Source organism: Pleuronectes platessa, chromosome 17 (genome assembly GCF_947347685.1).
Source record: "Pleuronectes platessa chromosome 17, fPlePla1.1, whole genome shotgun sequence".
NCBI classification, from domain to species: Eukaryota; Metazoa; Chordata; class Actinopteri; order Pleuronectiformes; family Pleuronectidae; genus Pleuronectes; species Pleuronectes platessa.
Window position 1 is genome coordinate 4,525,673 of NC_070642.1, and position 124,167 is coordinate 4,649,839.

General features: G+C 42.2%; 2 protein-coding genes across 3 annotated transcripts; one reads left to right on the forward strand and one right to left on the reverse strand.

The window, feature by feature from the left end:
• Positions 1-23,150: 23,150 nt before the first annotated feature.
• bach2b (BTB and CNC homology 1, basic leucine zipper transcription factor 2b) lies at positions 23,151-113,213 on the forward strand. Of its 2 annotated transcripts, XM_053445036.1 has the most exons (6): positions 23,151-23,491; positions 37,281-37,477; positions 79,492-79,746; positions 95,828-97,327; positions 105,658-105,864; positions 106,993-113,213. In XM_053445036.1, the coding sequence occupies exons 2-6, from the start codon at positions 37,439-37,441 to the stop codon at positions 107,506-107,508; spliced, it is 2,517 nt and encodes an 838-aa protein (XP_053301011.1). In that variant the 5' UTR covers positions 23,151-23,491; positions 37,281-37,438; the 3' UTR covers positions 107,509-113,213. The 2 variants fall into 2 exon arrangements, with proteins under 2 accessions (XP_053301011.1, XP_053301012.1); XM_053445037.1 differs by lacking the exon at positions 37,281-37,477 and having other exon boundaries at positions 23,154-23,491.
• A 719-nt stretch (positions 113,214-113,932) lies between these two features.
• gja10b (gap junction protein alpha 10 b) lies at positions 113,933-117,474 on the reverse strand. Its single transcript, XM_053445038.1, has 2 exons — positions 116,110-117,474; positions 113,933-113,971 (listed from the first exon to the last, which is right to left on the reverse strand). The coding sequence occupies exons 1-2, from the start codon at positions 117,472-117,474 to the stop codon at positions 113,933-113,935; spliced, it is 1,404 nt and encodes a 467-aa protein (XP_053301013.1).
• Between the last annotated feature and the right edge of the window lie 6,693 nt (positions 117,475-124,167).

Here is a 124,167-nt window from a genome sequence, read left to right on the forward strand (position 1 = left end):
TTACATAAGGTGCATGATAGTGAAGACCCTGAATCTGACCCGATTGACTGATGACACTGAGAACACGGTGACAAAGGTTAGAAGGTTTCACATTTCAGATCCAACTTATATGCTGACAAAGACCACTGGGTTTTATTCACTGTCGCTATTTGAAGTTGCAGCTAAATGGGGAACAATGAGTCATTTCATTCAGGAGAAATGATGTAATCTTCCTTCTCCAGCCAGCCAGGTTGTGTGTGTGTGTGTGTGTGTGTGTGTGTGTGTGTGTGTGTGTGTGTGTGTGTTGTGTGTGTGTGTGTGTGTGTGTGTGTGTGTGGTGTGTGTGTGTGTGTGTGTGTGTTTGTGTGTGTGCGTGTGTGCGTGTGTGTCTGTGTGTGTGCCCTCACTGAACTGGTGGAAATACGGAAGACAAGGGTGGTTGCCAGCTTTGTCCTCAGCTTTTTTGTTCTCAGAAGGACATGTAGTGTTGGCCCGCTGGAGGCTGGTAGGAAGAGCAGGGTGATGATCTGTGTGTTTGTGTGTGTGTGTGTGTGTGTGTGTGTGTGTGTGTGTGTGTGTGTGTGTGTGTGGGAGTGTGTGTGGGTGTGTGGGTGTGTGTGTGACCAGGAGAGGAAGGCAACCATCTGGCTTGTGTCATTGTGTATTTAGGCTTTTGATTTCCACAAGGACAGATGAAACCACACATGATACATTTAACTTGGAACTTGCTTCTAAACATGCTGACGTGTTGAATGTCGTAAATATTGTTATCTTGTTGATGTGCTCTGTTGCACTTTTACATTACATTTCATTTGGCTGACGCTTTCATCCAAAGCAACTTAAAATAAGTGCATTCAACCATGAGGGCACAAACCCAGAACAACAAGAATCAAGAAGGTACAATTTTCTTCTTCAGCTACAAAGTGCAGCATGTAAGTGTATAAGTGCTGCTAAATATAGTGGGTTTTTTTTATCCAAGGTAGGAGTTGGGATTTTGTTGAGTTGCTAGCTGGTCGTGAGAGAGCAACAAGCCGATTGGCAGATGCAGAGTGGAGTGGACGGGCTGGGGTGTAACGTTTGACCTTTTCCTTGAAGTAGGCTGGGCCCGATCCGTTCGCAGCACGGTACGCAAGTACTAGTGTTTTGAAACGGATACAGGCAGCCACTGGTAACCAGTGAAGGGAGCAGATGAAGTACTGGGAATATATTTAGGTTAAAGACCAGTCGAGTTGCTGCATTTGATAGGATGGCCCGAGCAGGTAGACCTGCCAGGAGGGAGTTCCAATAGTCTAGGTGTGAGATGACCTGAGCCTGGACCAGAACCTGCGCTTCCTCCTGAGTGAGGTGGGGACGTAGCTGGAGATTGAATGTCTGAAGGGGTACTGGACTGTAAAAAGTTTGGGATCCAATGATCAAGAGGAACTGGTTGTTGCAGTAATGTTGGCAGTCAACTCTCCCTTGAGTTGACTGTCGAGTGTCACACCCAGGTTCCCAGCAGTCTGGTTTGGGGCTAACACGGAGTCGTCAAAGGTAATTGTCAGGTCATAGCTGGGAGAGCCCTCCCTTGAAGGAAAAGCAGTTCGGTCTTGTCAAGGTAAATTTTCAGGTGGCTTGCAGACATCCACTGAGAGGTGTCAGGCAGACAGGCAGAGATTCGTCCTGATACCTGGATTTCAGATAGGGGAAAAGAGAGGATTAGTTCGGTGTCATCAAACTATAGTGTGTCAATAGACAAAATTCTCAAATACGAATTGTTGTTGTTACACAAAAATTCTACAACCATAGTCAAACAATGGTAAATGATATGAAATATGGAACACTATTGGAATGCTTAAAATAAACGTAAAGACACATCTGACATGTATAAATATGTTTAAATGTATAATTTTAGTGTTATTAATTTAATGCTAAGTATTTATATCTTTATATTTGTCACTGCAAAAGTACTGATACTGGACACTGTCTTAATGCAGCAGCACGTTCGCTTGGCTTGGATACCAAGCCAACCAAATTCATGCTTCTGTGTCGAGGCTTCGCTGTAGGTACGTCTGTACCGTACATTATAGGCTACCTACGTAGGGTACACATGGGGACACTGTGCGTGAGTATGGGAACGTTTTTATTCTGGTGTTGAGTTTCTTCTGGTTTCTTGTCTGTATCTGTTTACTTCAGAACAAAGGTGAGTGTTACTGAGGGAATCATGTTGGAGTTGGAGCTGATAGATGTTGAAGAGTACATACCTCCGCAACATCTCCAGACTCCGCCCATCACTGACCCAGTCCAGCACCGAAGTCCTGGTCCACTCATTTGTCACATCCCGCATCGACTACTGCAATGCCCTCCTCACCGGACTCCCCACCAAACTCATCAACAGACTGCAAATCATTCAGAACTCGGCTGCCCGGATCATCACCTGTACCAAATCATCGGATCACATCACTCCTGTACTCATCCAACTTCACTTGCTCCCTGTACAATACCGCATCGACTACAAAAACCTTCTCCTCACCTATAAAGCTCTCCACAATCTAGCCCCCACTTACCTCTACGACCTCCTTCAGGAATACACTCCCTCCCGCACCCTCCGCTCATCCTCTTCTGGACTGCTAACCATACCCACGTCACGCCTCAGTACCATGGGTGCCCGAGCCTTCAGCTGCTCAGCACCCAGGCTCTGGAACTCCCTCCCCCCACACATAAGACAATCAGACTCCATCACATCATTCAAGTCTCAACTCAAAACTCACCTGTTCAAACTGGCATACTCTTTATAACTGGACCCTGTGCACTTCACTTGTTTTTATGTTGATGTTCTGTTTATGTATCTTTCATGTTTTTATCTTTTATCCTGTACTATTGTATTGTAAGGTGACCTTGGGTGACTTGAAAGGCGCCTCCAAATAAAATGTATTATTATTATTATTAATTTTCATTGAAGAACAGCAAAAGAGAAGAGAAAGACGTCTATTATTTCTTCCTTCAACTCCATTCAAAAATGGTTTTGAGTCTGAAGAAAACGCCATGCTACCAATCGGACCAATCACAGCTCCTGCGGTCTGCGTCTCATCGACGCATAGTCACATTTTTGGGGAGGTGCACGTCAGGGTACAGCGTAGGGCTATGAATAGGGTACACATCTACACATAGGTTAAGGTGTAGCTTCAAACATTATGATTTACTCTGTGTATAGATCTTTAATAAAACACAAACACAATGTGTCCTGCTTCATCTTTATGCAGATTATGAGCTAATGGATGATAACATCCATATCTGTCTTTTGTTTAAGTGTATTCCTGCATGGAAGGCAGAAAGTCATCACTCTGCCCTTTTTAGAACACAAAGTTGTTGTTGCACTTGAAAACCTGTGTGTGCTTTAGATTTTATCTATGGCATGGTAGCCATGGAAACTGGATGACATAAATAGGCTAGCAGTGGCAGAGAGCGATGTTGCCGTTTTCAATAATGGACAGAATTTGGGTCATAGTATCTTGCATGTTGGTCTATAAATTGCGCTCTGTGCCAGTTAGGATTCCATTAATCTGCAGGAATCCCAGGTCGGTCTTTAGAGGGGCTGCAGGCGATTATTTAACAGCTCTATGAGGTCTCCTCTGCAAACTCAACGATGTTAGAGGAGCAAAAGTCTTCACTTTGTGGCATTCGATTTTTCTGTTTACTCCACTCCTTGCAATATGTAATCACACATTGCATTTTAGCTTCAGTAGCTGTGTAAATATGCTAATTGGGATCATGAATTAATTTGTTATTTGGAACAGAACTCCACTCCTTCATTCTCCATTCATAATTTCACTGCGGGTCTATTCACAGGGGCACTAATGAGGGTGATGGGAGGGAGAGTGAGAGCAGCTGCTCCTTTTCTGATGCAATATTGGAAGCAAAGGTTTTAACAAACACATATTTAGATGGTTTATTTATTAAGAATTTCTTTAATGCAGTCTTATGTATCAGTAGTCTGTGGCTGTTTGTATCATTCATGCAAGAGAGGCAGGGTTGTGATTGGAAACATGGCAGAGAGTGAGAGAGCTCAAATCTCGCTGTGCAGCCTGGTGGAACTCAGAAGGTACGACTGGTAGATTGAATTTCCACTCCACACACTGGAAGGTGACGAGGAGCCACCACCCACTCGACCAGCAAGTCACACAAACCAGCTCTCCCACTCTCAGTGCTCTGATTTAACGATCTAAGCTCACACTGTAAAACCAATGGCGCAGGTCCATTTAAAACATTTCCAAATCCAACTTTGCTAGTTCAACAGTGAATAAACAAACAAGGCCGCTGTGCCAGACGCATGGTTTAAAAGGGTGTGTTTTGGGTGCACAACAAATTCAATCTATCAGGGTGTCATCTCCCATTGTCTTAAGAGCCAACTGCTGCAACTGCTCCTACACCTTGGCAGAATGTCAGTTGGTAGTTTCTCTGCACAGGAAATGGTTTAACTTGGCACATGGGTAGGCCGTCATGTGTGCAAGAATGTATGTATATTGTGCACACAACTATCCAGGTGCATTTTGTTATCTTGATATTGCATTATACTTTCTGCTGCCTCAAGATAATGATGCACCTGACCACTTCTCATTTTATGACCAGCATGCTCATGAATGAGTAGAAGGGCTTAAGTATATTTAAGCAACATTGAATCAATTCAGTTCAGTTTTATTTGTGTGGTGCCAAAAACCACATGGACACTGGATGGGAAGAATTACAAATGTGTTAATCTGAAAGTATGGCAAAGACACTTGTCTTACACGGGCGCTGCTTTGTGCCAACTTCAAGATAGAGCCCAAAGTGTCAATCTCAAAAAATTTCATTTCACTTAAAAAACAGCAATTGAAACATTGGAAACTACTTCAATATGTTTAAATCCTGATAGTGATATAGGTAAAATGAACTTGAAGTTAAAGCACTGTAAGAAGTTAAAGTAGCAGAAATAGGATTGTAACAAAGTTGAATGTTCAGCGTGTCAGATTCAGTGGCATGGTGAATACCTCTTTCCTTCCGAGCCTAGGAGAACTTTCCAAATAACTCAGAGAGCTGGTGTCCATTCTGGGCTCATCTAGAAACACGGTGGGCTCCCTGGAAGAGATGATGAGATTAATATATCTCTATATATATATTTGATAGAGTTGATTATACACTAATAAACAATAATGTTTCACCAGTTTTCAACAACTTCTCTACCTTGTGTCGACAGGAGATAATAAATTGCAGCTTACATAAACATAATCAAAACACTATACATCTCTGTTAATAGTAAACCCGCGAAACATGATGCATTGAAAAGACTGAAGCACAAGTACACTGACCAGCACAATATACATCCAGTAATAATACCCATTATAAACTCAAAAAATGTCAAAAAAAGTTGCCAACTTTGTAACTATGCTGAATTAAATGCAAACAGATGCAGAGTTAAGTATGCGAGAAGTGATGGCCTATTTCAATGGCAAGATAAAAAAAAAAAGAATCAACAGAAGAATACGGAAGCGTTTTGCATTCACTTTTATTTTTTATTTTTTGGAGCATTTGTTTCGGAATTTCCGAGATAATTATCCCAGAAAAACAGAATAATTTTTTTGTGAAGTGAATGTGATACGCTACTGTAGAGGAAAGCTTATTTTAAGTTCTAAACATATTTAGGGTGTTTTTTTCTCACTTTCTGTGCGTCCTATAGCGACCATTCCATTATGCAAATGATGCAATGACGTCATTTAGCGACATCTAGCGACTTTTAGGACAGCCAATAGCTACTTTCCTTACTGAGGAGTTGGCAACACTGTTGACATGTTTTGAGTGCCCCGCCCCCCTCAACCCCGGTGAGCCTGGATGCGAGAGCCCCAGCTCCCCAGCGCAGCCCCACAGTGGGAGCAGTGGGAGCTTTAGCTGGCGCAGCAGCATCCTTCCACACTGTTGAGTCGACGTTTTGAGGTGTCCCGGGGGTCCCTTGTTTATGCGGCCACTTAAATGTCTGACGGGTAGCAGCTGCGAGCTAACGCTGCTGCTCGCAGCTTTTGTTTTTGTTTTTGTAACGGTAGACATGCAGATACCCAAATTAACGTGTAGAAGCACTACAAAAGTGGAATTTTCATAATAGGTCCCCTTTAAATAGTCAAATAGACAACAATTTACTCAAGTGAAAGTTAAAGTAACACCTTAGATTTTATATTTGATTTTGAATATATGGAAAATGTACTTGAGTACATTAACAAAGCAAATGTCTGTTGTTACATTCCACACAGAAGAATAAAAAATTATGCAGAATAAGAATAAAGGAGTGAATAAGACGATTAGAGTGCTGGATCACTAACTGTCTGGACAACCCCAGGTGAGTTGTCCTATTCATTTACATCCACCAGTCAAGGTATCACCTGCCTTTGATGTGTTGAATGTGCCGCCTCATGGAGAGAACTGAATGAGTAAGAGTTGAGGCATTTTTGAGCGACAGTGAGATTAACAGATTCCCACAGGTTCAATACTGAATGAGTGGGAAGTGCTAAAAGAAAAGAAAATGTCTATTGTACAGCATCAGCAAGTCCCCAACATTTTATATGCAATATGTAAGGTGTGTATATTTTCATGCAGGGTGGAACAGTGTAGGAAGTAATATTGATTTGATAAGATAACAATTTTCTCTCAGCTATAGACTTTGCTGTTAGGGTGTAAAGCTCTTCACACCACAGCGGGTGGTTGTTTTCCAGCAGAAGGTCACGTTGACTGAGGAGTTCAAACTGACAACAAGCCAGGTTCCTGACATGTCAACACAAAGCCTGCATCCAACCTGCACAGTTTAGCACGAGGAAAGCTCAATGAAAAGCCAAACAAAAGGTAAAATGTCCAGATTGTGTTTTACTGTATTTACTGCTTGATTTGGCTTGGTCTGGAGTGCATTTATGCATTCAGTTTGCTTGAGTAAACTGAATGCATAATAAAGGATGATAAATAGATAATAAATTGGTCATTTGGGACCTTTTCCACTGTAAACACCGACCTTTTCATATCCAGAAACCCCCATGAGAATCAGATCTCCTAATGAAGCAGAATCAAATTTCTGAGGTCCTTAGGGCTACGATACGATATGATGTCGGCTTAGTGTTAGTCATTTGTTGTTTAGGGTTAAGGTTTGGAGTTAGTCTTGGGGGTTAAGCCTTCCATGCTGAAAGGAAGTCAATGCAATGTACTGATAAGGATAGTGCTGCAAACCTGTGTGTTTGTGTGTGTGTATGTGTGTGTGTGTGTGTGTGTGTGTGTGTGTGTGTGTGTGTGTGTGTGTGTGTGTGTGTGTGTGTGTGTGTGTGTGTGTGTGTGTGTGTGTGTGTGTGTGTGTGTGTGTGTGTGTGTGTGTGTGTGTGTGTGTGTGTGTGTGTTTAGGCTGGTGAGTGAGTTTGCAGTGGGACAGTACGACAGCCTGTTATTACGGCCCATGTGACTGACAGTGTGTGGGCGAGAAGGTAATTGCTGAAGTATGCCTGTGGTGACGAGGGCCTTCAGGGGAGCGGATGTGCAGCAGACTGAGAGAGGCACACAGAGAGCGACTGCAAGCCCAGAACCGATGAGTCATCTCTCACACCCCATTCACTCCTGTTTGTTTACTCCTCTCATCTCCTGCCGGAGCCAGAGCGGTGACAGACAGGGAACTGTCACCCAGTGATTGGGCTGTCTTAAAGGATTTCAACTCTTTAGACTCCAGGACAAAACGGCTTAGTTTGATCCATCCTAACCATGTAAACAGCCTCCAGAGCAAACACACTGTGAGCATGCACTTACCGTGCACTTTGTTAGAAACTCTTACTATCAGTGGGCAGTTCCTCCCTTTGTTTTCAAAACAGCCTCGGATATTTCATGTCATGGATTGCAAAAAATAAACTTTCCTTTCATAATCTGCGTCATGTTGACATGACTGCATCAAATTATTTCTGCAGATTTGTCAGTTGCACATTCATGCTGCCAATCTCCTGTTCTACCACATATGTCAAAGGTGTTCTACTAGTTGCTGACTGTGGAGGTCACTGGAGTTCACTGAACTCAACGTCATGTTCATGACACGAAAAAGCAACAGCAACAATACTCAGATACCCACCATGACACCACCTGCAGCCTGGGTTGTTGACACATGGCAGGGGTGGATCCAGGGGTGTGGGCAGGGCGCCCCCAGATGAAATCTGATAGTCCACTCCCTAATATTTGTATTCACTTATTCATTCGAAATAAACTAGTGACTTACCAATAATACTAACAGTAAATACAATGTTTGTTTTGTAGGCTTTTTTTGAAGGACATATTGTGATTAAGGAAGAAACAATTTTGAAAATATATTCAAAGTTATAAAGCTTATAGTGAACAAGGAATTACTTAAATGTTCACCTTACTCAATCAGGAATTGGGCATGAATGTTGACAGATAATTGGCCCCTTAGTGTAAATTGTAGCACCTGTTATAGCCCCTGATTTAGAAAAATCTAGATCTGCCTCTGCTCTATGGATTCATGCTGCAGATGTTGAGTCTAACATCTGCAGCCTCAGCAAAAAACGGATTCATCAGACCAGGCTACGTTCTTCAGTCTTCATCTGTCCAGTGTTGGTGAGTCTGGGTTTTCCGGCAGCCTCACATTTCTGTTCTTGGCTGATAGGATGTGGTCTCCGCTGTTCTAGAAGCATCCACCTCAAGGTTAGATGTATTGTTTATTCTGAGATGGTTATCTGGGTTAATGTTGCATTTCTGTCAGCTTAACCAGTCAGACTATTCTTCTCTTACCTCTCTTATGTACACAAAACCGCTGCTCACTGGTTGTTGTGAAAGTTTCAGAAACACTCAAACCAGCTCATCCGTCACCAACTATCACACCATGGTCAAAGTCACTGAGATCACATTTCGTCTTCGGTGTGATGTTGGATGTGAACATTAACTGAAGCTCCTTTACAGGGTTCTTTGCATTACACCAGTGCTCCATATTCATGTGAATATACAGATGTACAGGTGTATGGGTCTATGTTTATTGGACTGAGGAGAAAAGTCACATGCAGTGTGTAAATTTAGGAGTGGGAACGAGTAAAGAAGGTGTTCTACAGACCCTCTATCTATCAATTCAAGAAATCTTGGTTTGTAATCTCGGTCTGTGTCTCGCATATCTCGCAAACCGCTATCTTATCAGCTTCGTACTTGGCATGTGCATTATCAAGGTTCCAAGGAAGTGCAGTGGCAAATTTGGACATGTGATACATTCAATACAAATAAACTTGAATAACCAGACGAGTAGCAATTCTGTCGCAGCAGCGGCTTGTTCTCATCAACAAAACTGACATTGTCGAACAGGTTCACGGTTCTGAGTCGGGCTTAACCACACTTTGAATAAACAGGTGAGCAGCGTTTTGTGCAGCAGCAGTGCTGCAGCCTCTGAGTTATGCGGACTGGTATCTCAATTACTGCAAGTCACTTTAACAGTTTCACAAAGAAAGCTGTAACCAGCATCACCCCAGGCCAAACGAACATCCCATTTCAAACAGGCAGGTTTAGACCAGGCCCTGCAGCACGTCTTGTGATGAATTTGATATAGAATGAGTCTAGCAGGCTAGCAACAGCTGTCCACAAAGTTCTGTAGCCAGGCAGCATTTCATTATTTACTGTGTTTTAGTCTCAAAAGAATAATACAAACCAACTGTATTTTCCCGCTTTCAAAGCCTCTAGATTTCACAAGTCAAATGTCAATCTGACAGAGCGTTCCTGGAAGTGGGTGATCAATTGAGGAGGTGTGAACAAGTGAATGGGAAGCTAAATCTGGTGTGACCGCACCATAGAAGAGAGGAATTGTGAGCGCATAATGTTCAATATGATATAATGTTACAGTAGTTACAGTGGTGGATGAGTCAACAGAGACTTGAGTTTGCATCCTCAGTCCCTTCTGTGGTTTGGTTGCAGCAAAGCGGTTCAGCAAGGGTTTTGGGAAAGGTGATGGTTTGGTTCATGTCATATCTGAAGTCACTGTTCATTTTCTGTATTTAAAGCCAGGCCACTTTCCTTTACTGTAAGAGCCTTAATATCAGCTGTAGTTGATACAATAGTAGTTCTTGTACTGCAAGATTGTGTATTTTTGTCAGTGAAAAATTACTTATACATTCAGTACATAATTTTTTCCAAACATGTATATCAAAACTACGTCCTCATTTCATTAATAGAAAATGTAGTTCGGTCCCAATCATGTGTTCTACAAGATGTATTTGCTGCTGCAGATTAGTTGCATATGAACCTACAACAGGACAGAGCTTCTCTGTGGCCTTTGGCTTTATTAGGTTCACATGTAAAATCCAGTGAAAAGTTTCTGTCAAAAAATCTATTTTGATCATTTCTGGGAAGTTCAGTTTTCAGTTATTTGATTATATGATTCAAAATTGAGGTCATAGATGGTGTACTGGTAGAAACAAACTCTGAGGTCATTAATTACAATGGCACTCAGTAGGACATACAGTACATCTGCATTGTCAAACAGTCCCCTTAGTTTCAATCAAGCTGCAACAACGTCCATGAATTATACCCTGGGATGAAGGTGAAAATTAAAAAATAAGCCCAATATGACCCATAACACATCCTTCAACCACGTTTCATGCAAATGTGTACAGTTGCTTTTGAACCTAGGTCAAAACAAACCATCCAACAAACGAATACACGGGTGAAAACATAACCTCCTTGGCAGAGGTAAAAATACAATTAAATTCACATCACATACAACAATGTCAATATCACATAAAAAACAGAACAGTTGTTTTACATTGAAGCAGACTGTGCAGGTGTACCTAATAAATTTGGCAATTCAGTTAATACAGTATTAAATTCATTACATGTGAATATGCTAAATAGGTGATTTTAAGAGAAGGAGAACAACAACCAAATATATTTATAACAATTACAAAACAAAAATATACACATACAGCCGCTGTCACAGACACTGACATGTTGGAAGGAGCAAAAACACAAATTAAATATGAAGGTTAAATATCGTAACTCAAAACCTCATTAAATATAATCTTATTACAGGAGAAGAAAGAAAAGAAGCTATTTAAGTGTAAAAAATATTTTAAAAAATGATTGTGAAAATAGTGAACCTGTACTAAATGCATTTTAATCCTTTACAATCTACACTATTATTAGCATTTAAGCTATTTAAGACACAAAGTGAAAGTTGTGTAAAAGGTAGTAAAAGTTATTAATGCCTTCAAAAGTTGAGATGTAAACCTGTTGTGTGTTTGTACACAGTAATCACTCATGTGAGTTTGAGATGTGCATTGGCCAACTTGTGTCTGTATTTGAATGTTTTCTCGGGTGAACGAGGAGCTGTGCTGAACGCAACCTGATCCTGATTGGTCGGTCCGTGGCAGCCTCTGTTATGAATGGCGGTTAAATCGCTCCCCGAGGCACCGTCAGGCTCACAGTAATTGATGTAATCAAAGGCATTTGGCGTTGGGTCACATGCCTGCTCACTCGCTGACAACGGAACTGCATTTACGTCTTTGTGCCTCTGTCTGGACTTGCCGCTCTCCTGAGGCAGCCGCTTCTTTTTGGCTGGCGGTCCGATCCGGGTGACCGCCAACCCTGATGAATCACTTGGAGATGAGTCACCGTCACTCTTGAATTGATGACTCTTTGACCAACACGTCTCTCGCTCTGAGCAAGATTTTGTCTTCCTGCTTTTGGATCTTGCTTTGAACACTTCTCCTATGAGTCATTGCTTCGAGCAGATGCAGGATTATACATGTGCTTGTGCAGTGCACAGTGTATATTTACTAAGCTACTCTGGATATACATTGTGTCGCTGTTAGTGACTGAAAAGCCTATTGAAATCCCCAAATATTGAATTAGGACAAGAAAAATGAATTCATGGTGCACAATATGTTGCAAACGGCTGTCATGAGCGCTTTAATGATAAGATGTTTGTTGTACAGACAGCTTCCTGAAGAGGCTGGAAACATTATGTGTGCATGTTTGTGTTCAGATGAATAAAAACTGCTGTTATACAGATCACGTTTTATCTAATCCCTCCGAAATAACAGGCTGTTTTCACTAATCTGACTTTGACACTTAACAGGGCCGGGCCCAGGAACTGTAACTATATACGAAGAAACCTGTTTTTTCTCTTACTCTAGTCTGTGGCAGTCGTATTACAGTATTACCTTCAAGCTACATAATCCAGCCCAAACGCACATCTGGAATTTAGAAGAAATAAGTGTCAAGTGTCTTTTTTCCCTGATTGCAGTGATCGGCATCATTGCCTGTATTGTCCCGCCTATAGTATATTCATATTTATATATTTTTATATATTTATCTTGCTCATAGTTCTTATATCATTCAATACCTGTTAATACTGTTCTATTCCATATATATTTCTTACTGCTCATAGATAGATAGATAGATAGATAGATAGATAGATAGATAGATAGATAGATTACTTTATTCATCCCCGAAGGGAAATTAAGTCGTCATAGCAGCCGGTACATTTGAATACAATAAAATACAATACAATAGAATAAAAATAACATTTTGAGGTAGAAAGAATAAAAACAGAAACACCAGATAAATAGGTAGATAAGGTGCAGTGGCAAGATGATGGTAATAGTACTGATGATATGCTGGTAATGTTATTGTTACTGTACTATTCCATATATATTTCTTACTGTACATATCTATTTATTTACATTCCACTTTAAATACGCACAATACTCTGCACTTTACTGCCTTTTTTTGCACTTCTGGTTAGATGCTAAACTGCATTTCATTGTATAAGTACTTGTGCAGTGCAATGACAATAAAGTTGAATCTAATCTTATCTAATCTAATCACTCATGACACCGACAGACATTTCAGACATTTATGGAAAAAGAAATAAGTAAATTAAAATGAAATAGTAGATAAAAGTAACTTTGGCACCCCAGTGGTATGTTAAACTTCTTGAATGAATTAGGTGCTTCAGATATGAGGAGAACTTATCCTCGGAGCCTATGAGGAATGGAGCACGAAGGTCTGGACGTCTCATGAGGGGCTCCTGAATAGATAGATCAATCCAGTGTTTCGGGGGTGCAGGGGCAGAGATGGGGCACTGAAGCCCCTTTTCCACTGGTCGAAAAACCCACTAACATGTGTGTTTTTGCCTCCAATGGGAATAGATAACATCAGCATTCAGTACCGACTCAAATGACTCTGCAGCAGACAGGTTTCCATTGGCTCCAGCTCCGATCGGCAGTGATGGAAATGAGACATCCGAATAAAGGCGTTAATTTGGCAAGACAGCGAGGTGAGAGAGAGCCTCAGTTTCCTGAGTATTCCTGACATTGAACAAAAAAACTGAAAGCAAACTCCTCTACCGGCAATGAGAAAGAAGTCATCCCCTTTTGTCAGCAGGTTAGGCCATGTTTAAAAACCTTTCTTTAAAAACCTGCGTGTGCCTTTAGTTTTGGTGTATAAGAGGTGTCAGGGATGGCGGTACCAAACTGGCTGCTGAATGACTGGTTGACTTACAGCTGAATGGCGCAGGTATGGCAGGATGAGAGAATGAGCTGGTGGAGCCTGGAGACAGCAGGAAGTGGAAGGCGCAAGAAGAACTTTCGCTCAGCTTCATTTCTAAAAGAAAAAAGTCTATTTGTTTCATAAACACATAGATATTTCTCTGTTTTAAGAAGACAAGGCCGGTCTTAGACTAAAATACTTGATATATTTGACTTGATTTGATCAAATCACTAACTTGATAAAGTTGAAGGAGGCAGGAGATATGTAGTGCGTCTGCATGTGTACCTCCAGCTTCTTTCTTTAAGTGATTGTCCTGTTACTGTTTAGAAAATATTTGTAGACTTGTGATTATTAATGTATTTTTTTTAAGTTGAAACTCAATAATGCATTTTTAACCAGGTACAGATTTATTCTTATTAATAGTTATAATAAATATTTACTAGTAATAACACATTGATAAGAACAATATTAATGCAGTATTTTGAAAAGAACTAAAACCCTGGCTAGTGTTCGCTTAGTTAGCAGAAACAGTCTGAAATATTAGAAACATATTAATAACTGCTCGATAGCTAGTAAACAGTTTCTTCTTTAGAATACAGCTGGTAGCGTGAACTGCCTGAGAGCAGGTTGAGCACAGTGTTGTACCTGCAGGCTTGGTTAAACAAACAGATGGTGTGTGAGTGGAAGAGACGTACGTGTGTATTCGTTGCTTCTCAGTGAAGCATGAATGACAGTGCACATTTCCCTCTGACACTTATCAGCCAAACAATAACATTCCACATGTGTTGCACAATCGTCGGCACTGCCTTGTCCTCAAGCTGAGGGTTTCAGAGTTCATACAGAGCGGCCTCCCCCTGCACGGGGCTTCCTCTCTCCATGAGTGACCAGACGGTTCACATGCTGCTTTTATTAAGTCTAATTAGTCTTACCAACATAAGGACACAGTGTTTGTCAATAGCCTTGGCATTGGGCGGGAAGACTCGGCTAATGCCATCGCTCCGTGGACTCTCTCACCCCCAGAGCTCCACAGCACCACCCCATTCATCCCCCACACCTTCCCCCTTTTTCCGCCACCCAACTTCAGTCAGCCGCCTTTGTTGAAAAGGCCTCGAGGAGAGGTCATTGAGTGCAGGAATGCTATTGCTCACTGTGTCTGTGTGTGTGTGTGAGTGTGTGTGTGTGTGTGTGTATGTGTGTGTGTGCAGGGACTCTATAGTCTGTAATTAAATTCTCCTCATGCATTGGGAGCAGGAGCCAAGATGGTGACTGTGAAAGTAGCGCTCTGTGACACGCTGGTCAAAGCTCGTCTCCCGGCCCCCCTTTGGCACCCACCGGCCTCTGCCACGGCCCCCCAGCCTCGCTTTGGAGCTCCAAAGCGAGGCTGGTCCCGAAGGTCCCGAAGGTTTCTGCGTGGATGCTTATGAATATGAATACCTTCACTAATCTGGGGGATTAGCTGCGGGATTGTCAAACTGTGTTTCTGACCCCTAAAAAAATCGCACACTCCTTGACAGGCAGCACTTTGCTTCTGCATTTCTTATTGAGCATTTAGCTCCTTATTTAGAGACACCTCTGATTTCCCTCTGTCACTTTGACTTTTAAATCGTGAGTACACTCATAATCCTCATATACTTATTATGCATATCAATTTCTAGCTATGTGCAGAGTGCAGTGAAATCTGTGCCTGTCATCTGGATTCTTAGAAGTCAAAATTACACTTGGATTAAGCTGGTGGCTCCACAGTCCGCTACAGAACATGTTCAGAGAGCCCGTTGAGAAGCAGCAGGTTTAAAATCAACCTGAAATGTTCTAGTTGTGCAAAGAAACATATACTGAAATGATGGTGCAGTTTTAGTAGAGATTCTCAAAAGAGTGTAGAACCGCTTGTCAGCTGATTTTGTATCGTTATCTTCTGTGTCGCTAGTGACTGGAAAATACACTGCACAGCCTATAATCATGCTTAAAAACCTTTTCATCCATTTCTCAATAAGTCCACAAATAGTTAGCTGTGAGCATTTAACAATTAAAGCTGTGTGTCTTTAAAACAGTAGTAGTGACTACAGGATAGACGTTGTGCAGATGTTTATTGTCTGCTAGTCAGTAAAGGGCAATAAAAATGGATTGGCTTTTCATTGCAGGTAGCCTTCCTGATTTTTCCCCGATGCATCATGTTCAACATTCCAATATCCCACTGAGAGAAACCTGTTTCTACTGCAACCTCATTTGACCTGGGAGTGAATGCTGATTGTATCCATTCCCATTGCAGACAAAAGACACGTGTTATTGGGTGATAATGAGTTTTTTGTACCAGTGGAAAAGGGGCTAAAGTCTAAAGTTTGTTCTTCAGACACAACAAGAACATTCATCGTGTTGGGGGAAACCAATTCTTCCTTTAGAATTGTATTCCCAGTGGAAAGGGAAGCTAGTTAGCCTAGTTTGCCAAAATTACCACTGATCCCCGCTAGGTGCGACTTTGAATTCCTGTTGTATTCAAAGGAGGGAGCCCATTTTGTAGCGGTTAACACACCATGCAGGGTCAGGGCTAAAGCCTGAAACATGCTTCTGCGACTGCGTCTGCGTCTTTTAACACCGCTGTGGCGCAAGACTCGTTGTCATTCATGCTTCCCCAACCGTTGCGCGTCTTACAAAGCAATTCCGCGCCAGAACACTAGGCGGAGTAATGCTTTTTGTCGAAGCCTGAGAGACGCCTTCTTTCTTCTTCATCGATTGTTTATTTACATAGCTACTGCGGCTCCTTGTAGCCTTTTTCAGGCGGACAAATACGCCAGTCAGTGACGGGTTATACAAGTGGACATACTTTCGGATCTCTTCTGCCAAACGCTCTTCTATTTGGTCCATATTCATTCTTCTAAATCTCCCGTTGTTTCTGCCTGTATTATGGGGCATGAAACCGGAAATGCAGCTCCAGAAGGGATGTAGAGCAGACCAATCACAGCCTTGCGGGCTGAGTGAGCTTGCGGAGCTTTGCCGTAAATTTTTGAAAAGTGGGGCGACGCCCGTCAGCACGTAAGAAGGGATACATAAGCACGTAAGGGACCCGGAAGGGCTCTTGCGCTTACGGGCCCGTGAAAACGCAGAAGCATGTTTCAGGCTTAAGGGATTGTTGTGAGTGACATGTTGCACCATTTAAACACAGCATGTCCTGTAATCCTCTAGAGAACACAAACAATACAGTAGGTGTTGCGAGGGTGGGAGCTTAATAGAAGTTAGTTTAATTTCATATTTGAGGTTAATGCAATTTTGACACCCCCGCAATCGAAAAGGTTCATTTGAATTTTGATTAATCAATTAGATTTAGTAGTTAACCTGGTTTTGAGTTGTGTTGTTGTCTTATTATGTACGAGTTGACAGTTCATTTTTGTTATGTCTGTGATGCTGCTCTGTTTGTTGTTTTCCAGATATGTGCACGGGGTCAGATCAGCAGGTCGATCAGGGAGAGTGACAGGTTTACACAGGTCAGGTCTCTGAGAGAGGAGGGGCTGGGCAGGGCGTGTTCTAGTCAACCTATCTGCTGTGTAGATAGGTTGAATTGATAGGTCAGCAGTAGCCTGACGTTGTCAGACTCACAATTCTAGTCAGAATGTGAGTCTGAGACCGCTCCATTGGGCTGTGATTATGGGGCGTGTTTCAACTGACCAGGAAGTAAAATTCTTCTTCGCTCAATTGGATAGACCTACAACCAATCAGAGCAACGTAGTATGTGACGTATGCTAAGCAACGCATTGTGAGTTATTTACTAACGCCGGGTTCACACCGGACACTTCAGCGCAGCGCCAAGCCTTAAATAACAGCTGACTCCCATCCACTCCCATGTTAAAACTTTGTGCCGGTCACACCGGAGGCTGAAGCACCGCGAGGCAGCCTTGGTGCAGCGTGGTGCTTCAGCCTCCGATGTGACCGGCACAAAGCCGTGCAGCGATCTACTGGATCAACGGGTGATATTATTAGCGCTGCCCGTCGGTTCAGCGTCGCTTCAGTGTCCGTTGTGAACAGCCAAGCGCCGGGGTGATAGGGATTAGCGCGGTGCTCTGGCATCGCCTCCACGTTCTGTGTTCCTCTTTCAAAATGATTGTGCTGTCGATGTCTTCTAAAACAGACTCAATGGCAGCATCTACACATCTCAGCTCTCCAGCAGCAGGCATGTTTGTTGAAAACGAATTCAACCCAAGGGCACTTTGATGACGTGGTTGATTACGTTACCGTTGATCATCTGTCAATCATCGTATAAAGCCCGCCCTGACAATCTGATTGGCCCGGTCGGGCATAATTTTTTTCCAACGGAGCGACTCCAGACCGAACCGCCCGACCTAAAATGTTGTGGGCGGGGCTAAGTTCGTCTGGCATCCAGGCTAGGTCAGCAGTAGCCCGGAGTCCAAACTTGCTATTGTCTTGAATGTGGTTTATCTTTGTCTTTCTGTTTAGCTCGCCTTATACTTACCAGCACAGGTGGTAGGTTCCAAGCAGGTGAGGGTTTTAAGCTAAAATGCCAGTCAGTAGTGAGGGGGGTGAGGGGGGGGGGGGGGGGGGGTGAGGGGAGAGGAGTTTACAGCTTGCTGCGAGGCTGTAGAATTTAATAGTTTTGTGCTCCTTTTCTTTCCCCAGTAAGATTTAGTTTGTTTTGCATTTCCCAGGGATCATTTAGTTTTTCTGTTGTGGTACCTTTTTGCAATAAAATGCAGATTTTTTTCATCTACTCCTGCTTCTTCAGTATTGCTTTTGTTCTCAAGTTTTCTGAGCCAGATAGCACCCTCCACCCCTATCTGGGGGTTGACGGCGCTACATGTATATTTAAGATTTGTCAATTATTTGTTTGGATTTATTGCGTTTCAGAAATCACACTGTGCGTGATCTTAAAATGTAATCATCCCGTTCCTCTAACATACACTATGTAAATCTTTTTTTTTTCTACAGTCTTTTTCTGAATCTTACTCACTTTGATGTTCTCTCCACACATATATCAAATAGCTCATGGTGGTGGTGTTTTGATGCCAGCAGCACCATCTCAAATCACCAGTTTAATGTGTGCAGCAGCAGAGTGGGCTGCTCTTTGAATGCCACTCAAGGAATATCCAGTGAAAAGTGAATACCGCTGTGAAGATGGGGCCGTCTGCTGTTCTATGATAATTCGTAATTACATGCAAACTCCCTGGGGGCAGTCTTTACATTAGAAATTAAAACGTCTCCAGTGAGTGCTCGCTTGTCCATACAGGATGTGAGCCCCCTTCCAGAACAAAACCCTGCCTCCCTCACATGGCTTGTGTTTGAGCCAAACAGCGTTCTCCAGCTTACCTCCCTCCCACCGCCCCGCTCCGCTCATTTAGCATCCTGCATTTGTGTTTGCTTTGGTCAGTATTCAGAGGTAAAAACTTGTTAGTCAATATTATGGTTCTATAGCTGTAAATATCCACTCTTGTGTAGCCAACAAGATACTTTGATCCAACCACAAGACAATTTGTAGACACAAAAATTAACAAATAAAATAATTAGATTAAAGGCAAAATTATAATTTGTGATGAAGTCAAAATGAGTGACTCTGTCTTGTTTGCAGTGATGACAAAGTCCAATTACAGCTGGAAACATGACACATTGGATTAGTGGAGTTTGGTTCTGAAAGAGACAATGTTACACACAAGGCAAGTTGTGTGGGGAATGAGCTAATAGCTAAGCTGAAGGAGAATTAAGAATTAAGAGGGAGGATTTATGAACAACCGAACAAAGTCAAACTGTTCCAAAGTGATCCTCATACCATATGGGTGTAAATGCCCTGAGCACCAAGTCCCCCTGTTTGACTCCCAGAGGAATCAAGGGAACTACTGTGTGAGCTGATATCTGGTTTACTGCTGTGAAGTGCACATAGACATACTCAAACAAACTGTGGGAGGAGGTAAGTTCATTTGTGAAGATGAAGGGGAAACCTTTTGTGGAACACAGAGAGAGCAAAATCAAAATGTCTCAATTTACAGGCTGAATCCTTTTGAGGCTGCATTTGAAGACCGACTGGATCACAGCGGCGTGACTAGAAGGATGCAGCCTTTGAATTGAGACACAGCTGCTATGTGGTTTGGCCTTCAAGGTGGACAACATCAATTACCTCTCAGGGCCTAACGTCAAGCAACAAGGTCCCAACCAGCTTCTCAGCCCTCCGCTTCCAAATGTAAAAGATATCTGAAACTAAATGTAAAGCCTTTGGTAGAGGTAACACTGCATGTTCATACTCTGAAAGAACAAAAGCCAGCGATGACATCTGAATATGCTGACAAGTGTTTAAAACTCCTTCAGACATTAATCCACAGGTTTCAGGGCAAGAAGTAACTGAACATATTTGTAAAGCTAATTAATCTGGAACCAGCTGATGTGCCTGACAAAGTACCTCACAAACTCATTGGGCTGCAAAGTAACAAGTTCAAGGCTTATTACAGCAACCTCCCTCTGCTCAAGATCTACAAGCTGTATCCTGAGGTTTTTTAGATACTTACTTTAATGTCAACTCGGTTGACTAAAATACTTTACAAAGGAAAAGGTACAAAAAAACATCAATATATAGTACTTATAAAAATGTAATTAAATCTACTGGGATCTCAACTTAAAAAGAAGGCCAAAGAGAAGTGTGTGAGTGAGGGGTCAGATCTAATATGGAGTAATAAGCTGTTACGCAAGTTTACGACGGCTACTGCAAAGGCGTGTCGGCCCATTAAGAAATTTAAAAGTTAAAGCAAAACACAGGTGTAACATGGTCCCTCTTTTGCTTTCCTGTCAGGAGGCGAGCAGCAGCATTTTGGACAATCTGCAGGCGCTGAATGGTTGACTGGTCTAAGCCCACATACAATTAATTACTGTAATCAAGTTGAGAAGCTATGAAGGCATGGATCACCTCTCTAGATCTTTAGGTGGGAAATGGGCATTTACCTTAGCTCTAAGTCTCAACTGAAAGAAGCTAGACCTAACAACGGAGGAAGACAAATGTAAGAACACTGTCAAAATAAACACTCTTATATTAGAGTGAATATTAGAGGCTAGAGGGCTAAGGGAGAAATCTCACTTTTCAGGCATGTACCGACCTGCATCAGTTCATAATTTTCAGTTTCATTTTTCTTAGGCATTCACGATTTTTTTTAAATATTTAAGGTGCATGTTGAATTTGCATCACTTGATATTTTTTGTAATATTGACTATAGAGTGTGGAGTCTCATTGTGTTTTATTCCTGGAATCCCCCTAAAAGTCAATCGTCATTATCCTTGCATCACGGATTTATGTTTTTTCAGGGTCTAGTTGTTTAAGGTGCTGAAATTTAAGAATTTAGCACCAAATCATAACATACATTATCTCAAGGCACTTTACATATTAGGTCAACACTCATGTTGCTGCCTCGTACACTTGTGGGTTAAGAATTACAATTTAATTTGTTTGTGTTGCTATAATAATCAGTTTTCAGTTGTTATAATTATCCAAAACATACTTATATATAAGATGTGATCAAAGACAGTTGTTGAACATGTATGTTTAACCTGTTGGTGAAAGTCAGATTCTCAAACTGCAATTATAGATGCAGTCTATTAATCATCATATTGATTTCAGAGAGATCTTCATCAGCTCTGGTCAAGGAAACAAAGGAAGTAAATAAACAGAACCACCCAGCGCTGAGCTGCCATCTGCATGAATTGATTATCTTAAATAATAGGAGCAGAGCTGAATCACACTGATACCTCCGATCACTGTAGTGTTCTCTATTTGGGCCGACTGGTACAAGAGCGACACCACCTCGCCTGTACTGGCATCCCTGCATTGACTCCTGTTCAAGAATAACAGGTATCAGGTTCTTTCCAGCATTGAATGGCCTGTCCCATTACATCTCTGAGCTTCTCTGCTCTCTCTCCACTCTCAGATCCTCCTGGCTATACGGCTCCCGGCTGGCCCTTGGTCCAGGCTGAAGGATAAAGGCGATCAATTGTTTGCCGTCCCAAAGCACTTCAGCATTTACAATAACTTCCCCTTCTGGAGACATATTAAAGGCTACACGTGTTTGCGCTGGCTTTTAGAGTAGTTTTTATCCACTTTTTTAGACTTTTCCAAGTTTATTTCTGATTTATTTATTGAGTTATTGGGCTTCTCATGTTTATCTAGTACACTATTTCAACTCAGGTGGTTTAAATGTGCTTCATAAATAAACTTGACCACTTATCAATGTGATATTGTGTAATCTTGTGAAAATGGAAAAGAGACGCAAAAGTATGTTGAACGAACTGCACCCGCCCTCGCCCGAAAAGTGGATGAGCAAATAAAATATAATGTGTCACAAATTACCAAAGTGGTGTCATTAGAACTGCTACATGAGAGACACAATAAGTTACTACGGATACAGTAGATACACAATTATATTGAACTCTAAGTAATAGTAAAGATAATTGCTAAATATTTCCATAATCATAATGATGATAACTTAATTTATGTAACACCATAGTAAAAGCAATTTTGTCCATATGATAGTAACAGCACAGGTGCAAGCACCCTGAGGGCTGTGTTCAGTTCCAGTCCCAGGGCGACGTCACAGTGTGACAGTGAGTCAACATCAACAACTAGACCAGGACCTTGAACCTGAAGCAGCTGAATGGAACTCAGCTGTGGCTGTTTGACTGTTTACACCTGCTTTCCTGTGACACATCAAAACATCTGCCATGAACAACAGGCCCTTATGAAATGCTCTTCAAAGTCAATGGTTGAACACACAAACGTCTCAAACATCAGTAGGAAATAAACTTTTATCCATAAAGGTTACAATTTTCTTTAAAAAATGTAATTGAAAAAAACACTACTTCCAAATTGAATTCAAGATGTTTAAAGCCTTTCAGTTTTTTGGGAGATGAACTCACTTTCAGAGTCAGCTTTTTTCTAAACAGTTTCAAAACATACTACATGTAGCCTGTCCTGTTTTTGTGTGGAAATGTAGTTTGAGTGCCTTATTATGGAGTTTTAAATGAGTAAAATAAAGCGTCTGCCTTTGGCAACGTTTGGAATAAAGGAACTGAAGTTATTTGCAATGGAGTTTTGAATGTAATTTGACTCAATACATATTAGTAAAACAAAATGTCTGATATAGAGTTTTAAATGAGTAAAATAAAGTGTCTTATATTAGAGTTTCAAATGTGGTTTGACTTAATACATATTATCTTAAATTAGAATTTCAGATTTAGTTTAACTCAATATTAGTATAATAACGTGTTACAATAGAGTTTTAAATTAGTAAACGTGTCTTGCCTTGGACGTTTAGATGTGGTTTGACTTATAGAAAGTGAGTACAACAAACAACAAAACAAAAAGTTTCAAATATAGTGTGATTCAGAGTCAGAGACAAAGAGCAGAATAAACCGGGCTCTCCTCTGCACTTAGTGAAATACCTCGCGTCATGTTGCTCCATCATGATGATGGGGGGGCCGAAAAGAGCGGTCGCGAGAGGGGCGGGGTTTCAGCCGAGCGGCCCACTAGTGCAATTCACCAAGCTGCGCTGCGCACGATCGAGGGCGTACGAGCGCGCCAACGATGTTGTGAATGAAGGGATGGGAGTGACGTCAGCGGCCGAATGTCAACAATGTAGCAGTGGAGAGGAGGAGGAGGGGGGGGGGGGGGGGTGGAGGGGGAGGAGGCTCCAGTCCAGAGGAACAAACTGCGGAGACTGAGCGCTGCACTAGCACGCGCACACACACACACACTCACTCGCAGACACGCGCGCACGCACACACGTAACACAACAGACCGGAGAGACGCTCGTGTTTTGTTGTGAAGTGAGAAAAGAGCCGAGGCGCACCGACGCGGGGCGAAGAAGAAGGAGAAGAAGAAGGAGAAGAAGAAAAAGAAGAAGAAGAAAGAGAAGAAGAAGAAGAAGTGGTCTCAGCGCAGCTCCGATGAAACGACAAAGAGAGCCATCATGTGAAAGAACTTAACGTGGGAAACGGACGACAGGGGCTGGAATACGAGCGGAAGAGAAAGTCAAAGGTGAGCCGCCGTGCACGTTTCTTTACGTTCCCCTCTCTCACGCCGACCCGTGTCTGCGTCGCCGTATTTCTGCGAATCCTTCAAATCTGTGCCTCTTGTTGATATGCGCCCGCAAAGCGAGTTGAAAGTTGGTGTGGAAGCGGCGCTGCAGCCGGGAGACAGCCCGCTGTCAAACACGGGCACAGCAGTCACTTGTAGTAAAAGAAAGAAGGGGATGGATAAGAGAGGACAGGAGGAGAAGCCCCGCGTGCACGGCAGCTGGAAGCAGCGGCGGCGGTGCGGGTACTGAATGGGGTGTAATGCGCCGGGGTGTGAACGCGGGTTCAGGAGTGAAACACAACTCTGCACCACATCCTGTTGTGCTTTGAGTCAACGCGCCGTGTGCGCTCCCTGTTTTTCTCTGTTTGTCTCTGTTTGTGCAAAGTCGAGGCGTTGCTGGTCCCAGCGGAGAGTGGGACACGCTGCCGCTGTCAGGGAAAACACTCCAGAACACAAACACGACAACAAAACACAGGAGCTGTCACTCGGAGCGTCATTAAACATCTCCCTGAGTCACCTCATTCCTCACATTCAAAAAGGAGCATGTTGTTATTATTTCACGCTGCATCTTTATTGCCTTTCACACGTTGCATTTGTGGTTACACCCCCTCATTAATATACCTTGAGACAAAACACAATCACAATTTTTGCTGTGTAAGGACGAGCCTTATTTGCCACGACAGCCAATGGAATCCTCTCATCTCCCCACGGTGCCGTTTAACAACCCGTCTTTAGTCTTAAGCCCGTATGTTTAAATAAACAGACCAGGAGCAAGCTCGACTACCTTCAGAAACGAATGTAGAGTGATTAAACACCCACACACATTGGTGGCTCTGTTGTTCACTCACAATGGGGACGGAATAAGGCGCTGCGCCTTTACGCGCGGTCCTGCTTTGTCATGAGAATTGATGCTGCAGTCGTGGCTTAGTCAGTCCCAGTCACTCTTATTGTGTAGGAGTCAGTGTTGTACTATTTGATGCAAATCGTACATAAGGGTTTATGTTATATATTTGTATACATTTAAATCACAGTAGTTGGGAATCGCATTTTTACACATTTATGTTTTCTTGTTAAAAATCCTTTTAAGAGACCAAATTAATAGCACATGATGGTACGCAACTTGTTACAACCTTAGAGAGCAATAGTGTAGTCTACATTTTTTAATTGGATTATAGTTTTTAAATTGGCGTCCACGTTTTTCATTTGCTGACTCTGGAACATGAAAAGCACGCGTGCATGTGTCACACACAGGCTGCGGTGGTGTTTACTGTCAGTATCAGACTGCAGGATAAATGTGTTTGTACAGTTTGGGGATTTTCTGTTGTTCGATTCCCCGAGTGGCCGAAGTCACCGGGGGGACTGGAGCGATGCTGTCATTAATGCGGTGATACAGCAGATTTGGAGGGAGCGGTGTGGCGTGCACGGGCATCGCAGCCTCTTTGTTAGTGCTGATGCAACGCGATGATGCCACCGGTGGAGGGAGGGGGTCGCGACGTCGTCCACTCCCCTCCATCCTCAGGCATCCCTGTCATCATCATCGCCGCCGACTTCGTTCCCGCACAGAGTGATGACATTCGGGATGTCACGCAGCAGCAGCGGAGACAGCGAGACCGGTGCGGGATGAGCTGCGGTGCGCGCGCGAGTCAGAGACGCACCGTCTACAGGTTTCGTAGTAACCCCCCGCTACGTTGTCACCGGAGGAGCTGATGATATTAAAAACGAACAGTGACGTCGCCCCGCTTTCGCAACACGTGTGCGGCTGCAGCACTCATGCGCAGTGTCGTGCACGGCGCCTTTTGTTCTGTACAGTATCCCCCCCCACCCCCTCATGCCCTTCTCTTTTCTTTGGCAATCCTCCGCTTAAAATGTTGGGATGCATGTGTGCGCGTGATCGTGGGTGTTTGTGTGTGCTGGGGGGGGGGGGGGTGGGGGGGGGTCAGAGGGTGACTCAGTCAGGCTTTAATGCCACTTCATCCAGTCTGCCAGCCAGCTTCTCCTGCTGTTAACACGTTGCCATTGTCTGCTGTGATGTCACATTTGTTTATCTGCATCATATTTTACACGTTTGTGTCCCCGTACAGGAAAACAATGACACATGACTCACCGAGCTTGATGGCTAATTCTCCACAGTTTGTCGTAATAGTCCAAATTAATAATGCCCCTAGAAAATCTGTATTTTTTAAGTATGAATGGATCCAGAGAGCACCAGTCCTTTCTTTACTGGTTTAAAAGGTGATTAATTGCTTTTTTGCTCATTGAGGTGATAACAATGATGTAAGACAAGATAGAAAATTGCTACTCAAGAGCTGGATGGCTATTAAATCAATATTATTATAATGTTAAGATAATTATGGCATATGTACACACAACTAAACATTGCACATATCTAGTGTTATATTGTACATATATTTCTCTTTTATAACCCACCACAGCCAAGTACTTGGATGGGAAAACCTACCTGGTGATAAAAGCCGATTCTGATTCAACATGATAATAATAAATGTTTGGTGTAGAGAACTGTTTTAAATAAAATAAAATAAAAACATTACATTAATCCAAACCTGCAACAATCTGTCTTCATTTTCTAATCAAATATTTAATTTGGGCAACAAAGCTCAGAGAAATAATATGTATGACATATCACAAATACGACTCCGCCGGATGCCAGTAAACAAGGATTGCCCAGTTATTGCATCACATAGTTCTGAATTGCCTCTCTCGTCTTCTGCCCCGTGCATTATTATAAAAGCTGCAGCTTAAAAGTCACATGATGAGTAACACAGACTGAGGTCTGGAATGACCCCCACCCACTTTCATTGTAGATTACTAATTGTACAGTTAACTCCCCCCAATCTGAGGAAATCCCCACATTGCCAGAAAAAAACACACCCATAGCTTGTCCAAAATGTGCGCTACACCCATATTGAGGTGTTAACCTCCCCAAAAAAGGATAATAAACTTTGTTTAAAGGACCTAGAAACTGTTATAATTATAGAAAACCTTTTGGACAGTTTTTTTTTTTTCTTTCTTCTTCCTCTATTCTGGGGCACCACAACTGAAAATGCATCAATATGAGCTCAGGAAGAGCCCACTGAAATCTCACCCAGCAACAGGAGCCCTCATGTTATTTCCAATCTGACCTGTAGTGTTCAGGTCCTCCATCGCCACAGAGCTCATAGTAATCATGTTTTATAGCACTGCACTTCCTGTCAAGCGTATTGAAACGCTGATGACAGAAGAGTGTCCAAAAGTAACAAAGCACTTTTAGGTCGAAGATCTATGAATTTGCAGTCGAAGTCTGGGACATGATAAAGTGATCTCCTGCTGCGATCCGAGATGGATTCCCCCTGGAAACAATCCCAGCAGTCGCCTAACTGCATCATATTTTATTTTCATGAGGCACAGTAAAGAAAAAAGCTGATCCTCCTTACTGAAATGAACAAAAAGCTGTACATCCACATTTCTCTCATAGATACTTTCTTCTCCCCCCCCCCCCCCCCCCCATCTGCATCACTGAGGATATTTGAGTAACCCCCCCCACCAGCTCCGCTCCTCATCTCAAGTCGGTGCCTTGGCTTGGAAAAAAGATGAAAAAAAAACATGTTCCCATAGCTCTCCCACGTCAGCACAAAGGCATGTTTGACTGGGCTGCTGCCAGTGTGAGGCGTACATGGAGCAGCACTGCTGGGAGAAATCTAAGATCCTGCACCTTACACCAAGGGCTATTGTTCCCGACCCACCACCCCACCTCCCTCCTCCTCCATCATGTCATGGCCGTTCATTCTTCCTCTGCTGTCGTTCACGGCAGTGATGTTCACTGGTGTGTTTTTTTAGTTTTTTTTTTTGCTCGCCATGTGAAATCAGATTGTATTATCCCGCCAGAGCCACGCAGCTCCCGTCAGTCTGCAGTTCCAAAGTCAGAGTGTTTCTCTCTCTCTCTCTCTCTCTCTCTCTCTCTCTCTCTCTCTCTCTCTCTCTCTCTCTCTCTCTCTCTCTCTCTCTCTCAGTGTGTTTGCTGCTCAGTTGCCAAGAAGATATCAAATCTAAACCACCAGGGGCACATTTCTAATTGCTCAGCTTTTGTTTGGATGTTTTTTTTTTTTTTCATTGGGACACGTAAATCATCCTGATGGTTGCGTCAAACCTGTTTGATGATCTCACAGACTTGTACTACTGCCTCAAGCTTAGCCTTGTGAACTCCTCATACTTGAGTACCCATCCTGCAGTCATCCAGGAGTTTATAACTGTGCAAGACCCATGGAACTAGTGAAATGATGCACATGTGGCCCTGATAGCTTTGGAAGGAAAGCACTGGAATAGTGGAAGAGGGAGGGTAGAAGAATGAGGTGTTTGTGAAGTGGCACTTGGTGAACAAAGAGAAAACATTTAGCAAAGCACAATGTCCTGTTTGTGCTGGATTACTACAATACTACAATGAGTGGAAAGAGAAGGGAGAGTACTGCAGAGGTCTGTTTGAACGTGCACGCTCTGAACTGGGGTGGGTTCAGTGCAGAGGTGCTGCTGCCTCCTTTGGTCTCCTTATAGTGAGCAGGAGGTTGTACACCTGCTGAGCCTGCACCACTGCTGGTTGGACTTGCACCTCAGCTCCTCACTTAGAACGAACTCGTCTCCAGCTAGAGCTTTTAAGACACTCAGCAATTTAGCTTAATCATAATAAAGTGTAAAAGACATTTGGGACGAAATTTTGTTATGAGTTTAATGTTACAACTTTTAACTTGACGGAGTAGGTGATCGAGTGATATAAAATTGTTTTCATTATGTTGACTTTGTAGGATTGTTTAAACCCATTGTTTGATTTCAGCTTGGATTCCTTCAGATTTCTGTTCAAAGTTCTAAGAACTCTGACACTTCTTACAAAACATCCAGCTAAGCCTTCGCTTCACTGACATTTGCAGCCACATGTATTACACAGAAACCAAATGTTGATCCTTGTGAGCCACATTGATTAGGAATGTTTTTTTAGAAATTATTTCAATGCTCTGTTTTTGGTCTTCATCCTCCACTGAAATCAGATGGTAAATTTAGCAGTAGAAAAAAGTGTCAGTGTCAAAATTATCAGAATTGTGAATCGACTTTGCCTAATTTAATTTAGAATTTACATAAATGTATCCCTCTAACATAATAATGTGGATTCTTTAATAAATCTGAAGTTGAAAAGTATATGTAGTAATATTTGGAACTTGGTTTTATTAAAAATATTTCTAAACTTCTTCCATATATTTGAAATCTAATTTTTAAAAAACTGTCAAAATGGTAAGGTTTTTCATATCAGCTTTAATTTTGTTATTAGACAAAATTTGGCAGAATTTTAACTTTCGCAATTCTCTGAAACAATCTGTGTGTCAGTGTCTGACTTAAAACATAAAGGCTCATTCTTAGGAATCTGTAAAAGGACCTCCTCACATTTCTGCTTTTGACGTTGCTTCCTGATAAATGGTTTGCTTTTAATTTCAGTTCTCCCTTCAGGAATCAAATTCTTCTTTACGCGTCAGTTTGTCTGTTGTCAGTTGGACAGTTCAGAGAGATAATTGCCCCTGACCCTGACACTGATCATAAAAATAGCTTAGAGACTTTCGCATGTGTTAAACTTGTTTCTGAGATGCATTCCTCTATACTTGAGAACTCCTTTGTTGTAGCGTTTGCATGTTGTTTTTGAATTCCACTGACTTTGGTGTGAGTGATATGGGAGCCACAGTTTCCAATGGGAACAAGAGTGGCCACAGAGCCACATGAAGTGCCTTTACTGTGTTAGATATTCACCTTGGTAACTGTAATGGCACCATTATTACAGCACATAAAAATGGCCTCCTCCATGTATTCAAGTTGCATTTTCTTAGGGTTGCAGTGCTTATTCATAGTAAACACTGTTGTCTGTGTACTCCCCGGATCCTACCCCCTGCTGCCACTGTAGAAACAATATGCAAACCATATCAAATTAGAGCAGAAGACCAGAGTAAATAGTGTGTCTCTTTGTTTAGGCCTCCTTTGGTGTTCCCGACTCTATATCCTCTCAGGGAACACTGAAGCACGGTTGTAGTGGCAGTTACAATTTAAAGTCCCGCACTTGTCTCGGCAGCTGCTGAGTCACATAATGTTGATGCTCATGCCGAAAAGATAAAGAGCCACTCCTGCACTGCGACCTCACACTTTTATTCATATTTAAACTTAAAGTTAAAAATGAAGGTTACCAGAAAATATTGCAGCCCTACTTCTGCCTCTGTGTGTAGCTTGTAAATGTATAGTGAAGTTATGACGTCCTGAGCAGAGAATGAAGGCCCACTCCCTGTGTACGCTTTTGTCTTGGGAAGTGGTTGGGGTGCATGTGCATGTGCATGTGCACGGTGTAACGTCTTTCAGAGCAAGGGAACAGTGCAACCACACTCTTAACCTGCCAACCTCGGCGCTCTCAAAACAGATACCAATCTCTACACCTTATCTTATTCTTTTTATTTATACTGACTATCGGCTACACACATCATATGCCATATCGTTATGGCTATGCTAACAATGCTAGCTATGCTAAGCACAGCTTCAAGTTAAGCTTTAAATACATGCTCAGACACCAACAGGAGTACCACCCAACAGATGAGAAGCCAAACATCTATTTTAAAAGTCTGATCATCTGTATATAGAGATGGACGACATGTCAGCTCCCAAAATTGAAGCTAAAATCAAATTCATCGCCCCCTGGTGGCTGGCTGTCGCATAGACTAGGTCATAAACCCTGCCTCCTTTATGTTAGCAGCTCGGCACGTGGACCAAACTGAAATAAAAATCAAAGTACACATTCACTTTAAAAGCAATGCTTTTGAAATGACTTGAAATCTGCAGAAAGAGGGAAGTAGCCTAAGTAAAATTAAACACTCTAGAAGGATTGTATCTATTTACCCTACTTTTTGAAGTAGCACAAATCAGACATCTGTGTAAATGACGATAGAATAAACAGTGTTAATTTTGAACCACCCCGCCCTGCACAGGCAGAAGAATGCTGTTCTGTGCGCCTTCGTCTGAAATCTGAGGTCATATCCTCATATGTGACACCCTTTTGTTCTGTTCACTGACATCGCAGTACCCACAGAAACAGTGGAAGGTTACCAGTTGTCACTGTTTTTTCCCTCGTACTGAGTTGGTAGAGTTAAACTCGTCACACTGAAATGTATATGAAATATGATACTAACCTTTTGCACACGTTGCTGATGAGGATTAAAATTGTTGGCTGTTGAGCAATTCTACTTTGTGTTTTTTAAACTCATAACCCAGACAGACACAGCAGAGAGGATTGGGTGTCCACGGGTGATGAATATGATATCAAGGACCATTTAAGGACATTTGTGAGCTGAGCCGGAAGTTTATCATCTGATTACATGCTGCAGTGATACACTGATATCACAAGCATCTGTACACCAATATTTTCTTCCGATATACAATACCCAATGTATTGGTGATGTTGTGTATGTTGGTAAACAGAAAATTTAAATGACTAAACATTCCAAAGATGTTTTATTGGAAGAATTTATTGTATATTATAAAATTTAAATTCAAGTTTAGAAAGCTCTACTAACTGTCATATTCTAAAAACAAAAAAAACTGAAAGGTTCATCCATTCCTTACTTAAAGTCTGACTGTGGTTTAGTCTATAATCCTTTTTCACCAATGTCACATATGAGAACACAATTAAATTGTTGCTTTAAAAGATGTTTTGGGGCTGTTTAGTCTTTAATATATAGTAATATAGAAAGAAAGGAATATGACATCTGATCCCCAAGCCACTGTGAATATTGCAGTTTTGGGGTTTGCACCTATTATGCCATCAGACTTCCTAGCTATGGATTTGGCATCAATCTCATCTCTCCTCAACTTCACTGCCAGGGATCATTCCCTGTGTCTCGCTGAGTTACAGTGGCTTTGTAGTCACTGGCTGTAATTCAAACCGTTAGCTGTAAGGGGCCAAATGAAGCTAGTTCCCATCTCGCTAGAGGGGTTGATGTTTCCTGCCAAGGTCATTATGAGTCCCCCCCCCCGCCCCACCTCTCTCTCTCTCTCTCTCTCTCTCTCTCTCTTTCTCTCTCTCTCTCTCTCTCTCTCTCTCTGTCCTTTGGGTCGATGGGAAAAAGAAGTGGCGCTCAGTCAAGCATAGTGGAAGGTATTTCAGACAATCAGCGGATTGCTGGTACGGGGAATGAGATCATTGTTTTAGTGAAGGAGGGGGAGTGAGGGAGGGAACTGGAATGACCCCTGGCAGGACGTTAGCCAGGACGTTAGCCAGAACGAACGCGACACCGACTCTGGCAGATGTCAGAATTCCTCTCCAGATGGATTTATTTGTACTGCTTTGCACATTAGGAGACACCTTGCAAAAACAAAACACTGCCATTGTGAACCTCTGACATCTGCGAAAGATGAATACGGTATAAATAGAAAGTAATAAGCGTGCTGCTCTGAGGCTAGAGTAAACAAAGTGTCAGGCAACAACAACCACTGATCATTAAGTACACACGCCCAAGTTTGATCTCTTGTTTGTTTCGCGAGCGCACACTTTAAAGAAGGCAGAGAAATGCTCCACGTTCACGCACTGTATATCATTACAGCTCAGCTTTAACTTCAACATCCCATGAGAGCATGAACTCAGCTGTGGGGCATAACTCTGTAAAGTGACAGTTCACTCCAAGCACAACAAAACATATAGAGATAACAGTGAAGAGTGGTTGACGCTTCCCAGATCAAATCACAGTTTTAATCATCTTAATAGCTTTTAATTAAGACCTCCAGATTAAAGGCTTTGACACATTTCAGTCTGAGGAGCTCATGCTGTCTCATGCAGATTAAGTGCAGAGGTGTAGAGGCTGTTGTTTGGATACTGAACCTTTCACTCCGAGACGTTACCTAACTGTAGTTTGTCATTGTTACCATAATTGGACAGTGTAGCTGGTATGAAGAAATTATATCCCTCTGAACCCCAAGCAGTTTATGGGCATTTTATGTTTTTAACTCACAATGAGCTAATTTTCCTTTGCAACACAAAGTTCTGTTAGGCTGTGGAAATAGCACAATCATGATTGGATGTAAAGAGAAGTGTAAAACATCTTCTGTGCACTATAACACGGTTATAATGGATAAATTATCATGAAGAAAAAGCTTAACTCTTCATGCCATGTATGTGTAATCTTGTGCTGAGGAGCAAAATATTAAATAATCTTGTTTGTGCGCAAATGGTTTATTTTGGGTAAATATTTTTTAAATGGACGTGAAATAAATGGATTTTGAAGAAATATCAAAATTTTAAGCTCAGAATTGGTTTTTCCGGACAGGAGCTTTTTGAAAATCAAAACCTAGGGATAGTTTCTGTTGTTAAAGATCCTGGATGTGCCCTTCAAACCAGCCAGCCAGTGTTTTGGGATCAGAGGGATACACCATGAATGTGAAAGCTTGGGAAATGGAGTTCTGTTTTGCAATGTAGCAACCTCATCATTTCAATATTTTATTTAAAAAAAACTTTACAATAACATTTTTTTTTCTGCAAAGACATTGAAAATGACTTTAAAAGAAACTCAACAGCAGCGTTTTCCCTGAAACAGACCAAATAACCAGCGGGCAAAACAGCCTCTGTAGAAAATCATTCCAGTGTATAATTCCAAATGTGCGTATTAAGAAGATTATCTACAAACCACGTATCTCTAAAAAAAAAACTGTGTGGTGACACACCACTTGAGTTAAATATGAAGATGTGTTTCCTAATGTGGGCACGCTGACCCTGCATAAACTGGGAGGCAGTTTGCAGCAAACCATGTCATATCTTCGCTGACATCGAAGCAGCGGAGTGTAAAGCAACAGAGTGTGTTGGGTCGTGTGGTTTGCTGAAGAAGTGCAGCTGTAAAGGAGTTTGTGTCGCGAGCTGCTGAGGGTTGGAGGGTGGGCGGGTGGTTGGGGGGCTCGCATGAGACCACAGCACAGGTGGTTGGGAGGGGGTTTGGGGTAGTGGTGCGAGGGGAGGTGGGCGGGCGTGGACTTGCAGTAATGTGCCCATTTCCTGCACAGAGCCCTTGTGCCGCACTGTAAACCAGTAAGCTTACAACCAGATCAGCAGGATTTGCAGTTGGTGGCTTCTCGCCATTTCACAGCAGGCAGCCATAGGTGCAGATCCTGTCTGTGCTCTCGAGTGGCCCACTGTGCCATAACCATGGGCTATAACACGGAGCAGGAGCAGTCAAATCAATTCTACAGACGAAAGAAAAGGATGAATTACCTTAAAATAAAACTTCTATTTAACTGCACTTTGAGTCAATAGATGAAACTGTAGATACACACACATTGGTTTACACACATTTAAATTAATTGCAATAAATGCGTAGTAATATTGAATAACTCTGCAAAACCAGAGATTCTGTTCAGTGGTGTTTTCCACCAATCAAAGGAGACAGTGTATCAGCCCAGACCGGCAGTGTTAAAAACAGCTTTCACACCCCTGCATCACAGCAAACAACACATCCTTACTTTTGTAAATGCATCATCTTCAATAATGTACTAAATATACTGTTTATATTACATAGGGTGTCTGCAGAAAATGGAACCACACTTAAATTCAATATATCAGATTTCTATTTGGATCTACACAACACACACTCATAAATATCAGTCCTCTAAACAAGTCATTTTTTTTTCATCAAGATCAATGAATTACTATCTGAGAAATCAATCAGAATGTTGATAAACGCTTCATCTCACAATGTCGAATAAAGAGAAAATAAAAAATCCTGGGTTCGCCTCCTGGTCCAGAATTTAACAGGTTCTTCCTTAGGTCATTCCTGAACCTTCCACAAACTTTCAAGGAAGTCGGTCATGTAGTTTTTGCCTAATCCAGCTAACAAACAAACAAATGCAGACAAAAACATTCCCCCCCTGGGGGAGGAAATGAAGATAAGATAATGAAACCAATCAGTAAGCAAAATCCCCTAACGTTTTTTTTGGCTTTATGATACTGATAATTTATTAATTTATCCTAAAGTATTAATGTAGTAGAAATGTAGCTGCAGGTGAATCTTTAAATGTATATGATTAAGGGAGAGAACAGTCAACATGACTCATAATAATTTCTATAATAGTGTAGGTAAGTGTTTATTTATTATCTTCTGACATTGTACTGAATAAATGGTAACAAAAATAAACAACAGTTTGGGAACTACATGACCTAATTTTCTTCTCTGACATTGTAAGTGGACTTTAAATTAAAATGATTTGGTCAAACTACAATTTCCAAGGGTTTTGGTTTCGTTAACATCTTATTTTTGTTTCATTAAATAAAGAAATGTTAAATACTTTCTTATCATAAGCAGTCATCGATGAGTGATGACAAAATAAAAGTCTAAAATGATTTTTTTAAAGCATTGAATCTGGTTAAAATCAATAAGACATTTCTGAAAAGACGTGAGCCTTCAGCGCCTGCCTGGTTTTGATGCTTGGTATTCTTGGTGTAGCTCTCTGACCCAAACAATTCTTGATGTTGAACGTCCAGTAGCAGGGGCTTTCATATCAAAGACGGAGAAGAAAGATCGGGAAACAAAGGCAGACAGAGCAGAGAGAGTTAGCGCGAGCAGAGATCAATAGTCCTGGTTGCATGAAAGGCTGTAGGAGGCAGCCATTTAGATGGATTACAGTAGCAATGCTCCCCTTTCATCTCACTCAGGGATTGTGTCTTGAGGGAAGGAAGCAAATTGGTTCTCATCATGCTTAGCAACTGCTCAGTCTGATAGCTGAGTCTGTTTGAACACCGTGATGTATATTCCTACAGCGTTATATACATGAGGAACATTTATGCTGCGCTCTAAGCCAACTATCGCAGTCATTTTCCCCTCCATGCGCACAGTGACAGACCAGAAGCGGTCTAATCTATCACTCTGCGCTCTGCGGCTTTTCGGAAAATGTGATTCTTCAGGGCGCCGCTGTAACCATCATCGTGTCTGACACAAATGTGCCGCTGTAAGCACCCGCTCAGGTCGAGCTGTTGGATCAGTCGACACCAGTCGCAGAGTTATAACAGATTTCACTGCTGATTTGAATCTGAAAGTGAAAGACAGACACACACGGCTGTCATCTCTCACTGAGTTACAGTCAGGATGAGATTTACTGTAAAGTGCTCTGTGATCAACAAGTCCTCTCGCCCAACTCATCATATACTGTAGTTAATGCAGCCTATATAAAGCAAGGACATTTGTTGTCATGGTAACAATGGTACGACCTGCAAGAGTATACCGGTGGCAGAAGTACCAGACTTTTGTTGTCATGGGAACAATAATGAACATGCACTAAAGGTCGGGAAACGGTCATGGTTAAGTTAAGTTTGGACACAAAAAAATACTTGATTAACTTTGGGAAAACATATTTAGTTTGTGCTAAAGTAAGTTATTGTTGAGGTTAGAGAACATTTGTTGTCATGGTTACAATAAAAGTGTTTTTTGCTGGGGATAAAATAAACAACATCGATTCCACCCTACTTGCACCTCACAGCCGCCATAATAACACCACTATAGGTCGCCAGAGAATAAACATGGGTCAGAATAAGGTGCTTGCACTGATGAACTATGGGAATTGTGTTTTATAGGAGGAGAATTTCAGTCTTTACTTCTACTTGCTTACGTGGTTTCTCTGTTGAAATAAGGCTAGATAAATACAGGAAATAAATAAGCTGATTTATAATTACTATTAAATTGTAATATAAATTGTATAAATAATATATATAATCCATAATTTTTATTAAAAAAGATTGTTGGAGTAATCCCTGTCAATTTATCAGTTTATTCATAATTGTTCATTCTTGACCTTGATGGTGGTGGTTTGAAAAACAATGGTGCAGCAGTGCTTTCAAGGACATGCCTGGATGGAATTATCATGACAACTAAGGAAACCCTCTCCATTGATTAAGACTGTAAATTAAAAAGAATTCTTCTAGAAATATAATAATAATCTTGTAATTTCTTAGAATCCAAACCTCTGTTTTCTCCAGCCAACGATACAAAAGCTGCAGTGGTCTTAAGACACATTTGAATGAATCAAAAAATTGGTCATCACTCTTTTCATGGTTTTCCTCTTCCTCGATGAACTTTCTCGCTTAGCATTTAAGTCCATAAGTCTAATTAAAGCTACACCTTCCTTTATTTAACAAATTAATTTCATTTGTCAGGAGCACAATATACCTGAAATCAATTATAATCAAAGTTAATCTTTGTTTATGAGAAAACCACCGAAGTCACTGGAAACAGAGGAATCAGTGTATTCCCACAGTATTTTAGAGGTTTTTATTCAAAGGGACTGAATGACTATTTGATTTTGTGCTCAAATGTTTTACATTTAATAATATTAATAATACATTTCTATATAGTTGACTTTTAATACCAGAAATGTATCTCAAAGTGCTTAACAGTAAAACCAAAAAGGAAATTGTACAATAAAAAAAGGATTAATGGAAATATATTGTAATAGATAATTAAAATGCAATAGATAATAAAATATATTCATAAAAATTATTAAGAAGGATATTATTTAAAGGCCAAAATAAGAATGTGAATCTCATTTAGCGCCTTGATAGTATGTACAAGTTCCTACTCTGCAGCCATAGCTTCTAAAAGACACTTGACAAATAAGCGGTTTTATAACAGATGATCTCCAATAAAACTCTCTGGTTCTACTCTTCATGTTAAAATGTTGTCCACCTTGACTGTTGTGCATGTCTCTGCAGCTGTCCTGTGAGAGTGCATGACAGGACAATCTGTCCTCACGCTGCAGGGACGTCCTCCCCATGCACCAACGACCTGCCAATCATGTATCTGCTCTCACATCTGTCTGGCTGACAGTGACACAGATGTGTCAGTGTGACTGAACGCCGCTCGTGGATAAATGATCACTAATCACTATCGGATGATGAAGGGCAAGTCTGTGAGTAGCGCTGATACAGTAACCTAAGTTTGGTTTCGACATTTCAACACATTAATTTTACTGTTGACAGGAAGGCAGTTTTTTATTTTTTCCTGTTGTGGTTAGTTTGTGCGAAGCCGAGGCAACATTTTACACAGTGATGCACACAAACACAAAAAAACAGACTGAGCTGTTCTTTGATTCTTTATATTTATATTAACCTACATTTAACAAAACTTTTTAATTTTAGCTTTAAGATAATTCATAGATACATATTTGCTCCAAAGCAAAACAAGTTTAAAAGTGGGTTTTAAAAGTTAAAATACCTGATTTCAGCAGATGATTTAATGCTCTTGAAGACTGATTATGTCACTTGTATGTTGTCAAACAACAGGAGAAAACTGCTTTCTTTGAAACTAATTAACTCTTGACAAAGTGCATTTTTAACTTTTTAATTTATAACTAGCTGTCAAAAGGAAATACAGCTTCCTTCTCTGACTTCCTTTGCAGGTGCAAGAATAAAAACTGTTGTGGGCTTTAATATTCGATGTTTATTAATCCAACTTTCACTCTTATGTCTCTAACAAGCGTCATGCTGTGAATTACTCCAGTGATTTACTGACAAAATAAACGAGGGAAACCTACATTTTAAAGCCCTTCCTTTAATAGATCCAGGAAAACTATTTCACGAAATTATGCCTGTTAAACGGGTGACCACATCTCTAAAGTGACTTGTCGCTCACAAATGTCTTTATGGCAGCTCTCACATGCATTGGGTATGTATTAAATGGGAGCTCTCCTAGCCCAGCTTTTCCTAAAAAGTCTTCAAGCAAACACAAAGGCGTTCTTTGTTCCCTGAACTGTTAGATTCATAGCCAGGGTTTGTGGCTAAGTGTAAGTAGTGGAGTTAGATTGTCAGAGTACTTAGCTCAGACCACGTGGAGTGCCGGCATCTGAGTGTCACGCTCAGCGTGGTGACTTTTACTTTGACGGGGCCATGGTTGCGGCACGCTGTGCTAGTGTAGTAACGCTGCTGCCCTCCCCCCCACTAAAATATATATAGATCAGAATTATTTAGAATAGCTTTTTCTCTACTTGTCCACTTATTTTTCAACTCTTAAAAAAAGAATGGATTGATTAACCAGTTCAAAGCTTGGTGATGGAGAGCATACTTTGCTTGTTTTTTTTATTAATTGAGGAATTATTGTCCTCTCCTCAGTGGTCCACATATGCCTGATGTTTTCACCTGCGGCCATCTTCCTCTCTCCTGTAGCGGAAGCTTGAGTGGCATTTTAAGGTCATGTCATCGATACACCTCGAACAAGCGCGGAAGCACGATTTTTTTTCGAATGCTAGCTAGCTGTCTTTCTCTCTATAATTATGCTACTGCACACAGACGCAAAACTTAGCCCAGGAGCTGATAGTGACCCAGAATCAGTGCTAATGTTATTACGCTACTCTTGCTAGCGCCCCCTATCTGGATGATTTAGAAAAAACACATTGGATCTTCTCCAAACTAAACACAAACATTAACACAGCCCTACTATAACTTTCTCCATTTCGTTGGAACTTGACAGACACTGTTTGCTCGAATATGTCCAATAATGTGGAATGAGACAACATGCAAAATAGTTGTAATATCAGTGAACCTATCCTTTCCTTGCACAAAGAACAAATATAATTCAAAGTTCTGTGATACTTAAATATTCCATAAACATCTGTCTAAGTTGTTTTTTTCTATTCTACCTCGTGGGGTGAGAAATCCAAAATGACTTCCTGCTTCCTGCTCAACTAAATAGAATCCTGTGTGGTTAAAACAATTATTCAAACACTTTGTGTTTTGCTGTTAGTATCCAAAGGGGTTTCTCTGTCTTCAAAGAGCGTACGAAAACCATTTTCATTTCGTCTGTGCATTTGTTTGTCAAAAATACACAAGGCTTTAAGAGAATCGAAATCAAGCATATATCCTTATTTATTAATATTTCCTAAGGCCTCAAATTCAATCCTTGCTTCTTTTTTTTCTTAAGAAATTTATGAAGAAAAACAATTAGAAAACATTCTTTTAAAACGCTTAAAGCAAACAAACATGAAAATTGCAGTTGTGTTATCTCCACTGGAACAAGTGATGCATCTTTGAACAAGGCATCAAATGTAGAAATATGGAGTGCAGACAGCAGCCTGTCCTTAAAAGAAGTGCTTGTATTTCTGACTTGTAGGAGGTTTGTGAACTGCTTGCCCTCTAATACCGACTGAGTGTGTGTTTTACAAAGCAGGAGTAATCCAAGCACATAATTCACACATGGTGCATGTCTGGAAGTTTAAGTGCTATTGCTTGTTGCCTGGGTTCGTCCGTGGCCTCTCTGAAGTATCCCAGCTCAACTGAACGACTCTGTCTGCCTGTCTGCTTCCCATCATGCACCTCCCCAGCCCCAGCCTGGCGAAAGGCAGTGAAGGAAGCCATTGTTCCGGTCACTGTGAGGCATGTTGCATGCACTTATGACACCGAGTGGGAGAAATTATTCCCATTATATCCCTGGAATGTCTTTGAATCAATCAATTCTGTGTGAATATGCGGAGCTCTTTAGCCGACAAAATCTTTCAGTTACAAATGTGCTTGTTTACATGTTTGAAATGAAGAGAAATAAATGTTATTATTGTTTAAAAACAAATTCTTAGGAGCTGAGATACGTTTTAAAATCAAAAATCAACACCTTGTTTTATGCTAATATCCTCCCTCATTGAGGCATTTCTCGTTTTTTTAGAAAAGACCACCTCCAGGGTCTGATTCAGAAGTCTGATCGTCTCAATCTGTTTGTTAACAAATGGCGCTCAGAGCTTCTCTCCACTAATTCCTTTCTTTTCCTGCTGAGCTTTGATCGATGTGCAGCAAACCACAGCTGGAAAACCTTGCAGTTTCTCTCGTGGATTTTTCCGGCATGATGTAATGTTTTGATGATTCTCATTGTAGTGTGCCGTGTGCAGTGACATCAAAACAAAAGAAAAATCCTCCCCCTGAAAAGGTGGACTCCTCCGTCTTGGCGGGCAGATCATTTATGCTTCACATACCACAAAACCCTTTGAATCCCCAAAGCTGGACGCTCTTTGCTTTTGACATGCGTGAGAACGTCAGATTGTCTCTGTTCTCAAGTTCCAGGAGATTTGAGGCTTCCTGATCCTTTTTCAGGATCTATAAGTGTTTCAAAAAAGTGCCTGGTTCTTTTCTGTTTTTCAATCCTGAGCTGAGTCGTATGACTCTTTGCCACAGACACTCTAAACCGACAGCGCTATGCAGTGGTCATGAAACACTGCCCTGTCCACCAGCGGTGAGTCTATTTATAACTCTGCTGTATCACCTATCACGTCTTGCCAATCAATCTTTTGTTCTGCCACTGACTGGTTGTAAGGATTGAGAATGTGCTGTTCTTGGTTGGCCCACACGGCCGCCAGGAGCTTTAACGTCATTTGTAATGTGGTCTCTGATAATTGGCAGTCTTGAGAAATGTGCAGACCTTGCACATATGGAAAACCACAAAGGAGTCTTGCACCATCATTCAAGCAAATGATGATTCTTGCATTTCTAGTTTGCGCAGTTTATAAAAAATCTATAGTGTCTTAATAAGATTTAAAAGCAGGAATATTAGTCTCTCCTTGATGATATTCATGAGGTTGCACTTAGGTTTTGACTCATGAAGCTGATGGAGATAATTGAGTGAATAAAGAAAGTAAAGGGAGCCTGAGAGAGAACTTCAAATCCATGCACAATGTATGAAGCAGGAGGGACTGCTGGATCCTTGGCTCTCAGAGAGAGAATCTGTTAGAGGCAGTACAGATTCAGATGTAACAGGATTGGGTTGTTGACGCTATGTGAGGACCCAACGAGCACTCACTTGAGCCTGATAAACACAACTTGCCTTCAAAATCACAGAAATCTTCATAGGTTTCAACTTTCTTCCGATCATAGCCTACACATATTTTTGGAAATCAGTGTAATGCTCTTTCCATTAAAAACAGAACCCCTGTTGACCCCTCCCTTAGACATTTATAATTTGGGTATAAATGTATGCTCCTTGCTTCCTTTAATTTAGACTCTCCCCGTTTTTCTATTGGGTTTCTCTATAATTTAGTAAGATCTCGACTTCACTGTGTTCCTTGAGTTAATGGTATGTTGGGATTTGTCTCTATACAAAGTTTCCACATTAGCTAAGTAAGTACCATTAAATGAATGTAGAACCCCCCCACAGTGTGTGTAGAGTACATATGTGGTAACCCACTCTGACAGTGACCTGACACCTGGAAGGTACCAACCTTTAGGACATATTGGTCTGCTATTTTATTTTCATTTATATTTGATCATGGAAAAAAACAATGGTTGTTGTGAGTTTTTTTTGTATATATTTCTGAGTTGCTATTTATGCCATTTGTGAATTTTCAAGGTCCGGAGATTCCACACACAGCCTATAGGGCTGAAAGGCCCAATAAAAATGTTGCAGAATAAAACGTATTCAGACAGTGATCTGGAAGGTTCCAGTTGTTGGGCTCAGAGGTCTAGTGCGTGAACAGGGCGATCAGGACAACAGTGAACGTCTGGCCAAGGCTTAAGCTCCTCTAGGGTAAAGCTCAGAGGCCCGTCTGCTGCTCTATTTGTTTGGGTTGGTTATGATCCTCAATCTAGTCTGCTGCTGCTGCTCTGTTTTGCTCAGAGTTGTTTTCTATGAATATGTGAGGGGAATGTGTGTGGGTTGGGGTCACAGACAGGGGTGGAGTGCAGGAATTCCCGCTCACTTGGCTCATCTTGCATTTTGCTCCACTGCTCCGCCGAGTCATTCCCACCACACACGGAAAAGGGGATGTTTTGTTTGTGGAAAAGCTGCACTCCCAGCGCCGCGCACACCGTCCTTGTTCTTCAAACTCCTGGGACCTGGAGAGGCTGCACAATGTGGTGGGATGAATGCCGCTGAGTTCATTCATCCGCCTGTCAAGGGCCACTTTTTGCTTTTATTTTTAGCCAGAATTCATCAGGCTTGAAAGGCAGGCCAATTTGAGCCAAGCAGAGGGCTGCACTTCCGGTCCACAGAGTCTACCTTCTCCTCCCCATTTGGGAAAAAGCTTTGGACAGGGCTGCTCCAGGCCCGGGGTTTTGTTGAGTCATGCGAGATCATGTCCACAGAAACTCAGGAGAGGTGGGGGCTGAAGGTGGAGGGGGCTGCAGGGTGAAGGAGGCAGGTGGGGTTGAGGCCAGGGGCAGCAGGGGAGCTCACATTTGCTCACAGGCCAGCAGACAGCAGAACACGCTGGTCTTGTATAAGGTAATGTCTAGCGGGCATGTTGGGGTGAGTCGTGTGCACGTGAGTTATTTTAATATACTGCCGGTGTTGCCAGTGAGGGGTGGGATGTCGAGCCGGTTAGCTAGTCCCAGCAGCACTGTCACACTTCGGACGAGCCAGGACTATTCGGAAAAAAAACCCTGCTACAGACGGGTAAATAAACTGTGAAAAGAGGCAAGTTTGAGGCCGAGCCTGACCTGTTAATCTGCATGGTTAAATTGGATTTACTTTCCATCCCCTCAAGGCTGTTTGCACTCATTTTCCTCATGCTGTCTACATGTGTCTGGACAAGCTACTCTTACACATGCAGGTTTTGAGCTCATCCCACTACAGGGAGGTCTGAATTTGGCATGTCATTCTGGTATTTAGCATTGCACTGATAGAGTATGAGTTGTTGCCTCAAGGTAGGCGTCTGCTGCAGCTTCATGCCCGAATGGATTTGTTTCTGGTTTAGAGAATGCAAAGTTTCAATGTCTTACCTGAATAATTAGACACTACTGGGACTGCAACTAATTATTTATTTCATATTGAATAAATGTGTAAACATTTCCCTTCACTCAAGTGGCTTGTTTTATTTATAAAATGTACCCAAAACAGTGAAAAATTTACAATGTATAATCATGTAAAACATAAAAACAGCAAATGATAGGTTGGAACTTCAAATGTTTTACAATTGTGTTTAATAAATAATAAACTGTTATCCAAATGGTTACGGAATGTTATAAAACAGTCTTGCAGTTGAAAGCCCAGGAAATCAATGTGGACCTCGTGTTCAGTGCTTTTTCTAAAAACCACATCGTTTTTTTCTCTCTGTTGATTGATCAATACACTTTCTCGAGCTATAAATACTGTTGTTGCATAATTATGCAATCAATTATGAAAGGCTGAAAGGCTATAGAGAAGAAAATGCTTCCTTTTAATTAATGAAAATGAGTTTCACTGTCCTTGAAATAGAACCTATAATGCTTTTAAAAAAATTATTTCACACATATTGTTATATTGTAGTTATAAAGCACCTACAATGAATCCCTGTGTGAAAATAGCTCAGATATCGGACTGTTCTGAACTCAAGGTTTTTAGTACTAGTCACTCTCTCAAAACAGTCAGTAGTTGTGTGGCCACATTGTTATCCATAGAGTATGATTGAAATACGTTACGTCACACTATATAGTTTAAAACCTTCCCGCGGTGTTGACATAGTTTTTGCTGTATTTTGATGTACACTGAAATGCTCGCTCAGCCTTTTTCTAGCAACTGGAGCGTCAGCATTGACTAAAGTAGTTTGGTTGGGTTTGTTTGGTCTTAGCCATGTTGGTGGCAAGGATAAAATCTTTGGTTCTGATTGAAATATCTCAAAAACATTTGGATCATTGTAAAGATATTTACGTTCCTGCATTTTTGTGAGTTTAGTCATTTTCATTAACCATTGACATTCTAAGAACCTTAATATGTTGAAATCAGCATTTACTGTATTTCAAAGTGCTGTAAGTGTAGAGGTGTAACACAGGCTGTAGACCTGGTGTGCAACCAAAGCAGAGAGAGAAAGCATGACTATCCAGCATCAATAATTTAATCTGAGCTAATTTTGGACTTGGACTGGAATGGGATGCTACTATCAGGTTCAATGTTGACTTAATGGCTGGTAGCCAGTGGAAGTGATGGCCAGTGACTGCAGCTCGGGTGTGAAATCCACTCCAAGGAGGGAAAATAAATGTGCGTTTCTATTTTTTCTTCCTCCTCCAGTGGCGGCTTTAGCTTTTTTTTACATGGTTGTGGGATTAAATTGTTTAGAGGGCAGTCAGTGTAATGGTAATTTTTATAGCCTATAAAAAACAGCAACACTCTCACAGGACATAAATCAGACCAGTCTGTCTTCGCGGCATGTTCTTAAGCATGTTGGAAACAAGGCGGCTGCAAACCCCTTCCACCCCACTTTGAGCAATGAAGGTGACACAAGAGGAGAGTAAATGACCAGGCACACAGGGCAACTTTAATGAGCCCTGCACAAGTGTTATTTAGATTCCATTATACCGTGTCTTCCCACTCCCACTAAAGCTGTCAGGAAGCTGTATATCCTCTGTGTTCATGTGAGACTTTTGTCTCTTGGAACTGTTCGCGTCTGACCCCGCTGTATTTCTCCCAGCGTCTCTGTGATGCTTCATGTCAAAGCAAACTTGGTTTCATTTAAAAAGGCCTAATTGAGGTGTGTCCAGCATCTCTAGACAGAGTGGACCTCTTTCAAATGATCACTTGCTGAGGGCCGAGTACGTCATAATTCTGCTTCGACAAGCACCTGGAGATCTAGTGCACGTCAGTGAGCAAAGTGGGTCAGTGGAGGGCAGAGATAGAGGGGTGTATGTCTCTCCGCCTGAAGACTTCGTTCATGTGCATGGCCATAGACACTGGCCTCTTTTTCTGACAACTTTATTTATTGATAGTATCAGAAAGTGAAGAAGATTTCAACAAATATGGTGCAAGTGGAGAAATCAGAAGAGTTTGTGTTACAAATACTGAAGTACTAACTCACTGACTGATTGGGGACCAGGCTTATTGTCAGTCAGCGAGCAAGGTTGCCAAGAGAGAGCCACGGTGATGGACAAGTGCTCTCATGTTCCCAGCTTCTGTCGCTCCCCAAATAGCCTCACAAGCAGTCACTACCTCGTCAAGCGCCCAGCACCAGATACCTTGCAAGGAGACCCTAATGAACTTTGCTGTGTCACTTTCAGGCCATTTCTAAGAAAAGAGACTTTTTGTCGAATGACTGATGTCCTTGTTTTGAGCCAAAGCCTTCACAAGATTTATTGTCCTCTCAGTGTTCGATGTTGTGTAGCGTCCAGCCTCTGCTGCTTGTGACCAGGGATTTATAAGCGGGTCGTCACCCCCCCTCCAGCTGTCAGCACTGTAGCCTGTGGTCAGTCTGTTGCTCGGAGCTTACCCATGATTCCCCCTTTCAGTGTGACATCATAGCCTTGCTCGGCCACCATCCTCCCCCTATGGAGCTTGTCTCAGAAGCATGGAACTCTGTCTTTCTCTTTGTTCTCTTTCCGTTGAACTACTTTGTAGATTAAACAAAAAAATATAGATGTATATATGAAGTATGTTCAGTCTCAAAGGATTCTTGATAAAAGGGGTTCATTAATACCCAATCAGAAGCTGTGACGTTCTAGTGGAGGGCTGCTTCATATATATTATGTAAAATTATTTTACCCTTGTTAAAATTGAAATGGCCATTCCAAAAAAGGATGTGGCTCTCCAGACTCCACTGGATTCTGTTAAGGATGCTACTTTCACCCAGACTATTGAGGCATGTAAATTCCTTCTGTGTTGTCAAGACCATAGGCTGAAAGGATGCTTCTGAAAAAAGGATGTTTGGAGCTATAGCCGTGGACCATGGGAACGGCAGAGATGGAAACTCAGCGTGGACAAAAGCGGATTTTCTCTTCCGTAAATCGGAGAGTTTAGTTACCTTCTGACACAGAATGGAAGAAGGAGCCGGTTGAAAAATGTCCAATAACATGGTGGAAGTTGGGGTAATTGTTCTGCCAGTTCATTTTCTGTACCATAGCCCTGGATCGGAGGACCCATCACCATGGAAACCATTATGTGGGGCAATTGGCGGCGGAGCACTTTAGAAATCTCTTTGGAATATATTAGGAGCTGCAAAGGCCCCACTCCCCTCATCCTCAACCTCTCGCCATTGTCTCAGAGTTTACTCCAGGCGCTGTTCTCAGGATTTCAGACCGCGGCTCAGGAATGTTCAACCTAGAGCCCATCTCTATGCAGGGATGTAAAAACAACCCAGCTTATGTCAGCTGAGGTTTGAATTCTCAAAGAGGAAGGCTGTAACACACAAACCTTCCAATAGTGAAGTTCCACTGCTCCTGAATTCGGTCTTTTTCCTTTTTATACACAATAAATCCAATTAAAAAAATGAATTTCATGACTCATACATACTCATGCCGTAGCAGTGCAGAACTTCAATTTTGACTTGAAATTAAATGATTTGAGTTGCAGCGCCAAATAGAGACGCGCTGTTTTTCCTGATGTAGCAAAACTCTAAATAGGACAAAGACTTCATATGTAGCAGTTGTGCTGAGACTGAGATTTCACAGAGGAGCTGCCACAGATTCAGAACCATTGAACCACTCTGAATATTAAGTGTTTTTATTCATCTCTCTCACCTTTTTGCCCCTGACACATTTCCCTGTGGTCTTTTGTTGATAGTTTAGGCTCTAAGATTGAAATGCTCGGCAATCTTCAGCTCTGTCACCTGGGATTGCTCAAAGGCATTGGGTTTACTACCACTTTATTTTTTAGGATAAAACATTTGTTGGCGATTTCTGTGTTACAACCCGATATAGCATATTTTGATTGTGCAGGAAAACAAGCTTCCTAAAGATCTAACCCATCTGGCTGAGGTGATTAGCAAAAGCTGTGGCAGATGGTGCCACGACGATATTCTGCATCGCCTCAGGGCTGTATTAATCTGCATATACGTCTGACAGCCATGTTTGGCAGTGAAAAGAATATATATTTTTTGGTGCGTTCACATGACCGAATGGGAGTGTGTCAGTCTTTTCCTGCAGTGTGTGAGGTTTCTCGTGGAACCGGCTCATTTGACTGGGACCCTCAGGATGTTTTTGTTAGGGGACGAGGGGCGGAGGGCGGGCGGTATGCGGACATTCCCCTCTTCATCTGCAGCAAAAACACTAAAAGTGAATGAGCCACACAGCAGTGTGCCCCCCCCCCCCACCCCTCAATGTTGGCGGCGAGGTCTGGAAATGTTGACACACGGAGCTTAGAGCAGCCCCAGAAACCCCAAGAATCCCCCTGAGAAGTTGCAGGGCGGGAGGGTGAGGTGGAGCATTGGAATGCACTTGGAGGAGTCAGTCACTTATTTACTAGCTGAACTCAGTGAACTTGGCCTGAGTCAGCCACTTCCACCACAGTCAGCCTGCCCCACCTCTCTCTCTCTCTCTGTTGTGTTGTTGAAGCTACCCTTGTGTCTGCATGCCCCTCCTTTCACCTCCTTATCCGCAGACACTTGGCTCCTCATTGGCCGCCATCTTTGCCCATGCCCCCTGAGCATCACTGACCCCTGTCACCCGGTTCTCACCCTCAAGCTGCAACATTGAGGTCATGAGCTCATGATGAGTAATAAAACAAAAGTCAGCAGAATTGTGAGTTGAGCTGGGCAGTGCGCAGAGTAGAGCCAAGGTACAGGAAGTACCCCACACATTTAGGTTTCTGTGAAGGTGAATCTGATCTTCCTCGAAGCCCGCCTCAACCAGGCTCGTGATCTGCTGTCTGACCTTTACAGCAGCACATCCCGTCCAGTATTCTAAACTTGGGGGGTTAAAAGGAAGGGTTGTTGGTGGGCCCAGACACACTTCACAATGTTTATGAAAACATCTTCATGAGGTAGTCCTGCTCTCACCCAAGAAAAGCCTTTGTGTGAATCCCTCATTGAACCCGCCACTTTTAGACCCTATCACATAAATGTGCTGCCTCGAGTCTTCAGAGATAGATTAAAGACATTTTTAGACATGAACTCCAGAGGATGCAACACAGTCGGGTCTGGAGTCTCACACATGAACTACGCAGCAGGATTCTGTTCAGACCTTCCGCACTCACTGCAACACAGTAATCTACAGAGGGTTCAGTTGAGGGGTGACGCTGCAGGTGGAGACAGGATATTACGCATTAAGGCTGCTGTGTAGACCACATGTTTTTGTTTACAGCACATCGACACCAGCGTCGGCCCATCCAACGTCTTCATCAGTTCTTGTTTTTTCTTTTTTTGAAAGTCAGGAGATTAGCTGGAGTTCAGCATGTCTGAAAGCGACACCAGACTTTCAGGTTCAGGGGTGAGAGAAAGAAAACCTCTTTCAAAATCACACTTTCCTTTCTAATAACACACAGTACATTGCTGAAAGGCAGCCTTAAACTTTTCTAAGTAGTATGTTGTATAATCCACTTAATTTAATACATGTAATTTAAAAATGTCTAATTTCAGGTTGTATTTCAGTTTGTAATTTTAATTTCCCTTTTTATTCATGTTTCTAGCCAAAATCATTTTCCACAAGGGACTGGTGTCAGTTACTGATATTTTCTTAGACTGGAACATGGAGATAGTGTTTTAAATGTTCCCTTTAATCAATTAACAATAAATTAAGATGATTCATCCACCAACAGCCAATGAAGCGTGATGTATTGAAAAGTAGCCAGCACTATGCAGATTCCATGTGAGTGGACTCAGGATCCAGAGGGAGGGTGAGTCACTCCTCAGCCAGAGAGAGAAGCGTCATGACAGGAGATGTAATGATTAATAGCTGTCTCTGTCTTTTTTCTTCTCTGACCACTGATCTGATGAGGGAACAATAATCCATGACTCCGCAGGAATCCAGCGCTGCCTTGTCAGTGATACTCTCTGCATGACAATTACTGTCGCTGGGAAATGTCAGTGGGAGCGCAGCAGACGCTATAAGCTCTGCGTGAAAAAATGATGAGGGAACAATTTCTTTATTATTGCATAGATAGACGAAGTAGATCCAACACAGACGGTGTGTTTCTGAGGAAAGGAGATTTAAAGGCATTGTTATCTACAAAGCTAATTTGGCCTTTTTTTGCTCTCGTTCTGTGTGTATTTGTGTGCATGTGTGTGTTCCACGGATTGCTCATTTTACTGTGGATATTGAATGAACATAAGACTGACATCGGGGTTCTTCATGAGCCAGCAGCAGACAGCGTAGAGGTGTCCAACTAGGTGCTGTTTCTGCTCACTCTATCACTTTCATCCTGCTGCTGCTGGACCCATCGGTCACCAGCTGACACATTACATAGCAGCAGCATTTGTCCTCTAACATGGGCCAAGGAGATTGTGTTGGATTTCTTTTATACCAGCTGACAGGATCGCAAACCAGTGACTGGTTTGAGGATGAAATTTGGATCCGAAAGAAACTGATTTCTCATGAAATACTTAATAACCATGGCCTGTGTCCTCTAATAACCCTTCACTTAGTGTAATATGTTAGTTTGTATTAAAGTGTAATATTTATATGTTTATATCGCTAACATTCTGAGAGAAAAAGCGGTAAAAGTGAAACTACTGAAGTCGTGCAACAATGGTGTAGCTCATTTGTAGCCTGACATGAACCTTTCAGCAATAATCCAACAGTGCAGCACTTTATTCTGTCGGCTGCTTAATCAAAAACTCACATGGATTTAAAGTTGATTAATCGATTAATCAATCCACTTTGATTCAGTTCTAACTATGTGGTTAATTACCTTGGGTTATATTTTAATGGTTGTGGAGACTGACTTTGAGCTGTCTGTCTTGAATTATCTCCAGGAACCACTGTGATATTAAATAAACATTCCTTGGTCTTGAATATGAACCAGATTTGAAGTCACATTCCTCAGATTTCTACTCAGCCCTACAGCAACACTCGTCTGTAAAGCCTCATGTTTGAGTTTGGTTTTTGTTCACTGCTGTGGTGTTTTCGTACCTCAGGGTTCACCTGCCTGTCAAACAGTGGAGCGACTTTTTCTGTTGATGCAGGTGGATCTCTTTTCTTTGTCGGGCTCAGGGTGACTGCTCCATTCTTTTGCTGTACTCAACTGTTGCTTGTGGCGATGAAAGAAAAGAGGCATCACTTCCTTTGTGCTGGATCGGCTCCTCTCCAGGCAAAACGGAAAGTTTGAAAGCCTTGGCCCACTATGTGTAATGTGGTGAAAACATGATTATCAGTCCTTTATGAATATCAGAAAAGAATTTCCTTGTGAATGAGAATGAAGAAGTTTGTTTTTAATGTAGTAGTGAGCAGGTTTGGAGTATTTGAGGCTACATCCGTACTAGTATGATTTGATTTGAAAATTGCGTATTTAAACTAAATCGATATATGTTCAAAAGTGTTTGAACAGTGCAAAGCAAAACGCCTGAAAAAGACCACTCACACACTGGTGATACACGCTCTGGTGTAAATAGGAAGGCATGTGTGTCCAACTGGACACAGGAATTATCACAGAGTGCTTGAATAACAGTTTGTCTCCTACGCATTTCTGCATACGTATCATTTTAAATTGCAGAATTTAACTGCACTAACAGCTGGGTAAGGACCTCTTATGATTGTTTATCTATGTGGCTTTCTGGATCTGGTAGTTGAGGCTAATACCGGTTGTTTTCTTCTGTAAAGGAGTCATGTGGTAGAAGCCTGACGAATCAGCGAAGGCTAAGTTGCGGACAAAATGAATGTGGCTTTGGAGTTTTGAAACAAAAAATGGGTCAGCAGTGTTTCCAAACTTCTCAGTTTTAGCGTTTGTAAAACTCTGGAGTAGTGTGGACGCCAGGCCTATACTTTGCAGAGTAGATGCCTTTTCAAATGAAAAGGTTGTAGTGTGGTTGTAGCCTTAGCCTATTGAAGCAAGGTGTTTGTTGCCACAGAGAAACTCGTCTTCTAAACCTGACGGGCTGTGACACAGTTAAAGACACAGACAGGCCAGGCTGACAGGGTTGAGCCTTAGTGCCAGGGGCTGATGGGAAAGATGTGTGTCCAACAGACAGATGCTGCCAGAATTTACCCACTGGACCTTTGCCCTACTTCTCTGATAAATGGCACTGACTGAGAAGAGATGTGGGCTTTGAATTAAACTCTTTCCTGATGCATTTAAAAAAAAAAAAATTATTACTCCGATATGACTTTCCTTTACATCTGACTCTGATCTTTGCGTGGCTGCACAAGGTCTTGCACAATACCTCCGCCACATTTTCCTTAAATAACACTTGAAGTAAGTCTGTGTTTTTGCTCGTCGGGAAGAAACAGACACGACCCCCAAACTCCCCAAAGACATTCAACAAAGCCTCCTAATCAAATCAACCAGAGAGAGAGGGTGTCTTTTGTTTTTTTGCACTTATGTTTTGACTCTCCACATCCCGGCAAGAAAGTAGGTCACAGGCTGACCGAGGTAAAGTATGAGGCAGCAGTTTGCCGGCCAGCCCCCGTCAAAGCAGATCGTGTCTCCAGGAAGCTTGTTGCAGAGGGGGAGACGTTAAACACACAAGTTCCTGTTTGACATCTGTTTCCAGCGAGTCTCACAGGCCTGTCTTTCCGCCCGCCGCTCAGAGGGCCTCGTTCACCTAGCCCCTCCATCACAGCCTGGTTTGTCCGTTTAACTGCTCTTCGAACCCTTCCTCCCCTCCCTTCCTAGACGCCCCCCAAAAAGAAAAAAATTGCATGACGTGCCTTCCGTTGAGCCTGTGCCCAGAAAAACAAAAACTTAAGCGATAAAATCAGGACAGACAGGTTCTTACGCAGGCAGCTACACTGCCAGACTGCAAACCCTCCGGGTTGTGAATAATTAACCAGGTGTACATTTAAGGAGACAAGGCAACAGTGTGTTGCCTTGTTGTAAATGATCACATCCTGTCATTTTACATGCTAGAGAAATCATGAAATTGCAGCTCAAACATAGAGAAAACTAACCAAGGAATTATTTAGGTAAGCTATGAAAGTGGGCTTTGTTGTTTGCTCAGAGCTGGCTCTCATTTGTTTTTCCGTCATCAATAAACCGGTGATAAACCTCTGCCAGTTTTCCGCGGGCTTCCCTCCCTCACATGTATGAAGGCGGACACACGAGGAGTATATTTTTAGCTCAGGACGATACTGTGATACCACCAGACATCAGAAGACCAATTATCCTCCCACTACACCTTGCTTCACGTGAAACCCTAGATAGGCTGAGCTGGAGGGAGACGGCGACCTGACCCCACGAGCGGCGCTGATGTCAGAAGCGAGGCTGTAAAGCAACACGAGGGAGCGACAGGGGAGTTCAGGCAGAGGGCCAGCAGGGCCACGGCACAGTGCTCCCACCCCACACACAGGGAAAGGTGTCACTGCTGCTCCCACATGGACTCTGGCCTCCACCATCATGTAGACACACAGTTACTCTTTGTCAGTGACAGTGCTTTTTTTTTATAAAATACAAAATCAAATTGAATTATTACACAATCAACTCATTGTTTTACGCAACTTTTATATTTGATTACACTATAGAAAATACTCTATTGTGAATAAAAACTCTACCTCTACTGAATAATGATATACTACTTTAGTTACTGTGTTGTATAACATTGGATCATATTTTAGATGGCTATTTCTTAATATGGATCTTAAGTTTGACTATCAAATAATTGTTAACTGGCAAATGACAGAAGTATAAAAACAAGTCAATGATTACTCGTTAAGTAAAAGGCACTTGGTCCAATCCAATACACTGAAAAATCTGACTGCAGTCATTCAAGTGGAATTATATTTACTCTGTGTTACTAAAATAGTGAAACTTTTTACAGTGTATTCACAGTTCTCTTTAAATTTACTTCCCAAAACAAACAACTTATGTGCTTAATGTTGTGTTGTTAAAGAGTGGCACTTAATGGTCAATATGTGTGTGGTGGTTATAATATTAGCATATTTCTGATATCCTCCAATTAATCGTAATCGACCCAATTTTTTGTCCAGTTCCGAAACATTTAAATAACATGGCCTTATGGAGCCTGGGTCAGCTATATCTAAAGGTATAAACTCTATAAAAAGCTTGTTAATATTAATCAACATTAGTGATTTTAACATGTTATTGAACAGAAACAACTTTAGATTAATGAAAAGTCACATTTACTTACAGCTTCAGCCTAAGTTTTCCATCATCCTCTAAAACTGTATCAGACTCACCACAGAACACAACATTTGCTACAACTACTCCTTCAAATGCAAAATGCTGCTTGTGTGTTAGGACTGCACACATACAAGGAGCCTTTCTCTATAATGTTTTGCACCCTTTGATGCATTTAGGAAATGAGGCTGGTTATACATCTGCACTTTTACTTCAGTAACAATTTGAACATAAGTCAAAACTATAAAAAAATAGGAGTAGAGTTGTAGTAAAGTGAAATTATTCTTTATGACTGACTCTTTTTCACAAAGTGAGCATGTGTTTGCCTAGGGGAGCGCTGACATTAAGTATCAATAGCAGCCTTTAACTAAATGCCATACAGTTAGTCATTACCCAGAAGATGAAAACAGTGCTGTGCCCACTTCTCTCCGTGGAGGAAGATCTCCTGCTGTCAGGGATGTGATACAGGCGGATTTTTATGAATATGTTAAAACCCCTGTACATTTTCCTGTGTGGAAACAATGAGAGGTGGTAGGTCTAGCCCACATTTCCACAGATTTTTTTTCTCTCGGTCTGAAGGGTTACAGTGGGTGAATAAGATTTTCCACTTACTGTAAAGCTGCTGGCGGCTGAAGCTTCTCTGTCAGTACTTTATTCGTTTTTAGAATAATGTGACAATACCTCAATGTTTTCCTTCAAAAAGTTACATCTCTGCAACGGCTCACATGTGACATGTTGAATGAGTGCAGGTGCTGTCATACAGCAACACACTGTGTCTCGTTTCTCCTTATTGAGCGGTTTACTCTGCTCTCAGTAAGTGAATCAAAACGCAGAGTGAGTGCAGGTGCTGTATAAGCACCGATTTGCGTCTTCTTAATCATGGCCTCGCTCCAAAACCAATTCAGCCATGAGGTGGGAAAAGACTTCTGTATCTGTATGATTGTGCAGCTCGGTACTTGAGGATCTCGGCCGTATTGACGTGGCTCTGATCGATAAACCATGAGCGGAGAGTCCAGGGGATTCGGGGAGGGAAAGAGAAGGAGAAAAGAGAAACACTTGGTTTCTCTCATAGTATGTGGGAGTCGGTGCGATGAGAGGGAGAGAGAGGAAAAATAAAAGATCTTTCTTTGTTGTTGCTCACCAGCGCTGCCGGCTGAGATCAGACTAATCAATAGCAGGGATAATGTGGAGATGAGGAGTATGACATCAATATCGCACACAGAGGCCCAGCAACACCATTTTGCTGCTCTCCAGCTCGCCCTGTGCTGAGTAAACAGTGGCTCCCCAGGGAGGAAGGAACTCGTTGATGGGTCTCCCGCCTCTGTGCGGTGTCGGGCCTCCCATACACAGCCACGCTGTGAGCAGAGGGGGGGAGGGGGACGACCATACCTGCTGGTCAACCGAGGATGAGGGCTCCTGGTCGATAAGCGGTTAAATTCAATAACTTCTCAGTGGTTTGAGACGCTGAAGTACTCTCACCCTCCACTCCAGTGTTGTTTTTTATCGGATTGTGAAATAAATCACGAAAGCCTCAGCCGGGGCCATTCATGTGGGTGATTGAAGGCTCTTCCTTGTAGAAGTTTAGTGTTTCACTGATGCCTGATGATTTTTTATCATCAACATCTTTCATTTTCCCGCTGGGAACGTGTGTGGGTACAAAATGAAATATACACAGTTTAATGAGACAAATAAATTGACACCTCTTCTTATAAACCGAATCAAGTCATTACCATAGAAATGAGGAAATCATTTTTTATGATTCTACAGTTTATTACAAACTTCTCACTGGATATTGCTGCAAATTTCACATACTGATTAAATCTCAAATAGATGCCGTCTATACTGATGCTTTTTTGTAGGAATTGAAATGTCAGTCACTTTGTTTTTCAGTCAGTTACTGAAACATCCTCCCAACCATTAATGGATTGCCTTGACATTCAGGGTCTCACTGGAAGAATCCCTCTTGATGGTTTTTGATGATCACAAATAAGGCTTTGACTTATTACGTGACATATCCCAACATTTGTGTTATCGCTTTGGCAGTTCATGGCCCCCAGAGGAGGTATTCCAAAAAAATTACTGTAGATTGTCAACATTTAAGTTTTGTGACCAAACCCTTGTGACTAAGTGAAATTCAGACATGCACTGACCTCCAGATAATCTCCTGATATTTTCTCCAGAGGGGCTGTTTACTGCAGATAGATATTAAGTATTCCAGTCATGCATTTGGTGTTTAGTGCAGATGACATGAAGAGTATCTGCTACCTGACCTGGTTGGATCTGCCTCAGACCGGTTGGAGCTGACCTGCAGTTTGATGAGAATCTGCTATTTCCCCTGTGGCTCGTGCAGCAGCAGAATAGGTGTGATAAGAATCCTCATCTTTCTCTCGAGAAGGAAACACACAGGATGTATGAGTCAGTGAGGCCACTGGCAGACTAATGCTGGTCATCTCTTATACATCTGTGCTGAAAGCGCAGCACTTCACTGATCTACTGATGAAGCCTCTCTGACAGTACAGAGAATAACTGTCACTTTGAATTAGTAATGCAAGATTATACAGAAAATTCTAAACAAAAAAATTATTTAAATTAAAAACATAATCAGTTGGACCACTTCAAGTCAAGTCACATTATCTCAGCTCCAGCTTCTCACATTGCACATGTATATGATCCTGTAAACTGGATTGTGCTGAAGAAATCAAAATATACTAAAGCTAGAGTCAGTTAAGATTTTTCTTTGTCAAATCTCTGCTTCTTAGATCCTGAATGGAATTTCACATTTAACTGAACAAAATAGAAACAGAAGCATTTTCACTACCACTAGTGGTCCAGAAATTGTAATGGTTATGATGTGAAACAATTCCAGTTTGGCTCCAGGAATTGTATACACACAAATGTGCACCTTAAAACGTGTGCTCAGTCCCTCATAGCCGAGTGGAGAGTAACAGGTTTGTGTGCATCTGACTTCCATGCACTCAAACTGAGTTTGTACTCTTGCACAATCCAGTAGCTGAACATTAACTTCTTTGAAACTGTGGCTACGATCTTCTCCTGTCATATACTTAAATCTCAACTGATATTTTTAGAGGATGAGGCAAAGAAAAGCTCCTTATAGTGATCGTTTTGTCCTGCAGTGTAAATTGTTAGCACTTGTCTAAATTAAAGTCCAGTCGGTGTTAAACAATAAGTTGTTTTTTTTCATGTGTAAGCTGGAGAGAGAGTGGGACAGACAATTGGTCTTTTGACAGACTTAAAAGTAAAAGCTTCAATTGATCACTACCCATGATCCTCCATTCTCTCCTCCTTCCCTGGTTGGCGGTCTGCCTCGCTCATCTTGTGGAGTGGGGGACACCTGACGTAATTGCTGGAGCTTTGATGTGACGCTGCTTTCGCAGAGCCTCTCGATTCAGCACTTAGCACTTAACAATGCACATTTCTTTTCATCTGCAGAAGAGTGGAGTAGAATTTCAAAGAGCCGCTATACAGAGGGGATGTATATATATATGCATTCTCAGAGGAGATGTGGTTTCACATTGCCTCACACAATGCTTCTGCATTTTTTTGCGTTGAAGCTCTTGCATGACTGGACCTCAGGAAACCCAGGTTCAGTGTTCTGACCACAGTGTATACTGCAACATCAGGGTTTATTCACAGACGAATTTTACAGCAGGAATAAATGTCACCAGACGGCAAGTTCGGTCTCGTCACTGGAGTTATTTATTGTGTCAAGAGACAAACAGTCCCTGAGAGTCATTCATGCAGCACTGAGATGTACTATTAGGCTTGTGGAACATTTTCTGACTCATTTTTGGCTTCCTCCTTCATATTATGACTCAGAGGCACAGGGTGAAGGACAAAAAATCTGTCTTCAGAGCATTGATTGTGAGTGTGTGCGTGTGTGCATGCGTAGTAATCAGAGATAGAGACAATGCAAGGTTTAAATGTAATTGGATTACAAATGAAAAAGTGACTGGACTCCCCCCAGGATCTATTTCTAGAAGTAGGTAATCACATTACTGCAGCTGCTCCTCTGGAGTCACCGTACGTCTGGTTTATTTTATCACTGATTCATTTGAACATTTACAAGTTCAAATAATTAGAGTATGAATTTGTCTGGATTCATCAGAGGTCAATCGTGTGAATGTCACCACCTTGAACCCAGCAGGCATAGACTTCTGGGAAGTGGACTTTAAAGGATACACACTGATAAAGTGTTAAATGCAAAGACATTTTGAAAACTCACTGGTTGCCAAAATCCATTTCAGCCAGAATACTTTGACAAATGAGTATTTCATGACTCATGAAAGTCTTCTTCTCGGGAATCTGTCAGTGTGCTGAACTTCCAGTATGAAGGCAGTTGACTTCTGTCATGTCATAGAAAGAAAAAGCACAGAGTGAGCTGAAAACGTGAATCCATGCCAGTGTGACGTGCCCCTTACGCCTGTGTGCTTTTCCTGCGAGGAATAGTGAAGTTGAGACAGAGGTGCATCATGGGAAGTGCAGTTTAACAAAACTGTAAAGTTGGTCATCTTTTCAAATGACCCATTTAAGTTCATTTCTAAGTTTCTCTTGTTCGCAGCGATCTCCCTTATTCATGTTTCGTTGGTGAAGAATTTAAAAACTGTGCAAACAGGTCTGATGGTTCTCTTAATGTCAAACAGGCCTGTGTGCTCATGCTGAGTAATCCTCAAACACAGAAACATACTTTTCATATGTGTGCATAAATGTGCGTGTCCATACAATGCTCCACTTCTGTGGGAATGGGGAAGTGAAATTGAGTCCAAATGCCCCGACCGCCCGCCCACCCACCCACCACCACCGCCTCCTCGGCCATCAGTGCAGTACAGTGTGCATGTGTGTGTGTCTGTGTGTGTATACGTGTGGAAGAATGGGAGGGGATGCATGCCCTGCGGCAAACCCCGGTTGCTTTGTGTGCGCTTTGTTTACGAGTCTCCTCTGTGGCCCTTTGCACCGCCCTAGCTCCTCCCCTCACACCCACCCCCACACTCACCCCCGCCTTGCCACAGAGAGTTTGTTGTGACGAGCCGGAGCAACTGTTTGAAACAAGATTACGCCAGTCACACAGGATGTGAAAGGGTTCAGAATAAGTCAGCTTGTCACATATACCATGCAGCGATATCAGTAACGGATGGCCGTGTTTACAGTGCCTGGTGTGACTGTGATTGTCGCTTCCTAAATCACGGGCAGAGAACGGTGAAGAGAGTCAAAGTTCTGTGGCAAAAGAGCAGCCCAGTGAGTTCAGTTGACGTCAGCTCTTCCCTCAAATAACCTTCGGCTGGTGCAGAGCTGGTGAATGGACCATGACTCACTGCGGGTTGTTGCCCTGACAGGTGAAGTCTGGTCTGCGGAGCTTTTACGAGCTCTGTGAGGTGCAGAGGTGAGAAAAGTTCACCCAATGAGATGACTGAGGGCCGGAGGCACTGCAGAGACGTGCCAGTAAACTGTGCTGCAAGGCTGCAGTTACTGTGAGAAGCTGCCCCAACCAACATGCAAGGAATGTAGAGTTATTACACTTTCAGCGCCACCACATAATTCATTTTTCATAAATGAATACAGGTGTCATCCAAGCAGTTTTTCAGACTCTTGTTTGATGGATAGTTTAACTGTTAAAGTCTGAAGTTTGATGTTATGGTACTGCATTTAAATTATTGTACAGGCTACTACTACTACTCTACAGATCATCTATTGTAGTGGTGACTTTGTAGTGCATGCCAGGGATTTCGCCATTAACTGCTTTCATACCCCTTTTGCAAAGACATGTCTTTAAAATGCAGCTGAAACAAAGGCTGTATGAGCTCATGTTTGTTTTTGTCTAAAACATGACTTCACTCTTTGCATTATCATGTTGCCTAACTTTAAAGAACAAAGCTAGATTTAACAATTTCATAATTTTCTGATGTTTCTTAATTCATGGATTAAATCTAAAATACAATGCATGAAAATGTGAGTTGGCTGAAGTTTATTTATATGTTATGTAATAAGTGCACCTTAATTCATAGAACATTTTCAAGTGTAAGTCTCTTTTTTAGCTCAATTCTTAGGTCTATATTTTTGCCTTAAACATATTTTATGTCATAAGAAGGTTCAGGTTCAGGTTTTTAACTTCAATAAAACATTCAAATTGACTCTGTTAATGTCTCAGAGGAGGGAACTGCTGAACATGATCATTCACAATCATCCAGTCCGGTCCAGTCCACATTAATTTAAGAGCGTTTTCACACCTACCGTGTAGTTCAGGTTAGTGGAAGGAGCGTTTGTGCTCTGGACTAATGCATATGCATATCAGTGCCTGCTATAGTTAGCGTATCGTGCCATGTCCCAAAAATGGTGCAAGAGTCCCCGGCTGCTGGAAAAACTCTGAAGCCACTCCAGTAATTGGCGGGATATCAGTTATTAGAAATAGGCCAAACTCTCTATGCACAGTGTCTCTCGGTTGGGAAAATCCAGTATTGAAAATTCCACCTTGTCCTGAACTGAATCTAGTTCCACCTAAACCAGTTTGCCAAAATGATGCCAGTGGCCAGAAATGGAAATGTTGTGCTTAGCAGTCCGAGTAAAAGTCTGAAACCAAAACCCCAAAGCCAGTCCATGAGTGTCCAAGTCTTCTGTGGTCAAACATGATTGATGAACTTTCCCGTTTGCCTTGGTAAGCAGCATGACTTTGAGACTTGAGGTGTTAAACACAGAAAATGTCTCAAAGTTAGAATCCTGGTAGGTTGACAGAATTCAATCACTTGTTTATTCTGAGCTCAGACCCTCGTAGATCAGTGATCCCGGGAAATGCTTCTGGCGTGATGAGATCCAGACATGTGATACTGTCGGCTGGCAGCGTTTGCCTGGATGATATTCACAGATGTACAGTGGCTGAGATAGATATGTGTCTGCAGTCGACGAGGCTGCCAGTCAACTGCTGGTTTTACATTAGGATATAGTGAGTTTGACGGTGCACAGGGAAGTGGGGAGTCAGCATGACCTCACGATGAAAGAGCAACTCATCAGGGCTGAATGGAGAACAGAGCCCATTTGTCAACTCCTGGAGAATAAATCACCTGCCATCACGTCACCACTGAATGCATGTGTCTTATCTCCCTCTCTTGTGGAGAGGTTCAGAATAGACTCTGCATCACTGAATTTTTTTTTTCCATGCACTTCGTTTTCTGCTGCACACGTCTGCTTGCACACCCCCAGTTTTCCCCTTGCATGGGAGTACTGCTGTGAAACCTAACTACCTACATGACCTATTGGTGAGGAAAGTACGTGTTTGCCTCTTCGCACCTCAAACAAAAATTCAGTACATTTCTGACCTCAATCTGTACTGGTCAGTTTTGCAGTAAATCTTCGCTATTGCGTCACTATGATGTAATCTGCTCCTTGCTTGCTTGGCACCGGACCTCAACATATTCTCACAGGCACAATAAACAGTCAAAATAATGAGGGGGAGAAATTGAAAACAGTTATTCCATTACTTCATAATAAGTGAAAGGCGTCCAATCTGAACACCCCTATAGGTCATTTGTCATGTTCACTTTCAGATACGACCTGTTGGAGAGTCTCTTGACATAGTGCCCATTGAGCAACGGGCTAATCAGACCGCATCATCATGGTTAGGATAACAAACCAGATGTTGGTTACCATGGTTCAGATAATAAAGACACGGTTAAGGGTCTTGTGGGTTGGTGAGAAAGCTGTCAATCAAACCCGTCTGCGGACCAAACAATCAAAACGAGAACGCTTGAAAAGGGTGTGGTTTCAGCTCCATCAGTGGTTACGCCCCCAGGAATTTTATATAATCTTCATTCAGTTTTGCACCACAGCATGTCTTTTTCGGCACATTGATGGCTACCTGTGTAATGGTACATGTCAATTAAAATGAGTAAGCTGAACTCCTAGTCTTCTTCTATTGTATCAATGCCTGCTTGGCCATGTTTAGCAGTTTAGTTTTTTTACTCCTTGTGGGCTGTTTGCCGCTGCCTATCGAGGCTTCCAAGCTTTTAGGTCATTTATGAGTTTTTAATTAAGTAAATGTAAAAATGTGTTCAAAAACAACATGTAGTTTTTGTAGAGGATGTTTTGAATTTCCATGTTGGCCCGCAGCACCCAGCTAAGCGAGATGGAATGATGGAATGATTATGGGAGACCAGGCCTCAGCTCCCAATGTGGTACTTTAAAGCTATAAAGGGCCGAGAGGTTTAGGCCCAGCCCTGTCTCTTTATGTTTATGTCTGCAGGATCCTACACAGTCAGAGCAGTTCCTGATACAATCCTGCGATGGGTGGGGGTTAATGCAGTCTATGTGTGGTCATGTTTGTTACCACCCACCTCAGCAGATAAGCCCCTCAGTTAATGCTTAGCAGAGCAGAATGTCCGGGAATCACATCCTGCAGTTATGAAAGAATGAATCAGACGCTCTCCATGACAAACCTGTTGTTTTTGACACTTGCTGTATGGTTGCTTTCCTCAGAAATGCTCTCAGCTGACATGTGTATTCGTCGCCATTCATTACCGTGACTGCAGGATGCATGGATTATATTTTCCTTGTGGAAATGTAAAGGGCAAAAATAATTAAAGATCGTACATAAACCCAGTATATGCTTCAACGTGAAGCTTTTAATGTTTATTTTTGTCATCTGGTCAGTCTGGGCCATTATAAATCCACTGAAGGATTATGCAGCTAAATATAGCCTCTTATGATAGGGGACTTAGTGCACAGTCTGAACCGTAAACAAGCAAATGGCAATCTCTCGCCGGCCCTGTCTGCCAGCATTTCAGGGAGCAATTTGCGGTGTGCAGAGAGGTTGACCTCGGTCAGGAAACTGTGGCAGGATACAGAAGAGCCATTTAGCTCGGTTTGGAGCTGGAGAAAGGCAGCTCGCAGGCCGCGTCCACCTTGTGGCAGCTGCATGGCCGCAGACGAGCTAAAACGCTTAGGATACTCAAGCGGAGATGTGCATCAATCATGCCCTCCAGGAACTGTGAACCACTGGAAAACCCAGTCTCCTCCCGCAGTCCAGCATGTTGTTCCAAGCAGTGCCGTCTCTCATCTGCAAATAGCAGCAGCTTGCGTCGTGTTTTTTCCCCCCAGAGGATTCAAGAGGCTGATCTGAGGAGGAGGAGGAGGAGGAGGAGAAGAAGGAGGAGGCCGGCTTCCTCTTTCTGTCAGTGTAATGTTTGCTCTGCATTTGGTGAAAGTGGCAGAGGAGGGTGACCTTTGATACACAGAGCAGGGCCTAGGTATTTCATCTACCTGCTCAACAGAGGAGCACAAAGCAGTTTAGCGCTCGGTAGAACTGCCCCATCCTTGAGAAGCACTAACGGAGTGTGGCGAATTCAAAGGTGTTGAAAGAGAGACAAGACAAAGCTCCTAAAGGATCCTGAACAGAAATGTCTGTAATGGCAAAGATTGCAGTTGTATGAAACATATCCCATCCCTCCGCCCAATCGTCTTGGTAGGAAAAAAAAGCTGATTTTACCTTATTTTAAGACAGAGTCACCAATAATCTCTTACTAGTGATTGTGTACATGTAGTCTTTATGTCCTGTGACCTTTAAGGTTTGTGTAGTTATGGCAGACGCCTTTTAGTAATGCGATGCAGTAATGCAACATTTATTTTTGGAAATCTTGAAGAAAAAAAGAAAAGGGTTAGGGTTAGGGTTAGCCATTTGATACATTGTTAATATGAAACACATTAATTAGTTCAGCTTTAAATGCTAAACGGAACACCTCTCTGACGGGGACTGATGGGAAATTAGTTCCTAATCTGAACCATTTACACATGAAAAAAAACATTTGTATATGAGTAATATATATTCCCCTTTGATTGACTTGTGAATGTGATGGAGCGGAAACATTTCCCTCATGTTCGCGCTGAAACAGAAACATCCATAAAAGGACTGAGAGCATGTGAACGCTGAATGGCTCTGCTTATTTATCTCCTCGAGGGGACAGATAGATGGAGATATGAACACTCAGGTATCACACTCGTCCTTCTGCCTCGCTTCTCTCAGCCTTGATGACACTAACAAATGGCAGCACACGGACTCGTCTGTTCTCCCAAGCTGCACGGTCATTGAAAACATCAGAGTGCATGCAGTGAATGAAGAATAACAGATTTTTTTTATTTAAACCAGAGTTTCTCCTTAAGTCACTGTCCTGAAACATCCCTTGATTTTACATTATTTTTAAATCACATCAGAGGAGGAGCAGTGTGTGAAAACAAACAGTCAGGCTCTGACTTGCTGTGTGTTGCCTATAGATATTGTCCTTTCAGCTGATTATTGGATTACTCATTTCCAGCCATGATGGAAAAATCAATCACATGTCGCTTGGACAAATGTCATCCAGTATATACCACGGTGTGTGCACTGTGCTGTGTCGTGCTGTGGTCCGGGTGTACAGTATAGAGTGTGAGCTCAGGGCTTTTTCCACAGTGACTCGTATACCATTTGCTCTCGCTGCTCCTTCTCCTTGAACTTGGTACAGTTGCATGTTTTAATTAAAAAAAAATCTATACTCCCAGAGATAAATATTGATCCCTCAAGAGCCAAGACTGTAAGTGAGTCATTTGACCAGTGGCCTGCACTTTTACAGCCAGATATACACTTTGGAACTATGTCAATGTTTGGAAGAAGAGCGAGAGGTGGCTTTTTGTGAGCGTGAAAATGTCCGTATTGTTGATTTTCATGAGTATTTTCTAAAGCTGGACTCCTGAGGATTTCTGCCCAATTGGGTCTGGACTTTCTTTGGGGTTTCCCTCCATCACATTAACAGCGCAGCAGGAGATTCTCTCCTTAGACATGTTTACAACAACAAAGAAATCACCGGAGCATTCAGGTGAGGGGGTGATAGACCGTGCAGAGGCAGGACGTAATGTAAAATTCCGCTGAGCAGATCACTTTTATTTGTTCACAGCACATTAACACTAGTGTTGGCCCGTATTTACAAAGGCTCTCCTGACGTTTCCTAATTGTATGGTTCTGCATTTTCATCCTGAGATATTTGTTTTCTGTTTGTTTTTCTCATTCGACAAAGTGTTGGTAGATTCACATGCAGCACCTACCAGCTGTGTCCGAAATCCCTTACTCATCAGTACAAAGTCCACGATATAGTGATTTTGCAATTTTGTAGTGCTACCACCCTGCATTGCACTCACAGCATCAATAGGATGAAAAAGGGTGGAGAGATGAGACTAGAGAGGGCAGAGCTTCTCTCTCTATGTGCTGATTCTGATTCTTCTTATTTTGATGAAAAATATCTGAATTATTGTTAAAATAAAGAAAGACAGGTTTATATTTGCCAGGATTTTCACAGAATTTTAAAACAGTCTAAACTTGGTTATTTAAACATGCATTTTGAGGTTAAAGTATTAGTACTATATATAAAATATTAAAAATTTATTATGGGATTTTCCAACAGCTGACGTTGTTGTACGTCATACTCCTGCAACTATGATGTAATTACCAGCCCACAGTCCCCCACATACCAGTCCCTATTCATTGAGTAGTGGGTAGTGACCGAGAGGGTGATTTTGGACTTGGCCACTGTTTTAATAACAGTATTTCAAAGTCTGTTCTCTTAGAAGTATTAATTTCATGGTAAATATTTAAACTGTTATGCACCATATTGTAAAGGTTTTTCAATTTTTCTGTTTGTGCATTTTATCAATCTGTCCTTCTCCTATCTATCATCATGTGACAGTGCACAGCAAACGTGAATTGTCCGATTGCAGCACTGTGTTTTTACAGATTACTCTAATGGCTGCATGACACAGCTGGCCCACCGATGTCAAGATAAATCACTGCAGGATGGATCCAAATGCAATAATTACACAGGGAGGACTTTATGACCGAGAGGCCTGCTTTCGTTTTTACTGCCAGCCTGTGACAGGGGGAAACAAGTTGAGTTGATGGAAAAAGTTGAGTCACAAGTTGTGCATTTAAAAACAGAAAATGCTCTGTCATCACAAGGTGGACAGGATGATCAAGGGGATTTAAGGCGTCCATCTCGAATGTGCTGTACTTCAATGTTTATGGGCCAATATATATATTGTGTTGCTTCATAATTAGGAGCAAGGGATGAAAACACCCCAAACAATTCACGCTCTGCTCACGGGTGATGCACTTCCTCCTCCCTGCGAATATTTCCACTGTGACTTGTGATGCTTGGGCGTGCAAATGAGTCCAATCAATAAGCAATATACTCTCTCTTCTCAGTCTGACTCATCTCAGGCGTCTGCCCAAAAGCCACTAAACCACACTCTGTGTCACATCTGCGCACTCTTGAAACCATAACCTTTCAGTCAGTGCCCTCGCACTTGATCGCAGGCAGCCGACGTTCTGCGCTGACGTACTCTGACAGCTCTGACTGACCTATGATACATTCATTGCACTCACGCTTTACAGTAGATGATGTCATATGCCCCGTAGGTGTATTGTAAATTGTTATTGATAATACGTCTTTGTAAGACACAGAATTGGCTGGATTATATCAATTTGAAGGAATGAAGCCACTCATGTTTAACAGGTGGATTGGGTGTGGAATATTTGTCAGTGGATATTTTACTGCAAGATTAGATGTTTTGGTGGAAAACAAATGAGTTGTCTGTGAAGGTTTTACGGCTACATATCAGTGTATCAGCAGTGCAGCTTACCAGAGAGGCCTATTTAAATCCAATCATATCCACATGAGGCAACAATTATATTTCTTACAAAACTTTTGCAGTTGAGTTGTAGAGAAATGTCATTTTGAGGACCATGACGGTCACGTGTTTATTGTATGAGCTTTGTGATGTGTCCTGTGATTCTTTCATGTTTTTTAGCAACATTTATACACAGTAGAGAAATGTGTGTGTGTGTGTGTGTGTGCGCGTGTTTTTTCTCCGTCACATCACTTCCCTAATTACCTCTGCCTAACTTATTTTACTTATTTACTTATTTTTTGTTGATTATGTTCAGTGAGCATTATATTCTGTCCCTTTAGTTTTGGAACCATATGATGTTGCCAACCATATAAGCATTTATTGTGAGTTATGAAATAAGATTGTCGGAGTGATGTGTTTCCGTACATTAAAATTTGGATGGAGTTTGCTATGTGAGTTTAGAGTTAAGGCCGGGAGAAACCTGCCTAACACTGACGTGGCTGTTCCCTCGCTGGGTAATGTGAGTGCGCTCCCAACTCAGCCTCAAGTGTTGGAACATGTGAATGTGTTGCCGCCCCCCCCTCCTCGTGCCCCTCACACTGGCATCGCCGCGGATGCCGTAAACTGACAGCAGCGGCTGTTCAGCAGATCCCCTGCAACGCCTGAATGACGTTTAGGTTTGTATGTGACCGGACTGACTACCTTGGAAGCCAGGGAGGTTAAAGTCAGCAACCTACAGTAGCCACACTCATCAGAGCCTGTTTACAGTCGCAATCAAAGTCACATGGAGTCATAAAAAAATCATAAAAACAGATTTATTTGCCGTTTCCATGCACGGGAGGGGTTGAGCACTCTGAAAATTAATGTGGAAATGTCATTTTAAGTATTTCTTCTGTAATACAGATCAGACTTTGTGAGACTCTACTACATGTAAACAAAAGAAAGAGTCACGCTGGGTCAGGACACACAGGAGACCACTGTTCAATTTTCGATGTATTGTTGTTTCATTTATCAATCACCATCAATCCTCAACCTTAAACATGGCGTTATTCTGGTAGCCATGAAGATGAATGTCCTTGAACCTTAAGGAATTTTTAACTAAATCCACAAAACACAAAAAACGATATTATTAGAACTTTGGGAAGCCTGATCATGTCGTCTGCGTTGTTGTGACACTGTTTTTATGCTGCTCGACACTGAGCGGTCGCATTATCCTCGAATTAGATTTCTTGAGTCAGAGGTAAATATGCTGATGTTGTCAGGCGTCTCGTATGAATGACAGCCGTTCGCAACCTTGTGAAGGGAGAGAACAAGAGCTGCAGGGCGCCGAGCTAAACAAAGCTTGTTTGTTAATGGTTGAAAGACAGTTTGGAGGGAATCCGCTCGCGTGGCCTTCCAGTCTTGCGCGTGGTCTTTCACGGCAGAACAAGACGTTCCGACGGCACATGAACAAATACACTCGAAAGAATTGATGATTAAAGAAGCGTCAGCGTGGTGTCAAGCACCGACCCTGAGTATTGCGACATGCAGGGATGTCTCTTTGTGCTCGTCAACCGTGTGTTACAATCAGTCGCATTCGTAGATGTTGCCTTTTATCGTTTAATCAGAGCCTGGTTTTGCGGCCTTTTCATGTTGGCAGGATATTTATACCAGTGCTCCAGTTTTACACATTTCCGCATGTTTCTACAACAATGTAAAGCAAATTTGTAAAACTTGAGAGGTTACACACAAGAGAAACGTGTGTGACTAAAAGCTTTTCTTTGCCATATCAACAGGCTTGTACCCTCCAGCCCACTCACCCTTACACACATGATCACACACACATGCTCCCTTGGCTTTGCACACACACCCACACACATGCATGCGTACAGACGTGGCTTTTTGAAGGTTTTGACGTGGGCGATGCCTCTGTGTCAACTCTTTCCTGTGGAGAGACTTTCCACTTGATTTTTTTTTTCCATGAGAGCTCTGAGTGTGAGCTTTTTGTCGAAATGACGGTTACATTTTTTTTGTCATGCATGTGCCGGGTCTATTGTTTCAGATGAAGGCTTCCACCTCAAACCTACCGACCCCCCCCCCCCCCCTTTCTCAACTCTTCACTCCATTAATAATTCAGCACATAATCCAGGCTTGGTCACACTCATGCTAGCAGCCCCTTGGCCTGCCCATCACTTGCCTAATTAGTGCAAGATCTGCTCCTTTTCAGGCGGTTGCGGGAGAACACTCCACTTATCCTAATCCAGTCCCTCAAAGGGCGCCTTCCCTCTTGACAGTGGTGGTTTTGGTGGTGTTTTGTTTCCCCCTTTTGGCCTTAGAGGGGCTGGCAAATACCAAAACTTGTTTCCCTTGTTAATTCAGCTAATCCCACAGAAGGAGGTTTAGACCAACACACTATTGTGTGTGCAGGTGTGAATGTCAAGCATGAGTTAAGAAATGCAATATGTATCCGTTAACCTTCCTGGAGTCGAGAGTCTTTGCTTTGGCGCATGTTGTGCAGTAATGTGGTATTTACATTAAAGGCTGTGTCCAATGAAAACCGAATGGTTCTGAGTCACGTTGAGTCACACCAGAATGTCGGGCAGACTGTTCAAATACTGAACGTCTAATTCACAGACATCACAGATAGTTCTTCTCAGACGACTAAATGAAGTGGAGTGAGTTGTCATATCATGTGAGGGCCAAGGCGACGCTGACACAGAGCAACTCTGCCTCAGACATTTTAAACAGCGAGCCCAGTCTATAGATAACCCCAGTGTTTCTATCACATGTGCAGTGTGTTACCATATAAGACAGCAATATGACTCACCCCGCTCACTGACCTACTATGTGGGAAGTCATGATTCATGCAAGCTGCATTTGAGCAGGCAGGGTCCAGAAATACTCTGGTATGCCATCGCACATGCAAAACTACCACACACACACACACACACACACACATATACACACACACATACCTCAGTTGCTCAGTCATACTCACCACCCACAGACACTGATAGGCTAGATCCTGTCAGTAACCAACAGTGAGAGACATTAGAAAGTTATCAGAGCAAAGAGTGGAATAACAAGATGACTGGATCTGTGCTTAGGCCTTTCTGAGGTAATGCCAACGTGTTCAGGTGACGCTTACACTGCTTGATTTACACTGTTTCTGTGATGCTTGTTAGGACGCAAAGATGATTTTTAAAGAAATCAACGTAAAGTCTTGTATTTTTCAACAGACAGCACCAGTGATACTGACTGCATTTCAGTGAATACTTTCTGTGATAGCAGACCTATTTTTAATTATTTGGCCGTTAAGGGCGGGTGATTTCCTTCGTTGTTTGTCTTGATTTTATTCTTCGAGGTGAGCTTTCAGCAGGGATTAATCAGCAACATGCATAGTGTCTACTCTACATAGTGTCTGGAGTGTTGTTCAGTTAGATGCAGATGCAAGCCACCGCAGTGACACCAGGTTTTGAAGACATGCTGTAGAAACCCGTGTTCACACCTGGCCACGAGTGCCAAGCGTCTGTTTCCCCAGTTCGCTCTTCCGTTGTCTTTCTGTGGATTGAAGCTGTCAAAGGTTTTTTCTCTTACCCCTCTGACTTCATATTTTCCTGATATCAAAGACACAAGCCTCAGTGCCTCTTTACTGCAGTTGTCAGATGCTTATAATTCGTTTTTTGATGTGCAATCTAGAAGACTGATTTTTTCTGCACGGCTTGTGCGATACACTAATTGTCTCTTTTAAAAGCTAAATCTCTGCGGTGGTTTGAGTATTGATTCCGTGGCTGAGGTAACTGCCTGGACCTTTCCATTGCTGGGAGATGAAGCAGCTCTGGTGTTAATAAGGCGTGTTGCAGATAGATGCAGGTCTGTGCAGCAGTCCAACTGCATTCTGGCCTGATCAGAACTTGCTCAGTTGCATGCTCGCTCTCTCAGCCAGTCCCATTCATCAGTGTCAGCAGCAGGAGCACCGTGGGAGGGTCTGCAGCTTGGCTGCACCCAGGGGACGCAACCTAACCCAGGTTACTCCAGTCATGTGACCATGCCAGTCCTGAGTGTTTGCTAAGGACATTACATTAATGGAGTACAGAGTAGGTGCCTTCTCAGGACAGGCTCTTTTATTAGATCCAGGGCAACAGATCTAGGGTCCAGCTGAATCGTGTGCATGAATAGCTCCTCTGTGTGGAGGGATTGATGCTGTGTTGTCTTTGTCTCAGTCCTCCAATCGAAGCACAGGGAGACAGTATTGGTTTCTATCTGCAGCGAAAAGCACTTGATCCATATGTAGATGAACTTCAGGATAATGAGTCCAGTTGCATCCTTACATGGTTCCATGACACCCAGGTTTTACTTTCAAACTTTCTAGATTATCATATGTTGTGAAACACCTTACCTCAGTCAAATTCCATTTACAACCAGAGTGATGGAATCTTTCTGCAGTATTAAATATTTTATGATACACCACAACAGGACTTGGAATTAATTGCACAGTGGCAATAATTCTGATATATTTGTTAGTGCAATCAAACACGGCAAAGGTTCTCATCATGCTTCCACGTTTCTCAGTGTTTAATCAGCAGATCCTGGTGAGCATCAGCTGCATATCTCTGAGGTGGCTGTCTTGCACATATTATCTCAGGATCAATATTGGCAACCCGGTGACCTTCTGAAAGCTGTTTGGCTTATCAGCAGTGTGGAGAATGAGGAGCATCTGCCATGGATGTTAGTGAAGCCTCTGTGGTCGGATTGGAAAGCCCCACAAAAACGGCTCGGCTCTAAACATGTCTTACCATCTGAAGTTGAGGAATTTACTCCAGGGATGCCGTCGCGCTGCTGGTTTTGATACAGCACACTGATGATGTTCTTTATCTAAATGAACATTCAAATTCATCCATTTTTAACCGAGATGTGAGGAAACAAGTTGAATGCCGAAGTCACCTAGTTCTCTTTTTTGTGTCCAAACACCACATCATTGAATGCATTACTCAGCTACCTCCTGAGTTACAGATTTTTTTGTTGCAATGAAAAGACACACAATACTTCCTTCCTCTTACCAAGAAAGGCCTCTCGTTTTGAAATCACGTATTTGTGATTTGGCTGAATATTGGCTCCATTAATAATTTCTGAGACACATGATGCAGCCTGAGCCGGATGTTTAGTCTGTGACAGCAACAGTTGCACACACAAAACCACACTATGTAATTAGAGAACATCGTTTTCTTTTAGAAACCGGAAAAGAAGACTGGTTTTTAGTCTTGATGACAGTGCATTTTGAACAGGTTTTGCAACACTGTCAAAAGCCACAAGGTTCAGAGAGTTGTCTGAACCACCAGGCAACCACTCAGTCCTGCTTAAGCTATAACATAACAGAAATAACCAATATTTGTCCAGTGGAAAGATGGATCACAACTGAGGACACACAGTTTTTGCACGACTATTAATTATAATTTCGGGAGATTTTAAGTGATGTCGGGTACACTGATCAGTCACAGCATTAATAAAGGTAACCAGTTTAAATGGTGTGGCTCATATAATACCAATCACAGCTCATTCAGAGTCTTAAATAACCTGAGTGTGAAATACAGGACTAATAGAAACAGAGAGGGGTGTAGCTGCGTAATATCCAGGGAGACATTGGAAGCGAGTTAGGAGCTGTAGGTCTGAATCCAACCTCATTTGCATTTTCTATAACGGCCCAGATAGAGTAATCCCTGTTTAATCAATCCATGTGTCTGATATCCCCATTCGGCGCTCGTAATGAACTATTCACACGTTTCTGATGATCTCTGCAGTTTGTCCATCCTGTGTACGCACCACCTTCTGATAATAAAGGACAGCCCCCAATTGTCCAAAGCGAATGTATGATACAGTACTGCATGACTGGAGATGCACATGTTTCAAGATTATCATACCATCTTAATTAGGAATTGTTTATTTTAACAGAACAACTAAATGAAATGATCAATACCTAAGAGGTGCTGTGTTAAAGCCTTGCTAAGAGCCAAGAAAGGCTTTAATATTCATTGTAGCCAACAAAACATTTATTGGACTGGCTGTACAATAAATCAATGTCGTGTTTGCTCTCCTGTCTTGCGAGTAGTACAGTGAGAGTTTTGCATTTGTTTGTGTAAATGTTTTAGAGTTACAGTGCACACTGATCATGTCGGCCTCACTCTATCTGCACTTTTCACAAATAAGCTGGTCTTAATGTCACCATATCCCAAAGATGAAGCTGTGTATGGATGGTTATTTTTCTTAAAACCCAAAAGAGTGCTACTTTCAACCACAATGGCTGACGCAGTACAAATGGTTGCGGTCCAAATGGGAGTGTCATGCTGTGTGTGTGTATTGTGGGCAACTCTAAACTTGTAACCAGGTCAACACACTTGTGTTGAAATGTTGACGTTGCACAATAATAGGAAACACAAAATCAGCCGAACCACACAGCACTATGACAGAGAATGAGAGAGAAATTGAAAGTGTGTTACAGACTAGAGTATGTCAATTAAGACGGCTGCATGTAAACTCATTGATTATTACCTTCATTTCCCCAAAAAGATGCTACCTGTGAAAAAGTTAGTCTGGAGAATGTAAAACACATTCAGAACAAACCGCATCCGCACAAGATTTAGAAAATGACCCAAACCAAAACCCCAAACCCCTAAATCCGTACTTTCCTGGAATCCACTGGGTCTAGGTTGTGTAGCAGAACTCTATTTCATTCCTGACTCTACTTTCTCAACTTCTGTCTTGTCAGCTACCCAACTTACCATATACATACATGTGCTCAGCACAGCCTGCCCAACATAGCCACAAATAATAATCAGAGGGTATGAGGAAGCAGATAGTTTCACATGAGGAAATGAAACCTTTAAAAAAAAGAATCAGTACATCTTATTTAAATACAGTACATTATGATGTGCATTTGTGGCTAAAATGGCTTTTTCTGGCATTTGCTTTGCTTGCAAACGTAGATAGAATGCATGGTAACATACGCTGTTATACTTGCATTTATTATCATCATCATCATCATCATCATCATGATCATCATCATCATCATCAAATTTGACATTCGCCACCTTGTACAGCACCAAGGGCATTTGTTACTGTGGCTTAATTTGATAATTCCAATTAAAATCAGGTTCCTACTCTGTGTAATTACAGTCATCTGGCAGAAGTCCTCCCCCCTAATTTCACACAGTGATATAGTGTTCACGCTAGTCTCCCTCTGACTGTACTGCCTCATTGGTTAATGTTATTAGTCTGCAGCATTTGGGACTAACCTTGTTTGTTACACGGAGCCACAGCGCATTTGGATTTCATCACAGTCATGCTCCGACGATGTCCGTGGAACAAAATCGTCCCACAACTATTTCATCTGTTGACCCCCAGTTGTGTGTGGTTTGCAGCAGGTGCTCATGTTGGCCTCCCTTAGCTCCGTGCTGAGCATTGTCGGAAGCCCTAATCTGTCAGGAAAATGATGGAAACCATCATCACACATATCAACAAATCAATAAGTAATGGAACAAAAAACTATTTAATTGATTAAAAGGTAGGCTTGGTAAGTTGTTTGGCTGGCGTACCTGTCCGACTGTAACCTACCTGCCTATGTGAACCCTATCCGTGCTCTCACTGTGCATGACAGGTTTTCTTCACAAGCCGGGGAGACATACACCACTGAAGCAGAGTCAATAGCCAGAAGTAAGTCTGGCCAAAAGTCGGCTTCTAGCAGTTGTCGGGCAGTGTATGTGCTTTGACAAGAAGCTCGATGGGAGGAGGAGGGATGTATCGCTTGTATATTTACAAATCGTAGCCTGCTCATGCTAGCTTTCCCAGGATTACCAACCCCAGCTTTAAGTGTGAGAAAGGGAGCAGGTTCCATCTCTACAAAAAGGATAATGCCATTTCGTCCTAGTTTCAACTGGTAATATAGATATTAGATTTCCGAAAAAATACAAAACGTTAGGCCTGTAATGTCACATTCCTAGATGTGAGTTATTCAATGACTGAAGAGATTGTCAAACTGAAAAGATAAGGTCCAAGTCGACAGAACAATGTTGCTGTTGATGTTTTGTCAGTATCACAGTCTTCATCACCACGGAACTGTGAAGATCATTAGGAAGATTTAAAGATCTACGATATCAAGAGATTAAAGGCCCCATAATGAGAAAGTAATACACATTACACCATTTTTACACCAAAGGAAGCGTATGTGTAGTTTATTAAACATGGGTAAACGCTCTAAGTAGACTTGTGTGTCTCTCTGTCTTTTTTTATATTTAGTACATCCACCACGGTGTCATGTTTACATTGGAGTTGATAAATACTTGTGACCTCTGCATAGTAATTTGACCGAGGATTTAATGCCAATTGTATCCTCACGCAATACAAAAGCCAGACGTTAGTGGGAAACAGGGATAAGTGGAACTTGAGTGAGGATTGTTTTGTAACCAACTTGTCTCTTATTGTTCTCTGTGATTTTTGTCTATTTTTGAGGAAGTGGACTTTGACTGGAGATTTTTTAGTACAAAGGTCAGGAACCAACTGTAAAGCTCCAAGACTCAAGTTGTTCTGAAGATAATCACCCTTTAATTTGTCTCTATATGTCTCCACGTCTGTGTTGCTTTGATATTGATGGCAGTTTTTGAAAACATCCTGCCTTCAGAGTGTTGGCGGACTTTGTCCTGAAATTGTCCGACCAGTAACTCAGAAGAACAATGTTATTCAGGAGGGTTAGTTGATATCTGCTGGTGCTCGACTGCAGCCAGGTTTCCAATCTGGTTCTGTTTTTCTGCATGTTAAACTGGCAAATCCCACATGAAAGTATTTCGTAGTTGCAGAGGTGCACAGTGTCTGCTTGCCAGAACCACAGAGAAAACAGGAAGCCTCCACATCGAAGCTCTCAGTGTTGGCTTCGCTTCAAGGAGAAATGGCAAAACAAACTATGTTAAAAGAATCTATGCTGTTGTATATAATCTGCATATAGAAAACTCAAGTAGGGCATCTCTCCAGGAATGTGTAGAAGAGCTCCATGAATAACGGATGATGTGTTTTTATGATAGGAGTAATCATGACTCTGCCACCGGGGGCTCAGTTCAGCCCCCAAACACTGTCCGCCCTCTCTCCTTCATATTTTAAAATCTGTCTTGGCCCAGCCCCGCCTCTTCCTTCCACACACCCTGAACGTCATCCTGCCGAGTCTTGACGAGGGGAGGGGGGGACACACATCACAGAGCACATTATGATACTCAGTCACACATTACTACCCCTCCTTAAATTCCCCCAACCAAGACCACATGAATATGATAGTGTCAAGCCAAAGCTGCCTCAAACCTCCTGCCGCTCGTCCTGCTCAGGTCAATGACTGCTTCAATGTTTTTGTTCCTCTATAAATGCTGCTGTTGTCCACAGAATTAGTCCAGCCTTAGCTTTGCTCTTATAGCCAACGGATGCATAAAACTAGAGCCTGAGTTGGCCAAAAGATTTTTCTAACCTACCCCCGGGGGAATCTCAGCTCATTTCCATGGCGATAATCTGTGACACTGCCGATAACTGAGAAAAAAAAGAGAGGAAAGAATGGCGCACAATTTGTGGTGTGTGTGTGTGTGTGTGTGTGTGTGTGTGTGTGTGTGTGTGTGTGTGTGTGTGTGTGTGTGTGTGTGTGTGTGTGTGTGTGTGTGTGTGTGTGTGTGTGTGTGTGTGTGTGTGTGTGTGTGTGTGTGTGTGTGTGTGTCAAAGGAAATAATGTGACATTGAGCCTGTAGACAGATTTTCATTTCTGCATCTGCCACATTCCAGAATTAAATCCGGAAATCGACCTGAAGTGTTTTTATTCTCCGAACAGGTATTCATGCTATATATGAATATAGCTGGATATGAATACAACATGCAGATCATATCTATGGCTCTGGGAAATGATGATGAACAACTTGCTCCATTCTTCATGTTTTTTAATTCCAGCAAGAATATGTATTTACCCAGAATGCGTTGTCCACTATTCCTTCTTAAAAGAATAGATGAACATTTTCTGAAATATGCATTTGTACTATTAGTCAAGAGGCGATTAGCTTTGTGTAAATGTTGTGAGATACATCTTTCGAGTTTGTGCGCTTTAGAGATGTGGTTAATCTAGCTCCCTTTCCTTGCTTCCCCTCGCTAAACTAACCACATCGTGACTCCAGCTTTGAACTGAAGTAAGTAAGTGAGTAAAGTTGAGGACCCGTCCCTGAGCAAAGTCACAAAATGCTTCCCAAAAATATAATAACCATGGGGCAGCTGTGGCTCAGAAGTTGGTTCGCTAAAGTACTGTCTTTAGATGGTCGACTTTATGCAAAAACAGCCCATTTACCATAAAAGTAGTATTTATCAATACAAATATTGAATAATGTGATGACATTGATCTTCCAAGATAAATTAAAATCTTAGATCTAGATAAGGGATGCCAGATGGTAAAACAGCACTTGACCAATGACAACAGTCAGGCAGCAGCAGAAACAGTTAGTGATGGCTCTCGATTCATAATGACAGGTGAACTTAAGTGTGGTACAAGATGTAACCTGCAGCTGCTTCTGACGCACCTTCTGTACGGTGTGGCAGAGTACTGCTTTAAGTGGTTCACCGAAGCTCCACAAGCGTAATTGCTGTAAGGCCGAGTGCTGTAGTAATGGGTCTCCAGCCACATTAGTCTTCATCAGCTTTGCTCAGACCAGCAGGCTCGCGCTGGGAGAAGCCAGCCATAAACCCTGAAGTCAGCTCTGCCCTGCCGCTGAAGTGTACTCATCTTGATCACGCTGCACGTTTGATCCGCGCATAAATGCTAGGACACCCACCAGAAGCTTGGCGGCCTCAGTATAAGCAGCCGCCGTCAACAACTGACCCTGGAAGTTAAAAAAAGAAATCAGCACTTCTAATCATATTTCTGCCACAGCCGGCTATTTTGTGATGTGTGTGTCTGGGTATGTGTCTGTCTTCATGTATGTGTGCGTTTGTAAATGAAAATGCTTGCAAAGTATTTGTGTGTGTGTCCGTGTGTTTGTGTCATCCTTGCATTTTCCTCCCGCTGCAACAAACCATCTGAAGTCCAAGTGAAGGGTAGAAATAGCATGTTTGGATTGCTCTGAACCTCGCAACCGCATCTGGAAACATTATTCTTGGAAGACAGGTCATTATCCAAGGAAGCCAAGTGAAAAATGTTTGGTGGAAATAAGCAAGCTGTACAACAGTTGGACCAGCCAGAACCACAGGAGGAGTCTGGACTGACACAGTTGTTCCACAACAGCCCCCACAGCAGACTGCTACAGTCAAAATCATTATCATATCTCTGTCCTATAGGTAAACAGCTGAATCTACAAATGGCCTCATATTAGGGGGCTTGTGGTTCAGTGTAGCCTCACACAGCCAGAATGATCACTTCCCTCATTTCTGGTGGTCTTGGCTCTGTGTGCATTTGTTTGTGTCAGTCATTTTGTCTTGTAGAAGAAGAACTCTCCTATGTGCTGAGGCATCAGCGTGATCCCTTCTTGCACTTGATTGGACAAAAAGCACAACTCACTGGGCTGCTGAAGATCTCTTCATCTGATTTTCCAAAGTGACAGTTGTTCTTGAAGAAGTCTCAACTGTCGCTCAGTTCCTTAATGAGGCTAATCAGTTTCTCAGGGTCGAGACTTACAGTTGCTCACTCATTTGCATTTTTTCATCTGGTTCATAGATGGTCATTGGAGAGTTTTAAAATGATGCGACTTGCATCACTAACTAAAACACCTTTTTTAGTCTGGCTTTCAGCTCACAGCGGATTGTCAGTGGATGTTTTCCAGATGTTTCCTTGAGCTTAGGATTTAAAGCTCTTTTATGAGGCTTGTGTCAGCTGACTCACAGCCCAAAACTCCCGCTCAAGTCCTGAGGAATGAATCTGTTAAATCTGTAAAGGATCGAGGTTGCATAAGATATCCACTCTAAAAACGAAGGTAAATAATTTAATTTTTGCAACCTATAGCTTAAATAAATACTTCTTTTGTTGTATCTTAACATTTAGTCCAATAAACTGCTCTCATGTTGATTAAGAAGGAAAAGGTTGTATGTGGTTGAATATGTCTGTGATGTCAGGAATTACATTTTCTTCCAGCACTGTTCCCCATATCAACAGGGAGCCTTTTTACTCCACATGCACTTTCTGTAATATTCATATTTACTCCACATTTATTTTACCCATTGTAGGTAAGCCAGAGGCCTTTGTGTAGTCTCTTTCACAAGCTCTTTGTTCATCTCTCTTGGCAGAACCATCTTTAAACCGGTGACATTTAGTAATTTCACCTCCTGTAAAGCTCATCTGACAGTTTCCTTCAGCACTGCTGTATATTGTTGTGGGGATTGTGAACCGGACTGATTGCCTTCAGGAGGAGAAACATTCGCTCATGACACCAAAGCCAGTGATCCGAGTCTCAGCTGATCCCCTACAGTGTGGAGAGATTCCTACTCCTCATCCTCACCCCGTCCTTTTTCCATTCACACAATGAAGAGCTCCCATTTTCACATGATGGGAGCTTATTCCACATGCGAGGTGATGGAGCCTCTCAGTCTTCATTTTCACAACAACACCGTTCGGCACACACACCACTGTTCCTGAGGCCTTTCACCCAGATTCACTGACACTCAGAATCCTGGGTGACGGAAAAGTAATCTCACACACTCAGATAAAAGATTGTGCCATGACAAGTGACATGTTTTTACTCCAGAGATGTGTGTGTGCGTGTGTGTGTGTGTGTGTGTGTGTGTGTGTGTGTGTGTGTGTGTGTGTGTGTGTGTGTGTGTGTGTGTGTGTGTGTGTGTGCGTGTGTGAGCAGAAGAATCTAGGCCATGTGTTATTATGTATGTTTGTGTTTTGATAGAAGTTACACTGACTTACTGTTACTTCAGCCAGGTTACATAATCTGTGTTCATTTAAATCCAAACATGTACTGAACAGTATCAGTATTTATTTATTAATCTGTGTACAGAAACCCGAATGAGAAGCTTGATATAAGCGTAATCCTTCATCTCTGTGTTTGAGTACAGAGCTGAATGGTGGAGAACTGAGTTTAGAATAAAAGCTTGGAGTTCTAGATTGAATTTAGAATAAATTCAATTGGGATTTAAATGAAAAGATTTTTTTATTAATGGAAATGCGTATAAGCTGGAAATACTTTATAAGTCTGTTCTTGTGTGATTCATGTCTGAGTGAATTCTTATGTGTAACTAGTAACCTTTTGAATAACTAAAACTCAGTATGTAAAGCGGAGAGCAACAGTCTGTCAAGCCTGTGTAGGAGGTTCTCTGCAGCAGACAACCAGAGCAGATGTCAGCTCTTGGGTATGTGCTCACCAGGCTCAGCTGTAAGCTCATCCTCCTCTGTTTTGCTTCTATTTTCAGGGCGTGAGCGGAATGTCCGTGGATGTGAAGCCTGAAGCCCCCATGTATGTGTATGAGTCGACGGTTCATTGTACCAATATCCTCCTCTGCCTCAACGACCAGCGGAAGCAGGATATCCTGTGCGATGTGACTGTCCTGGTGGAGGGCAAGGAGTTCCGCGGGCACCGGTCCGTGCTGGCCGCCTGCAGCGAGTATTTCCTCCAGGCGCTGGTGGGCCAGGCGGAGAATGGCTTGGTCGTTAGCCTTCCTGAAGAGGTTTGTTCATCAAACACAATGTTTCCCTGAAATGCTATTGACTTTAAAACAATGTAAAACTTAAACTCCCCCTGACAGAGAAACAAAGGCAATAACCAGGCACTCAGCACTTTCCACGCAGTAAAACACAGTTCTCAGAACGCATCTTATGACCATAAACAAAGAACTTGTGTAATAGATAACACGGTGAACTGTGTCCAATATTTTCTTATCATATAAAACACATCAAAAGCAAAAGTTTGTTTTGGTTGCACGGGCAATTTCCAAGTTCGTGGAAAAGCGTGATACATGTATTCATCCAACATCTGATCAAAACAAGCAGCACATAACATTTACATTTATTCCAGGGGCGTAAACTTTTATCCACAGACATTAGCAGCTGTCTTGCAAAGTACAAAAGGCTATTCTGAGTCAAGAAGCTTGCCGAGACACAGACAGCAGCTGAGTCAGGGCAGACATCTCAGGGCCACAACACACTCCTGTCAACAGAGCAACTACAGCAGCCAGAAGTAGAACTGTTGCTACCGCAGTGAAGCCATCCATTGGTATCTTTTATTTTGATGGAAAACACTTTCAGTTGTGTTGGGGATCTTTCACACTCCCATCAGGTTTGGACTGGTCACTTTTTAAAGCCCCCCCCCCCCCCCCCCCCTACATTATTGTTTGAATGTGCATGAGATCTGTATACTCTTGGCATCCACACTACTACACAGTTTTAGAGCAAATTAAAAGGAGAAATTTGAAAACGCTGCTGGCCTTGGTTTAGTTTGAAAATGCCAGGTCATCATTTTAGTCTGGAAGTAGAGATGTTGGGAAACAAAAACACATGACCCCCCCCCCCCCTCTTCTGGAAGAAAACAAGAGGAAGTTAGCCTCAGCTACCAGTGTAAAATGCTACATGGATAATCAATTAGAAGTGTTGCTGACCATGATGTCTTTCCTAACAGCTGTTAAATTCTGCGTTTTACAATAATACAACTGTTTACATTTTCAAAAATGTTGGAGTGGACGTAGATTCAAAAACCCTCATTAGATTACACAATACTTGAATATAATTTCATTAAATATTCCATTATATTACTCAAAGTGAGTGATTTATTTTCAATATTTATGCATAATTTTCTTTCATTATTTTTCCATGTAACACTGTGATTGAATGTTCCGTTCATACAATATTGCTCCCTCATGTAGACTGAACCCAGGAAATCAAATTCTGGTGACTGACAGCCAGTTATACTGCACCTGCTGTGAATTTGTATGTTTTCCGATGTCATAAAAATGACTGATTATGAGCGTAATTCGTGCGGACTGCTGTGGACCTTTGCTTGTCATAAATAGTGATGAACAGATACAAATGGGACAAAAAGAGACATTTTCTGCTCCTTTATTACAAAGGATGCTGTCTGGTTGCTGCATTTCCCTGGTTTCACTCACTCTTATTGTGAAACTCTATGTAGCAAACATAGCATACAGAGTAGGACACATTCTCTGGTTGTACATTAACCAGAAGGTCGGTGGTTTGATCCCCAGCTCCTACAGTATACATGCTAAAGTGTCCCCGGGTAAGACAATAAAGACATTGAATCGCCCCTGACACCTGTGCCAACAGTGTATGAGAGAAAAAGCCCAGTCTATAGTCTTCAATGAATATGTGCGTGAATGGGTGAATGTGACCTGTAGTGTAAAGCGCTTTGACAAAATAAAATAAGATTCTATTAATCCATAAAGAAATTAGTGCGCAAACTTCCTCCAAGGTTATACAATATAGCACAGTAGAACAAACAATAGGGTATTAAATTGTATCATACATGAAATATAAATATAAAGTGTATGGAGTAAATAAATCAGTGGCTAATACAAATAACAATAGAAATGGAAAAAAAATGGAAACAATTAACTAATACTAATAAAGTGGAAGTAAGTAATATAGGATATTGCAAATGATATTGTATATATTATGATGCTAAACATTTTTACATTTTTTTTCTCAATGACTGAGTGGTCTATTAGACTCGAAAAGAGCTCTGTGAATTCTGTCCATTTTAGTCTGTTTACACACACTGAGACACAAATTCTGTACAGTTGGTGCATTGGGCGGCTGTGGCTGAGGGGTAGAGCCGTCGTCCTCCAACCTGAAGGTCGGCAGTTCGATCCCCAGTCTGACCCATCTGGATGCAGAAGTGTCCATGGGCAAGATGCTGAACCCTGAATGGCCCCCAATAGAATAACAAAGTGCTGCGAGTAGATGCACTGTATGAATGTGTGTGTGAATGGGTGAATGTATAACTATACTGTAAAGCGCTTTGAGTGGTCATCAAGACTAGAAAAGCTCTATATAAATACAAAACCAAACCATTTAACCATTTAAACGTTTAAACGTCCAAACAGGAAGTTTTCACGAATAATCCACGTGGAAAATCTACTTCACATTCTGTCTGAGCACCTGAGGGGTGTCAGCTTTGATCCATTAGTTTTAATGTCACTTTAAAACACATACATTTAGATTTTACAATAAATTATTTTGAGAATAGAAATTACTATAATTCTAACTAGAAGTAATAATTTAATTTGGATTCATTTAACTCCTTCGCGGGGGCTCTGGCGGGGCAGGGCGGTTTCCCAGTGGCACCAGACAGTTTCTGAAAATCTCACTTCATTCCCACCTTTTTTTTTTTCAATTAACTTATTATTATCTTAACATCTCCTGCCTTGACATTCTGATGGTTTTAAAGTTATTTTTCTTTTCACATTACGGGGCCTTTCTTTCAGCCAAATGATGTCAGTAAACCTTTATTTTAATCTGATCGAGACTCTGGGAGATGTGTGAGAAAATGCAACACTGAGCCTATGGGGCTGTGATTGCCAATTAGCACCTGTCAGCCGCCGCCGTCGTTGTCGGCAGCAGGTAACACTTCGCAGATTAACGCCACCTCGGGCTCAGCGCTCGTCAGGTTCAGCAACACCCCTCGCTCTCGCTCACCTCTCGCTCTCACGCTGTCACTTTAAACTGACTCCTTTCAGAGCTCCTTCGCCAAACACATGATGAAAGTACTCTGACGCATTGATGTCGCACACCCACACTCACACACATCCACCTATACATGTGCCGACGGAAAAAACTGGGGCACATCCCACATGTGCTTTGGCGTTGCGGCTCTTTGCTGGGGCCAGCATGCATTAATAAAGCGGCGCCTGTCAAATGACTTTGTCGCTACACTCATTGAAGGAGAAGTCGCTGTCAGATTGTCGTCTTATGTAAAATGAGCATCGCAGTTTGTTTTTTTTACTCTTTAACTCAGAAATTGACAGCGGGGAAGGGCTCCTGGATGCACAAAGCTGCCTCCCTTTCATTCAATTGCTGCACACATGAATAATGCATGAGCCACTGGGTGTTTCAGGTGTGAGATTGAGTGTGGAACGTAACATCTTTCAATGACTGTCTCTTTTATGTACCGGGGAGAATTACTGCCATTGAGGATTTAACCAAGCCTCCTTTCCTTTGTCTATCCCCGTTGAAGTTGACAACATTTCACACTTTTTTTTATTCTTTTTTTTATTCTTTTATCTAAATGTAAAAACAACATCAAATGAATATGTTATTCCGTTGCGACGGACACTTAAGGTAGCCCCATCATTTTCAACCACACCCCCCAATGACATGTGTAGAAGGATATCCTGTGCGATGTGATTGTCCTGGTGGAGGGCAAGGAGTTCTACAATGTGTAGAAATTCAGTTTTATTTATAAAATACTAGAAAGGATTATCAAGTATGCGTGAAGACTGACACCTCTGCAGCTTGGCAGAACAAAATGTGATACAAATCTAAACATATTCAGTATTCAAGTATTTGACAACATATATTTTGCTTAATAAGTGGGAGTTGCATTGAGATCACAAAGCAGCAATACCAAAATGGACCCTTCCATATTATTATAAAATATAGCCTACTTATATTTGGTGATGCACTCACAAGTATGAAGCATTTTCAATGTTGTGGCTGGGGTGAGCTTATATCCAGTTTTTTGTGTCTCTGTATTTTTGGTGTAAAATCATAAGCACTAAGTATAGCTGTGAAATATTGTGGAGTAAAAATATGGGGTGGTATAAATTGGAAATACTAGATTTGACTTCTCTAGTAAACAACACTTACTTCGTCAGTGGCTCTTTGTTTGACCTCATATATTAATATTAATTATACTCATATTTTCGGTGAACTTTTCCTTTAAATAAATAAAAGTCCTCCGCCCTCTCCAGCAGTTAGTGCATCCCATATTTGACTGTCTAGACAGGTCACAGCCTCCTCGTGGAGGAATGTGATTTCACTGATGTGGCTTACTGCCGCCCTTTGCTTTAAAGGGCGACTGAAGCATGCTGACACAGACCTGCTTCATGTTTGAATGACGTTTTCTCCCTGATGCTGGGGGGGGGCGCACTGGTGTGTCTGCTCAGAGCTGCCCCCTTTAGCTCGGCTGCAGGTTAGCAACACATCAATGATATGTGTGTGTCTGTCTGCGGCCACGGAAAGCTGCTACCTACTGTATGTGCAACAAAGGGTGAGTCATGGAGGCCTCTGCTACTACCAGAGGAAAGAGGGGGAGGCTGGTGCAAAATGTGAAACAAAGACCACCTCCCCCACCACCTTCTTCATTCCTCTATCATGGCCTCGCTGCCCCTGCAATAGCCAGGGCTGGGGAGGGTGAGTGACATCATCTATATCTTATGTGACTGCAGGCTTGCTGAGGGGTGGCCAGTTTAATCAGGGGCTTTGTTGGCCATCACATCATGGGGACAAAACAATTGTGCTTTATCTCAGCGATGCTGACCTCCCTGACCACCCGGCAGGGGGAAGGAACAGAAGAGCACGATGTCCATGTTGGATGATCGAAGATTTACGCACACATAAACAGACACAAGCTGTCACTATCCCCATAGGGGACGCATTCACTCCCTATCTCTGTAGCCTAACTTTTACCATCACGAATAAATCCCTAACCATAACCAAATTTAAAACCTAATTCTAACTATAACACCAAGTCTCAAACCGGAAAATCAGGCTCTACCTATGGAGACCTCAATTTTGGTCCCCACGGTGACGCCCTACTAAAATATAAAAACAAGCCCACATGCTCAGTGTTTCTTTTAATCACAAGACTTGTAAATGTAGAAGCCAATGAATATTCATAAGATTGGCTTCGCTAAGCGTGCCAAAAATATAAGGCAGGGAGTAGAATTTCAAAGAGAGCCCTCCACTGGAGAGGATCAGTCATTGCTGAGATGAACAGAAATGACCTCCATATTGTGGGAGCAAGATGTCAAGTCAAGTCAACTGTGTTTATATAGCACATTTTATACGTCAGGCATAGACCCAACTTGCTTCAGGATAAAAAACTAAAAAAGGTAAAGATCATACTCAACAAAAATATACACTTTTACATCCCACTGTATAAAGTAAAAAGTAATAGAAAAAAGGATATTATTAATGTGCAAAAATGAATAATAATAATAATAATAATAATGATGTGGATAAAGGCTATCACAAGCTCTAAGTATTGTGAGAAGATCTTTGATGGCCTATGGGTTCTATCTAATCTTTACCATTCATAGATTTAAGTAAGACGTTTTGTTTTTTACAATAAAAACAAATTATTTCTTATTCTGGGAATCACTGCAGAGATGATAAAAATTAGGGCGATGTGTCCAGACCAATTATTTTTAGTTAATACTCTGTCTGCAGCATTCAGAATGAACTTGAGTTTATTTGCCACCTGCTCTTTCAGTCCAGCGAAAAGTATATTTCAGTACTGTAGTTACTGGGAATAAATGTATGAACCAGCTTTTCAGAATCTGATTGAGGCAGGAACCATCGATCTTTAGAGATGTTTCTGACATGATATAAGACAGTCTCAGAGATGTTATATACGTGCCAACAGAAGTTAAGATCAGTATCTGAAATCATACCAAGGTTAATGGTATGCAAACAAGGTTTTAAGGACAGAGAGGTTAGTAAAGAAGGAATCTGGAGTCTCTTTTGCTTTAAAAAAAAAATGGCAATTCAATATTTGATCAGGTCACTTACTGGGCCGTGGTTGTTGGCAATGCCAAACATGTTTAATAGTATATCATTTGCTAAAGTAATTATATGAAATGTTGAATTGTTGAAAGATGGACTCAAGTGGGAGCATAAACAAATTACTAACAGCAGTGGAACAAGAATTGAATTGACTCTATGTGGAATGCATCTCATTGACAAGTACCAATTGAAACAGAGAATGATCTTCCAGTAAGATAGAAAGAAAACTCACGGGATCTGTTCCTCTCAGGCTGAGTGAAGAGCACTGAAGAGGCATTTGATGGTTACCTGAGTAAATTTTAAGATGGAAAACGTAATGTTGCCCTTCCCAAAAGAAGCAGGCAAACATGCCAGTGTGCCTAGTTTGAGCAAACATCCTCACAGTGATGAAAAAGCTAAATCTCATCATCACTACCACCTACCTGCAAGGAGAAATGCAGCAGCATGTAGCCTTGGTTCTCATGAGGGTTATTGTGAAATCCACTAATAATCACATATATTTATGTCAACTGAATCATTATTTTGAAATTGCATCAGATAGCAAATTGACTTTTTTCAGAAAAGGGAATCATTTTATTGGCTTGAATGAATCAAATAACCAGTCAAAGCGTGATTTCACTTATTGGCTCTTGCTCTGCCTACTTGTCCGCTCAGGGAATGTTAGGACTGGCTGGAGTGATTGAATACAGACCAATGCAGGGGTAGCGAAGGGCTCCACTAGGTGGAGGATCTTTGGCTAACGTTTGTGCCCTATGATTTATATTCTGGGGAAAAAAGGGGGGGGGCAGTACTGTGATTCAGCAGAGGGCTGGTTCACAGACCTCAAACCACCTCCTGTTTGTCAGTTCTTTCCTCTGTCACGAGCCAAGGAATACTGCACATTTTTCATCTCCAAAAGAAAACACACAAACACAGGTAAACATACTGTAATTAGTTTTCAAAAGACTTAAAATTGAAAGTACTGCTTGTGGCTACAGTGTTTTTTACACCACACAGTTTGAAAAAGTTGCACGGACTTCTGAATAGCGTGTTGTTATGTCAAATTAAAAGGCTAAAAAAGTGGTTTGTCCTGATTGTTGTGAGGGATAGGACCAGAGTTGGGGTGAGTTATAGTCGGGGGTAGGTTATAGGGAATAGAAGAAACATATATTATATATATATTTATAGAGAAACCAAAATGAGGTTGTCTATGTCAATTGGAATTTTTGTCTTAATAATGGCATTATCCAAATATATCATAGGTTTGGCAGTGTTTGAGAAACAAATTGGCTTACTGACCAAATAACAAGAAATAAAACTGACTACTCTGGTTGTTAGTTCTTTTTATTTTAGATTTAATTAATTTTTATAATTAATTTTTTCCCGATCATATCTGAAAGTAAAAGTGTATTTAGAAAGGGTTTGGAATGCCCTCACTTGAAGACGAGAAGATCCTAGAGAGGATGGGGCAAAAATAAACAGAAGGCTCATGATCAGAATCAGTTTTTAGACATTAGGGGGTTCCTAGTGGTCATTTATACATCTGAACATATGCAACTTTCACATGCGTGGTCAGTCGCTGCAGGGATTTGACTTATTCCTCTGTTCCTGAAGAGCAACTTCTGGTGACCACCTGATTAATGACTGTCATATCCTGAGAGCGAAGGCAGAAGTAGTGTGTCGCTTGCACTGCAAAACCTCTTAGAGGTGCTATCATTCAACTAGATAGTAGTTACCTTATACTATACCCAACTATATAGGTGACCTACTCTGCCCTGAGATGAATGTTATGGTCTTGTGTTGGTTCAGGAAGGTTGATAAGTGACATCTATCCACCACCTCAGGTCAAACAGAGGATCAGGGCTGGACCGATGAGATGGCGGCTTATCTGAGGGGGCCTCGCTGGGACACCATCACACACATATAGCCTATTAGACAGATGGTAGGAGGCAGGGACCAAGCCTTCCTTAAAGATGGGGGTTGGGTTGTAGAATATGAAGAGGGAACAGCACAGAGAGGAGTGAGATGGTGCGGCGGGAGTGCTGGCACTAATACCCAACCCCCTCGGTCCAGCAGGGGGTCTCTCTTTCTCTGCCAACACAAGGGCACATCTCAGCCCGTAAGCTGACAGAGAAGATGCTGAGTCTTTGTCTTGAGTGTGAGCGGCTGGGTAGAGGAGCACCTTGAGCAGCCGGCCTGCTGGGAGACAACGCGCAGTGGGATACCCATGGATATGCTCTTTAAATTTAACCTTCAAACCCAGCACAAAGAAGAAATGAACATCCCTCTTAATGAAAGGAAAATGTAGAATTCACCGGTCTGGGCTTAAAATTCTGCAATACGTGGTCACAAAAATAAAAAGCCTGGATTGTAATTGATTGCTCTGGCTCAAATGTGTTTGGTCAGAAACAAACAGCCCAAACACAATCTTGTTGTGTGTTAAACAGTCTAAAGCTGGGGTCATGTCCTCCAGAGTCTCTGGTCGCTACTGTAAGCTTAGGTAAGATTAGGATGTACACTATCTGCTTTAATCCCCAGTCAGGGGGAGGTTACTTACCCAAAGCTCAGCACCAGGAACATCTGAGTTTCTAATGACATAGAAAATGACACTTTACTTACACTTCTCAACATTTGTGTGAAACTGCATGAATTCACAGTGCTCAGCAACGACCCTTTTCCCGATGTCAAAAGTAACGTTATCTGGCAGCAAAACCCTGGTGATATTCCAATTGAAGGCAGTTTTGAGTCTTTATGGAAAGAATGGTTGTTTGGAAGGAAGAAAGGATGGAAAACCAATCATCAATCTGGAATGAAACCATGAGAATGATATAACAAAAATAAGGATGGATATGCAGAATCTCCACTTTAACTGGTTTTGTAATGTGCTAGTCATATGTGTGTGTGTGTGGGGGGGGGGGGGGGGGTTATCCAGGTGATGTTGCAATGTCTCATTATACTGAATTTATCAGTTTACTGTTTCTTTAATGCAGAGTGCTTTACAAATAAGAGGCTGTCTGATTGCTTACTGTATGTTTTGCTCCCGCTGTCTTTATCAAAGACTTTGCTTTGGCTTCGCAGCAGGCCTTTGTCCCTGCACAGTTCCTGTCATCTCCTCCGGCAAAACAGCTTAACCCACAATGGCGTCATGACAGTGTGCAGTGCAGCACCCGTTTCGTTTTCATTAGAGCTGTGACTCAGGCTCCTTACTGTTTGTCTGCGAACACAGAGGTTAATGTCAGGTTACTCAGCTGATGTTAAAGCGTCGGCTGCTGCCTCCAACGGAGATGCAGTGTTTTCTCTTGCACGGGGAAGCGCTCCATTGTCATGCCATGCCGCGTCTTCATTAGCATGCATGACATGCAGGAATTCACTGAAGCCCATTTGAATACATGAGTCCTCTCTACTATGAAGGCGAAAGGCTGATGTAAGAGAGGAGTGCTGGGTGAGGGAAGAGGGAGAGTTATTATGGGAGGGGAGGAGGGAGAGAGGGGAGGGTGATGTAGTATTGCTCAGCCTGTTTATAGAAGGATATTTGGCAGGCTTCCTCAAATTGTCATGTGAATCCACAGGGTTTGTGATTGGCCTCTGCCTGTAATTTCCTGCCCTGTAATGGTATCGCTTGTCCACTCCACATACATAGCACAGGGCTGTTAGACTAAAGTGGCCCCTATCTGTCCTGTTAAAATCTGTGTCTTTGTCTTAACTCATACACTAAGTAGTAAGTACTGCTAACAGCTGACGTGTTTCAAACATCATAGTGGCCAGCTAATGACCAGGAAACACTCCGTGTATCCTCTTCTTTGTTTACCCGTGAGTTTCCTTCATTGTCACCATCCCTCTCCCTCTCTCATTTGCCTCCGTCCACCGTGCCCCACTATCTTCCTCATCCCTCCCTCCGTCCTGTGTCGCTCCCTGTACGATTTCCTTCATTAGGCTGCTGTGCTGGTTGTAACAGTGGAGTAATCACATATGGTACAGGGCACACATAAAGATGTGCTCCCGCAGGCAGCAGCTGCTGATACTAGCTGAAAATAGATCCCTGGTATGCTCAGCACTTTTTCCTCGAGCAGCAGTGCTGTTTATCAGCAGCCTTGGATGCAGCCGGCCTTATTTAAGCTACCACTGCCTCACCATTGCGGTCGGCATGGTTCAATTTACCACACGGAACTCTGTGTGTGTGGGTGTGAGTGTGTGTGCGCATGCATGCTTATGAAGAGAAGCAGTGGTAGATATATCTGTGCACACTTTCAGATCACCGAAAGGCTTTTATGTATGTTGTTCTTTGTGTGTGGCATTGTGTGTGAGTAGAATCACTATTCATTTACCTCAACTGAGGCTAGTTTACAATAACAATTGGTGAAAAAATGAAACATGGATAGAAAGTATAAACTCCATTGTGCTGTCTCAACTGATAACACATTATTTGACTACTTGTTAATAATTAACCAAGTATAAGGGGTCAATATTGGTCCAGATAAATATTTTACACTGGTAATGTCATCTTCATTATCGTTAATTAACCGTTGATTGATTAATTTGCTGCTGGACCGATTGTTTAGTCGGACAATCCATCACACACAGCCGGTTTGTGTAGAGAGTTTGTCTGTGGTTGTTTGTGTGACAGTTCAGACTCATCAGGAACAACGTTTTTTTGTTCATTTGAACCAGTCGATCTAGTTTTGGTTTGTTTCTTAATATAACTATGAAGTAAAGTCTCAAGACCTAGAAAAAGCTAGAATATTTGTCTTAAATTGAAACTCTTTTAACTTCCCCAGATGTGTTTTAGCCTAAATTTGCTCTATGTAATTTGGAACTTTATTCCAACCATATTCAACCGACGTAATTTCTTCATGTCTAACCTTCTCACATTTCACTGGAAACTCATTAGTCACTTAACAAATCCTCAAAAAAGAGAATTAAAATATTTAGAAACAAAATGGTATTTGTTACACATTGTGTGAAGTGAATACAATTTTAAAATGTCTTTGTAGCTGCAAAAAGCTTTCTCTGCCCTGAGCTAAACTAGGAGTTTAAATTTTGAAAGGTGATGTAAAGGAACTCATTAAAAAAAATGCCTTTAGTTGCATTATGCTAAAAGTAGGAGCCAGGCCTTGTGGAGGCTAGCTCATACAAGTGCTAAATCAAAATATCAGTGCCTCATCTGCACAGATTTGATCCATCCTATCATATTATCATTACGTCTAAAACGGCCTTATTTTTCTATGGATGTTTTATAATGGTAAATCACTGGAGGGTGCCTTCAATGCAGAAATAATATACTGAATTTATCAATATCATCAAGATCACACAGCGGCATGATTGTGAAGATAAAAGCGGCACACACAGCAAAGTATTGCTGATGGGTAGAGAAAATTTAGATTCATCGGGTTCATTAATGCAGCATGTTCAGAAATGTGTGTGCTGCAGCGGGAGTGTAGTGGATGTGCTGTGCTCATCAGTAGAGCAGCTCGTCCAGTCAAAGCCTCTACCCTCCCCCCAATACATCACACTCACTCACACACACTCCCACCCCCTAACTGTAGCGCAAGCAGGTGCACACATACACTCACAAGCCCCCAGCATGGATATGGAGTCAGCAGCTTCCTCTTCACAATGACTGATGCTTACAGTGCCGTTGGATTGTCTGTTAGCCGGAGCTCACTGCTTCAGACCAGAGGAATACTGGAAAATACAGGCTGTGGATGGACTGGGTTAACATAAGAAGGAGATTCAGCCATCACAACCAACTGGAGTCACCGTGCAGATAAAAAAACACTGAAATATCTTAATTTAAGTGTTTATAGTTGGCCAACACATTGTACGCTGTATGCAAACAGATGTGTATTTACCATATGTCACATCAGCTAAGTCTGCTGCTGGCATTGTATTTTAGATCATAAACATTTGGCTGTTTGAAATCATATCACAGCAACAAAGAAACCAGCAGATGTGTGAATGAAACAAAAACAGATTTAAGCCCAAATGAGACATGGCAACAGCAAACACATCTAATGACACAAGCACAACTTGCTTTTTACAGCACGGTTGATCAAAAGCGGTCACTGCTTCTTTGGCAATGTGGGTAAGAGGACCGCAAGTGGTGATCTATAAAGCAAACTTGGAAATATCTCAAGCCGTCATGGGCCAGCTGAAAGAAGAATGGAAAGATTTGACAGCTCTCGCTTGGAATGAGCTGCACCAAATTTCACTGCAAATAACAAGAAACATGAATTCATCCTGTTTTAAGAGAGACTCACAGATAACAGTGGTTTTGTGGAAGAGAACAATGTGCAATGGAGGGCCTAGAGGTTATGATGCTTCTCAATGGGTTTATCATAGGATGATCATTGGGACCTGTCAAATGCTTTGACTTCCACAGTCACCAGATTCCAACACAGATGAACACCTCAGGGAGATTTTGGAGTGATGTGTCAGACAGCACGCTCCATCGTCTGCCCTGTAGAAATCCACACACTTGGAGAATCTAAATGCATAGGTGATTTAAAATCATCATTAAAGATGTTTAACAGATAATGTTAACAGCATGGTAACATTGAAATAGTTTTGCCTTTAAAATCTATTTTTAATCTGAAAGAACTGTTTTTAAAAGGCAACTCTAATGTCATCATTTTAAAAGGAACTAAACCAACATAAAAACGACCAGTAGCATTCCTCATACCAAATCACTCCAATCAAATTCTGCCACCACATTATATAAACATAGTGGTTAAAATGCAAGTGACTGATTTATAGCTCCACCACAGTCACAAGCATAGGGCTGTAGCTACCATTTACACATTAAAATGTCTTAAAAAGACTGGACGAACAGTAGGATACAAAGAGATGATTATATGATTCTAAATGTTCAAAAGAAAATGTATAGTTTTAAACAAGGCCATGGTATGTTGCCTGTTACTGATGCAGTGACACATGCAGCAGCAATGTGGTTATCAAAATGTTGACTTTTTATCCAATTCTAGATATTGGTCCTTTTTAACAAATAACTTTATCCAGATGAAACATGTTAGTCATCAGACATCTGGATCTTACTTTACCTTCTGTCTGATGAGCACAGATGTAATCAATGGTCGTGAACAGATGTAATCAATGGTCCCGAACACAACAACTCCCATGGTCCCACACTACTTCAGAACATCACCAAAATCTGTCTTATTGTTATTGTTTTTAATGTAGAGACCCCCAACAGCAGATAATATCAGATAATGCATTAAACCACATTATCCCCATTTGTATTTTGGATTCATGTTCCATCTGCTGGCAGAGCCACATTCTTCCCAGTCTTCTGAGCCTTAAGCATGTATTATCTCTGACTTCAGAAAGAATTCTGCTATATAAACCAGGAAGAAGTCAATAAAGTATTGGCTCTACTGGGGTTTTGACCTCTGAAAAACAATAGGCAGCCAGCTAATGAACATGATATAAATCTTCCAGAAAATCCACAAGGCCCTGAGACTTTAATAGATTATCAGACTTATCCAGATGACCTTAAGCTATCTATACTGACATCTTTTAGTTTCCTTACCAAACAATTTTTTCTCGGACCAAAACAATCCACAGAGTTAATTTTGTATTTCAAAGCTTGATAGCAGAGAAAATAAATTCTGTTTTACTAGTGAGGTGTCTGGCAGAGATTGGAGGACCTCTGGAAGCTGCTGCCGATCTCGCACAGCGAATGCTGTTCCACTATGGGTTAATTCATGTTCTCGTTTTCGGACAACAAAGGCCGCAAAACAATCAGCAAACTGTGGGCTCATTAAAACCACATGGGAATGCTCATCCCTTACATCTATAAGCCTCTGTTAGGTTTCGTAAAAAAGCGTTTACATTAGTCAGACCCTGAAAAGACACTTTGCAAACATACCGCCCTAGATTCAAAGGGAATCGATTGTAATTGCGTTTGTGAGCGCACCTTTTCTCCATGTGTGGTTTGATCACATTCCCTGAGTGTCTAAACAGTAATATGTTTGTCACCAAGGAAATGAACAAAGGTAAGAGATTGGCTGCAGGGATTGGATTCTCGAGCCTGACTTAAGTGATGAACGCAACCTAGTGTGAACCTCACGTTAATCTCTAAACAGCAGACAAGCCCTCTATTACAGCCAGCTCCCGTGGCTCCTTTCTCTCGTCTGTGTGCTCAGTGACAGCAGAGGGCAGTCTGGACGTCTGCAGGCTCAGGAGTTTACCTAATTATCTGGCATTAAGTCTAAATGGAAGGCTTCCCTCTTTCATCCCATGCCACATGGCCACAACAGGGATAAGCCACAGTCTTACAAACCATTAGGCTTTACAGGCACTTGACCTGAGGATGCAGGGCACTGACACAGAAAGTGAGGCAGTGGGGGCAAGTCTTGATTAGAGCACAGTAAAGAGCTATGCTAGAAATATTCATTTCATTGTGAGGACAAAACTAACTCTTTAACTGAGGTTTAACCAAAGTACAATGCGGTTGAAAATAAACATCATTATTTTGTCCATGAGACCTGCAGTGTAGTGTGAAGTGGCAAATGTTCTCATTGTGATTGGATTCATAATCAGATTTGTTTTGTTCATGACCACATAGTTCCTGACTTAAATAATAGTTTTTGGAGTTTCAACAAATTTTTTAGGCTGCTTGTGCTCAAACAATATTTAGCTAACTTAGCCTTCATTTGGTATCAGTTTCATAGGTTCTGTAACTGATACTAAACCTCACTATCACGCTGTAAAAACTCTGTAAATTCGCTGTCATAAAGAATGGCCATCATTTGGCCTTCTAGCAACACACTTAAGGCCCGATTTCTACTCCCCCTGCATCTGAAATTGAATCATGAAACTGAATGAATGTAAAGCAGCGTTTGTGTTTAGACATCTTTCCTTGAGTAAGTACAGGTTTTTCCAATATAAAGCAGTAACCGGAATGGATATACGCAAAACCAATGGCACTACCACAGCAGTGTTAATTTTGGCAGCTATTTTTGATTTAGTCTTAGTCTTAGTCTTTTGACGAAAATGAAAATTAGTTTTAGTCACATTTAGTCATTTTTATCCTTCTTAGTTTTAGTCTAGTTTTAGTCGACGAAATCGAATTACATTTTAGTCTAGTTTTAGTCACATTTAATAGCCACATTAAACGCCTTTTCTATAAAAACATATAGCTGCAGCCTAATAGCTTAAAAATATATATTTAGTTTTAAATGTGAAAACAAAAAGTGAGAGCAGGTCAGACTGGAGGCGAACACAGAAACTGCAGCTCGGTTCAAACCAACTGCAGCTTCAGCTCTGATCAAGAAGCTGCGGCGCTGATCTCTGAGCAGCTGAGACCAGAGAAACTCTGTGTTTTCACTGTTTCCATAGTTAAGAAGCAGTCAGTCACTGAGCGGCTGCTCCACGAGAACGAGCTCTGCTTTTACTGTGTCTCCCTGAGCGAGTGCGCAGGATGGGGGGCGGAGCTACGGACCGGTCCGCTATCTGGGAGCGCACAGACACACACACACACACAGACACACAGACTCACTCGCCCGCTACTGATACTTCATGACGGCCTGATACGATGATGTTTTAAAAATTATTGTGACTTAGTCAACCACCAACATTTTCGTCTCGTCTCGTCAACGAAAGTTAAAATAGATTTAGTCATAGTTTTTATTTTCAAAGATCCGTTTTCGTTACGTCTTCGTCTCGTCTTCGTCATGGGAAAAGGGTCGTTAACGAATTTTTTTCGTTATAGTTTTCATCAACGAAATTAACACTGTACCACAGAGCACACAGAGGTGGACTGCTGGAATATCCCACAGGTTGTTATCATGAACATGAGGATGGACACACAACCTGCCAACATTCCCAGAGCACCAGTTCTTATTTACTGCTGTATACAGTAGAATGTTCAATGCTGACCTGATAAAAAGATTAACTGGTACTTCACAGTGTTTGTTTATGGTTGTTGGAGCTGTCAGGATATCTCACCACACTTCAAATGCTCTGAACAATCGCTGTGCTGATGTTAATGCTGGCAATTTCCCTGTTTTTTTGCAGGTCACTGCCAGGGGATTTGCCCCATTGTTGCAGTTTGCCTACACTGCTAAGCTGTTACTCAGCAGAGAAAACATCCAGGAGGTCATCCGCTGTGCCGAATTCCTGCGCATGCACAACCTCGAGGACTCATGCTTTCGCTTCCTGGAGGCTCAACTGCGCAGTGAGAATGATGGCCTGCTGCCCTACCACAAGGTGGCTGCGGTGGCAAACAACACAGAGGATGAGAGCATGCAGCCAGAGACGGAGAGGCCCACCTCCCCTAGGGCGCAGAAGTGTGCTGATGCCCTTAGCTCCTTTCGATGCCCTGAAAATGATCGGCTAGCAATTGCTATTCCAAGTAACTTCACGGATGGCCGGCTGGACTTTGATAGACATGGAGTGTCAGACCTGCCACGATGCCCCAAGTACAGAAAATACCAGTGGGCTTGCAACAAGCACAATAATGACAACTCCTCACACACCAGTACCTCAGGTTTTCCAAGCACATTAAAGGAGAGCAGCATTGGTGGGGCAGTGGCAGGTCAGGGGAAGCTGCCTTTGGCACAGATCAAAGTTGAGCCACAGGTGGAAGAAGAAGCCATCTCATTGTGCCTGTCAGGGGATGAGCAGGATGTCAGGGATAGGGACATTGTGACAGCTATGGAGATGGATAACCCAATATCTATTGAAAGAACCAAGAGAACCAAGTCTCCTTCATGCCTCCGAGCCCTCTTCAAGAAAGGGGTGGACCTCCCCAGCCTGCCCAACACATCACAGCAGCTATTCGCCAACAGACTTGTTTGCCTCCAGGACAAAGGAAACTCTCAGGGAGATCATAAAAAAGACTTAGGGCCTTTCACTGGGGAGCTGGGTCTGTCTCTTACATCCCCAAAGGACATTGACGGTTTCCCAGCAGGGTTGTCTCTCAAATCTGCTTCCTGTGATGGGGTCTGCAAACAGGAAGTCGAGCTAGACCGTCGTAGTGTCATATTTTCCTCAGGGGCCTGCAAACGTCTGGGAACCCCAGCGCATTCCTACCCAGGAGGGAACTCTTTGGAGATGGAGCTCTCTGAGCACATGCCAAAGGGCCTTTGGGCTGGATCCAGCCAGTCTCTCCCCACCTCCCAGACCTTTTCTCCCAGCACCACCTCCACTGAACCTCCACTTCTATGCCGCCCACGGCCCAACACCAGCTGCCCAGTGCCAATCAAAGTATGCCCGCGCTCGCCAACTTGTGAGACACGCACCAGGACTTCCAGCTCCTGCTCCTCATACTCCTATGCTGAGGACGGCAGTGGAGGCTCTCCCTGTAGCCTGCCACAATTTGAGTTCTCCTCTTCACCATGCTCCAATGTGCCACGGTGCCTCAATGTGGACCAGCAGGAGCAAAGTGTGGGAGGGGATACCCTTTTTAACCAAGGGCAGCCCAAGATCAAATGTGAGCAGTCGTACGGCACCAACTCTAGCGACGAGTCAGGGTCCTTCTCAGAGGGAGACAGCGTACAGGAGCGGGGTCCAGAGGTGAGTGTAAAACATTGTCTTTCACATGTAACACAATGACACATCACACTCAATTCCACCATGGCTAATTATATTGCAATGCCCTGCTCTCCAGGTCTGCATTAGCAGTCATTAAATCATCATGTAATTGAAGTAGGAGTGTTCAGTACAAGATTTACAGCACCACCAAAGGGCACAGATGTGCTTTGATATTATTAATCTGCTTTATGCTCTGCTGGAGATCTGTCTAATGAGTCTGAATATGTGAGCCCAAATGCACTAGGACACTCTAAATACATGGGGATGTGGTGCTGTTTTTAAGAGTGTGATTGGTTGATCATCCTAGCTGTGAGTAGAGCATTTGTGAAAAGCACTGCAGGCGATAGAGGGGTCAGGATTCTCCCAGGGTAGACCTGCCCTCTGAAGTGATTCCCTCCGGTAATGTTTTTCCCTCTGCCAGTGCCAACAAGTCTAACTAGCAAATTTTATCCCAGTAGAAGCACTGACATCTATAATCCGCCTCCATAAATCTGCATATGCTAATTATCTGTGTAGTCCAGCCAACTTCTGACATTTCTGATCTATCAACAATTAGCTGTGATACTCAGCCGCAGTGAAGGTGCACAATGCGTTGCGAAAGGATTACAACCAATACATCACAGCAGTGCTGTGCTCCGGAATGTGAGTGGGCGAGAGGTTGCGCTCAGTCTCTTGACAGGACCGTAGTGCAGTTTGACAGTGCTGGCAGTGACGGATAAATAGCCAATCCTCTAATCGTCCTCCCCTAATCCCCCTTGGCAGACATCTTCCAAGCTGCAGACTAGACGACTGTTGTTGTTTACCAGGTAAAGATCAGTGAGGGACTCTAATTCACAGGTGCAGTGCCGCGCAGTTGTAATAACATGAAGTGAGCCGATTACCCACCTGAGACAATAAAATGATTTCACAAAGAACACCTTTGCTACCTCATAGAGCTGCTGTTTACTTTAATGATCAGATTAGTTCCATCTGCATCTAACATATAATTATTATTGTTGTTGCCAGATGAAAACCCCCTCTCGCTAAAATGTATCAAACACTGTTAAACACTTGGAACTGGAGCTCTGTTTTTTTTTTGTTTTTTTATAGAGCATCATATTTTGGCTGTTGTGTAGCTTGAAATTACAAACTTTTGGCATCACGTTACCACCAGGCCGGCTTGGCTCTTGTACATTCAGTGATGTCTACCTTGCATAGACAGAAATATTTTCAGATGATCTTGGTGGAGAGGCCTGTTTAAAGTGCACATAGGAGATAGAGAGGTAGCGAGAGAGAGAGAGAAACTAGTGTGTTTCCATGGTGATCAGATTGACAGAGCATGCTGGTGTGTTGGGAGCTATAAGACAGGATTGTGCTTCTCCACGGAAATAATTCAGTTCCACTGCACAGAGTTGCAAGATAAAGAGGCTCAGCAGTAATGTGTAATTATTACCTTCCGAGCATGACCCATCGCCATCAGATTTATGGGACTCTGAAGGGCCTGCTGAATGTGCTGCCGTATATTATGTGGGATTGATTTACAGCACTGAGCTGTCAACCCAGCTCAAAAAGGACTGCAAGACATATCAGTTGCCTTTTGTGCTGGCGAGACTGTGTTTATATACTGTATGTAAGTGTCAGCCATTGTAGACCGTCCATTACTCCACACAGTATTGACTCATACAGGGTTATCTGCCAGCTCTTGACTAACTATCACAAGCTGTTGATAACATTCATCATGAATGAATGTCTCCCAGATCTGCCTGCTCTACTGTTTATTGTGCCGGTCTTATAGTGGAGGTCACAGAGGGGTAGTTACAAAAGGAGGTTCCGTGTCAGGTTACTTCTCTCTGGCCTTCATGTGGTGAAGAAATGCTACCTCATGCTTCCTGGGGCACTTGTTTTTCCTACCACCTTTCTCAGTAATTCGGGTGTACAGACAAACACACAGAGAAGGCCGTCCTCTCCGTGTGTGCTGAACAAATAAATAGCAGAGGGGGAAAGCTGCTTTGGTAAAAAATAGCTGTGGCCCAGAACTGTGGACTAGACACAATGAATACTGATGAGGAAGGAAGTTATTAAAGTGCAGGCTTGTCTGATCAGTGCGTTGTCATTCAAGGTAGCCAGAGTCACTTGAGGTCTCTGGGCAGCTCCAGCTCCGTGGTTATGGGCTGCTGCCTTCATGTGAGCTGCATCTGTGGAGAGAACTATCAGAAGCTTCACACAGACAGCAGACATAGTCACCTTAAAAAGACTTAAGCCAATGACACATTCTTCTCTCCGGCTCTCTGAGGGGAAGTTCATAGTGTCATGTTTAGATTCTTGAGTGAATTAGCCGTAGCCTACTTTTATGACAGATGTCATGTCTGTTTAAATCAGTGTAGGTGTGACTTAGCCTAACTTCTTTGTAACAGCAATGATTGGATTTACTTTCTAATTATGGCTTTAATTGGCTTTACAGGTCTTGATTTGTGATTTAATTTTGCAGCAGAACCACAGGACAGGTCTCAAAACAGAGTAGTTCTGATATTGCAATCATGCAGGTCAAAGCTAATGTTATGTGGGCTGCAACAATCCCACTTGGATTTAACAACTCTGAAGGAGAAATTGCATCTACAAGCATCTGGACGTACAGAGATGCACAATACACGGCACGCAGAAACATTTGTTCCTCAGTCTGTCTCCTTCTCTCTTTGTGTCTCTCCGAGTTGCAGCTCCGAGTTGCAGCGTAGGCGTTGAGCTCATTTCAGTTCATCGTCTGGCCGCTGAGGTGCTAATATTGATCTCAGAGCGAGTGGGAGGAATAATGAAGCAGTCCTGATACATCAGCACACAGTTTTTTGTTTGTTTTGTTCCGTTGTTTTATAAATGCAAAGAATATATATTAAAAAAAAAACATGAAGTAGAAGTGTTCAATATCGTACGAGCCTTGGACAATGACAGAGATGCTCTACTGACTTGGCTGTGGTCAGAGTCCGATTTGCCTTTCATCCCAGGGGACTATGGTTCATTTAGTTAAAGCAATCTGACAATATCTGTTAGTGTTCACTGTGATAAAAGTGTTTTTTGTTAATACATTAATGGCTAAATTATGTAAACCATTACAAACACTTGTCTGTAATGTCTCAATGATGATGAGTGCAGCTGAATGGAAAACAGGTTTCGACATTTCAAGTCAACATTGGTGGGATGTTTGTTCCCTTCTTAAATCTATATTTAACAACAGGGACATGTATAAAAATGTACTTATGCTAACACATGGAGCCTTATTTTGTAGCCTACCAAGTACACAGAGGGATCCTTGTTCAAACTGAGCAACAGAAGTTCTATATAACCCAAGTGTTTTTCTTTGAAATCTATATTTACCTACCTTGATTCATATACGAAGAATGTAGTGACAGGGTAATGAGATACTCCTGAATCGATCCTGAAGTATGTGTTGCATCACTCTGGAGCGCTGAGATAAAAATAGAGACCTTAAAGAGGATACTTCTATTTGTTGAGTCTGCACAGAAGAGGACAGTGAGTGTAGTGTGCGATTGGGCTGGACTGGAGATCCCACGGGATTCTGCTAGAGCTGAGCTACAGCAAACTAGGAGGGCCCTCAGGGCCAGCCGGGGCACAGAAACATCTCTATTCCTCTGCAGGGCTTTACATCCTGTGGTCGACTAGGACATTTATCATCCAGCTAATTTACAGTGGTAATCTGAGAGATTCTTCTTGTGTTGCTTTTGGCCACATCCTTGCAGCTTGGCGGCGAGGGCCATGGTGTTTTTGCACTCTGATTCTGAGAAATAGCTTGGCAATCAAACAGCGTGTCCAATGCTGAAAAGTTTGTGTTGGGGATTTTCTGTTAATGAAGTTTGACACTTTTTTTCATGAATTTCCCCATGCGTTTATTCCAAATATTGCAGTTGCTACTGCCAGTACATTAAAAAAGGATCAGTAGATTTTTCCATGGAAATATGTACATAAATTTCAATGCTTCTAGCATAAATAAAGTTTTTAATGAAGCTGGTAGAGGTATAAATAAACATTCATGATTACATCATTCAGCAATAATAACAACCGTAATTTATTCATCTGAAAATGTTTCAGATTATTACTATAATCCCCGGGATAGAACAGTTACGACTGAACTGCTCATTGGTTCCTTCATTAAGATCTAACCCAGCACATGCATGTGTATTGTCGCATTATAATCTCATTTATTAGCATGTGCAATGTAGCAAGGTTAATTACAGAGATACTTCAGAGACACAATATGCGATCTCATTTGGTTTTGTATTAGATAAGGGACAAGTGTTACACAGACCTGGAGCAGAGGTGTCAGGCAGCAATCACTTTAGAAAATTGCTTCAGCCTCGAATGAAAACTGACAGAGGAAATATCAGAGTGCTGACAGCCCCGGGGCCTCTGTGTGAAACGGCTGTGAATGGAGTAAGTGCTTTGGTGTGAATGAAGTGAGTGTTAATGTCTTCAGAGCAGGTCAAGAGACTGTAGGGGAGCACAGAGTGACCCCTTCCAGTGTGGGTCATCGGCGGAGCTGTCCCACCCTGCTATTACAGCTCACCTCAGGTCTCCACCTGACTCAGCTCAGCAGCGGCCCAGCCTGCGATGTCATGCAAAGATATCCTATTAACTGCTACTTCAAATGTTTTATGTATGCTTTATTGCGAGAGTTTACAAAGTCTTTCTGCTCATCCTCAACAATGTAAGTTCGTCTCTTTTAGCCCAACACAATCGTATCCACATTTTCAATGATGGAGGGTCCCCCCCTCATGGTTTGAAGAAGTCAAAAGTCAAAAGACATACCGATATATTTGAGTTTGACATGTAAAAGGACTTGTGATAAACCTGCCTGACAACATTTTATAACATCCCAAAAGGGATTTTGGATATTTGCACATTCCCATTAACATTGAAAAAATTGAGTATTTTATCATAGCACCAAAAGCTGGTAAACTCACTGCAACAATATTCATCAAGAAGTAGTTCCAGCAGTCAATCTCCCTAAAACTGCAAAATATTTAACTTTATAGTCTATAGGGTAAGGCAATTTGATACAGCATGTGGATTAATGAACATTTTATCTGACTCTTAGAAAGAAAATAAGGGATTTCTCTAGATGAAAGTATAGTTTTGAAGGAACACAGAGCCCTCTTTGTACTGTAGGCACATATATGTGTACTCTCTTCTACAGATAAGATACAGATAATGTATTTTCAATAGTTTAAAAGAAAAATCATCGTTATTACAACTTAGTTTGTTGGTTGGAGTCAATTTGTCCTACACATATTCACATTTGTTCCAATATCATAAAAAGGTCCAGACTGTATAAGCTTTGCACACCTGCATGTGGGCAGTTTATCACTTGCAAAAACAGCAGATCTGTTGAAGGAAAGTCAAAGACGTGTCCTGAAGACACACTGTCGTGCCGAAATGTGAACCTTCACCCTATGGTCTCAGATCACATGCATCCTTGAGCAGGGTTTTCTTCACAGACCACTTAGTGTTTGCCTGCATTCATTCTTCCCACTGTCCTGACCACTCCTCCTGTCCCTGCCATTAAGAACCTTCCCCGATGCCATGAGGCTGCCACCACCATGCCTCACCATGGGGATGATAACCAGCTGCAGGGCTGCATTTCCCCCAGACTCACTCCAAACAGTGAAACAGTCGTGTCATCAGACCAGAGAATCTTTTCTCTCACTCTCTCAGTCATTTTAAATGCCATGTAGCAAACTCCAAGCAGGCTGTCATTTAACTTGTATGTAAAGTGGCTTCTGTCTAGCCACATGACTAAAGGCCTGATTGATGGAGTGCTGCTGAGCTGGCTGTCCCTCTGGCGGGTTCTCTTATCTTTGCAGTGGACATTGTAAGAGTGATCATTGAGTTCTCGGTCAACTAACCAACCAGACCAACGCCCTTCGTCTCGTTTCGCCAATTCTAGAGGAATCCAAACTTCCATTTCACAAACATTCTGGATACTATGTTTGAGAAATTTCAGTTTATTTAATTTTAATACATTTATCTTTGTCATTGCTATTGAGTGGTCAATCTACATCACAATGAAGTGAGTAAAAATGAAAGAGTGTGAAAAACCTTCAGTATGTAAAAATGATCACGTTACTTCTTTGACTGAATCTTCCCTTTGTCCCACATTTTGTTGTATTTTGAGATAGAATTTGAGCCTTGAACATCCATTATGTCTGGCCGGTGTCAGGGCTGGGCCCCAGCACAGCGCTGGTCCTGATAATAGATGAGCCCTACTTCTCACTCTGTACCCCACTTGCAGAATAATGACCCAGAGGAAGAGAATGACCGAGGGAAGGGGGAAGGAGGGGGGGATGAAGAGAATTGAGGAATAAATGTAAATCCAGAACGTTGGGTGTGAATTTATGACCGCGGTGGAAGTGTACTCAGTCATTGCAGCTCTGCCACTGAACTGGTTCTCATGGTGGGTGGCTAAATTTAGCCATCCCCTGTGTACCAGTGACTGGTGCATGCAGGGGGAAAAGAAACTAGCACAAGGTTGCTGCGTCTCCTTCCCCCTTGACTGGTCTGGACAAAGATCTCATCAGATCCTGTGGCGGTAAAGCCTGCACTCCTGTCTCTGCTGTGCAGTGTATGCTAAATAAGCTATCTAATCACAAAGATAGTCATCAGATCCTCTGCTTTACTTGAAGCTGGCAGCTCGCACTGATGTTTTATAGCCCTCCCGTCACCTCGCTTTGAGGCTTGAGTTGTCATGCCCTGGCAAAGAAGCGAGAGCCCACTGTGGCCTTGAAAGCTTGGGGGTCATTATTTATTCATGTGTCTGCATGCAGATGTTGAGCTGAGATGAGAAATAGGGCTCCTGGCGGCTCAGAGGGCTGCATTTCTAACGAGGAAACTCAAGCTATTTTCTCTTTCAGAGACAGATTGACGTCTACATTTGCAACGCTGTGAGGAGTAATTTAAATTCTGTCATGAGTAGGCACCTTGCTTTATCCCCCTGTGTGCCGAGCTTACACCAGGTGACACCTCAGCCACTTCTGGGCTTCGGTATGGAGAAACATTGCTGAGCTGCCTCTGCTGCAGCCCCTGCTTGCAGTCATCTGAGCGTTTAAGGGTCTCCGGGGAGCCTCTGGCCCCGCTTCAGCAACCAGGTACATTGGGAATGGAGTCGCATCCCCTGCTCCTTCCCCCCCACTCCTCCTCCTTTGTTTGGCTTTGTTCTTCCTGAGCTCCGCGGAGTCAGCCATAGGGAGGGAAAGGGAGAGGAGAAAGAGAGAGCTGCAGCTCCTCTCATCTCTGCCAAGCTCTCCGGCTGTCTTCCTCTGGCTCTTTGTTATGCCTCTGCTGCTTCCCTCGCTGCCTAAAGCTACGGCTCCCTGGTGCACACAGATACCACTGGGGTGGATCTGCCTATGATGTGCTTATCATAAGGTTTGCCATCACCTCAGGGAGAGAGGCTGACTTGTTGTAGCTCTTCAAACTGAGAAAAATAAAGAAAAAAAGCATACCGCCTCACGTTAGCTGAGGTGTATCTGGCTTTGTGCTCGGCCAAATCACTGCCTTATTTATTGCACACATTTTTTTGTTATGCAGCCAGTAAGGAGGGCTGCAGATATTCATGATCCCAGAAAGCACCTGACAATGATTTGGATCAGGTTGACGAGTCACTTCCCCCAAATCCTGGCAGACTCTTCGATCAGATTGAGACGCGCTGTTCCAGGACAGATGGAGTGGGACTCTTTTCTTGGATCACCTTTTCCCCTCTGCTGGAGAATGTGCTACATGTTCAGACAGAGCTGAAGGCTTCGCTCAAGTCCTGCTCTTGGTGTGGAGCGGTGCTCTTGTCCCACCTTGTGGTCAAATGTGGCAACTGCCTCACTGCAAGTGCACACAGTCGTACTGTACATTGATTTCCCTGGAAAAATACTCTTTATGAGCTTTAACCCTTCATTAATCTCCCTCATTTAGACACATCCCACATGTGACTTTTACTAGCTTTTATTAAAAAATTGTAAAATTCAAAGCAGAAACTGTGGAAATACTGAGGTCATGATACTTTCCTCTCACGGTGGCTTTGCTGCACCCGATAGAGACTCACTCCCTGCAACATGAACGACCACAACCTCTGACAAAGAATATGAGAATAAGAATGTGCCTGTTGGTGGCATGGTTAAAAAGAGTATCAGTGGGATTAATAGATTAAACATTGTCAAAATAAATTTTTACTTTAACTGTATGAGCAATGTCTATCCATCTAAATTACTGCTGTAAAATAAAACAAACTTAATCTGTCTAATGGATGATGTGACTTATCTTTTTTGTCCTTTTTCCAGGTGAAGCTCCCTTTCCCCGTAGATCAAATCACAAATCTTCCAAGGAATGACTTCCAAATGTTGGTGAAAATGCACAAACTGACCTCGGAGCAGCTGGAGTTCATCCATGACGTGAGGCGGCGGAGTAAGAACCGCATCGCCGCACAGCGCTGCCGCAAGAGGAAGCTGGACTGCATCATGAACCTGGAGTGTGAGATCAGGAAGCTGGTAAGTGGACTGCTTCAATCAGCACCGACTATGAGACCCCCATGTCTTCATTATGGCATCAAGAGTAACAGCAACCTCACAGCAAATTAACTGATGATGAGATAAAATACCTCAGGACGGATTGTGGTTGTTTGATGCAGCTCCATTCTGTCAGCACTTCAGAATGCCCTCTGGTGTGAGTGTTTAAAACTGGGAGGCTTTGATTTTTTGTGTCAGCCTCAAGATGTGTTACAGCCTCTGTTAAAGGTCCCCAGGTTTTAATTACCACAATAAAATTTGTATTATAAACAACCTTTAAACAGCACAGTTCACACGACTGACAGTTAGGATGGAAAAGTTGGAGAATTTCCTGATAACCTCATAACAATCAAAATTAAAAAAGAAAAATGTTCAGGATATCGTAGGGATGTTAGTGGACATGGGCTGTGTGGACCTCTAGTGGCAGGACATTTGAACTGCAACAACACCAGACACAACACCAGACACAACAGCCACATAGTATTGATTTTATTTGTATAATGAGGCCGAAGTGTTTTAACATTTTTCAGCAGAAATGTTGAAATGATTCTCTGCGCTTTTCAATGGCATGAAGAAAACTTTGAACTTTCCATATCTGGAACATTTCTGATACTGATAATGGTTCTGTCACATTGCCACTCAACATCAAGAAGAGTCTAGATAAAGAGAAAATTAACCAACCCCAAAACAACGTAAACTAAGTCAACTGTACACTGGGGATATTGCATTGCATATTTACATAATGACATGGAAATCCCAAAAGTTATACATAATCAGAGGTACCAAATGTTGGACTTATATTTGAGAAATCATGTATATAAATAATGAAAAAGATACCAACAATATATTTTCTACGGCGGCTGTTGTTAATTCAATGACGTAGAAGAAGACGTGTTTAATTCGGTCCACGAACGGAAGGCACCCCGCCTGCCCCCACCGAATGCTGCAGAGCACTGCTCGCCTGTTCAATCAACTTTTATTAAGTCCAAGATATCCTCCTATTATCTACCTACCACAATACCAACATAATGCAATTAAACAAAGTGCAACTTTAAAACCGGACATTTTCTGTGTGTGTGTGTGTGTGTATGTGTCTGTGTGTATGTGCAGGTGTGTGAGAAGGATAAGTTGCTGACAGAGAGGAACCAGCTGAAGGCCTGTATGGGGGAGCTGTGGGAGAACTTCTCCTGCCTGTCCCAGGAAGTGTGCCGGGACGTCCAGCTGAGCCCCGAGCAGGTCCAGTCTCTAAACCACTACTGCCCCGTGCTGCGGCCCGGCAACTCCAATGCCGGCAACAATGGTGGGCATGAGCCGGAGCCCCCCTGTAGCCCCGCCCCTGGCACCAACGCCAGCCCCCTCACCACCAGCATCGACCTCACCACCCACTCAGGCTCGGCCACGCCGGAACCGAGCTTCCACGGGTCCCCCGGCCCCTTGGAGAGTGAGCCTGACGTGGCCGTCAGGAACGGGGCTGTGAAAGATATGGACGGCCAAGACGCCAGCTTGTTCACAAAGTCAGGGCTGTCCACTGGAAAAACCAACCAGACGGTAACAGTTGATTTTTGCCAGGAAATGACTGACAAATGTACAACTGACGAGCAGCCAAGGAAGGACATTACTCAGTAGTGGTGGTTCTCTGTTTTTTTTAATTTTTTTTATTATTATTTAATTTTAATCTTCAGACAAACCCTCTGTCAGGGTTGTTGAGATGTCGGCCTCTCCCAGTGTTCACTGAAAAACAAGCTTTTTATGTATTTATGTCTTTTTGTGCTGTTTTATTTTGTTTTTGTTTGTTTTGAACGGTTGACACTAAAGTTGTCTTAACAGCAGCAATACTGTTCTCCAGGTATTTTCCTCTTATTATGACAGAGTGGGAACTTCTCACCAAACCCTTACAATGGTGCTACATTCGGCCCAGCAGCAAACTCTTCAGTGGAGACTCTGCTCTTCATGTGTCGCTCGTCACAGTTCAACCTCATCGGACCTAAACAGCAGCTCTCTGCGTCGCTCTGTGTACCAACAGCATCTCTGCTTCTGCCTTTCTCTCTCCCGCCTCCTCCTTCTCTTTCTTTCCCACTCTGTTTTTTAACAATCTTCTCTACCTCTCTCTGTCTCACCCTCTCCATGTCTCTCTCTCTCTCTGCGGTCTCTTCTCTCAATATATCTTAGTGGCCCTTTTCGTCACAGCAATTCAAACTCAGGAATAAAAAAAAAAAAAATCCTCTGAATGTTCAACGGAATTCATGAAAAATGAGAATACAGTTTCTGTACACGAGGAAGTTAACGATGCAGATAGACTGTAAAATGTTCATATGCAAAAAAGAAAGAAGAAAAAAAAAACACGTCTTCAAGCGTCTCACATTTGTATTTCTGTACAGGAGAACTTTGTACAGGCTGCGACCGATAACATTCCTCCTTTGCCTTCCTCAGCACTGAATTGAAAGGAAAAAAAATGTTTTTTGCAGGTGGTTAAATTACTATTTTTTATTTCCCACTCATCAGCAATACCATTGTATTTGGGTGTTGTAACAGTGACTGACTTTTCAAGTGCTTGTTTGGCAGAATTGTACATAGTCTGGAGCATGATGACTGTAACAGTGATTTTGTACAGGTAGAGGCTTAGATGTTTCTTTTTCACCGGGGTTATATCAAGCACCTTTTTGCTAAGGGAAAATCTTTGCTTTGCTGTTTCCTGTCCTGCCTAATGAATATTCCCCGTCATGGTGGGTGTTCTTATACTCAGGAAATCAGCTCGATACACATGTAGACACTCACACACACACACAACAGCACATTCAGACCCATGCGTCAACACCCGTGTAAAATTGTTAAGCCCAATGCATGTATAAAAGTTAGACATTCAAGATGTTTTCTGTAATGCGCGGCTCAGGCCTGCTCCTCTCCACCTTTGACTCCTCTTTAAATGTGAATTTGACTTGTGTTTTTTGGGGTAAATCGTATTTCTTATCAGTATTTAAAGATGCTATTCATGTGCACTCGCGCAGACATGTTTGGGGTTTCTTCAGTGTTGCCGTTTGACAGCGAAAAGTGCAGCCACCATCGATGTGTCAGATACTTTCCTTTTTTTCAAATTGATCCTGAATAATATATAAACCTCTTGACAAGAAGATTTTAAGAAATCAGTAAATTGGACTTTATTCAGACACTTTGTTTTCCGGCCACGGAGCCATTTAGCACTTCAATGAGGCGCTTTGTCCTTGTTTCAGAAAAAGTCTGAGACTGGAGCACTTAAATTGGCACTTCAAGAGGAAAAATCACGTTGATATGAATATATGAATATACAGTAAAGAAAATCCCAAGGAAGGAGACGTATCTGAAACCTAAATCCAAGAGGAATCTAATGTTTTAGAAGAAGAGTGTTCACACCTTGTATTTGTTTGTCTTTAGGACTTGAATAAGCTAATTCAGAATTCATTGGACGTGAAAGCAGTGTAAGTGTCGTCAGAACGATTAAGCAACAATCATATAAGATAGAAACATGTTTGCCCTGATAGTGCATTTGTTTGAACATCTACTTTGTGATTTGCGTGCATGCTGCCTATAGCTGTTTGGCCTAGTTAGTTTGTCCAGCTTCTGTTTTTCCTCGCAAGTTCTCTGCGGAGAAGTCCGCTTTTAAAATTATTCTTTTTAAATCTATATATAAATATCTATATTTCTATGTATAAACAAGCTGAATTATCACAACTCTCACTGGAGGCTGGCTTTTACGTACAAGCAGAGCCACGCTCTAGTGCAAAGGTGGAGTTCAATTGGAATGTGAAACTTTCTTCATTGCTCTTTAAAGCCTGCATCCAAAATGGCACTCCTGTTAGATTAGTAGAGCTCATGTGAGATTAATAGAGAGCATAAACTAATGTCATGTCTGCCCCTGTTCCACTGGCTTCTCTTACCCTTCGCTCACATGTTACTATTGATTGGTATCTACTACAGTACTCTGTATTACATGTAGCTCAAACGTGTAGTTATTTAACAACATTAGCCTCAATCAACAATTATATTATATATAACATATTATAATTTGTAAGTATACAAGACATTAAACAGATTACTACACCTACAATCAGACAAACAAAAATATTATATTTGTATACATACTGTAAAGTGGAATTATAAAACCTAATAAATTATACAACCAAATAAGTGTTAGCAATACAGATACAACCATTCAGTGCACCTACGGAGCGCTGACTCTGCAGTTGAAGAAATGAGAAAAGCTCATTCAAAATCACACATTGACATTTTGTCTTTTACTAAAAATGCTGGTCACATAACATAGCTAAATCATGTGTTGTGTGAATCATGCACAGTCATTGCTGAATATTTCAATTGACTTATCACACAAGGTCCTAATTCTAATAAAAAGTACTGTAGTAGATACTAATGCCCTGTGAACATGAACATATTATATAGCAGGTAATATAAGGGTACACCTAAGCTAAGCAAGCCACACCCCCTTACATGTACCAACTCCCTCACCCAGTTTTGTGATTTTACTTTGGTACATGAGTTGTGCTGCTGGAAGTGTTTTGTTACTCTTTAAATTGAATTCCCTGAAAAATGTATGTGGACATGTTGTTGCCAAATAGATTTCGGACTCGGGCTTTAAAGTTTGAACAAAATATTTGGAAGTTTTACCCCTGATTTTTACTGATGTAAATTTTTTGACTTTAAAATAGTAGATAAGAAAATGATCTGACATGACTCTAAGTGTATTTTATGAACCTTTTTTTAAATTGTTTTAATACCGATCTCTATTTAGCTAGAGTACATTGACCCGCAAGCGCACAAACACATGCACACATGCCGTACACACACATATACATATGATACACACACAGTACATACGTGGTGGCACAGCCTGGGTGCAGAGCAGTAGTGATTATTCGTTGACTGGTGTGGTTTCTCTTGTCCTCAGCCCTTTTTGTTACTGTTTATGCTTTTTTCATTCTTGTACTTGTAATTGAAGCAGAACAGTATTTACCCATGTGGCCGCTCTACCGGGTTAAAGCCAGCAAATCGTTACAGAAGCTTCTTCTCTGCAAACATTTTCTTTTTGTGTGCTTTTTCATATGCTTGATGTTAAAATGAAGAACCCTGGTGTTGCATTGGGGAGCACAGACTCTTTCACCTTGTGTTTTTCTGTCTGGAGAAAGTTCATTCATGAAGTTTGTCTTCTAACCATTGCAACAAAGGAGCCTTGAGATGTGCTTGATATGCTACAATGAAGAACTTCTGCTACCCTCACAGACCTGCTCTGTGTTGCTAATTCAACTTAACAAAGCCTAAAGGAAGAAGCGGACAAACTAACACCTCTGAATTACACTCTCCCAGCAGAAAACCCCCAACACTGACGGGTTGGTAAAGTTACAGTATAATCCTCAATCCATCCTCAGCTTCAGTGGTGGATTCCAGAAAAAACTGTCTGCTTTACATCCTGGAGACTGAGGAAATCTGTCTCTTGAGATTTCTTCTTCCATTCTACTAATGAAACAATAGAGGAATTTTGTTTATGGTGCTCATGTCACTGGAAAACTACATTGAGAAACAAATAAGCTCCTTGCCCCGCACCTCCAGATAATTGTGCAGCTCTATAGTTTCAATGATTATGTACACAAAACCAATTTTCCAGTCGCCTCAATTGTTTTGTGTTGTCGGCAGAAATCTCAAACGAACTCAGAGCTTTGGCAAATGAAAACAAGACACAGTACATTAAGTGACAAAAATGTGTTCGTCTTTTGGATGAAACAACTGCTAAAGTTGCTCAGGGAGCCAAGCATTTAAATCTGCTCTGTCACTCAAGGTCAACTTGTTTGACTTTGAGCTTTTTCAAGTAAAAACTAATCCATTAGAATGTTGGTATAGTTTTTAAGCCGCATTCATTGATTTGTTCGGCCACTTGGGGGCAGCAGAACAAGTAAACAGGCATATTATCTATCACGAGGTTGATTTGGCTCATTTACACATCCAGCAGATATGGGGTGAAATGTTTGTGTACATTTGATGTTTGTTATATCCACTCTCCTTTAAACTTTGTTTTGGTCTCCTCCAGCTCCTTAGAGAAAGGACGTGGCTCTTAAGTTCTATGGTGCTGCTATGTTCGTCAGCTAGTAGCTAACTTTCTCACATTTCATTGATTATAAATATTGATAAGTGCAACTTTACAATGAAGTTACAGAAATAACTCCAAGTTTAGAAAAAACACTTAAAATGAATGAATGAATTTGAGAATTGGGGAATCCTTCAGGTTACTTGGTGCAGGCCAGACCCATTTGTGCATAGCTATTACAACGGATTGATCTAAGTGAACAATTTCGCTGTTGCTGTAACTCTGTAATTGAATGCTCTCACCATTTTTTGCTGTGTATTTGTCTTTTATAGTTAAACTCTTTTTTTTTTGTTGCTGCTTGTCTGAAACAAACACTGGCTTTTCAACTCCAAAGGTTGTTCTACAAAAGAATATGAACAAAATCCTGCCTTTCTCACAGACTGCTCGACTTTACTGAGAAGAAGAAGAAAAACATCTGGTACCCTGGTTGAATGCGCAGGCTGAGCTCATTGAAGATAAAACATGGAAATGGAATATGTTTACAAATAGGTTTCATGTCATGTATGATCAATTCTTGCCATGTAAAAATCACTTGGTTCAATTAGACTGGTTCTCGGTGTTGTGTAAAGACACAAAGATGAAGATTCCTCACCTTGTCTTTAATCCAACTTTTGGTATGGGTTAGCATTACATGAATACAAGTGCACCTCCGATATTTGCCTTAGAACGTGCAGAGGCCATAGTTCACATTCAAGTGAAGTGAGTGTATGCAGGGGCCTGGGCCCCCCATCCCTGAGTCACCAGTGCAGACTTTCTCACACTTATCTACCTGTGAAATCCTTCATACCTCTCATAACTGGTCAATGACTGTATCAGCAAACTGCATCAGGTGTTTTTTCTACATGCTTTTTACACAGATTATATGGATTATTGTATTAGTCAATTTTGGTGCATCATTTTTATGTAATAGCTCTTAAGCTTGTAGTTCAAGTTGTTGTTTTTTCTTTCATTTTTCTAGATGACTGTTTTGTGTTAATATTGTCAATTCGAAATAGCTGTTATTTGCTTATTCTCTACTAAGAGTTCTTACCTTTATAATTTTTAAATGCTACATGACCCTAATTAATTAAAATGACTTAATAACCATTGTAAATACTGTATTGTGCAAACCCAGTTTTCATTAATTTCAATTGCTAGTGTTATCTAAACGACTTTTTTGTCTAGACACCATTTCTCTTTATGAAATAAAGAAACATGCATATCACATTTTGTGTTTGTGATTGTTTCCGTGCAAAATATGATAAAATGTTGTTTCGTACCAAACATTGAATCAATACAGTTGTATTATGTCCTGGACTGAGACGCTGTTGAGATATTGTATCTTGGTGTGGACAGAGGCCAACAGGCTTAGTTTGCTGTGTTCATGCTGCAATTAAGTCCCTCCAGAATAAAACAAAACACAAGTCAGACAAAACAGTTCAGTCCAGCTGAAGAGGGGAAAGAGTTTAATAGAAAAAAACAACAGGACAACAGAAATATTTGCAATAACAGCTCAAATTTGTCAGACATATTTATAAACAATGTTATTCGACCCTTGGTCAAAACGAATGCTAAATTCCTATAATAGAGTCCTTTTTTCTGCAGCTCATTCAGTATGATAAACCATAAACAACAGTTCAGAGAACTCTCCTCTTTGTGTGGTCACCAATTCCACAATCTGTATTTACAATCTTCTGTCAAGACTTTTGGCCTCATTTTATGAGTTGTTGCTGGAGACAGCGTCGGTGTGAAGCAAATTAATAGGCATCTTCATTCTGTGAAATTTAACTGAAGCTTTTGCACATGCACGATACATACTGTAAAAACATACTGTGGAAATGCACAGCTGCAGCTGAGAGACAGGATATTTGCTTTGCAATCAGGATCCTCAATCCCCTCCTTTAACTCCTCCTCTGGCTCGGACCCAAAATGTTTCTTAGCACTTTACTTTTTCATGATTGAAGACAGCTCCAGAATCATGCTCTGAAAGAAGGAAAGAAAGAAAGAAGGAAAGAAGGAAAGGAAGAAATGTGTAAAAATTGCAGTTTATTATCCTGTCTCAGACACTAACGTGTTTCTCTTACGGAGCTCTAACACAGACATGTCATTCACTTGAATGGTAACCTGTGTCTCGTCTCATTTCAGATCCCATGATATCTACAGTCCTCACCTGATTTAAATTGGTCAAACCGCTCAAACCTTATAGATATGGAATGTATGTTCTTACTGACAATACTTTATAAATAATGATCCATTTTCTCAGTCAGCCCCTTCACGGCTTAAAGCAGCAACATTTCTGCGCCTGAAACGTTTTGTGTTAGGATGGATGGAGCATGTTTGTTACTACAACTATAACACATTTTACAGTAAGAACTACAGGTTGTAAGCTACAAGGGACGACCAATCAACCAGGGCAATCAATAAAAACGATCTTTAAATTTTTAAATAAGGTATAAACATCTATTTCAATCTGACATAAAGGATGGTTTTTCAGATTCTTATCTTTAATAACTAAATAATTTTTCAATTTAATGAATTTTCCATCCAATCAAATCACTACACCAGTATAGAGGTGGATTATCTACCAGTGTTGTCTGGCAGCATAAATGTTTCATACCAAATGCTAAGTGCTGTCATTAGTTTCCATGGGGAGGTGCTGAGGAAGCTTTTTCTTTTTTTAGATGGAGATGTGTTGTCCATGCCGAATGGAAAATAATCGACTATCAGTCCAGCTGGTGGTAGAGCTTGTTGTCAGTGAAACAAGCTGATGGCAGCCATACAGATAACAACATGTAATCATGGGTCACTTTATATGTATGTTTTAATTAGAAATTATTCAGGCAATTTAAATCTTTCACAATGAAACAGCGCTTCTTAGCTCGATTAATGAACAACTGTGTAGGATTTAGTGATTAGCTGTGAAGTTGCACATTACAACCAATGGAATGTCTTCAGGTAATATACAAAAAAGGGAAGGGCCCTCTCAATGGCCAGTGTTTGGTTTGTCCACTCTGGGTTCCTGTAGAAACATAGCTATGCAACATGGTAGACTCCATGGATGAGATGCTCATTATAGGATTCACAGTTTCTGGGTCTATATCACTTGTGAAATTATAACACTACATATTATTTTCCATTTCTGTCAGGAGACCATCCTAAATCCTGCACATTGGACACCCCTACACTCTGAAGTGCCCTCATATGCTCTATGTGTTTATGCTTTTGTGTGCTAGGTTACAAGTCTGTAGCTAAAATAATCCTTCCTTCCTTCTACCGAAAATACTGCAAAAGCATAAAAAACTGTTGTAGTAAATCCCAAAATTGAGTTTATAAACGTCTAAATGGACAAACATGGGCTACACTGTGTCATTGACATATTGAGCAAAACTCGTTAGACAGCCAGGTAGTTTTTTCCCCCTCTCTTTATTCAAAAGTATGTCCATTCAGTTTGAGAGTAGGATTTTTACGTTCAGATGTTATAATGTGCTCACTCAAAAGCCTGTGCTTGCACTCTAATATACTCTTCTGGTGCTTAGATTTATTGTGCTCCAGCTTAGCCTCTTCTCACAGAGCTTATGCTGCCTCCATCCTTTTCGTAGTTTCTTCTGCTCTTGGATTTTGTTGTCCTGCCCTGGTTTTGGATGGTTGGCTTAAAGCCTTTGAGTCCCGTACAGGGGGTTACTTTAACCGAGTTCTTGCACTCCTCACCTACATGGCGTCATGGAGCATAAGTCCAGCAGATCGCTGGTCAAAATGGAGCAGCAATAAGAATTTTATTGACGTTGTGGAAACACTGTTGCAAGTAACTATAAAAATTGAATAAATGTAGCCTTGTTTCTTTACCCCTGTATCGTATGGGACCAGCTCCAAGAGCAAAAGTAATAATATTTGTCTGCAAAACACAGGGTTTTGGGTGAAGGCATTACATAATCAATCAATCCATCAATTATAATATAATCCATATTATACCATATCAAATCTGCATGTGGACTTATTGAGTTCTGTTCTCAAACTGAAAGACTGTGCTCTTGAATAAGGATTAGAAAAAAGAATAAAAAGAGACTTTGTTGCTTTAAGGGTTCCAGATAAAACAAGACTGAATGATAGTTGCATGTTCTCACCATGGACATCCTCCTTCCACTGGATGGAGGTGGGGTCACCATCGGACTCTCTCCCTGGTTGAGGTGCTGGGCCTCGAGGTCTGCTCCGCTCTGAGAGTCGGCGCTGTCAGATGGAGAGGCCAGCTGGACCTCCGACATTCCTCTGGACATAAAACTGCACTTCCTGGCTGTGGGGTAGCGGTCGCTCTCCGGAGAATCACTCGTGTCACTGAGCTCCTTAAAAACACTCACCTTGCTCTGCTTCCTCTGCGCGTTCTTTAGGGCTGCGGCGATATCCATTTGGCCAACCATCACTGTGGGTCGGGGCCCTGCATACTGCGGCTGGCCTGAGCCGCGACGTCCATTCGACTCATCGCTGCTACATGAGGGTTTCCTGCTCTCGAGAGTGAAGCGCCGCTCCATAGCCCCCAGCTGCTGCAGACCCTGGATGTCAGCTTGGCTTTGCAGATACATCTGTGCAGGGTTGTGATGGGAATGCTCCTGAGTCTCCCCGAGAGCATCAGGCAAACCAGGGCAGGTTAACTGTGTGAGCTGCACCAACCTCTGTGGTGAGGAGTTAGAGAGCACGCACACCTGCTGCGCCATGGAGTTCTTCTTTGACCTGCACACACTTTCATCATCTCCATATTTGTATCCGTACAAGCTTTGTTTTATCTTCTTCACCCCCAGATGGAAAATCTCCAGGAGGTTGAGGACTAAAGAAACTCCAGCAATAACCAGCATGAAGACCATGAAAATGTTCTTCTCTGTTGGTCGTGACACAAAACAATCAACACTGTTGGGGCAAGGCAACCTCTCACATTTGTACAGAGGAGAAAGCCCAATGCCATACAGAGCACACTGACCTATGATAAAACCCACCTCCACCACAGATCTAGTCAAGATATGGAAAACATATGTGCGCAACAAGGAGCCTCTGAGGGGAGCTTTCCTTACTTTCTTCTGTTCATCCAGTTTCCTGAGCTCTCGCTCGATCCTCTTATGGTCCTCCTGGATGGGGTCTGTCCCCTCCAGCTCAGCTTTAAGACAAGCTTTTTTTCTGTGCCTCTCTTTCTCCAGGGTCCTCAGACGGTTCAAGGCATGACCCATGTAGACCAGAGACGGAGAGGACACAAAGATGATCTGAAGGACCCAGTAGCGGATCAGGGAGATGGGGAAAGCCTGGTCGTAGCAGACGTTCTTGCAGCCAGGTTGCTCTGTGTTGCAAACAAACTCACTCTGCTCGTCGTCCCACACGTCCTCAGCTGCAACACCGAGCACGAGCATCCGGAAAATGAAGAGGATGGTGAGCCATACCTTCCCAACAATGGTGGAATGGATGTGGACCTCTTCTAAAATGCTTCCTAATAAGTTCCAGTCCCCCATCTCCGCTCACATTATTATTAGCTGTCATCGAATAAAGAAAACCATAAGTAGTTTAATCATTTATCAGATGGAATGGTCAAAATTCAATTACATTTTTTTTCACTTACATGCTTTCTAGGGTCCTTATCTCTGGCGCTTCAGTGTGAAGCCACTGTAAAAGAGCAGATTCATTTGAGGGACGTCTGAGCTCGACTGTCGTCCCTTGAAGACAGACGAGACCCCTCTGCGCAGTGTAGCTGACACTATTTCAGTGCAGTAGCAAACTAGGACTCCAGTTTGACGTGATTGATCCACCACATGACCCTATAATGCCCTGAGGTTAGCTGCACCCTGCTACTTGGAACAGGACACAACACAAATAGCACAAACTGAAACGTCAATACGCTGCCATGGACGTTGTTTTCAACTTTATTGCTTATAAATTAGTTCTAATGAGGATGCGACAGCATGTTAGGATATACATGCAGCAGTATGCTTTCAACCTCATGGCTTGAGTTAATACATGCAGATATGTTTTCCCCAGTTTAGTGTGGGAGAGATCAACTGGTTTCATTTTTATCTGAACTCCACCCACCATCTCTGGGATGAACAGGAAGGCTATCATCATGCCAGGACTTATCAGTTGACATCAACGCTTGACCTCATTAATGCTTTTGTGGAGGAACAGGAGCAAATTAAGGTTATACTTAACGTTCCTTTTTGATAAAGCTTATGTTTAGGGCTGGATCACGTGAGCCCTGAAGAGCATCCTCTACTTATGCTGCTATAGGCCTAGACTGAAGGGGAACTCCCATCATGCACCTCCCTCTCTCTCTCTCTCTCTCTCTCTCTCTCTCTCTCTCTCTCTCTCTCTCTCTCTCTCTCTCTCTCTCCCTCTCTCCCTCTCTCTCTCTCTTAAAAAGCTATAATTAAACACAAGTAGAGGCAGAGCGCGATCAAAGAGCTTACAATAGTTGTAAATATTATACATAATATGAATATTGCACAGTTCCTGCTCAGACAGGTCTTCTGATAGAGGACTGACTGACCCGATCCTATGGAATCGATGCACTTCCAATTTAAATTTCTCTGTGCATAATATAATAAAATATTTATTAACACCAAGGAGGTTGTGTTTCCACACTTTGTTACAAAAACAACTGGATGGATTTCAATGAAACTTCTGGGAAGGATGTTTATACATTTTGGTGTAGATCCAGGTCAGGGGCGGATGAGGGAATTTTTCACCCTTTTAACATAGCGCTTTTTAACGGTTTACCCATTTTCCAGGTAATGATAAATCAGGCAAAGGTGTGTGAAACTTGGTGCAGCTTGATTGAGTTTAGAGAGACTGTTCGGCGTTAGTGGAGGGATGAGCTTGACTTAATGACATTCTAGTTCTGTTGTTCAACTCCTATAGCTTTCTTTTGCATTTTATTTTAATAATAACATTTTCTTTATGCTGGATATATGTGCAAGAGATAATTTTGTCTAGTAAGGGCAAATATTTGCAACCAAAGATCTGTTCAGCGTGGGCTTAACCCATGTGGGCTTGACCTGTTTGGTGGGTACTTGTGTAAAACAGAATCAACTTCACGAACTTATGTAGCCAGTACAGCTAAATGAGTTACTGCGACGTGTTCTTCTCGCTTTAGTGAATCCGCAGGTGCTGCATTGATTGAGCCTCTCGGCGATGGTCTGTCCCTCCCTGAGTGTGTGCTAATCTCCCCAGCAATGGTCACTGTGACTAAAGGTTCAGTGTACGTGACACTGGTAAAGGTAGTTGAGACAGATGTCCTTTTACATTCCAGCCACCCAATAGGGCATTTGAGTCAGGCTCAGATTGTAAGTTTGCCAGAGGGAGTCTCGACTTTAGAGCACAGGTCAAGTGGAGTAGCCGGCCACACTTTCCACTCAAGAAGTTTGGGTCAGCCCATTCAGATATCAAATTGAGAAATCAAATTTATCTGCAATTTCTGAGATCCATGTTTCTTAAACGTGAGACTGTGTTTGCAGCTTCTGATCTGGACCTCGGTTGCACAAACCTTGTGACACATGACATCCCCTTATTTGATGGGGTCCCCATTAGGCAGAGGTACATGCGAAGTCCCCACTCTGCCTATGATGAAGCTAGGGCCCACATATGTCAATCGTTTGACAGCCAGGTTATATGGAAAAGCTGTAGCCCCTATGCTTCTCCTATTGTCTTGGTGAGGAAGAAAGATGAGAGCCTAAGACTCTATGTGGACCACAGACTGTTAAACGGCAAAACAAGGAAGGATGCCTTTCCACTACCAAGGACCGAGGAGTCCTTGTACGCTCTGTCAGGAGCCCAGTGATTCTCCACCATTGATTTGGTGAGTGATTACCATCAGGGCCCAGTCACAAAGGAGAACAAGATGAAAACGGCTTTTTTCATAGGATGCCGTTTGGCTTATGCAATGCTCCCAGTACATTCCAGCGACCTATGGAGCAGATGTTTGGTGACCAACACTGCTGTTCCCTTCTGCTCTACCTCGATGACGTTGTGTGTTTTCCTCCACACTGGATGAACACTGCAGTTGCCTGGACCTTGTTCTGGGCCGCTTACAGAGGGAGGGATTAAAAGCTAAGCTTGAAAAGTGCATTTCTTCCAACAACAGGTACAATACTTGGGACATGTAGTTTCTGCAGCAGGTGTCTCTACAGACCCCAAGCAGATTGATGCCATGGCTGACTGGGCGAAACCGGTTACTGTGTCCGAACTCAGGTCATTCCTGGGCTTTTTCCAGCTTCTACCGGCGTTTTGTTGAGGGATTCGCCAAGATGGCCAACTCCACAAATTAGTTGCTGATATGATGGGGAAGAAAAATCGTAAAGGCCGAGTAGTTCCTCTGAGGGATGCATGGACCACCGCGTGCGAACACAGCTTCATAAAACATAAGGAAAGGTTGGTGTCTGCGCCTGTATTAGCTTATGCTAACTTCACCCTTCTTTCATTTTAGAGGTTGATGCCAGTCATGACGGTCTGAGGGCGATACTTTCCCAGGAGCAGGATGGTAAGGTTAGACCCATTGCCTATGCCAGCTGGAGCCCCCAACCTGCAGAAAAGAATTAGAGCTCCATGAAACTTGAGTTCCTGGCCATGAAGTGTCATGGCCCACTGTAATTCCTGTGGGTTAAGCCCACATTGAACAAATCTCTGGTTGCAAATATATGCCCTTACTAGACAGAATCATTTATTGCACAGATATCCAGCATAAAGGAAATGTTATTATTAAAATAAATTAACACATACACACACACACGTTTACTTTGTTGTTTTTGTTAAAGTTTAATTCCATCTCTTGTTTTCTGCTGTGTCATATACGTCTTCATATTTGTCAACTAAACTGCATTACGCCATTATTAATATTTACTTAAAAAAAGCATTTACATGTGTTTGTTTTATTTATGCTGTTTAACATGTGGTTTGCCTTTGTTACAATAGTTTTGACATACTTTTAAACAGTTCTTTATGTGAAATGATTTGTGTGTAGCGGTAAAGGTATCCAGAGAGGTATAACACACGATACAGGTTCAGTTCAGGCTTGAAGCTATTTATTCACTGTTGCACAGGTGATACAGCATTCATGTATCCATGTATCCATCACATCCTCAGACTGGCTGCCTTATATACAGGTGGCTGTCAATTATTTCAGCCGGCACATACAATCTCCAAGAACCCCACACATAATCCTGGGTATAAATATACAATAAACCCTCCTGGAAATATTAAAAAGGTATTCGTGCCCCCAGGGAAGTATTTTGCCCAAACACCCTGGGAGAGAGGAGAGCAGACAGAGGTAATTTAACAGCTGACAATACATCTTAATTTTCCAGTACTTGTCACTTTATAAAGAGTCTCCTACACTTAGCAATTAACCATTTCACCACATTGAATACATAATCAATGTGTGCTCTGTGTTTTTTACAGGCGAGCGACGGGTTGCCACAACCATTGTCTCCCGCTGTGTCCTCAGAATCCACGACCCGCAGCATGCAACCAAACCTGCAAACAAACAATAAATAAACACTCTTTTAATAATTGACTTTGTGTTTTAAGTATGCATATCAAGAGAAATGTTTTAATGAAGGTAAACAATTAAAGTATTGAGTAACGGCACACCCGTCGGTACCACCCTGTGACGTGTGTGTTGGAGTCCTTCATCCGGTTCAGCCACTGCAAAACACGATGATCTGTCTCCAGAACAAAGTGACGTCCCAGCAAGTAGTACCTCAGTGATTCAATGGCCCACTTCATGGCCAGGCACCACTTCTCCACTGTAGAGTACCTTGTCTCCCGGTCCAGGAACTTGTGACTCAGGAACAGCAGTGGATGCCTGTTTGCCGGGCACTGCCCCATTGCCGACCCCAGAAGCATCTGTCTGCAGTGTGAACGGTTGAGAAAAGTCAGGAGTGTGGAGCACAGACTCACACAGACTGGCACCTTTGAGACCTTGTAGGCTCTGTCACAGTCTTCCGTCCATCACACTCTTTTTTTTAGATTAGATTCCACTTTATTGTCATTGCACAGTACAAGTACATGTACAAACGAAAACAGTTTAGTATCTAACCAGAAGTGCAAAAAAAGGCAGTTAAAGTGCAGGGTATTGTGCATAATGGAATATGAAAATAAATAGGAAGTACAGTTAGAAATATAAATGGAATATGAACAGTATTAAGAGGTAAGGTATGATATAAGAATGATGAATATACTATGAGCAAGATAAATATAAATATGAATACACTATAGGTGGGATAGGTGGGATAATACAGTAGTAGAAAAAAAAATAACTCTAGTGCAAATGTACAAGTGTTCAAATGTTCAAATGTGCAAATGTTCAAATGTGCAAATGTCCAGTGAATGTGCAAATGTTCAGTGGCTGGAGGAGGGTGAGTGGCAGTCCAAGCCGGGGTGGAGAGGGGAAGTATAGTCACTGGAGAAGGTGTGTGTGGGTGTGGGGGTGCGGCTGCTATCACTGTGATGCAGAGTTCAGCAGGGTGACAGCCGCAGGGATGAAGCTGTTCCTGAACCTGCTGGTCCGGGAACGGAGGACCCTGTAGCGCCTCCCTGAAGGGAGGAGGGCAAACAGTCTATGGCTGGGGTGTGAGCTGTCCTTGACATTGCTGCGTGCTCTCCCCAGACATCTTTTTCTCTGGACAACAGCAATGGTGGGGAGTGAGGAGCCGGTGATGCTGTTTGGGGTTAACCCTAACCCTAACCCTTTCGTGAAATCAATGAGTACAGTTCCCCTCCCAGAAAAGTGTGCGATAAACTTGCTGTACCATCCCAAAAGCCCAGCCTCCTTCTTGCTGGTGGTAACAGGATAGGCATGGATTGCATCCACCTTCCCCACTTGAGGCTTGATGACCCCCTGTCAAAAAAAGTCCCAGGGACTCGACCTACTGCTCCACAAAAGCACACTTTCAAAGATTGATAGAGAGTCCAGCAGTCTTGATTAGGTTAAGAACTTGACAACATCATCCAAGAAGGTCGCCAGAAACTGTGGCACCTCCCTTAAAACTTGGTTCATGAGGTGTGGAAATGTTGCTGGTGCCCCCTGGAGGTCAAAAGGCATGACCTTGAACTGAAACATGCCAAAGGGTGTTCGAAATTCTGTCATCTCCCTGGTTTCAGGTAGCAGGGCCAGCTGCCAGTAACCCTTACTGCGGTCAAGGGTGTTGATGAACTTGGACATCCCCACTCTTTCCAGCAACTCATCAACACGGGGCCTCAGCAAACCATATTTCTTTGGGACCAACACAATAGGGCCTACCACTCACTGGTTGATGCTTCAATTATTCAAATTACTCCCATTGAGACAATAGCAGATTGGATAGGGAGTTTGTGACACAGTCTGTAAGGATTGCCCTAGGTATGCCTACCCATGAAAACAATTAAAAAAGACAATTTGCAACCTGTCTAGCCTTAATAGATCGGAGGGGAAAGGTTTTTGATTATCGGGTGGCATAATTACAAATTACCAAGATCTTTCTATTGCCTGTGGAACTTCTCTGAAGGGGCCCCACTACATCTAAGGCTATCCTGTCAAATGGGGTGCCAATGACAGGTAATGGCTGAGGCTGTGCATGGGCTACTACCCTAGGTGAAGTTAGCTGACATGTCTGACATGAAGCACAAAAATCTTTGATGGGTATATACTGTATGCCCGACCAAACAAACCTATTGGCAATCCTTCTAAGGGAGTCCCATGTTGCCTCCCCAATGGAAATAGTGACCTAGCTTCATGATCTGTGTGTCAGGCTCCGTGGCAAACCTAAGGCCTCAATCTTCCCCCGACGCTGATAGAGAACATGTTAGACTATGTTTTTAACTATATAGCTAGCACCAGCAAAACAGTCTGCCTTGCCCCGTCTATATCCCTAAACCTCTGAGACCTTGTCCCAACATGGTTTTAGCATCGGGTCAGCTTGCTGCAGGACTGCTAATTCTGAGCTCTGGACTTTTGTTGCTTGGCTAGCCCTGCCTCTAACTCAACTTGGTAAAAGGATAACTCCTCAAGGGAATTATTCACTTTCTGAGCCCAAGTTGTAAAAAATCCAAGGTTTCCTCTCTGTAGCCAAATAGTTATAGGTATTAATGTTTTCCTATAAGGACTTCACAAGCTTCTTAAATAATAAAATTCTGAGAGACCGAAATCATCAACTACCGCCCACAAACAGTATCTTTTA

What these genes read in the sequence shown, in the direction of transcription:
- bach2b (XM_053445036.1), top strand. Translation starts at nt 37,439, where the DNA reads ATGATCACTAATCACTATCGGATGATGAAGGGCAAGTCT. An exon ending in TACAGGAGCGGGGTCCAGAG is followed by an intron (nt 97,328 to 105,657) that starts GTGAGTGTAAAA and finishes TCCTTTTTCCAG; the next exon opens with GTGAAGCTCCCTTTCCCCGT. An exon ending in AGTGTGAGATCAGGAAGCTG is followed by an intron (nt 105,865 to 106,992) that starts GTAAGTGGACTG and finishes GTGTATGTGCAG; the next exon opens with GTGTGTGAGAAGGATAAGTT.
- gja10b (XM_053445038.1), bottom strand. Translation starts at nt 117,474, where the DNA reads ATGGGGGACTGGAACTTATTAGGAAGCATTTTAGAAGAGGTCCACATC. An exon ending in GTGGAAGGAGGATGTCCATG is followed by an intron (nt 113,972 to 116,109) that starts GTGAGAACATGC and finishes TCCTTCTTTCAG; the next exon opens with AGCATGATTCTGGAGCTGTC.